The following is a 144,179-nucleotide window of genomic DNA, read 5'->3' as shown; positions in this document are numbered from 1 at the left end:
GAATGGGGTCAGACCTTGCACTACAGGTGGTGCACACTGGGTGCAGGGAACAGCACAAGGCTTCAACTGAACAAGGCAAAGGAAAAGCCACTGCAAGCAGAGCATGACTGGTTTGAGGTTTTGCATTCCTTTCTCTTGGTTATGGCTCATCACAATTGTTCTTTGATTATTTCGCAAGAAAAGAAAATGGCATTTGGTTCAGGTTCAGTAAGTTCCACTACACTTTTGTCCTGTTGTAGATATGTCCACCTATGTATTAATAGCATCTTATTTTCTATGTAGCTCATGTAAACATCAGTCAGGGTATAGCTGAACTTTTTCAAAAGTATCATATTCAAGCCCCTTAGAAACCTTCATGCTCCAAGGACAACACAGCATGGGACCTGGTCAAAGCCAGCCATCTCCAGGGATGACCAAGCACCTCAGCTCTGTTGTGGACAGGAAGCAGGGCAGGCAAGTGACTTCAGCAAAACCCAGCTGTTGGTTCCACAGTGGCCCCAGATATAGGACTGCTAACTAAATAATAATCCTTGTAGGAACAGGCATTCATCATCTTTTTTGCTCCAGCAGCAATGCCAACTGCTGAGACTATAATGAGCACAGATTCTTAAAAACAAATGTCTTCTATCAATTATATGCATATATACAGACTTTCACTGTCTGCTGTAAAAACTTTTTAGCCCTGCCTGTACTAACTCTTAAATCATTACTGTAAGGCACAGGTTTTTTTTCCTGAATAGAGAAAGATCTTAGATACACAGGTGATGACCTTGGGGGAGAACAGCATTACCACATATGAGATCCAAAATGCATTAGTCATGTACCGCCCAATAAAGATAACTGCCTGATCCATGTTAATGAACACCTTTACAAATCTCAGATACTATTAAATTTATTTAATTGTTTACTAGCTAGATGAGCCCTATAGCTCTTCTAAGATGCCTAATGGTTAAACTGTTAGATTGAACGCATATTTAATGTAATTGTGCTTTAAGTTCTGGTGCATTTGAGTTTTAAATATGAGTTTTAAAAAGGTCTGCTTTTTACTGTATGGATAAAACAGAAGATAGCAGTGGGGCTTTGGACAACGTCACTGTATGTCACAGATGTATGTGGCTGTGCTGGGTGGGGAAGCTCTGCTGTCATGCTCTGCTGGAAAATGGTTAACAAATATGCTTTAGGATGCACTGGTAGCCACCAGTGTCTTGAGGGGGGGGACAACGGACACTATTGTCCCTTACCTAGTGATGTTTATGCACACCTCTAGACTTTAGAGTGTCAGGCATTTAGTTTCATTTGAAAAGGTTTCATAAATAAACTACCTGCTCAGCTGAAACATATTTCAGCTCAAATTTGTTGTATTGCATATTTACAGACCTGTTAAGAAACAGAATACTCCTGTGTGACCATTTCAACTTTTTACAAGGGAAGAGACAGGACTGTAAACAATCTCCAATTTGTGAATTCCTCTTTCTAAGCCTGAAAACCAATTTATAATGTAAGTTCCTACAAGACAGAATTGGGCACTGTGCTTTTAGACATTTAAAGCACAGTCTTCAGTGTACAAAGGGTAATCTCACTACTTTATGATACTTCTCACAAAATCATACAGCTCTTCTGCTTCCTCTTTATTTGGGAACTTGCCAGAGGCAGATTTTGAGAAAGAATTAAACTTTGACAGTACTGAGGTGACTGAACATCAAGGATTGAAGTCTCATAGTCTTCACTAGAGCATGGCCAGACTCTACCCTGAGGACCTGACTACTAAAACTTCAGGTATCAATGAGACAGGGTGAATGGTTAATCACCAATCCAACTATCCTTTGTGAACAAAGAGGCAGAGTAGTTGGTTAATATTACACCATCTTTTGGACTTACTGTTCAAAACAGCTGCCAAGAAAAAAATGTAAAAGCAGCCTTGTTTTAGGACAGTAAGATGGCCCAAGGCAAAAGGACAGGGTGAAGATCTTCTTCCAAACTCAATTACTTTGTGCAGTAAGTTAAGAAGAGGATGATGTGTGTAGAGGGTGTCCTTGAGGTGTTAATGGTATTTATGCAAGTTGTGGTGGCTTGTCACAGTGCAAGCTCTCTAAGTTACGGAGAGGTCGTTTACCTGGCTGTTGAAACAGGGAAGCTTTTGTGCGACAGCTGTCATAACATCAGGCTGAATTTGCAGATCTTCTCTTGTTTACAATGAACTAAGAGCTAGGAGTCCCCTTCTATACCACCTGGTGTATCGTGCAGATAATAGGGAATTGTAAAATATCTTTGGCTGTGTTGCTTTGCCTAAGTGAAGTCACTCTGGTGACAAGGTGTCTGTTTCCTATAGGAAACATGTCATACTTATTACATAACCCTTGCTATTGACAAGCATTTCTGACCAATGCTACAGGATTATTTTTCTTAGCCAAATTCTGTGTATTGAATGAAACCCTTTCAAACAGTGAAGTCAGAAAGACTGAAATTAGCTCATTTGGTTCTTTTAATCTGGTTAGCCTATAAAGTCATTATTGTTACAGTTACAAAGGAAGTTTTCTATTGTGAATGAGGAATGCATTTAGATGCATCTTAACTGCAAAGAAATTCAGAGTCAATCTGTATTTGCTAATGATAACTCTGGTGCACTGTCTCTGAACTTAGAAAGGCACTAAAACGATTGTCAGGCTTGCCCTAGTTAAAAGGAAAGATCTTTCAGAATTATGCAAACAGATAACCACCCAACTTCCTCCAAATTGGAATTTTTTTCCTACAAATCTTCAAAGACATGTCCTCCAAGCAATCCACTGTCAAGGACTTGATGAACTAGTTCAGTATTCAAAACAATACCTTGTGGCCAGCATTCCAGACATTTGCACAATATGCTCGATCTTTCAACAGTCGAAGTGTTTGTGCTAAGGGTTGAATATTATATCTCAAATAAATTGTAGTAAGAATATGTAAAGAATAAGACAATAGACGGAAGTAGTAAGAGGACACTAGAAACAAATGGATGTCCAAAATAAGAACAGTGGATTTGATGACAGAAAACATTTTTTAACATAACTTAAAAAGCTTTTAATATGTATTTTTATATGTGTGTAGAATCTTGCTCACTATCACATTAAGACTTACAAGTATCGTCAGGGAATTGTATCAAATATGGTACAACTCAAGAAAGGCATATTCAAGAAGGACCACCAAGAGCTGATGTCTATGACCAAAGGGCTTCTGGATATCTCCAAGGATGAAGAGTCCACAACCTCCTTGGGGAACCTATGCCAGTGCTCGGTGCTTCTATCAGTGAAAAAGTCTTTCCTGATGTTCAGAGGGAACCTCCCCATGTTTCAGTTTGTGCTCCTTGTCTTTGGTCCTGTGACTGGGCACCACCACAAAGAGCCTGGCTCCATTTTCTTTGCATCCCCCCTTCAGGAATTCCTATAAATCGGTAAGATCCCCCTGAGCTTTCTCAACTCTAGGCTGAAGAGTCCCAGCTCTGTCAGCCTTTCCTCATATGGGAGATGCTCCAGTCCCTTCAGCATCTTCATGGCCCTTTGTTAGGCTCTCTCCAGTATGTCCATGTCTCTCTTGTTCTGAGGAGCCCTCAACTGGACACGGGAGCCAGCTGTGACCTCACCACCACTGAATGAAGAAGGAGAATCACCTCCTTCGACCTGACGGCAATTCTGGGCTTAACATTATGTTACATTCCCTGAGTCAAGTGTCCTTTGCAAATGACAACAGTCAGAGAGTGATGAGATTCTTCTGCCTTTATTGCAACAGGTGACTTTTCTCTCCCCTGTCCCCATGGGTGCAGCTCACTTCTGTGTGCACGGGCTTTTCCTTGACAGTGTTTTGTGGCAGGGACACTGCAGGGAGGGATGTCCTGTGTGGGAGGGGCTGAGGGGCTGCCCTGTGCCGCTGAAAATGTGACTGTTGCTTTTCCTGGCTTTGAATGAACACCTTCCAGTTGTCTTGAAAATGGCTCTGTTCCTCTGCTGTGAGCCACGGAGCAGCTCCCAGAGTGCCCTTCTTGGCCACGTGCGGTAGAGCAGAGCCCCTCAGGGAGATGCCATCGTAGCGCCTGGGCCGGTGCTGGGAACCCCAAGCCACTGGGGTGCAACTGATGGCTGGAGAGAGCCTTGCCGTGAGAACCTGGGGGCCCCTGCCTGGGGTCAGCCCCGCATGGGCTCCTAGAGAGGGGGGCATGTGCGGAGCCACGCACCGATCCTGCAGTTCCTGCCAAGGCGCTGCCCCTGGGGCAGCCGAAGCGTGGAACCTGTAATATTGGGCCGCTCAAACGGCCGGAGGAGGTCTTGGATGTGCGTTTCGTAGCAAGAACAGGTGGAGTTTGTAACAAACGGTTGCTCCAGCTGCTGACAGGCTCTGCCTTTTGGTGCCTTGCAGGGGTGGGGCGTAAGCTTGCTGGGAGCAGGGATGCCTTGTTGCTGTGGATACCACTGCTCCCCACAAGAGACTGGTTGCCCTGACAGCAGGAGGCTGTGGAATGGGGACAGTACTGAGGTGTCCCAGATGATGTCATAAAGGAGTGATGATGACAACAAAGGCGCTGGAACTGTGACACGCCCATGTCATGCCTACGTCACAATCATGGGCGGAGCATGTAAATGTTGGGCTGAGCAAGGCCCACAGCATTTGGCCTGTGAGCTGCCAGGTGAAGAGACTGTCTCTTGACCTGGGAAGGGTGAGCAAGTGGACTGCGTAGCTGTGTCCAGCTGCTGCTCCTCAAGCTCTGCTTGGCTCTCTCGGGCACATTACAGCCATGTCTGTCCTGTGCTGGGAAATTAGCTGGTTCACCAGCCCAGCAACCCTCTTCATCACCTTTACTATCCTACATTTCCTGCTGGTGGTTTTCAGATGCCTCAGGTGGACCACGGCCAGGCCCCAGGTAGGAGTGAGTGCTGGTGCTGAGCCGGGCCCTGGCTGGCGGGGTGGGGGGTCAGCAGGGGCCCGGGAGCAGGCCCAGGGGTGGGCTGGAGGGGCCCTGCCTGGCAGGGGAGGCCCTTTCCCAGCCGGGCCCTGGCCAGCGTGGGCCAGGAGGCTCGGGGCAGGCACAGGCCTGGCCCTGGCCACGCTCTGTTGCTTTGCTGGTGCCGCCGAGGGTGCTGGGGACGTTCCCTTCTCACCCGCTGCTTTCATGTCTCTGTAGGAGGGGAGGCTGAGGAAGCGCCAGCGCAGAGGCAACAAGGGGTATGCCAGAGGCGCGCAGCCCCTGGGCAAGGGCGGGTGTCCTGCAGAAACACCCCCTGGACCCACTCCATCTCCTGTGCCTGCAGCTGTTGCCCAGCTGGAGTCTTCAGAGACCTCAAGGAGACAGTAAGTGGTAGCATCCCCCCTGGAGTGCAACAGCCCCTCTGGCAGCCCCCCACCATGGGAGGTCCCACTAACGCTGCCCTCTGCTCCTCTGCAGCTGCCCCGTGCGCCCAGAGATGGATGACGTGTATGACGTAGCCCTTCAGTTCAACAGGGTTTTCAGGAACCTGAAAAGAGACATGGACATGTGAGGACAGTGAGAAGGGCATGGGGTCAGGGATGGGGGCGTGGCTGGGAGCAACCAACTGGGGAGGGCGTGGGGAAAGGCATGGGCCAAATATGTGAGGTGTCGTGCCCTTGTTGAGGGCACAGAGCTGGCTGTTTCCCCCTCGTGAGGCAGAGGGGAAAGCTGTGCCAGGCAGGCAGGGAGGGGGCCTTGGACACACAGTGGGTTAGACTCCACAGCAGTGACACCGACTGATGCCTCCTTTGGGACAGGAAGGAGAGCCCTGGGCTGATCAGGAGTGCTGGGCTCAGGCCTTCCCTCTTCTCCTCATACAGACTAAGATGGGAGATGCCTGAGGACAGCGACAGCGACAGTTCCTGGACTTCTGTGACAGTCAGTGAAGTCAGGTCTTCTTCAAGGGCCTCTCCGTCCCCTTCAAGAGAAGATCTAAATTCCATCATGCCAGGCAAAGCCATCTCCTCCACAGAGGTGCGTCTGTCCCCTTCAAGTAACACCTCACTGACTTCCATTGCGGCAAGCAACTTTGGTTCCTCTTCACGGGCGCCTCTCCTCACTCTCGTGGATGGAGAAGACGTGGCTCATGGCTCCAGCATCCAGCCTGTCCTGGAGCATCCCAGGGCTGACCCAGAGGAGCAGCCTGGGACTCACATGCCTCTGTGTGGTCTTTTCCGCCAGGCACCACTGCAGGGCGAGGGAGCTCCCTGGGAGCACTCAGGCCAGGGCTCTGAGAGGCCCAGCATCTCCTCCAGGGACATGGGGCCTCCAGAGCTGCCCTTGCAGAAGAGTGGCCCCGTGGAAGAAGCAGACCGCTCCCTGAGAGGCCAGAGCAGCTCCAGTGAGGATGTGGGGACACCTGAGCTGCCATCAGACTGCACATCAGCTCCAGGAAGCAGCTTCCAACAGACACGACGTCCCTGCAGTGAAAGGACACTCACAGCTCTGCCACTGCCTCCAGACCCCGAGTGCAGCAAATCCCTGCGCCACAGCCTGACTGGCCGTGAAGGCTCCCAGTCTTCGGATTCATCTGAGGCTGCAGCCCCGTGCACAGGAAGAGGAGTGGGAAGAAGGCGCCCACGCGAGGACAAGGCCAAGAGGCATCAGGGCCAGACTTGGGCTGCTGCTGCCCAGCAATCGAAGGAGGTCCACGTGTGTGAGTCCACCATACGGATCCCTCTCTTTCGGCGTCGGTGAACTCTGCCGCAGTGTTCTCCCGCCAATTCACGCGCCATGAGAGTCGCCAGACACAGGAGTCGTGGGGCAGAGACACCTCCTCTGCCAGGCAGCAGGTGCTGTGTGCTCGCCCTCAGCCGCGATTGAGGTTAGAGTGCCTAGGCCCAGGCACCACCCAATTTGGCAGAGCAAGGAGAGGAGAAGAGAGGAGAGATGAGGAGACCCAAGGGACAAGGACAAAGGGGATGGGAAGCAGCAGAGCCTCAGTGCCCACCAGGCACCAGGCTGAGGGCACCACGCTTGTTGTGTGGGTGGGGCTGGCGGCTGCTCTGAGCTCCTGGGGGAAAGAGGAAGTCTTCTATGGAAAGGACCACAGCAGTTGGCCCTCAACCAGGTCCCTGAGGATGCACACCTGGGGCTTCCCTTATGCCTCAGGTTTCCAGAGGCAGCATGGGCTGCCCGGCTTCCTGGAGGTCCCCTGAACTCCACAGCTGCTTCAGTGCTGGGAGCAGTGCACGTCCTTCAAGGCACCAAGTCCCAGAGAGCAATGAAGTTCGGTGTCCACCATGGGACAGAGAAGATGGAGGCCCCGAGTGCCTGTTCTGGCTGCACTACGACAGGCAGCGACCCTGGCAATAGTGGATGAACAATGCCTCTGTGGGCACCACTCTCCTCTTTGCTGTGGTGTATGGGCTGGTGTAATGGTTTAAGCCCGGAGAGCACGTTGTCGTTGCCCCTCCCCCACCCTCAGCCGGTCGGGCTGGCAGTGAGGCACAAACCCGGGTTAAAATAAGAGATTTAATACAACAGAGTGATAAAACAATCTGAACAACAACAGTAGCAATGATAACAACAATAAACAACAATAATAGCGAACAAGACAAACGATATACAGAGAAATACTGCTAGCTGGTCACAGAAACAGGTTCTCGCCACCGAGCCCGCCAAAGAGCCAGGTAAAAAGGTTCCGCCCCTGGACCTGACGTCAGCATGGTATGAATAACCTGGCTGGAGATCCCTTCCCCCTCTCTCTCTGCTGGGGAAACCTAACCCTATCCTAGCTGAACCCAGACAGGTGGGTTCATCTCCTCCAAAATCCCTGCCTCTCCCTGTTGCACAGAACTCACCTGAAAGCCATGGGAGAGCAGCAGGATCACAGCCCTGAGCTCTGGGGCACACTAGGAGGAGCTCTGTGCCCGAGCACATACTGAAGTGAGAAGAAGGTTGAGGAGTTGGACATGAGCAGGATCCCCTAGCACCAGGCAGAAAGGAGCAGTGAGGGTTGGCAGAGGGGAGTGCGATGCACGAGCTCTTGCGGGTTCCCCTGCATTTCCTTAAGTGTTTAAATCACAGAATGGTTGATGCTGGTGGTGACCTTGGAGGTCACCTGGTCCAAGCCCCCTGCTCAACCCAGGCCACCTCGATCCACTTGCCCAGGACTGTGTCCAGACAGCTCCTGAATATCTCCAAGGATGGAGAACCCACAACCTCCTTGAGGAACCTGCGCCAGTGCTTGGTGCTTCTCTCAGTGAAAAAGTCTTTCCTGATGTTCAGAGGGAACCTCCCCGTGTTTCAGTTTGTGCCCCTTGCCTCTGGTCCTGTGACTGAAACACCTTCCAGTTCTCTTGAAAAGGGCTCTGCTGTGAGCCATGGAGCAGCTCCCTGAGTGCCCTTCTCGGCCACGTGCGTCTCTCCCCACTCTTGTGGATGGAGCAGACATGACTCATGGTTCCAGCATCCAGCCTATCCTGGACTATCTCAGGCCTGGCCCAGAGGAGCAGCCTGGCCCAGCAACTCACCCACCCTGTGGAGAAGAGGCTACTGGGCACCTTGAGGCCAGCAGCATGCAGCAGCACCCGCAAGATCTCATGATCCAGCTGCTTGCTCCCACTCCACCTCCAGATGTGTCTGAGGTCCACTCCAGGGAAATGGGGACGCCTGTCCACCACAACAAAGGCCAGGAGACCTTAGAGGGCCTCACCCCAGAATCCAAACTGGAGCAGGAACTGGGTCTGCCAGCCAGTGTGTATGAGACTCTGCAGAATGTTCCAGCCTCAGCTCCTCCATCACCTCAGCGACCAGAATAGCATGATGTGATGGTGGTTCCCATCATGCAGGACGTGCGTTAGAACATCACATGGATAAAATGAAGATACAGAGGCGCTGTGAGCTGCTGCTGAGGATCCCGGACTGCAAGCAGGGCTTTGAAAACCTCCTTGGGAGATGAAAAGCCTCTCAGCATTTCCCTCGCAGAAGCACCCTGCACTGCTCTACCACGACCGCTTCCAGCATCGAGCTCTCTCACGGTACGTTATGGCACTATTTTCCTCCTAAACCCAGGAGTTAATGAGGAAAAGTTAAAAGTTACAGATTACCAGTTGGGAGTCGTGAGTTACAATTCAGGAGCTGCAAGATGGGCTTTGGGAATCGGGGAGCTGGGAGTTTAGGAGCTTCCAGCTGGGAATCAGGAGTTGGGAGCTGCAAGTTGGGAGTGAGGAGTTGCAGCTGGGAGCTGCAAGTCAGGAGCTGCAAGTTGTGGTTTGGAAGTTGTGAGATGGGAGTCAGTAGTTGAGAGATGGGAGTTACGAGTTGCACGTTGACACCTGGGGGTCAGGAACTGGAAGTTGCAAATTATGAATGGCAAGTTGTGAGTTAAATGATAGGAGTTGGCAGTTTGGTTTTGCAGGTGGCACGTTAGGAGTTGAGAGTTTCAAGTTGGCAGTCGGAAGTTGAAAGTTGTAAAGGGGAATGAGCCCTTATTTGCCGTCTTTGCTTCTTTTCTTTCCTAAGGAGCTCACGACATAAAATTTTGACACAATACATTATGTGGTAACATCAAGAGATCCAGACAGACCATGACAGGACATTGGGACACCAGAAAAGGCATGGCACGATGGGTGCCACGGGGATGCCCTGTGCTGCTGAAAATGTGACTGTTGCTTTTCCTGGCTTTGAATGAACACCTTCCAGTTGTCTTGAAAATGGCTCTGTTCCTCTGCTGTGAGCCACGGAGCAGCTCCCAGAGTGCCCTTCTCGGCCACGTGCGGTAGAGCAGAGCCCCTCAGGGAGATGCCCTCGCAGCGCCTGGGCCGGTGCTGGGAACCCCAAGCCACTGGGGTGCAACTGATGGCTGGAGAGAGCCTTGCCGTGAGAACCTGGGGGCCCCTGCCTGGGGTCAGCCCCGCATGGGCTCCTAGAGAGGGGGGCATGTGCGGAGCCACGCACCGATCCTGCAGTTCCTGCCAAGGCGCTGCCCCTGGGGCAGCCGAAGCGTGGAACCTGTAATATTGGGCCGCTCAAACGGCCGGAGGAGGTCTTGGATGTGCGTTTCGTAGCAAGAACAGGTGGAGTTTGTAACAAACGGTTGCTCCAGCTGCTGACAGGCTCTGCCTTTTGGTGCCTTGCAGGGGTGGGGCGTAAGCTTGCTGGGAGCAGGGATGCCTTGTTGCTGTGGATACCACTGCTCCCCACAAGAGACTGGTTGCCCTGACAGCAGGAGGCTGTGGAATGGGGACAGTACTGAGGTGTCCCAGATGATGTCATAAAGGAGTGATGATGACAACAAAGGCGCTGGAACTGTGACACGCCCATGTCATGCCTACGTCACAATCACGGGTGGAGCATGTAAATGTTGGGCTGAGCAAGGCCCACAGCATTTGGCCTGTGAGCTGCCAGGTGAAGAGACTGTCTCTTGACCTGGGAAGGGTGAGCAAGTGGACTGCGTAGCTGTGTCCGGCTGCTGCTCCTCAAGCTCTGCTTGGCTCTCTCGGGCACATTACAGCCATGTCTGTCGTGTGCTGGGAAGTTAGCTGGTTCACCGGCCCAGCAGCCCTCTTCGTCACCTTTACTATCCTACATTTCCTGCTGGTGGTTTTCAGATGCCTCATGCTGACCACGGCCAGGCCCCAGGTAGGAGTGAGTGCTGGTGCTGAGCCGGGCCCTGGCTGGCGGGGTGGGGGGTCAGCAGGGGCCCGGGAGCAGGCCCAGGGGTGGGCTGGAGGGGCCCTGCCTGACCACGCTCTGTTGCTTTGCTGGTGCCGCCGAGGGTGCTGGGGACGTTCCCTTCTCACCCGCTGCTTTCATGTCTCTGTAGGAGGGGAGGCTGAGGAAGCACCTGCACCAAGGCAACAAGGGGTATGCCAGAGGCGAGCAGCCCCTGGGCAAGGGTGGGTGTCCTGCAGAAACACCCCCTGGACCCACTCTATCTCTTCTGCCAGCAGCTGTTGCCCAGCTGGAGTCTTCAGAGACCTCAAGGAGACAGTAAGTGGTAGCATCCCCCCTGGAGTGCAACAGCCCCTCTGGCAGCCCCCCACCATGGGAGGTCCCACTAACGCTGCCCTCTGCTCCTCTGCAGCTGCCCTGTGTGCCCAGAGATGGATGACGTGTATGAACATCTTTTGGTTCAACAGGGTTTTCAGGAACCTGAAAAGAGACATGGACATGTGGGGTCAGGGATGGGGGCATGGCTGGGAGCAACCAACTGGGGAGGGCGTGGGGAAAGGCATGGGCCAAATATGTGAGGTGTCGTGCCCTTGTTGAGGGCACAGAGCTGGCTGTTTCCCCCTCGTGAGGCAGAGGGGAAAGCTGTGCCAGGCAGGCAGGGAGGGGGCCTTGGACACACAGTGGGTTAGACTCCACAGCAGTGACACCGACTGATGCCTCCTTTGGGACAGGAAGGAGAGCCCTGGGCTGATCAGGAGTGCTGGGCTCAGGCCTTCCCTCTTCTCCTCATACAGACTAAGATGGGAGATGCCCGAAGACAGCGACACTTCCTGGACTTCTGTGACAGTCAGTGAAGTTAGGTCCTCTTCAAGGGCCTCTCCGTCTCCTTCAAGAGAAGACCTTCCAAATTCCATCATGCCAAACAAAGCCATCTCCTCCACAGAGGTGCATCTGTCCCCTTCAAGTAACACCTCACTGACTTCCATTGCGGCAAGCAACTTTGGTTCCTCTTCACGGGCGCCTCTCCTCACTCTCGTGGATGGAGAAGACGTGGCTCATGGCTCCAGCATCCAGCCTGTCCTGGAGCATCCCAGGGCTGACCCAGAGGAGCAGCCTGGGACTCACATGCCTCTGTGTGGTCTTTTCCGCCAGGCACCACTGCAGGGCGAGGGAGCTCCCTGGGAGCACTCAGGCCAGGGCTCTGAGAGGCCCAGCATCTCCTCCAGGGACATGGGGCCTCCAGAGCTGCCCTTGCAGAAGAGTGGCCCCGTGGAAGAAGCAGACCGCTCCCTGAGAGGTCAGAGCAGCTCCAGTGAGGATGTGGGGACACCTGAGCTGCCATCAGACTGCACATCAGCTCCAGGAAGCAGCTTCCAACAGACACGACGTCCCTGCAGTGAAAGGACACTCACAGCTCTGCCACTGCCTCCAGACCCCGAGTGCAGCAAATCCCTGCGCCGCAGCCTGACTGGCCGTGAAGGCTCCCAGTCTTCGGATTCATCTGAGGCTGCAGCCCCGTGCACAGGAAGAGGAGTGGGAAGAAGGCGCCCACGCGAGGACAAGGCCAAGAGGCATCAGGGCCAGACTTGGGCTGCTGCTGCCCAGCAATCGAAGGAGGTCCACGTGTGTGAGTCCACCATACGGATCCCTCTCTTTCGGCGTCGGTGAACTCTGCCGCAGTGTTCTCCCGCCAATTCACGCGCCATGAGAGTCGCCAGACACAGGAGTCGTGGGGCAGAGACACCTCCTCTGCCAGGCAGCAGGTGCTGTGTGCTCGCCCTCAGCTGCGATTGAGGTTAGAGTGCCTAGGCCCAGGCATGACCCAATTTGGCAGAGCAAGGAGTGAAGATCGTGAGGAGAGGTGAGGAGACCCAAGGGACAAGGACAAAGGGGATGGGAAGCAGCAGAGCCTCAGTGCCCACCACACATGAGGGCACCACGCTTGTTGTGTGGGTGGGGCTGGCGGCTGCTCTGAGCTCCTGAGGGAAAGGGGAAGCCTGTGACCCCCTTGGGAGTTGATGGGGAAGGACTCGGTGGCATCTCGGGGTGAGGCTTGCTCAGTGGGAGAGATGGGTGCCATCAGGACATGGTGCCAGTGAAGCCAGGGGACAGCAAGCGGCAAAGCCAGTGTGGCTGCAGCCCTGGGGACAACGGCTCCTCTTGGCTCTTGGGAGCCTGTCCCCGTGCTGCTAGTTGGGAGCGCAAAGACCAGCCCGCCCCTCGGAATATGACCGTGCTTTTCCCCTTGCAGGTGTCCAGGGGCAGCAGGGCCCAGTGGGTGCAGACCCAGCAAGCAGCTGATAGCCTCCAGGCCCCACCAGGAGCAGGAGTTCTCCCAATAAACACTGTCTCTTGAATTGAGCTCACAGGAGTGTCTTCTTTCCTGGGCAGGAACAGCGGCTCCAGCCCCTGCTCACTTCTCACCCCTCGTTGCACAGCCGAGGCCGGCAGCGGTGCTTTTGGCAGCTTCTGTGGAGAGGACCACAGCGGTTGGCCCTCAACCAGGTCCCTGAGGATGCACACCTGGGGCTTCCCTTATGCCTCAGGCTTCCAGAGGCAGCATGGGCTGCCCGGCTTCCTGGAGGTCCCCTGAACTCCACAGCTGCTTCAGTGCTGGGAGCAGTGCACGTCCTTCAAGGCACCAAGTCCCAGAGAGCAATGAAGTTCGGTGTCCACCATGGGACAGAGAAGATGGAGGCCCCGAGCGCCTGTTCTGGCTGCACTACGACAGGCAGCGACCCTGGCAATAGTGGATGAACAACGCCTCTGTGGGCACCACTCTCCTCTTTGCTGTGGTGTATGGGGTGAGTTCATCTCCTCCAAAATGCCTGCCTATCCCTGTCGCACAGAACTGACCTGACAGCCCTGGGAGGGAGCCATTTTGAGCTTGTCCCCTGGAGCAGCATGCTGAGGTCGAAGACGCTCCCCTTGGGTCGGGACTACGCCCGAAAAAGCTCCCTGAGGTGACTTTGGTCAAGATGCTGCCCTGAGAGGGCCCTCGAGGTTGAGAGCCCTCACTTGTTCGGTTTTGGGTTGTTAAACTGCAGGGAGTGGGGCTTTCTTCTGTGTTTTGGGTCGTTGTTAAACCCTAAGGGGTTGTTCTTTGTTCTGTGTTTTGAGTTGTCCTTAAAGCCTATGAAGTTATTCTGTTCTTTCCTCACATAGGTTTGAACCTGTAATTTGCGGAGGGCTACTTGTGTTGTTTTTTAATTTTTGGTGGTGGTTTATTTGAGAGCCTCTGTAACCAATTGGCGCAGTTGGCAGGATGTCGATAGAGGAGTTATTACAGAAGTATATTTGTGTCCCTCTCCCCCAGATGTACAGTGGGCTATGGAGAAGGGGTTTCATGCTGTGGCAGTTGTGAGAAAGTTGGAACAAAGCCGGGGGAGTTGGTGGAATGGTGGAAGTGAAGGATGAATGTGCGCCATATTAGGTACCTGCTTGTTTCAGGTGAAATGAGGAGCAAGGAAATTAAAATAGGATATAGAAATAAGGCACTCAGGAAATGAAGGTATAACTTAGTTTAGAAATAAAGATGGAAGAGTTAGAGATCAGGCTAGGGGCTAGAGGCACATTAGTTAAAAGATAACTAAGGTTAAAATAGGATAATAGACCATAGTTGATGGGCCAGAGAGCAGAACATTATGGAAACCTTGATTAATGGAAGCTGTGAGAGAAGACTTCCTGATGGAATAGGAAGACAGCCTTAAAAACTGGTCAAAGGCCAGACCGTAGGCTTGGTTGAGTCCAAGAGGCTACAGAGACTGCACAAGAAACCGAGCTAAAAAGTTCAACAGTGTGGAAGAGGCGCTACTTAATCTCTGCAACCCCAGCCCACGACCACTGGGACACACTGTGCAGATGCAACTAGGAGGAGACTGGGGCGGAACATATGGAAAAAAAATTTCAAGCTCATTATAATACGAAGCGGGGATAGGTCATGCATATGCATAGGTTTATTATGAATATGTGATGCTTTTGTAGCATAAAGCCAAGACCAGGTGCCACAAGAAGCGTGCACATTTGTGGTGGAACAATCCCCTGTGTGCCTCAGCGCTAAATAAACATATCTACTTCATAACCCTAGAGGTTGTGGAGTCGTGTTTCTGCAAGTCACAGGTACAGGATTATTTTGTGGTAGTGGAGAAAGATAATTTAAAGGAGCGGATGGAAATTGATTGTTTGAAGGCAGAATTGTTAAGAGAGAGAAGTTATTAGGAAAAAAAAAAGAAATTATGTTGGCACAAGCAAAATATCCTCCTAGAGTTCAGATTCAAAAGTTAATCACAAGTGTAGATATTGAGAAGTGGGATGGAGCTATTTGGGGAGGGTCTGGTGAAAGTAGCTTGAAGGAAATAGAGGAATGGGAGGGAGGGAGGGAGGGAGGGAAAGTAAGTGCGACCTGTCATTAAAACAAAGGCAGACAAGTCCATAAGGTCGGAGCCCCCAAACCACCGTCCGTACAACCCCCTGAGCAGGACACAAGCTGAGTGAACTTCAGGTGAAGTTTTTGCCTAAGCTGGGTAAAACTAAAACTAAATATTTGCAAAGGGTTTTCTTTAACGGGGGGTGTGTGTATGTGTGTGTGAATCGAATTCTGTTGAGTGACGAGGAGGTGGGAGGTTTCTGGGTTCCCGGAGTGTTTTTAAGTGAGGGACCAGCAGGTAACTGGTCGAAAACATCTCCAGTGGCTTAGTGGGGTGGGGCGTGGACCCTAAGGAGAGGGGGGAACCTGTTACCGTTAAAGTGAAGGGACTGTCGGAGCTGGCAGAGGGATTTACAAAGGCCGCTTTCATTCTGGCGATGGGTGAGAGGGGGCGGTGCGAAATGCCCTCAGAGAACGGGTGCAAAGAGCTGTTGAATGCGACCAGTGAAACACACACACACCCCCCTCCTGTGCAGGTGTTAACGTGGACAGGAACATTACATGATCTGGCTGCTGATGGGCAAGAGATGGGCTGGACCGGGCCGGGTGGCGGTGGGGATGGAAGCCGGAGGGTTCAGCAAGTCAGTCAGAAACTTCCCCCCTCCAGCAGCCTCCTCGTAGAGAGTTTAAACTGCCCCAGGATAAGTCGATTTTATGATTCAGGAAGAAATCCTGTGTGGTGGAAGGTGTGTGCACTTGGGGGGACCCCAGGCAATATTACATGGGAAATCTACTGGTAATACCAAAGTTGGTGCAGTTGCTGGAGGGAAGAACTCGAGAACAAAGGAGAAATATTAGGATTTGATGGTTTGGCAGGTAAACGGTGGTGTTTACCAGATGGCAGAGTGTGGAGTTCTGGAGTTAGGGAGACAGAAGTTACCTGTGTCTCTCAATAGTCGTTGCCACCTGCTGACAGACAGGGTATTTTTGAGGTGACCAATGATGTTGAAAAAACCCATAAATCACATACACATTCCCCTTATAGTTTTCCGGTGTGGCCAGTCCCAAACTAAACAGAACGTGGCAATTAGTCGATTGCTGCGGTGCCTGTGGAGGCTGGGCTGGGTGCAGCCCTGCAGGAGCGCGCTCGCCAGCTCTGGGACGGGCTTTTTGTGGTGCCTTTGCAGGAAGCAAACAGAGATGGGTTTGCTCCCCCATGGGAAGGCGTGCCATTTCCATTTGCCTGTCTTCCCTGGGAATATCGGCATTCGCCGACAATTGCTTGCTGTGCAGTGGCTCTAAAGCCCGCTAAAACCCCGCCCGGAGAACGGGTTAAGAGCTCTGCGTTTTTTCCCCCCCAGCCCTCCTGTGGGAGTCACTCAGGGAGAAGCTGTGAGGGAGGGCTGTGTGCAATCAGATCATTATTGCTAAGCATGGCAGATAGAGAAGGAAACACCCAGATCAATTTAATCAGGTAACAGAAACCACTTTAGGGCCGGGGTGGTCCAGGAGTGGGCACAGAAGGAATACAGGGGGTTTACACATCCCATACTATCCTCAGGCTAATGGGCATTGTCGACATGCTTGGGAAGCCCTAGGGGAAGGTGGAAAAAATCACCGTTTTAGTGCCGGATGGATAATTACTAATTTTTAACTTGATGCCCAAGTTCTGATCCAAGGCCTAGTTCTGTTCTTTTTGTAGGATCTTGGAGGAACAGATGACTTCATCATCCTGATTGGCAATGGTGATGGTGATTCGTATAGACAAGCAAGACTTGGATGACAGAGTGGTGGCGAATGAATCTTGTGAAATTGGCAGCATTCAGAAGAATATAATCGAACTTAGTGCTATTGTGATAATACCACTTCAGATCAACAAATAAATTAGTAAGAAACCTGAGGCAATTTTTTCTAAATTAAGCATGAATTGGTTAATTGGATATGTTTGAATCTTCCTTGTTAGAATGGTTAATCAGTTTCCTTCAATTTTGTTTTTTGTTAATATTTGATTGTATAGTCATCTACAAACGACAATCCACGATGAGTATAGATGCTCACAAGAACCACACTCCCTTTTAAACTTGGAGGCGAGAGGGGACTTCAGGAGCACCTCAAGGAAACCAGCCGAATCATGACTGTAGTCACGGGGTGGACTGTCTGGCAGGTGCACCCGCCTAATGAAAATAGGGCTTCTTGGTTGCTGACATGTAGCTGCTCCTGATTGCCTTTGTATTTGGGGCTTCACAGTAGTTGGGGCCTTCGGCCCATAGGAGCCACTAATGAGCACAGATCAGATTCAGCCTGAGCATCAATGAATGCCCCTGGGGGAGCCATTTTGAGCTTCTCCCCTGGGGAGACCCTTAGGTTGGGATGCAGAGAAGGGCATGGCGACAGGGAAGGGGCCATGGCTAGGAGCAACCATTTGAGGAGGGCATGGGGAAAGCCATGGGCCTGAAATGGAGGGCTGATGCCCTTGTAGAGTGGTTGACCTGAGTGGTGCAGAGCTGACAGTGTCCCCCCTTTCTCCTGAGGAAGAGGAAGATGCTGTGCCAGGCAGGCAGGGAGTAGACCTTGAGCACACACTGGGTGGGACCCCACGGCAGTGACACAGCCTGATGCCTCCTTCGGGACAGGAAGGAGAGCCCCAGGCTGATTGGGAGTGCTGGGCTCAGGCTTTTCCCTCCTCCTCACACAGGCTCAGCTGGGAGACTCCAGAGGACAGTGACAGCTCCTGGACTTCTATCATGGACGGTGAAGTCAGGTCCTCTTCAAAGGCCTCTCTGTCCCCTTTGAGAGAAGATCTCCTGAATTTCATCATGACAAGCGAAGCCATCTCCTCTGCAGAGGTGTGTCTGTCCCCTTCAAGAAACCCCTCATTGACTTCCATCGCAGCAATCAAGGTTGGCTCCTCTTCACGGGGGCCTCTCCTCTCTCTTGCGGATCGAGCCAACATGGCTTATGGCTCCAGCATCCAGTCTGTCCTGGAGCATACCAGGGCTGACCCAGAGGAGCAGCCTGGGACTCAGGTGCCTCTGTATGATCCTTCCTCTTCCGCCAGGCACCACTGCAGGGCGAGGGAGCTCCCTGGGAGCACTCAGGCCAGGGCTCTGAGAGGCCCAACATCTCCTCCAGGGACATGGGGCCTCCAGAGCTGCCCTTGCAGAAGAGTGGCCCCGTGGAAGAAGCAGACCGCTCCCTGAGCAGCCAGAGCAGCTCCAGTGAGGATGTGGGGACACCTGAGCTGCCATCAGACTGCACAGCAACTCAAGGAAGCAGCTCCTGACAGACACAACGTCGCTCCAGTGAAAGAACATCCACAGCTCTGCTACTGCCTCCAGACCCCCCCACCTGGAAGAGCACATCACAGCGCTCAGGGGTTGCTCCAGGGCCAGCCAAGCTGATAAAGACCTGCAGAAGCAGGTGCTGGCTTCACAGCTGGAGCAGCTCCCAGACAATGCGGGACACGTGTAGACGGAGCTGGCAGTGGATCTCCCCGGTGCCCTGCAGAGCCATGGCCAGAAAGCAGCAGAGAAGGGTGAGGGAAGTGCCCAGGACGGAGACAGCTTCAGGAGTCTCTGCCCAAGCGCAGCGAATCCCTGCGCCACAGCCTGACTGGCAGTTGAAGGCTCCCAGTGGTGGGCTCCATCTGAGGCTGCAGCCCTGTGCGTAGGAAGTGCCCCACGTTTAGCTGGGAAGGGTGAGCAAGCGGACTGGCGTAGCTGTGTCCAGCTGCTGCTCCTCAAGCTCTGCTTGGCTCTCTCAGGCACATTAGAGCATGTGTGTCATGTGCTGGGAAATGAGCTGTTTCACCAGCCCAGCAGCCCTTCCCGCCACCTTTGCTTTCCTGCCATTCCTGCTGGTGGTTTTCAGATGCCTCACGCTGACCATGGCCAGGCCCCAGGTAGGAGTCAGTGCTGGTGCTGAGCCGGGCCCTGGCTGGCGGGGTGGGGGGTCAGCAGGGGCCCAGGAGCAGCCCCAGGGGTGGGCTGGAGGGGCCCTGCCTGGCCCCAGTGTGGGCCAGGAGGCTCGGGGCAGGCACAGGCCTGGCCCTGGCCAAGCTCTGTTGCTTTGCTGGTGCCGCCAAGGATGCTGGGGACATTCCCTTCTCACCCGCTGCTTTCATGTCTCTGTAGGAGGGGAGGCTGAGGAAGCACCTGCACCAAGGCAACAAGGGGTATGCCAGAGGCGAGCAGCCCCTGGGCAAGGGCAGGTGTCCTGCAGAGACATGCCCCGGCCCCACGTGCCCACCGCCCTGTCTGGGGACGCCCCATCAGCTCACTCCCCCTCTGCCAGCAGCCGTTGTCCTGCTGGTGTCTTCACGGACCTCAAGGACACAGGAAGTGGAACCGTCCCCCACTGGAGTGCAACAGCCCCTCTGCAGCCCATAGGCATCGGATGATGTTGCCCTCTGCCACTCTGCCGCTGACCCGTGTGCCCAGCTATGGATGAAGTGTATGAAACAGGCCATCAGTTCCAGCGGCCCTCGAGGACCTCAAAAGTCACCTGGACATGTAAGGCCACTGAGAAGGGCGTGAGGACATGGATGGGGGCATGGCTGGGAGCAACCGCTTGGGGAGGGTGTAGGGAAAGCCATGGGCCTGAAATGTGAGGGGTGATGCCCTTGTGCAGGTGCCATCAGGACATGGTGCCAGTGAGGCCAGGGGACAGCAAGGGGCAGAGCCAGGGTGGCTGCAGCCCTGGGGACAACGGCTCCTCTTGGCCTTGGGGAGCCTGTACCCGTGCTGCTAGTTGGGAGCGCAGAGAGCAGCCCGACCCTCGGAATATGACCGTGCTTTTCCCCTTGCAGGTGTCCAGGGGCAGCAGGGCCCAGTGTGGTACCGGCCTAGTGAGCTGCGTGTCCCCTTCAGGCCCTACCGGGAGCAGGAGCTCTCCCAAGAAGCATGTTTCTTCTGAATCTGAAGTGAATCCATCAAAGTCTTTTTTGCCTAGGGAGGAGCAGCCCCCTGGGCCACAGGAAAAGTTCACAGGCCGTGTCAATGGCACACCTGCTAGGAGCGCAGATCCCCATCCACTCTGGGCCAGCGGCGTTCCTGAGAGCGGCATGGGAGATGCCTCAGGAGGATGGGGAGACACTCTCCTGTTAAAGGGAGTGTGGGGGAACAGCGGGCAGGGCACAACCAGCCAGGAGACCCTGGTAGGCATCTGTGGGAAGGAGCACAAGGGGATGTGCACAGTCCTTCCCCTTCTGGCCAGAGTGGGCACAGCCACAGAAAGAGGGAGCTCCCAGGGGCAGTCAGGCCAGGTGTCTGACGGCCCCAGTATCTCCTACGAGAGCATGTGACTTATCACTGAAGTGCTGCTCCGACTTTGGGTAATGTGTAGGTCACACTAAGGGCTGATGTATGCTGGGCATAGCACCATTGAGCCAAAGCAAGAGCAAAACGGGAGCAGGACACAGTGTCCGGGGAGGGCGAAAGGTCGTTATGCAGCCATTACCACCAGCTTGCTGTCCTGCAACCTTCGTGCTTATATATTGACTGTCTGGTGGCTGCTTTAGAATGTACCAACTCATGGCAATGGTACAGTCCAGACTTCCACACTGGAAGGTATATATCCGTCAGGTTATGCAGCAAGTGGATCAAACAGCAGCTGGACTGCTGAGGCTGTTGTGTTTCATGGTGTGACAGTGGGGATGCCCTCAATCCCATGGAGGAGGAAGGGTGAGCTCCTTCACTGTAGGTTATGGCGCTATTTTCCTCTTAAACCCAGGAGTTATGAGGAGAAGTTAGAAGTTACAAATTACCAGTTGGGAGCTGGTAATCGGGGGTTGGGAGTTCAGAGCTAGGAGCTGCAAGTTGGGCTTTGGGAATCAGAATCTGGGAGCTGCAATTTGGGATTTGGGACTTGTGAGATGGGAGAGTCAGGTGTGAGACTGGAAATTGCCTTCTGAGATAAAAACCTCTCAGCGTTCCCTCTGCAGAGGCACCTTGCGCAGCCCAGAGAGAAGTCTCCATCCACATCCTGGAGAAGAGGTCAGCGGCAGGAGGGCAGAGCAGCAGGGTGTGCCTCATGGCAGAGTGGCGTGCATGATGGCCTTCCGGATTCTTAAGGGACTGTGGCTGTGGGTGAGTGGGAACACTGAGGAAAGCAGCACGTTTTCAGTGTGACCTGGGGCTTTCCCCATGTCTGGAAATGGGCTGGCTGGAAAGGCTAGTTTCAGGAGGGTGGCTTTGCATGCCCCAAGCCTGACCACTGGGCCCTGTCCACCCCAGCCAGCATGTAGCTGCATACCTCCCCCTCCAACCTCTGCCAGAAGGGACTGGCCTGGGGACCGGCCCAGGGCATACGCTTGCCTCAAGCCAAAGCTGTCGTGGAGCAGCGTCTCCTGGTCAGACCTGCTGTGGGCTGGGACTGTGGCCCTCCCTGCTTGACTCCATGATCATAGAGTATGAGGACTTCTGAAAATACATCTTTGCTTTCTGGAATAAACAAAAGAATACTTGGCGCCAAGAATGTCATTAATTGGGGGGGGGGGGGGGGGGGGGGAGGCAGGAAGGTGGTTTAAACACTCATTCCTGAAAGTTCAGTATGCTGTACGTCTCCCTAGCTGTGATACAGTCCTTGTGTGCCTGAAGCAGCAGCAGCAAGGGCTGGGCATTAACCACAACCCAGAAGGTTCTGTAACTTGGCTTTGGAGGGGATGAGGTAGCAGTGCCCTATGAAGATTGTACCATGATTGTACCATGGTGTTTCTCATTGGTCTTACCTCATTTCTCATGGATGAATGCAGTGGTGAGGTGCTGGAGGATTGATAAGAACAGAAGCAAACTTCTTAAGAGATGGTTGTGAAATAACATGCAGAGTGTCCTAACTGGACAGAGGAATTGTGTTGGGCAGAGCTTGCTTTCCCATTTACCAAACTGGGGATTGGTGTAGGAACCCACTGCATGGGATAATTCCAGATCTCCTTTTTCTCTAGGAGTTTTTCTAGATAAATAGTAATGGCTCCTTGCTCCAGGCAAAGTTGGAGTTTATGTTGCCCCATGCAAAGAAAACGTGAGGACCCGGAGGCAACCTTCTATTACTCACTGCAGGTAGGGATGGGGAAGGATGGTCTGAAACCTGTGCCACTGGGTAACAGGAAAGCAAGCTGGAGCAGGTATTAGAGGCGGCAGTGTTTACTAGGAAGGGAAATGAGCTCAATGCACAGAAAAGATCCACTTTCTCAGAGCAATTCAGCTTCTCACATTACAGTAATAAGTAAATTCCTACCCCCAGCCTAAATTACCTTCTCCAAGCAGGACCAGGGTGAGGACATGGCTTTGGAAAGCAGAATGGAAACACAGAAGCTGCCTGAAGATTCCCACACAATACAGGGACATGACTTCCAGCAATACCAGAAAGCTGCACTGCCTTGTTCCCAGTCTACAGGAGCCTCATTTATTTCTATGAAAGACACTTTGCTGGCTGCTGACCTGCAGTGGGCCATCTGACACAGGCCTGGAGCAAATCAGTAAATTCAGAAGCCAGACTAATGTGTAAAGAGATAATTTTCTCTTGAGAGGGCAAAGGGTGGGGCAAAAGACATGGTAATTACATGTTCTTCACGAGTACTGTGTTTCTTCCTTTGCTCAAAGCAGCTTTGGAAAAAGCATTCCTATTGGTGTAGCTCTCATTTGCACTGCCTCCCCCCCCCCCCCCCCGAAGAAATAATTCACATTGAGAAGGTTTGTCATTCTTTCAAGGGAATTCAACAGCAGTGGGGGTATAACAGAACCTGTGGTTGGTTGATGATGATCTGGGACCCTCTCCTGCAAGGGAGTGTGTGCTGCAGCACCAACAGTTGTCAGAGGTCAAAGGTTGATGCAGAGTGGCCCTACTGAGTCACACATTGCAAGGAGGGGATGCTGTCCTCTTTCTCCTTCCCCAAGATCTGCAGCTTTACTGCCCCTGCAAAGATTTGGCAGGGAGGACTGGGAAATTGAGGGCAGGATCCATACTTTGTTGAGGACCTGTGCAGAATGAGGTGTAGGGCCATGTAGAGAGAAGGATGATGGAAAAGGATGGTGGTTTTCTACCGAGTAAAAAGCAAGATAACTTGCTACAGCCTTTACCTGTCAGCTTGGAGATGAGCAAGGGTGTCCTTGCTTCTCACAGGCCTAAAGTTGTTATAATCACAGACCCCTAAGTCATCATTTGGCATCACTTGCTTTGCCTCAAGTGGCTAAACACTGTAACAGTGTGAATGCCCCCCACCCCTGCCAAAGAGCTGCTGGTTTAGAAACATTGGCTGACTCAGCTCTGCCTGTAAGACCTCAGTGGTCCATGGAAGTGGGGAAGGTAGAAGACTGCCAGAGGAAAAGCTGTGATGCATCATGATAGCAAAGTAAACAGGCCAGATGTATGTTGCACAATGCTGAACTAAAATGTAATGGAAACCCACCTCCTCAGTAGTGAGCAGCAGACTCAAAGGCCCTCAGTGTTTGGATGTGATTTTCCCATAGACATGTTTTTACAGCTGTGGTTAATGTGTGACTAATCCTTATTGTGGAGTAACCACACAACCACTCCTTAGAGCTGTGCAAGCACACATAGCTGTGCTTCTGCAGTGGGGAGTTTGTATGAAAGGAGAAATGGTAACATGCGAAAAGGATGTTTAAAACCAATACCACTTTGGAAAAGGGCTCTAATATTTTATGCTATGCTCAAGGAACTTGCAGTTAGGGTCCAGTTTACATATGTAACAAGTCAAACCACCTCCCAGGAACAATGTATGGTTCAAAGGCTTCTGTTTTCAGGTGGCTGCTATCAAACATTAACAGCAGTATTTGAGCAGGAAGACCAGACTCAAACAACATTTTCAAGAGCATATGCAAACTGTCTTTTCCTTCAGCAGTACATTAATAGCAATAATAATAAAGATACATTCTTAGTCTGCATAAAAGGCAGGTAATGTAGCTCCAAACCAACCGTATTTTCCCCTATGCCACCCTGAGAACAACAAAACTTTAAGAATACCTTCTTGACTTGTTGCTTTGGGTCATGAAGATGGGAAACTTAACTGATATTTCAAGTTCATAAAATCAACTTCAGGCCTGCATGTACTGAATGAGAAAGGACTGATTCCTCCATCAGCAGGGCTGTGTGCTGCATGTAGCTGCATAGCAGTCCTACGCACTTCATGTGACAGTCCCTGAAGGGCTGGCCAAGCCCTGGTGTCCATTCAGAGCTGGGTGGTGAAAGCCTCTGACCACAGAGGATGGATGATTAAAATGATTTCCAATTGTCAGCAAAGGCAGCTTTGCAGATATCCTCCAGCTATGGACAGACAAGTAATTAGTTTGGCCATCTGCCACTCCGTTGTGATACATGCAAACTTTCTCTTTTTATGCAGTATCTGCTTTATTTCAAGGGCTTATCATCTGTGGGTTATTTTAAAAAGACAATAATACTCTTTTATGGCCTTTTGAAATTATTTCAGCCATAATTCCAGTTGGTTTGATTTTGTTCTGCACAGAGACTATCCTAAGTGTTAGCACTTTTAAGCTTTCCTCAGCTAGGCCTTTGCATGGGGGAGTCTGGGTGTATGTTAGAATAACAAAACAACCTGTATGATTCCTTTAGGCCACACTTTGGCTGGTCTCATGCAGTGGAGAACGGCATGCAGCACACTGCCTAAGCAGGGCAGCAGCAGGTTTATGCACACCATGTGCTCGCACTTAGGGAGCCACAGCAGCCTGGAGCATCTCCCAGAGAAGCCACCCCTTGCTCTCAGCACCTACTAATGGGAGTCAGGAGCCACTGCCTGGCGGAAAAGAAAGGTGTCTTGTTCAGAACCTGCATTTCTCAGCTGTTGCTGAGTTTGTGCTGGAACTCAAACCCTCCCTTTCAGAATGAAGTGCAACCTGCTATCCCAGCCTAGGAAAACGGCTAGCCAGTCACCTGAAACACGAGTTCCCAGGCTTTGTTTAGAGGGAGAAATGCACGGGTGGCATCAGAAGTTTCTTCCATGCTATGCCAGTCCTTTCCTCAATGTTCCACCCACACCTAAATGCTCTGCAGCAGCTCCAAGCTTTAGATAGAGAAGGAGGGATCTAGCTGGCTCCTGCTAGATAAGGCAGGTGTGACAGGTTTTGATGGTGGATTTTTGTAGGTTTGGGTTTTGTTTTTTCTGCATGCTATTTGGAAGTATATTGCATCCCACAATCACAGTTTGGGGACCGCTGGACTGGTGGTGCATCTTAAGCATACAGCTCTGCCCCACTGCAGGTTCTCGGGGGTCAGGAATGCTTTGATGGTTGGCTCAGCCAAGAAAGAGGTTCATGCTGAGGACCTTTCTATACAACACGGTCACATGGCTTTATTTAAACTGGAACAGCAGTGGTCTGAGATTCACTAGCTATGAAAATGCTCATCTTTATTTTTATATTGTGCCTATTTATTATTTGCTTTATGCCATTTTGAAGTAGGTTTTTCTACTTCTAAAAGCACTTCATATTTTCTGACTTTTTAAAATTTAGCGATTGCCCTTACCTAGTTCCTGGTTTGATTTCTAGTTAGCCCATACTTGTGTGTGCACATGCAAGCATGCACATAAGCATGTGTACATACATACCTGTGTGTTTGCACACACAAAGCAGAGTACGTTGCTCCCAATTATATCGGTATAAGAATGGTCCAGAAGGTTGCTCATCTGCTTTTCCCATGCTAAAATGCACTAGGGGAAGGAGAGTAGTAAACTAGTGTATTGGCTCCCTCATAGTGCTGTGCTTTGTGTTGGTACCTAGAAATGTGCTGCTGACACACCAGTGTTTTGGCACTGCTCAGTGCTCACACAGCATCGGGGCTGGCTCTCCAACAACCCCCCCCTCACCAGTACTCTGGGGTGGGGCAAGATCTTGGGAGGGGACATAGCCAGGACAGCTGACCCAGACTGACCAGAGGGATATTCCATGACATGTGACATCTGCTCAGCAGTAAAAGCTAAGAGAAGGTTGCTCTGTCTTCAAGAGCAAGTACTACATTCCCTTTTTCCTGGGAAGTGGCTGGACATTGCCTGCTAATGGGAAGTAGAGAATAAAATACTTTGTTTTCCTTTGCTTTCATGCATGACTTAAGCTTTTGCTTTATTAAACTGCCCTTATCTCGACCCATGAGCCCTTCATTATATTTTCTCCGCCCTGTTCAGTGGAGGAGGGGGAGTGTTAGAGCAGCTTTGGTGGGCACCTGGCATCCAACCAGGGTCAACCTGCCACAACTAGAGCCAGTAAAATAAGTGATAAGAGCAGACCATGAGCACTAGGGTAAGATGAGACTGTGTGCGGAACAAGAGAGCAGACTTAAGGGCAATTCATAAACGGAGCAGCGCTGATACCTGAAGAGGCACATTGCTCCAGATGGCTGCATGTTGCATCATCCTCTCTCTGTCCCCACCCTTCCCTTTTGCATTTGCTGCTTTTATGCTAGTGGGGCTAAATCTTCTTAGAATCCCAGCCTGGCTTATCTGCACTATAAGCAATGGTAAGTATAGAAATGTGATGGTTTAAAGTTTGAATTAGGATTTTTTTCCAGGCAGTGTTTGCAGAGAGGTGTAATGTGGAAAGTTTAGTGGTAGAAAGTTTGAAGAAACAGGTTGAGGAAGACCTATTTCACGTTTTCTCCTAATAGAAGTGATACTGACTTGCCTAATTAGTCTAGTGTCTTAAAAAAGAGATGGTTTTCCAGAAACCTCCACATGGAAATGTGGTTCAACTGATCTTGTCTGTATTAGACAAAGAACTTTCTTCTCATCTTATAGTGAAGTGGCCTGAAAAACTCCAGTCTTGATCTAGAGATTGTTAGGAGGAAAAAACCAGAAAAGAGAGGAAGGGTTTTTAACTGGTTTCTGTGTTCTTTGCATAGACTACTGGCTGAAAGACAACCTACATTTCCTACCATAATCTTCCTGAACATCAAACTTAGTATTCAATCCATTTTGATCTTTTGCCCCACAGTTAATAGAAGGATTCTCAAAGTTTTCAAATACTTAATATTTATACTTGTTACTTTCTTCTTCTTTTTTTTTTTTTTTTTCTTGCTCCCATGTTACTCTTTAGCCTAAATTGCTCATCTCCATCTTTTGTATGGTTCTGTACCACAACAAGCATGAGGACAGCAACAGTAGGACCTGTCAATCTGTGTTTTCCTGAGCTCAACAAATCAAACGCCATTAGTTTACTGTGGGAAGAGACTTATACTTCTGTATCATTTTAATGTTTTTCCTCTCTTCCTTCCCAGCATGAATTAATCCTAGAGCAAGTAGATGACGGTAAGCAAAGGGCTCACTGGTTCTTTGTATTAGAGTACCCATGATGCTGAAAATTCCCTCTATTTGCTGGAAATGTCTTGGCTACTACATCCTATATTTAACACAGATAATTATTCTAAAATTGACTAATTCATCTAGCCCTTTCTTACATCCTATTGAAGTTGATCCTAACTGTTACTTGTCAGAACATTAAAATATTCTACTCTTGATATTCCACTGTTGCAGCTGCCCAAATTCCCAACAGCAAATATAATTTTGTGTATTCCCTCCATTTCAGACAATATTTACAAAGATGTCCCACAAAATGAGATCTTTTCTTCCCGACTTCCTGGCTTGCAGAGCCTGCTGCAGACTCCTCCTTAGCCCATTCCTTACCACTTTACAATTCTTCCACTATTCCCCTGCTTCCTCCTTTTGATTATTAATTTTCTGTGTGGCACTGATCAATTACTTTACTGAAGTTCAATTAGATTAGATTGCCTTTGACTGAAAAAACTGCTATCAAAAAGCATGAGATCTGGTTAGTCTGTCACAATCTACTTTTGGTGAATCTATTTTATATTTTATCCCATGTATCATCATCCTATCTTTTAATTTTTCTATCCATCAGATCCCTTTGTAAGATCCTGCATACTGCTGAGGCCATACCTTTTCTCCCCTCTTTCCTTAGTGCAGACACTGCGCTTAATTTTCTGCAGCAAAATTGCTGTCCTCTAATTTGACAAGCTGATTAAAAAATGCTGTCCATCAGGCTTCCAGTTTCATGAGCTAAACACCACCTCAGAATGCCAAGTAACTATTTGGGTTTGAGCCTCTATCTCAATTCCTGCATAGTTTGAGTTTTGCTGCTGCCTCAAATGAAGCAGATTTCACCCTGCACCATTATTCCACTACTCATCAATATACATACTAGTCCTGATGAAGACTCGGATTAAGGCATTTATGAAATGTCCAAAATAGCTTTTCTTTTCAGTATTCCTGTAGAGTGGCCCTTTTTTTTTTTTTTTTTCCTGTTCTCTATTTCAATTACAAGATTATACAGCCTTTTAGATTTGGTTTAGCTTCCTTTATAGGGTCTAATGCAACCTGACAAAGTGAGAATTGTGAAAAGTCCTCCTGCTCTCATAGTTTGCCTTCCTTGACATTTGGTGCATTTACACCCTCCAGCTCATTTTTCTGGAACAAAGAAGGGGTCAGATGTTCTGCCAGCCACATTCTTTGCATCTCACATGTGAACAAGAGCAAATGTGATAATTGCCCCAGCATAGATGAAGAAAGTCAGGAAGCACAGTGAACAGAAACGTGACGCAGGGAAACCTGGGCTAACCTGTGCCAGAATAGAGGCAGATCATCCCTTCTGCAGATGTTTCTCTCAAGTGCAGACTGAGGATCAGACACTGTGTTTCACTTGTAAGGGTTTTCACATTGAAATTTCCCACTTCTCTCAGCAATTCATTTTTCCCTCCCTGCCACCTTAGTCTCCCACATTATCACTAACTAGGAAAGTAGAAGCAAAAATCTTGGGAACCCCCAAGGAAGAGAATTCATAGCAGGTCAGACACTGCTATGCAAAGCAGTCAACTCTGATCTTAAACTGGGTAAAAGACTTGTTTAAGGGACTGACAAAGTTGGCATGCAGTTCGAAAGCACTTTCCAGCTTTGCTTAGCCATGGAAGTGAAGTCTTCTAAACTCAATTCTTTGATCCGTTTGGCTTCTGATTAGTAAGATTCTTCCATTTTCTGATGAGAAACACAGACCACATGGTTCCAGTGTAAGCAAGAGGAGATTATAAACTAAAAATATGGTGGCTAGTTTACAGAACCAGAAAAAGTAAGTTTCTTACAGCTTAAAGCCCTGTAAAAGAATATAGAAGATGCACTAAGATCCACCCAGTCAGGTAACAGCTTTTGACTTTCCTATTTTGTGAAGGACTTTTTCCTCTACTTCTGTTTTGCTCCATGTCCTCCCACATAAGCCATAGCATCCCTGAGCAATTGATGCTGTACAGCAGAATACTTCTTAGGACAGGCCTGCTGTATTCTCCCTCCTTGGAGGTACAATCTCCAGATTTGTCTTGGGAAGCATGTTTTAATGGAAAGACTTGGAGCTGCCCCTCCTGCAGCCCTCCCTGCTCTCAGACTCCTGGGGGCAAAAGACAAGTAGCACGAGGGAGCCCTGTGGAAGATTTACAACTTTTTGTCACCTTTTTTAGGTAATGGCGACACACTGCACAAGCAAGAGCTCCCAAAATCAGAACCAGCATGAAGTGCTGCAGGGCTCTAACAAAGCGATTTCAGTCAAATGTCCACTAATCCCGCTGAATCCCACACCACTGCCTCAGGGTAGAGCAGCTCACCACAACCCAGACATCCAGGCCAAGGTGAGAGGGAAGCAGGCCACACTCATACCCCTCCAATTCTGAGCAGAACCTCCATATGCTTAGCACCAAAACTGTGTTTCATACTTGGAATCTAACTTCCTTAAAGAGCTGGGCAGTCTAAAAATCACATCTACTTTGTTAAGTATTATATAGAGCAATGCTCACAGATGAGACACATGGTTGCCAAAATGCCATTTATTGCAGTACACCTTTACATGGCATACAGATAACCAAATGTTGCATCTTCTGTTAGAACTCATATTTCATTTGTACCACTTAAATAACACAGAATGCATTGTTTGTTTCACAAACTGTCAGTTTAGACTACCAAAATATACAGTTTTTTTCCTTTCCCCCTAGCAAAGTTGTGAGATACAACTCTAGTTTACCACTTTATCTTCCTGGGCTTTTCAAGAACCTTATCATGGATACACCTATCAAACAACATTTCTACATTCCTATACAAAGCAAAGAATTACAGCTGAAATTAACACCATCTGGTCATTGCATTAACCTATAAAAATTCATTCATTTAAACAAAACAAAACAAAAAAAGAGACGTAATGGACTTTACAGCTTTACTTAAAAACAGCCAGCTACACATACGCACAAGTTTTCCTTATGCATAAAGAAGAGTTTAGAATCAAGAAGTGTTTTGGTTTTTTCTTAGGTTTGCAGAGAAGGCACCAATTTTAGCTGCATAGCAGCTCAGGAGTGTTTTATACTTCATTTAAATTACACAGGTTTTTAAGTTTTACTGTTAATGTGCAACATTTGTACCAACCGTTGCAGTATTCTCCAATATTCTCCAATCTTCCCTCTGGCTCAACAGTACAAATATTTACATCAGTTGTAAACACTCCTCCACCTACCCCATACCTTCTGCACTGAGTGACGATGACTTGAACTTGTAAGAAGCTAACAAAAGGCAGAGCAGAAGTAAGGCTTGTGCAGAACACCACACTTTTCTTCTCACTCAAGTTTGAGATACTCTGGAAAACTCCAGACCCTCAATGAGGCCTCAGTGCCTTGCATCTGACAGCACACTGACCACCAACAGCTTCAGGCAACCAGACTTCCCCCAGGAGGTACTTTTCGGCCCTTACTAGTCTGACATCCCTGCAGTTGCTTCTCTCCAAAGTGCAGGAACAGCTTCTGAAGAGCTGTTCCGGAGTCATGAGAGTTAAGCACGCCAACTGCTGTATATATTTAAGGCCGTCTACACTTGGCCTTCATCAGGCTTGTTTCAGATGCTATGCTTCTCTACTCCTTAGCTGCGAAGTCACGATATGCTGCCTTCCGCCTTCCACCCCCGTGTGCCAAGGTGTTCTGTGGCATAGATGGCAGACCGCATTCCGAGACAATCACTGTGCACAGTGCACAGAGAGGTAGGTGCTACAACACGCCATCAGTCACCTGGTGACTACACAGTAGTGCGGGGTAAGAGTATTTGCAGCACGACAGCCCAGCCTAGATTCGGCACCTAAGAAGAGGGAATGTCTAAGATGAGACTGCTTAGAAAAATCTATTTCTTACCTAAGCCTAGAAAGAGCAAGAGGGTAGGGGGACAGTCCAAAACTATTGGTAAAACGAAATCTCCGCTTAGTTTTGGGGTATTTGCAGTTTGTTTTGTATCAGCGTATGCACCAACTGCTTAGGAGCTGGTTCTGAGTACAGGATTATGCTTCCAAAACAGGAGTTATTTTGAACCATGTGACAGTCATTTGTTTACCCTGCCCCTCACACCTCCTTTCACCAGAAATCATGTTGAGCTTGATATTTCATAGACATTAAGTGCTCCAAATACGGCAGTTAGAAAGCGCTAGAGGAACGCAGTGTACCAAACGTCTGCCCAGCACAGCCATTTGTTACACTTAAAACACATCTATGAGTTAAATAGGAAGGATCCCTGCTATACAGAATTCGAGCACTGATAATTGTTTATTCTTGCTAGCCCTTTCCCTAAATATCAAGAAGTTTATACATACAGTGCTCCCTTATCTTCTCCCCACTGCCTGCCCCAGCAGTCCTTAGATAAACCAAAGTGAGTTTAGGAACTTGCAGTCCCAATTCTGTTTAAAAAAATAAAAACAAAACAAAAAAAAAACGTTGTGCAAGAAAAGTGGGGAATGTTCAGTGAATCCAGATCTACTTTGTAGTTATAAAATTTCCAATGGCAAAGTGGTAAGGGCATATAACCCAATGATCATATGGCTTAAGTTTTATGCAAAGCACACTAGGAGGTCCACGTGCAGGGAGAGAAGAGTCCAAGAAATATGGACTAAGAAGGGTCCTGAAGATCAGTGTTTATGCATAGAATTCTTCTTGTTTGTGTGGTTTTTGGTATCCTCCGTTAGACTGTTTTGGTTCATCCAGTGAATAGCTGCCTTCGTCTTTTTTCTTCATTCTGTACAGCATAAATGCAACTAGAAACACTGCAAACACCAAGCCTACCAGTCCTCCAGCTATAACACCTAAAAGGAAGAAAAAGCCACAAATTACTCTAGATGCCACACCAGATAGTGCTGGTATGACTGTAAATTCCAGATCATGCCTTACTGTGTGGTCCCTGACTTCATGACTTCCAGAAATTAATTTGTTCTTTTGCCCCCTCCCAAACCAGTGATCCTGCCATTACCGAGAGCCTGCTCATGTACCTTAGGTAAACCTAGAGAAGCAGATCTCCCACTCGGCCATGCTGCAAAGCACTCAAGGCTATGTTGTTCAACTCCAGTAATTTGATCCAGGCAGCATTAGAGCAGTTTTACTGTAATTTTTGAGAAAGGCAAAGGAATGGGTTTAAACATAAAATTCCAGATAACTAGCAGTGGTTGCTTTGCTATTAGCAGATTAATATTCGCCCTTGCTAAGGTTTTGACAACACAGAATCATGAATAATCACCCTCATTTCAGAGGTCTAATGTAAAAGGTTGGCTTTCATGCTCAGAGATGTACTTGCAGAACTGCAGGTTCTGCTGCCTGGAAGACTCCTTATGGAAGTCTGCTTTTACCAACTAGAAATTCACAATATCAGGTACCTCCAAGCACTTCTTTTCTGTCCATAATTCCAGAGGCTCCTGCTGCTTTGGCATTCCTCCCAGAGTCAGCCGGCACTTCTGAGTTCTGGGTGGGGACGAAATCCTCATCTTTAGTCAAGATGAAGTCTCCCTGTTGAGACATACAAGGCAGGTTATTCATCCTTCCATCATGCCTGTTACTGAAGCCTTTCAACGCTTTGTTTTTTCTCATCTAAAGCCCTTCACCAATACAGCCCACTAAATCAATCATTGCTTTTGACAAACTGCCACCCTTTACTGAAAAACAAACTTACTACATATTAGTAAAGCCATCTCCCTGGAAAGGGTGTCAAAGCTATTAATCCTCACCGGGTCTCCAGAGCCATCTTCAGAAACCTCCTCATGTGTAGGAACAACATCCTTTGGAGCTGTTGTCGTGGGGGTGGCAGTGATGTCTCCCTCATGATGGATGGTAGAGTAAGGCTCAGGCATGTCTTTAGTGTCTGGCACATCAGAGCTAGGGATTTTAGGTTCAAGCTCATGGACCGTGCCTGAGGCTTCTGAAGGAGTTACATGAACCACTGAAGGAAAGTGAGTAGTGGGGGTTCTCACTGTTGTTGTAACCGCATCATTTGTTGGTTTCTCATCAGGTGAGCCCAGGATGGGTACTTCGTCTTTCACAGCTACAGCTGGCTCCTCTGTCACTACATTGCTAGTTACAAAGGGAGATATTACTTCCTTTTCAGTTCGGCTCTCAATCCCGGGAAATGGCTGTTCATTGAAATCCATTGGTGTTGCCAGTAATGAGGAATTAGTTGGTTCTCCTGGGATTCTCCAGGTGTGAGACTGCTCAGTCAGAGGACCTGCAAAACAAAACAATATTATCCTTGTCCAGTTTAGAGACCTATTAATAGTATCTTCAGGATGCTGACCTAAGGAGGATGCCTGAACTGAAATTTTTGTATTAACAGCAGTTCAGTCTGTAATTCCTTATCCTTTTCAGTGGAATAAGGAAGGGACAGACCAGTGAACTACTCAGCAATACTTTGTCACTCATCTGCCTCTCCCCAAGGCATAAGTGCTAGTCTGTTTGTAGACAGGTTGACAAGGGGGATCTGCTTTCTGTACACTGTTGCTCGGGGTGGTTATCTGACTCTTTTCCCACAACTATTTTTTGTTTGATTCATAGCACTCACCCATATATACTCAACACCTTTAGTCACTGGAACATTTGATACTGATTTCAGGGTCTTATTCCTGCACAGTTTAATCTAAAATACAAGCATGTGGCTGGAAGAAAGCAGAAGGATACCATGCTTTAGCTTTCAACAGCTTGCTTTTTCCTCAGTAGCACCTCCTCAACTTCAGCACTGAACTCCAAAGGTCTCTCTCATGCAATTTCATTCATCATTCTGATAACACTTTTTCCCCATCCTGAAACCTCTTTTATTCCACTTTTTAAAAATTATAGCCCATGGAAATATGCACATCTGATGACAGATGAAATTTACACTTGACGTACATTGGGGTTTCCACACCCTCAAATGGTATCTCCTACCAGCTCGTAAGAGAGGACAAAGGCCCTTCTTATGGTCTCTCTTCCCCATGAGTACAGAATCACTCCAATTCAGAACACCCTTCACACGGTATCTCACATTAGCAGTCACATGGAGTGTACCTGTTTCTGCTCCCTTTCAAGTCTCTTACAGCTCATTTTCTGCTAATTGCTGGTATCTGAAGCAATACAAGATGAATAGATTAGGCTCTTTCTCTGTTCCCAACTCTCATATTCTGGGGTGGGTGTGGGTGATTCCTCCCTCCACACTTTTAGTTTGGATGCTCATCAAGATCTCAGTTGCCACATCCTGGAAGTATCAAACACTAACAGTACAAGTGCTAATAACTCACCTGCACCTGAACCTGAGAATCCATCGTCATCATCACCAGATGAATCAAGATCTTCAGGAGGAAGGTTCAGATTTGTAGTTTGCTTTAAAGAAGGGGAAAGGTGTGTTAGTGATGAGATTACTTAAAGTTAACATGTTGCTTGGAAGGTTACACAAGCTTTCTCTGTTCAGATTGCATTTTCTCATCTTTCTTCTTTCCATCCCCCCTTCCCAAAAGAGTAGTTTTGGTTAGTCTGTCCAGTGTTGGAAAGGCCAGCCTTGCTGTCTCCCTTCTCTGCATTGCTTCCAGGCTGCACTTACTTTGGGAAAGAAGAAAACAAGGAATCTGTTCAGAGCTGCACCTTGGTAAGAGCTGATGCTCAGTCCTTATACAACATAACCATTCTGCTTCAGGTTCTGACTGCTCATCTACCAAACACTTCATCTATGAAGTACTGCATTACTTCTAAGGAACAGAAAGGAAGGGGAGACAAAGTAGTCTGGCTTCTCTGCCATTTTGAGCCCCTCCAGGACTGTTCACATGTCTGAAACTACAGCATCTAACTGGAAGTAGAATGAGATTCCCTTTTCATAAGTATGGGCACTCAGACTAAGTTGTGAGATAGACGTCAGCCTTCCATGTAGGAGAACACAGCACTGAGCTTTCTCCATTTATGCTTCAAGGAGTACACTAATGGGTACAGTTCAGCTGCTGAAACAAGAGGCCAAACCCCTGATGTACTGCACCTGTTTGCCATAACACACAACATTCAAAGCTGTTCAGAATATCCAAAACCAACAACACTAAATAAAGCAGAGTGACTGCTTTCATGCATCTTGTTGGCCTCTGCTGTATACTCTGTTCCTATTGGTACAACAGACTTGACTCTCAGCTCACGACTAGCCCCAGGTTTATTTCTGCAGGGCCACCATTACCTAACCAGTCATTCTCCCTTCTCAGATTTCAAACCAAAGCCCTATAACTCACTTCTGAATTTCACCTTTCCCCATCCAACTACCTTCCCCATTTTCAACAACTTTAACTTCTATCTCATCCTCAAGATCCCCTCACCATCCCTTTCCAGCCACTGCCCTATCTACAAGTTTAGGAGATACTGCACTGCATCACTCAAACTGATCATGGTTTTATTGGGAGTGTGAAATCTCGTTTCATTATGTAAAAAGTAGAACATACGTTCTTGACAGCTTTCCAACCAGGCCCACTGTATTTCTCTAGCCTGCATTAACACAGGTCACTTAAAAATGCATATAACACTCGTTTCATCCTAAGAATTTAGCCAGCACTAGCATGATCCGTCAAACAATTCAATTGAGCTCTCTTATTGTCACTTTATTACCTATGTGGCTGTACCTATTGTACCTATCTCCTTTTCATTCTTTTAAAATAACAGGTTTAGTCATTTTTCTCTTCTACCCTTAATACCTTATCCATTCTCCACATTTCCATAGAACAACTAGTTTCCAAGGTGGTTAACTAGCCCATTAGATTCAACCTCTCTGAAGACAAGTATTCAAGCTGCCACCAACCTAATCAGGCCCATGATCTTACAACTTCTAGGCAATCATTGTAGTTGGATGATTTTTTTTTAAATAACAAGTAAAAAAAAAAACCAAAACACAACCCCTCAGACATTAAACTTTTTAGAACTTTTCTTCTCTGCTGGAAAAAAGAAAACACAACACCACACTTTTCCTCAAGCTTCTGCAAGCCTATTTCTGGAGCAATTTCTAAGAAGAAATTGCCCTTCAATCTTCTGTTTAGCTGCATGTCATGAGGTAATTTGGATTTTTAGATTTGTCCCTGCTTGTTTGCACTGTGCTTTTGCAATCATCCATGGCAAGTAGGTCAGGTAAATACTTCCTGTATCTTTTCCTTCTTGTGTCAAAGGTCAGTGACTCACACAAGCTGATCTCACTACATTTCAAATATTAAAGAGTACAAACTGTTGGTGCGTGAAGAATTGAGAAAGAACTGCCAGGCTTCCCAAACTCTGCTCCCTTGAACATCCTTTCCAGTACATTCAGAAGTGAATTCAGACTTCAGAAACTGCACCATTTTGGTTGATGGGGGGTTGGGGAAATTTTTTTTCCCTCCTTTCTTGCACTAGCAGTGGCAAGCACAATCCTTTGTTCTCCGCTCAGCTTGGTTTTGAGTGCAAAAGGGGGATGCATTGCAAAAGGGGGCGTGCATTCTCCTCCCAGGGGGAAGACTCTTACCTTGAAGCAGTTAGAAAGCAATCCCTCCAGCTTTTTATTGAAGAAAGGAACTGCCAATACAGTTTAAGGCATGTCACCATACACTTTTATCTAGGATCGAGACTAACTTCTTCTCCCATATCTGAATCTTTAGGGGTAGCTAACACAGAATTTCCAAGAACACCTGGATAGATTTGATGGTCTGCAGACCTTAGCAACACTCCTGAAAGGATCACTGACTGTCAGAAAATGAAATAGCAACTCTTGATCTTGACTACTGAGCCAGCACCCCTTCTCCTTTTGGTGTTAACAGAGAGGCTTGTTCAGTCATGCCATGCTTCCTTTCTTGTTACCCAGCGTGTTCAGTCAGCCCACCCCTACATTTCCCCTCACACTGAGCTTTTAGCCTCTTCCCAGGCTGTTGCATTTTCTGCTTCTCCATAGCCTTTGTCATGGATCTGTTTGAATCCTGTATCTTAGCAGGGATAGCTAGGTCCTCCTCAGAGGAGGAAAGTCCCATGCAGCCCAGTCTAAACCAATGGAGACCCATGCTGTTCCAGTGTAGAGCTGCCCATCTGCTGCTTAGCAGCCTCCCTGCAAACAGGAAGGCAGACTCAGACCAGTTCCTGTCCCCTGAGGTTGGCCACTGTATGTCAAGAGAATAATAGAAAACATGATTCAGAATTAATAAAGTCTGTTTTCCACAGCTTTACATGAGAACTTAGTGAAGTTGCACTACATGTATCCTTCTACTTTGTCATCTCAAAGAGTCTTGTCCCAACCTCCTCCTCTGGGAGTTCAGGCATCTCCCTTTAACCAGGTAGAGTTTGAGGCCCGGGATCCAGGAGTGACTTTCTTTGCCCCAAATACTCAAAGGACAGTATAGGATTATGCACATGTGGATGTCAGTCAGAATATCCACACAGTGATGTAACTTCATGACATCGTCCAATTTCATGACACAAGTGCATTAAGGGACATTTGCCTAATTTATGCAACTGTTTGGTTATATAAATACTACACTTCTTGCTTCATACACTACAGATTCAGTAGGCCTGAAAGGCAGTAACCTTTCCTTATGCCACCACAAAATACAAGTACTGCAGAAAGGTCATGCTTCTATAATGATCTGCTGCTGAAGGACTTTGACGGAGCAAGGTTAACATAAAACACTGACTCAGGACACCATCGGAAGGGATGGAGCTAATTTGGGTTTGCAGCAGGGAGACAGACCATGCTGTTCAGACAACAAACACCTCACAGTCAAGGCTTTTCCATGACCTTTTACTGCAGCTGAGTTACACCAATGAGAAAGGTTTTGATTAGCTAAAAGGATTAGGGGCATGGATCACAAACTGTATCACCAGGTTGTACTATCATACAAAAGAGCTGAAAATAAATCCCAGTTTAAAGCAAGTTAACTCTACCAACAACTCTGCATTACTTTAGCTCAAAATGTTATTATCAGACTGTTAGATATAATCAGCTAATGAGGACGTGCTTTTAGAAATTACTTCCATCAACATCCAGTTTATTTTTCAGTCCACTGAGACTACTTGTGGACCGTTCACATTGTAACTGATCGTAACAGCCAAGAAGGCTGGATGAACACATTTAAGTTCAGGCAGTGGATCCTTTGAAGGATCTCTGATGGTATCTCATGTATTCTGGTCAAAAAAATTTCAACTGTTATACTGCACCTACAACATGTTGCTTTTTTACCATTTAACAAGCTCTTTTTTTTTTTTTTTTTTTTTCCAGCTCATACAACTCATTAGAAATACTTGCCTAGATCTTTTGATTTGGTGTCACTGAATTCGGTTGCATGCAAGGGGTGAAATTCTTAACAGCATTTTTGATATGCATTAACCAGTTCCTATTAACCAGTGGAAGACCCCCAAGTATCAAAGCAGCCTGTTTAGGGGAAACCCTGGGGAGACTGTTAGTCTCTGCTCTTGCTGAGTGCTGTATTGTTGCAGAACAATAGTTATTCAGTTCTGCTGGGACAACCAGAAAGCTGCTTAGTGGCATCTTCAATTTAATCAAGAATGGGCCAGGCTTTCACAAGTCATTAGCAATATTATTGGCTCCAGAAGTCCAACATACTCCAGACTTCTTTTTTTTTTTTTTTTAAAGCATCATTTCTAACTATTCTTCAGTCTTCATCTTGGTCACAGTATCAATACATGAATCTTTCTGCGCTTATCCCATCAGCTGCCACAGTCTTTCCTGCTAGAGCACAGATCTGAAGTACTCTCTCATGATGAAGGGGAGATTGGTAGCGTATTAGTTGATCTCGCCCCACCCAAACTGGGAACCACATTTCTTTAATTTGGAGCCATGGTATATGTAAAAGGAAGCAGCTTTTTTCAAATTGCTCTTTGAAATAAGCAAAAACACTGGCTTTGCCACAAGTCCTAAACTAGATTAAGAATGATCTGTATCCCACTCTTAGTAATCCTAGCTTGTGATCAGCCTATTACAGCAGTGTCAAAAACACTTGAAATCCTCCATTATCTGAATAATGCTGTTAAATTTGCACAATTGTTACTCCTAATAAATCCTTCTTATTCAGCTGAAGAGGAATGAGCTGTAATGAGCTCAACACCTCCCTGAGCGTCCTGCAAGATTCTTCCAACTTTATGGGAAGCAAACCCAGTGGTTTCTTCCTGTTTAGAGAGACATATAAGAACAAGACAAGCATTTGCTCTGTTTTGCCTACTAAATATGACAGTGGAGCATCCAGAAAAAGACTTCACAAGGTTTTGAACAGCTCTAAAATAAACTCACACAGAAAGGTTGTCTTTCACCTTTTTCTACGTATTGAAGAGCAGAGCTAGTCCCTCTAACATAAATGCTATCTGAAGCAGAGCAGCCCCAAGAGCTTCTAACCTCAAAATACTGGTATTAACATGTGGGAAGACAAAACCACCTGCTGAAGGAAATTTTAGCTTTGTTAAACCTTGATATTCTGCAGTTAATAGCCCACGCATGATTAAGCCCAGTCACAGACGTCAATGGTGTTCAGACAGCTTAAATAGTTAAGGCAAAAAAACTCCTACACCCACCAGCATCTTCACCTATCCCCCTCCTGCAGGCATACAGACTGCTAGCATTAAGTTGACCGTGCACACCTTCAATTTTAACAGTCAGCCATAAATTCTGGACTAGCTGAAACAGAAGTGATACTTTTATGTGGCAAGTCAGAAGTGAAGCTTGCGTGCAAGTCTGCTACATCAGAAGTCAGTAGCAGCGTGGCACTACCTCAGCTCATGGCTCTTCCAGTTGTTTCTCCTGTTACGGTGCTGTTGGTGACCCTGTAGGTTAAAGAAGTAGTTATCCTCCTAGAACAGCCAAAAATACAGACTAACAGCACAGGCCAAAGAGCAGAAAGACAGCCACAAACAGTCCCACAAACAGCTCATGGACTGGATAGCTTCAATTTAAGTAGTACTTTTACCCCTGGCTAGTGTTCCAATCAAGGCTGTTCAAACCATTATAACTACCTGCCCTCCCTATTTCAGATGGTGTTTTTCCCCTCCTCCCTCAACGAGCTTTTGCTGCATACCAGCAGGCTTCAGCATCCCCACCTTCCACCCACCAGCTTATGTCAACTGGAGTAAATAAAGCTGGTAATGGCTCACAGGGTGCTCCTTCCAAAGGGAAGCGGTCAGGACCTCTCAAGTGGAAAGTAAAGAATGCTCTTTTGCTCAGCAAGGCAAGCACCATTTTAGCAGCAAGAGATAGGTATGCTGGTTCATCTGTCTGCTTCTCTATCAGATCATTATTAGTGTAAAGAAATCTGGAAAATCTTGGTTAATTGAGTTCTTACTGGCCTCCTATTTTTGGCTGGTGACTTGAGAGAGGACTATCTTTGAGGAAGAGGTCCTCGCTGTTGCCTTCATTTGAAGCATGAACCATCTGATCATCACACAGTAGTTACCTCTTGGCACTCAGGCTCTTGAAGCAGTGAAACACTTCCAGTGCCTACTCAAAACAGGATGAGAGCTTTTAAGATATATTTCACTATGGGCAGAACAGACTAGACTGTAAACTCTGCCCACTTGGCTTGGATCCTTCTTTGTCAAGTTTTGTAGCTGTAGAAGCATATTCTAAACCTTTGCATAAGATGCAAAGGAAGAAGAGCATCCAGATAACAGTCCCAATACTTCTAGAGGATCACCTGATAAGTACCACACTATGGCCCAATCAGCATTACATTTTCTCTATGGTGTGACACAGAAACTTTTTTTAATTAAGTGGGACTGAAACACAGCAAATCAACATGCCAAGAGCAAAAATGAACCAGCCTGTATCCATCAGGTTGGGTTTCACATTCTGCAGCAGGGCCCTTTAAACTACCACCTCCCACGAGAGCATGTCACTTCATGTTTCCTGGACCATCCCCTGCATATGTTCATGCAGTCTCATGGTGAACCAGATCAGGGAACTGGTCTAGCTAAATTTAAAAAAAAAAAAAAAAAAAAAAAAAAAAAAAAAAAAGAGAAAACATCATGCAAAGAATATTCCAGCAGGACCAGTTCCCCAATCCTACTCAGTGCATGAATGCACAAGTGTTTGTATTGGCATGGGGCAGAGCGTGGCAGTCAGAGCTGCTTAAGCAATTCATAGAGAATCACAGCCTGGGTTCCCGGGATGCTGACACACATTCACCTACCCTGCGGCAGAGGGGCAGTAAAATACCCTGCCACCACCACGCATTATGGAAATGTGCATCACCACCCTCAGACTGCAGGCAACATGCAAATCAGAGGCTGACTCAAAGGGTTTATACAAAAAGGAGCAGGGAGATTGGTTGTAGGTAGAGTTCTTTTCTGCAGTTTGTTCACGATGGTAAGATTTGTTCTGAAGTCTGACAACAGTGCTTTAAAGTCCTCCCTGAGGACACAGTAGCAAAGGCTAGATAGATGTCTTAACTCAGAAAGGTAGTAGTTCTACTTTTGTCTTGGGCCACCTGAACTTTACAGGAGGCCCAGAACAACTGCTGTTTAGTACTGGACAAGGAGTATGTTACTGTTGACTCCACAGCCAGGGAAACTTGTGGCCATGCAACACATAGCATCAGTGACAACATATCACTTGTATGCACAGCTAGGTGTGTACAGAGCTCCATGGCAGGACTGATGCAGAAGAACTGAGCTGCCTCCCAGTTCTCTCTCAGACAGCTCCACTAGAAGCCTGGTCAGTCCTTCAGCAATACAGAGAAGTGAATTAAGAGTCTGTGCTTCTGCTTTTTCTCCTCAAGGTTATACCAAACAAGTAAGTTACTGCACACTGCTTTCACTCATGCCAACCTGCTCCTTCCAGCCAAGGCCAATGAGTGAATCTCACTGACAGGTCAAGACATCCACAGACATGGCACACAACAAGCACTCAATTTAACTCTGTATCAGTGGCAAGTGCAGGTTGTCACAATATGGCCAAAAGTGGGGTACCTTTTGTCTCCCACATTCAAGGCAGCCTGTGTTTTGAAGATGCAGTCTAATGAGGAAGCTATTTTCCCTGCAGCTAATCTCATGAGAAGCAGCCAGTTCAGTTTTATACTATAACTGCTTTAAGGAGCCTTCCCTGAAGCTCTTTAACATACTTGATAGTTCAGGCATTCATTTCTTCAGATAGCACGAGAAAGCCATGGTCAACGTATACCCTCAAAGAGTTGTGCCAAGTAGGTGCAGCTCAGCAAGGCCATACAGCTAACAGCTCCAGTTCACCCTGGGGAATTAATCTCATCTGTTTCAGCTGGCTTGTGAGATGCATAAGCTAAAACCAGACAAACCTAACTTGTCTTAAAAACCCTCTGACTTAAAAGTCACCAGCACTTCTCACTTTCTAGTGTAGCAAAACCAGCAGAGAAGATTCAGTCTTGCAGCAATAGCCAGTTCATCTGCTTGTTTAGAAAGCACAGGCAGGAATTGTTTAGTTTCAGCCAAAATCAGTGGTGGGCTGCCTGTCCCAGGAACCTTGACAAAGTAACGTTAAAAGAGAGGAATATGCTGCAGGTCAGAATATCTTTATGAAATGGGAACCCATGCAGCGAAGGACTCTAGTAGCCCCAAACCCATGCAGACTAGTAAATGCAACACAGCTATAACATGATCCTCCTGATGGAAGAAGAAATTAAAAGTGACAGAATTTAAGATGCCTGCTGCCTCTTTCTCCCCCTGCAGTAGCACAGCCACATGCCCCCTGGCTGCCATGTATTTCAACATGGCTAGTTCACACCATGTAGGATGACGGCAGCACACACCCAGCGCCTGCTGTGGAGTTCAGGCAGGTGAGTCCCAGCAAAACCAGTCCCTATCCTTAGCCATCCATGCACTGACCTCTGCTGTCATGAACAGAGTCTTGCTTGCATCTGGGTCCACATTTCTTTCTTTGCCTCATGTCACTCACCCTGTCTTATGGGATCAGCAGTGAGGACTGTCACTGGAGCAAAACTTGCTACAGAACCACTGAGACTTCCCAGCAAGTGAAATAGTGGGCTTCAGACTGCCCAATTGCTCCTTGACAGCATGCATGGGTTGGAAAAGCCAGTTTCCTCTCCCCATAAAGCTGAGGAACAACACAGCTCCCAGTAAAGCAGCCCAGTTAGCATTACAGCCCTGAGACTGATGAATGTAGCCCAGGACTGGGTTTGAGGGAAGAGCTGCAAAGCAGCTAGTGTCCGTTCATCCCGTTTGAGACTGTCTTCTTCCAGTAGGCCTGTTAGCTCAAACTGGTCAGCATGCAGCTGTAGGCCATGTGCCAGGATGCCCACAGGCTCAGCCCAGCATGCTCCTCCTGCTGAGGCCATCACCGCAGAAGAGCGCCAGCCTGCAGCACACCAACATCAGGACACAAGAGGGCAGTTCAGGGACTTTGGTCCCACAACTTGCTCTTTCAATCATCTTCAGCCATTCAGCTCAGGAAGTCCCAGCTCAGAAATCAGAGACCTGTCTACAGGAAAGCGTGACGTGGTCTATGGCATCTCAGGTCTTCAAATTAGGCTGGTGGCACACTATGAATCACTGATGCCTCTCAGCAGCACCAGGAAACCAAGTGCGTGTCTCTGGTCTTAGGGAATCCTGTTTCCTGGAGATAAATGCCATACAACTTGGCTGGTGGAACTACTATCCATTTCAAGTGAGTGCCATGCCAGCTTTTGTGCTATCAGCAAGACACCACAAGCAACACTACAGCTGCGCAAGTGCTCTGACCTGAGCAGATGTGTTCCCAGAAGTCAGAAGCAACCTCATCAACACAGTATTCTGGGGGTGAAGCAGCTGTTCTGCTTCACCTGAGGAAGGGAAGCTAACATGCAGCCAGGAATACTTCCTACCTCCAGGAATTATTACAGGTAAGAGTAAGTGCAACAGCCTTTGGTATCCCAGCACATGGCTCGGAGAAGACCCAGGTTCTTATCTCAATCCTGGGAGTTTCCCTCTTCTCCTCCTTAAACTCTAGCAATTACCTAGTGTGAATTATGCCAAGGAGACAAAGCTGCGAGATCTTCCTGAAGGATCACTTAAGCATTTGCACTCTATTAGTGATACATATATACGTTTTTAATTTGAGCAAACTGCTTGCAGTGCTACGCTATGTCAGTGAAATCCAAGTTTCAGATAAAAATCCTTAGTGTATCAAACTAGGGGTTTACTGGCAGTCCTTCTGGTTCCCAGCAGCTAGGAAGTTATTTAAATCTCGGCAGAAAGATGAACTCACAACCCTGGAGTAGTAAAGGTCTCAGCTAAAGCAGGTTAGTTGGTAAACTTAATGAGACTACTTAAACCTACAAATAGCCTTATAACAACAAAGCAGCTGACAAGGTATTCTCATTAGTTATATAAAGTTACAGTGGAACCACCCAGACTGAAGGTTTTATAGGGGGATATATCCTATAGGCAACTGCCTATGCACAAGACAACAAAAATTACTTTCTATTTGCTGACACTTCAGTGGCAGAAACACCTGCCAGCTGTAAGGCCTGCAGCTGTCAAACTCTGCTTTAGCTTTCCAGATGATCTGCTCATAGTTTACCCTACAGAACATACATCAGGTCCTTCATATTATGACAACCAGCCCGAGACTCAACAATCTAAGACAAGGCTTTCTTGATCACTTTTCTAAACTCCACATTTTCTCCAGAAGGAGGCACGATGAAGTCTCAAATGCCTGTGGAATGTTTTTCTGTTAACAATCTGTATTTTCCATACACACATCCCAGACATCTGTTACCTCTGAATGCTGTATTCATTATAAATCTCACACCCAGCTTCTTAGTTACAGCACCACCAACAACCCTTTTCAGGCACACCCCCCCACCGAAGAGCTGATTGATCAGGGAACTGGAAGGATCCAGAAAGAGCTGCCTTGCTTGAACAGACACTGTCCCAGTCTCTGTCTCACATGTGCAAACCAGATGGCAGGACCAGTCACACCCCACAACCTGACTCCTTGGTGCTGTTATTTGTCAGTTTGCTACAAAAGACATTGACTGTTTGCAAAGGAGCTGCAGCAAAATAAGCCAACAGTTGGCATTCAGCAGCTCCCTTCTGATTTGGTCATGGTCCCTACAGCTTAAGCCCTAACCAGTTCTAAGAAACTCTGTCCGTGCACAGCAGGACTCACACAGGTCAGTTGCCAGTCTTAAGAAGGAACTTCCAAGTCTCAAACAGCAGCCAGCTGCTGGACTCACATGGACCACGCAAGCAGCTTTAGACTTTGGGTTTGATCCAATAGAGGGTAGTTCCTGCACTTTGGCAGGTCTTACATTAACACTCAAGTGTACCTCTTGCATTTGCTCCTATGCCTCACCATTTCCAGTTTCAAGTCATTCCCAGCATGGATGTTAAGAAATCAAGTCGCTCCCTACATTATGAAGCATGCTGTCAGGTCTGTTTTATCCACAGATCTTGAAAGTGTTGACTAAGCCTAGATTGTTTATAATGCAGAAGTCACCCCTGACAAACAGACACAGTTACACCAGCATGACTAAGTCATGCACGCAAGGGCTGAAACATCTCCACCAGATGCAGAAGCCACATCTCAGATGGCTCCCTCATCCCAAGAATCTTCTCTAAGAGGCACTTTCAGCACCACCCCTTCCTTCCACATAGCCTTAGCAGTTTCTCGGTGCACGTGCCAAAGAAAAGCAGCATGTAAGTGTTTCAGGTATTAGTAGTCTCCCTGGAATAAACAGCAGTAGGTCAGACGGTCTTTGGGCACAGGCTGGACCACATTTCACTGAATTACTCTAACACAGAACACAGTTCAGATTGCACGAACTCCCTTAGAGAAAAATGCACACTCATAACCACTGGAGCATACACCAAATAAATTACCCATATAAAATGGTGCAGAGATCAAGCTCTCAGTGCCTCTTCCTAGGATGCTTATGGTCTCTGTGTTCAGGTTTACAAAAGCGTTGGTAATCCTGCATGTAAGACAAAGTTCTGACAGCAGTTGCATACTACTGCCCTGTTTACAGTTAAATTATGCAACATCTCAATGAGATTATGGAAGCTGGCTGCTGTACTTCCACGCTGAGTCATGAGGGTGTTGAAGTATCATTTCAAAGCTGAAGCATCAAATGAAATCCTCCCATCAGAAACAGTCTTAAAAAAACTGCTGCTGCAATCATGCTATAGCCACCTATAGTTCTACTCATGTCAGAAATGAACATTAGACGTTTCTTAACTGAACACTTAGTAGATGAAACCAATCAGCTATGACCTATAGTGACAGTTGCACTGTTTAGTACCACATCTGCACAGTGGAGCCCTGAATAAGGGACTGTTACAAGGGCAGGATAAACCAGAGAGTTTCCCTTTGGTCCAAGCTATCATCCAAGTCCCACTGTAACAGGTACCAGCTTCAGTTACCTCACACCTTCATTTTTCGATATATAGCTTGTTCATCCATCTTCCCCATGACCTTGTTTCAGAGCAGTCACCAAATCAATTGGGGAGGTTAAAGTTTAGGGGGAGATGTTACCACATTTGTGGAGTCTAGATGCTCTCCTGCCTCATATGGGCAACTGTAAGAATGAAGTTGTTATTTGGACATCCCTCCATTTTACACATCTATACTGTGAAGAGACAAGATTTTAATGATAGAACAATAGGGAATGGCTTTAAACTGCAACAGGGGAGGTTTACACTGGACATTAGGAAAAAAATTTTCACAGAAAGAGTGGTCAGACAGGGGAATAGGCTGCCCAGGGAGGTGGTGGAGTCACCATCCCTGGATGTGTTTAAGGGTCGTTTGGATGAGATGTTGAGAGGTATGGTGTAGGGGAGAACTTTGTAGAGTAGGGCTGATAGTTGGACTTGATGATCCCAAGGGTCTTTTCCAACCTGAATGATTCTGTGATCACTGATGCCACCTCTGATGGACTGTCAGGCATAAAGACAAGTCAATAAAACAGTACTAAAAATTGCAAGGCAAGGGAAGTGCTTTAGTACCAAGACAATTTTCTGGCAAGGAATACCATCGAGATAGCTAGACGGTATGTAACAACAGATCAAACTTCTAAGACACCGTTCAAACATAAAAGTTAAAGATATTTGATATATAAACAAACTTCTGGGTCTACTCACTGACTACCAACTCTAGCCAGCACAATGTATCTCTAAACAAAACAGATCATAAAATGCTGAACCTTATGGGCCAATTCTAAAAGCCCAGGCTGAATCACTGGCATGTACCAGCACCATCCCTACCACACTGAATGCTCTGCTGTCCCAGGTTTGTAGCATTCAGCTTGCAAACCTCAGCTGAGTAATTACACAGGATTTCTCATGCAACTGCAGTGGCTCTTCCTTCTGAAGCACCCAGAAAGGTTTATTGTGCAGTGAGGGTCGTGATCACCTATTATGAACATTCACTTTCTTTTACTGGATACTGTAGTTTTCATAATTCCATAATACTCTGGGCCTGCTGCCAGAGACCCACCAGCTACATCCATACCAGTAAATTAAACAACATCAGGAAACATCCCCAGGCATTGGAACACAATCTATCCCATCAAATTTTAGAATGATCTCTGGCACAGTTTTGAGCCTTGCCAACTGATATGCCCCCAAATAATGCATGAGGCGGTTCCCCAGCAGGCAATCTGGTCGTGGGGAGCATTAAAAGAATAGGTCAGAAGATAAGATTTGCTTTACAACTAGGACTCTAGCATTTAAGTTGGCCACAGGACAACTAGTGTTCAGTCTGTTTTACTTATTAATCCGTGTAAGGCGGTTTGGTGGATCTTTTTAACCCCTTCTGGCTGCATGCTGGGGAGGTGGGAGCATACTGAGCACTTAGCACTTCTTAGCTACTACAGCAGTAGCTGCTAATTATTCATAATTGCATCTTCTAGCTTGTGTAGCAAGAAGCTCAACACCATTTCACTGCTCAGTGCAACTACAGATGCAGACTGAGGAACTTTTTGCAAGTTAAACACGCTTCAGAGCGGAGCCGATGCTGCTGGAGGATTAAACTAGCAGCTTTCCTCTTCGAGGCCATGAGTCAGTTGATGTAAGCGCACGATAGCAGAGCACTCCTTTGCCACTGCCCAGACATGCCAGAGTCAGCCTCTTTTGTTAGGTGCTTTGTTCACTGATGGGAAAGTAGTCATGATCTAGATGATTCCTCCGTTAGGACAGAAAGAGATTTAGAAGTCAAAGCTGTCTAGCTGCAGGCTGTTGGGCAAGTTTCGATGCAAGCCTCACTACCACTTTTCCACTGCGCATAGGTGCCACTTACACCCTGTTATATCCAGTGAGGTGGACAAATCTCATTTGGCCATCAAATCTGCCAGTGCAAGAGTCTCTATTAGAGTTTCATAAGCACAGAGCACAGCAGGGGAGTGAAAAATATCACATATATTAGTGTCTATGTTAGACACAAATTCAAGCAAGCTTTGTCCTTCCTACTGTTTGGGCTTTTACTTCTCTTATCCCTCAACTTCTTGATCAAAGAAAGCCTAGGGTCTGCCCCTGAAGAAGATACCTATTAGCTGGTCAACGGTATAGCAGGTTCTCTCTTCTGCAGAGATGCTCTTACCTGAGACTGTTGTTCTGGTAGGTAGACAGGCTGCTCTAAGCTCCGGTGGTTGTGCAGAGCACAGGCATCAAGTCTCCCAGGTCACCATCCTGGGGTCAGGGCATACAGACTCCAAATCCTGCTGTGAGCTCATCAACAAATAGCACGACAGGGATAGATCTCTCTCGGTATAAATATATGCGTATCTATATTTATCTTTCTCCACTCTACTGGTCCCAAAACATACAATAAGGCAGCAATAGGGTCCTGTTCTGGGACAGGAAAAAGCCAGGTAGCCTCTTCCTACAGCATTGTAGCTGCCACCTCTGATCCCCAGGGAACATACAAAGGCTCCCTACCAACACAGCCACAGCAGTACAGCTGCTATGACACGGAGCTTCACAAGAAATCTCATCTGGAAATCGTTATGTTAATCACTATTTGCTCTCCAGATGGTAGACTGGCTCCACTCTCCCCTGCCCACCTCTGGCTTCAATATACAGTCTGCTCGTCTAATAATCCCTAGATGCAAGGAAGGGGCTGGACTGGAGCTGCTGACTGGCTCTGACCAGGATGTGTACTGCCACCAGCATTAGAAATTAATTAAAAGAGCTTTCCTGTGTATAGTGCAGGACAGTCATAGTCTGCAACATTGCCCAGAAAGCATTCAGCACACTTCCAACTGGAATGGAGTTCAAGTTTCCTTCCATTTAAGAGGCAATAAGCTCCTCATCACATGGCACAGGCAGACAAAAAGCAACCCCCGTTCTCTAGCTATGGCTCGTCTATGCTCAGGTGATGGAGCCAGGGCACTCAGAGAAGTCGCTGCATGAACCGGCCGTACTTTGCAGAAGGCTGGTTGACAGGTGTGCCTGGGGCTGCCTTCAGCCAAAAACCAAGATCGTCAGCCTTCGTTTCCATGACTGACATTAAGACATTGTCATTATTGCACACGCAGTGCAGAAAAGTTACAGGGTGGAGTACAAGAACATAGAGCCTCCATGAAAGGCAAGATACCCGTGAGTATTTTAAGCTGGTTGGCAGGCAGTTCCCTATCTTTTATCAGTGCCTTTGATTTAGTCAGGAGTCATTCTGCAACAGCAATCCTGAAGACCTTTCCGTTATTAGTAAAAGGAAAAATGAGCAGACATTAAAGAGAACCATATTGCAACAACAAGGGTCACGCAGAAGATAGTTCTGGCAGCAAGATGCATAAGTGAAGTGGCAAGAGTCTTCAACTGATCAATACCCCACGGAGTTTCAAACTAGAAGCCTAGCAGAGAAAGCCATGACTTCCAACACCTCCATGACTCAGTTGTAACTGCAGCTCCAGTGACTCAACGGGAAGTTCTATTACCAACTCCATCCAAATCCCACTAACACACTGGTTCCCATCCAGCAAAGCAAGCCTCACTGGTGAGACTGGTCTCAGCGGTGAGATACAAACATTACAGTCAAGCATGGCAAGGAGCCCAACCTAACAGACTCCGTTGGACCCATGCCGGTTCCACAAGACCCAGAATGTTGACTGCAGCCAAGCACTGCTTGAGAAACTGAGAGGTTGGGAAACCACCACATTAGCAGATGTTGCTCCACAAGAGTTGCTTGTAGGAGGTCCAAATGTTATCTCACCTTGAGGTAAGGCTTCACAGTGCAGTAACTTTTCCATGAGCATCTCCACAGTAGAAAGTGCACTACCCCAGGTTTCTAGCCAGGCCAGATAACACTCATTTCTGCGGTACACCAGTAGCCTAGCAGAGCAATAGTTCAAATCAAGTGCACTAGTCAACTCTTAACGTAGAGATCTGTCAACAAAATTGACACTCAGCACTCCTAAGGAGACACCACATGCTATCTGCATTTTAGAGTATCTTCTCAGCTTAGAAAAGAAGTGAACCTAAAAGAAACACCAGAAGTCCTTGCACTGCTGGTCAAGACTTCCACTTTGCAAGTTCACTGCCCGTTTCAAAGTCTAGGGACTAACAATGGTTCCTCACTTCTAATCCACAACTAAACAGTGCTTTTAAATACTAAAATGCTCTGATGCCTTCTCAGCAGCTCACAATCCCCTCCTTTCCCCCCAAAATACATCCATTTACGTTTCTGCTCATATTCCTCACTTCAGAACACTGACGCAGGACCACCTGTACTCCCCAATTTCTTCTGAAGCCTTTAGCAAAGCAAGACTATGGTATTATTTGAAGGCACCGATCCAGCTGCACTACAACAGGAGAGAGCTGTTGTTCTAGCTGAAAGCTGGCGTTTCCCACTACTTTGCTAGTTCTTGGCACAAAACCAGCACCTGGCCAGTCAGTTTGTTTATGGAGACAGTTACCATAAAAGTTTCACAAATAAAAAGACAATCACTTTAGGCCAAACTGCTCTCAGATAAAGATGCTAAAGTAAAGGCGTCTATGCTCCCCTCACAGGCAAAATGAGATCTAGTCAACAAAGTCCCGACAAAGCAACTCACCTTGAAGTAGACGTGCAGGGGCTGGTCAGATAATCACTCTCCTTGGCTCCACTGATTACATCGCCATGACTATAATGAGAGCTTAGGCACCTAGCACACAGGCAGACACCCTCATTTAGGTGCCTCAACATCAACTGAACATTGTCCCAAGGGACTAGTGCCATTTAAAGTACCCTGTGTCTCAGTGAGTGCATCAATCTCCAGCTGTCCCAGAGTGCTGTATTAATAGCTCTGAGTTAATAAAGAGTAGGAGACATCCAAGATGAAAATACTAACGCTGCGATGCTGAAGCACTGCAATTGTATCACTGACAGCACCTCCTCAGGAAAGAGGTCCTATCTTCTCACTCTCAAAAATCTCCCTCCTCCCTCTCGAGACCCTACTAAAATCCCAGCTCCCTAAACACCAGCTGACACAAAGAAGCGTGGAACGTCCCTCTCAGAGGCATTAGTATGGCTTTTGGACACAAGAGACACTTCAAACAAGGTTAGGATGAAATGCTACTATATAGGCCACCTGGAGACATCTAAGCACTAGCAATGCAAAACACATACTTAAAATGGACCAATTTTGCTGCTAAAACAGCAGCCTACATTTCAGGTTAGTGCACTAGCTTAATTTTAGAAGGCTTGCAGGTTTCTTGCACTTGCTGTAACTTGTCTCAGGTTGTTAGAGAGGATTGTTTGGTTTCCAGAAGTTTCAGAGTGCTGCCATTAAAAATGTTACCTCTTCTAGCCATGTGAAACCGAGAAAAACCTGGAACAAAAGACTACAAATTTGCACCAGAGCCTGCTTACACAATACAGCTTATTTGTCTCTGCTCTAATCAGCGCTGACCAGATACAACAGTCGCCATTTTACTAGGAGGTAGCCACCAGCAAGTGAGCATTCAGATGGAGAAGCATTGTTTGTAGCGCTTGATAAATAATGTGACGCTGCTCTGCATATACTATAAAAGAAAGTGCTTCCTCCTTATCCACTGCCTACCTGTTTAATAAGCAAGCTGGACTACCTAATTTCTTCTAATTAGTTTACATTCAGATAGGCATGACATCACCCTTGGAAAAAGGTTCTGCCTGCTCTGCTAAGTTCGTGTTAACCACCAGCATGCACCTACATCAGATGAAACAATCAAAACCCAGTTTTCCCTCACGATATAGTCTGGATTGTCCACAGCCCTCCCGCAGCAGGCTACTCATCCTGGCTTAGTTGGTTTCACAGCACGGTTTTAACATGTAGAAGTTTCCATTTGATAGAGTAACTAGATTAATCCATTAAGATGCATCAGCCTTCTTATTTCAAGGAAATCAATGCCTCCATCATAGCAACAGAGGACAATTACTCTCATACAAGATGTTTTGAGCAATAAAGTGTCACCTTGAAGAATAATAGGAACCTCCTCAACCAGTCCTCTGGGTAAGAGCACTCAGAAATAAAACAGCTATCATTTGGCCCCTTTCTTGTTGCTGCTTATTACTTCTACAATATGCATGGACAAATCAAGTCATGCAGCAACAGCCAATGGTTAAGTGATGTGCCAGCAGCAGTGGCACGCTCTTCAATAATCAGGCCACCAAGAACCCAACAGAACCATGCCAGTGCCCACAGTACTGTGATCTGGTATATGCAAAGGGCTGTGTAACACCACTCTGCTTTCCATGACCAACACAAGAGGTCTTCTGCCACTTGATGTAAAAGCATTAATTATTGCAGACAGATGGGAAAGGCAGCTTAGTCCATGTCGCTGACGTTTCGACATGGGAAAAAGGCCATGTGATCACCAGGAGGGAAACAGCCCCAGCGCTGAGTCACCATGGAGGAGCAGAAATCTTTGGGGCTCCCTATGTGTTCACCCAGGAAACCCCTTGATCTGAGGCATCATCCAGGCCTGCGTGGCTCTTATGCCCAGGAAAACTCCAAACAAGCATTTACTTCATGTCTTTATTATTTCTAGTAAGGAGTATTTATCACAGGGGAATTTTATCCAAATGCACTACAAAGGCTGAAAATTAACGGCTGTTTTTCCACACTATTCAGTAGAAAGCTTATTCAGAAGCTATGAGCAGAGCCCTCTCCCCGTGAAAACAGGCTTGATTATGCTCACATGCTTGTCATTTTTAGCCATCTCATAACTGCTTACTACCATGTGGCTAGAAGGGTGCGTGTCCAGATCTACAGGTAGAGTTCACAGATGGAAAGATACAGTAAAATGAGAGGTATTTTTGAGCAGCTTGGATCTTGCCGTGCACTTTGTTGTGCCACTCCTTATCCAACTGCTGCTGCCGTTCATTTCCAGACAAGTTTGAAATCAACTATTCCATTCCAGAAAGAAAAAATGCCAGTTTTGACTTTGATGATCCTGCCTGCTCACGCACAGCCTCACGTTCCCCTTTTTCCTTCTACCTCATCCAAAGGAGGAGGCTCCACGAGCGAGGGGCACAGCGGCCTGGCGTGCGCCTCAGGCAGCGGGGGCACGGCGGAACGGGATGGGCCCTCGGGCTCCGTGCCCCCTCGGGAGGTGCCCGCAAGGCCTGCCCGCCCCGCTCGCTGACCTGCGCAGAGCTCGGGGGCGACGGAGAGCCCGGACCCCAGCGCGGACCTAGCGCACCGCGCACGGCGCTCTCACGAGGCGGCGGTGCCAGAGCCGTGTGGCGGGGCCCCTCGGCAGGCAGCGCCATCCCCTATTCATGGATGACATCTGGCGGCTGCTCCCGCCGGGCAGCTGAGCTTCCCAAGGCCGGGCGGCTGCCCGCAGCCCTTCGGAGCCGCTCCGCGCCCCCCCGCCAGAGCTGCTCCCCCGGCACCCGGGTTTCGAGGCGGCGAAAGCCTCTCTCTGTCGCGGCGTTACCGTGTTCGGGGCGAGCGCGGCGCGGAGGGGGCCGAGAGCGGGCGGCGCCGGGGGGCTGCCGGCGGGGCGCAGGGGTGGCCGCACGCCGCCGCCCCGGGTCGGGGGGAGCGGGGCTGGTTCCCCAGGGCTGCCGCCGAGAACGGGTTTCGGGGGAGCCGGAGCCGACCGCCAGGACTTTTGTTTCAGTGGGCTTCTATTTCTGCAGAAGGCGTGCGGGATACCCGCTGCGGGCCAGGCTCTCCGGGCACAAAGGCGGCCGGGGAGCCGCCGACCCCGAGCTCCCTCCGGAGCCGGGCTGTGCCAGGGGCACGGCAGCGGCACCCCCGCTTCAGAAGTCACCCGTGACGGCGGGGGAGGGCTGCCCGGCCACAGCCGAGCCACAAAGGGCCACATGCGAGCGCTCGCCCAAACTTACCGCTCACCCGCCCCGGGGCGCGCCACGCCGGAGGGAGGACGTGAGCATCCCCCCCGCGCCCCGGCCCCTTTCCCGGGGGCACCGAGGGGCTCCCGCGCCCCCGCGGGGGGTCACCGAGCAGCGCCGCCCGCCCCGCAGCTCACCGGGGCGGAGCCGCCGGCAGGTCGGGAGCTGCCGCAGCGGGTCTGGTTCGAATTAAGGCTGCGGGGGCAGCCCGGGCGGGAGCCCACCGCCACCACAAAGGGCCACCGAAGCCCTGCTGGCAGGGTAGGGCACCGCTCCCCCGCGAGAACCTACCGGGAGGGGGGAAACAGGGCGCCCCCCCCCCCAGCCTCTCCCGCCCTACCCCGCCGCCCCACGTGCGCCGGCGCCGCTCCCCGCGGGCTCACCGGGACAGCAGCCTGGAAGCAAAGGGCCACCAGCCACAGGGCCACCACACGGTCTATCATTCTTCCTCCTCGCCGGGCCTCGGGAGCGCACAGCCTGCCCCTCCTTCCCGCCGTCGCCGCTCCTGCCCCGCTCCCCTTAGTGGTCTTTGAAGTAGCTGCGGGTTTTCTCCTTTTTCTTTGTGTTTGGTTCTGTTGTTGTTTTTTCTTTCTTTCTTTTTTCTCTTCTCTTCCTTCTCAAGCCGCCGAACCAGCCTCCCAGCAGCGCTCTACGGCGGCGAAGAGTTGAACTCTGTCTTTTAATGAACCCACTGCAAGAACCTTCACCTTACGGCCACCCCCCCGCCGGCTCCGCCTCCGCTCCCCTCCCCTCGCTGCGCTCCCCGCGCCGGCCCGGCCCGGCCCGCCCTGCCCCGCCGCCCGCCCCCGCTTCCCGCCGCCCGGCCGCGCTACCTGCGCCGCCGCCGGGCCCGCTCCCCCCGGCCGGCGGCAGCCGCCGCCTCCCTCCCATCGCGTTCCCAGATTTCCTTTGCAGCAGTGGCATTGCTCCCGCCGAGCTTCCTTCCTTCTCGCTAAAAATAATCATAGTTATTAATAATAATAATAATAACAACGTCAAAAGCCCTCCCTTCCCTTTCCAGGGTGGGAAAATCACGGGGCTGCGCTGCCTCCTCCGTCCTGCCGGCGCGGCTCCGAGGGGGAGGGGGGGGGGCTCCCGCCGCGCCGGTCCCCCCTCCCCGGCCGGCCCCGCTCCCGGGACAGCCCGTCTGCGCCGAGGCTTCCGATCACCGCCAGCGGGGGGTTCTCCCCGAAAAAATAAGGGGTTTGGGGGTGTCCTTCCTCCCCCCTCCTGCCCGCGGATCCCCGGGACTGGCCCCGCACTCTCGGCCCGTCCCTTCGTTGCATCCGATTTTTGTGCTGCTCGGAGCAGGTTTTCTGGCGGTGTAAAGCGCTGCGAGAGGTCTGCGACAAAAAGCGCTGCTTGAAAAGAAGCGCCCTCCTGCAAATTGCCCCTTCTTCTCGAGTTAAAAACAACTTTAGAGCTCTTCAGCGCTGCTGCGGGTTGGTCTCTGCACATCTCACCGTAGATACCAAAAACTGAGGCAGGCAACCATCCCGCAAAAAATATACCACGGGCTGAATGTTATTACCCTGCTTACAGGGCCAGGGCTGGAGTTCCTGTTTGCTTCCAGTCAATTCAGTTGTCCTTTTTTTTTTTTTTTTTGTTTTCCTCCTGTCTGTGTGCCAGCACATGTTGAAGTGTTTGCTATAAACAATGCAACTGAATGTGTGCACAAATGTTATTTAAAAAAAAAAAAAAAAAAGCAGTTTTTAAGAATTAATACAGCTTCTGGGAGCTGCAGGAGCACACATTGGCTGCATGAGTGATGGGCACCGCATGTCCGTGGAGCAGCTGGATGGATAAGGGATACGGCCAAGCCTGCAGGCATGGCCTGTGCTGCCCCAGGATTGCTGGGGTGGGGGGTACCCAAAAAAGAGCCATAACTGGTGCTTCCGAGTTGCTCAGGAGGCTCTTGGTGCGTGTTGGCCCACCTCTGCCAGACCCAGGATCCCCTCCCACAGCTGTGGCCCAAAGGCTTAATAGACCTAATTGGATATGCAATGTGGCTAAAACTGTTGTGATTTTATCACATGTCTTTAATTAGCTCACTTTCTTTCCCCCTCTCTTAAATTACTCATGCAGCCTTCCTAGGAATGACTCCTACCATGACGCCTTTCCCTCACATGGGCCATGGCCACCATGTTCTTCTCCCCAGGATGGGGCCGATGGGCAGAAGATGGCGCCCATGGGGCCCCACAGCCAAGATGGCTGCTGGCGCATGGGGTGGCTGGGCGAAAGGCGAGACGGAGTGGGAAAGGATGCAAAATTAAAGTCATGCGGGCACAGGGGTGCCTGGTGAGTGGCTGTGCCAGAGCAGCAGCTCCTGGGTGGGAGAGGAGGCTGCTGCTGAGGGGTGGGGGGAGAGCGGCCTTTCCGAGCCACGTATTGAACCTAACACAACCAGAACACTGGAGATGAGACTTTTGGGATGGGCTTTGGGACAGAGATGCTTGGCGCTGGAGCCTGCAGAGCGTGAGGCTGAAAATGTTGCCTGGGCTTGGTGGGCAGGTTGTGACATCCAGCTGTAATGGCATCACTGGGAATTGGGAAATGCACAGTGGGCATGGCTGGTCAGCCAACCTCTCGGCTGATTTCGGTTGTAGCAGGGGCCAGTTTGGCCAAGGCTGCATCTGATGGACCCTTACAGCCACAGAGGAGGGGGGAAACACTTCTACGAGGAGCACTTCCACTCCTGGGAGCAGTGGTGAGGCACCGGTGGGGTTGTGTGACAGGGGCTTCATGCCAGCGTGGGCACACGTATGTTGGGGGAGATGGTAGCTGTGGTACTTCTTGCTGGATTTGCTAGAAAACATTTAGAGCTTGATCGGGATGTTCTGGTTGGGATCTGTGAATGGGGTAAGGGAAGAACAATGCTGCGTTTGGAAGCCAAGTGTTTTCAGTGACATTCCCGTGCCCTCTGCTTGATCACTGAAGCATGCTAAGTATTGTGGTTTCAGTCAAAAGAGCTCCATGCTGAAAAGCCAGATGAGACTTGTATGGAAAGGAGTTTCTTGGCAGCCCTGAGCTCAGGGGATGATAGGAGTTGGTTGCCTCTGCCCAGTACAGTGGAGCTGTGGGGATTTCCCAGAACTGGATCAAGGGCTTCCAGCAGTGTAGCCCAATTGAACTCAGGCTCCCCAGGGATAAGGGGCTGGTTTGAACTGTGTCCTGCCATGGGAAGAGGGGAAACACAGCCAGGGGAGGAATCCAGCCCTCTGCTTCCGCCACCACCAGAGGCAAGGGGGGAGCAGGGACGGCAACTCCTGCTTTTGGGCAACTGCCACCATTCTTCATTGCGTTCTGCAGCAGAAGCCATCATTCTTTATCCCCTGATGAATGTGAGCATAACGCAGCAGCAGGCGCTGCCTGCCTGACTTTCCAGTTGTCAGACCTACCCACAGTAGTGTGTGAGGATGTGGCCACTGTCACTGTGTGTCCTCACCTCGTATTTGCCCACCAGCAGCGGTGGAGCCTGCAGAGCAGATGACTGCCTCTTCTGAACCCAGGTGCCATGTGTCCTTAGATGGTTTATTAATGGTCTGTGACCAGATGGGGTGGGGTTAGAAAAAGCTGATTCTGTTCTGAGGTCCTTGAGACGGGCTGGGTCATACCCGTGGCATCAAGCTGGATAGGTTCACACATCACATCTCAGTGACTTCACCTGCTGACAAACTTGTTTGAGGATGTTACAGCCTGACACCTTGGGATGGAGAAGGGGAGTACATTCCCTAATACATGGTGGGAGGTTAGAGTATATGCAAATATTGAGATTGCTCTCAGTGTACAGGCAGTTGCCTGCCTACTGGGGTCGTGGAGTTGACAGCTCATTGCTAATGGGTGCTGTCTCTGGTTGGCTTCAGAGAGTTGGCTTCCCTGCTGATGACTGCTGTTTTCTCAGTTGTTGCTTTTGTGCCGGAGGGAAAACTTTCTTTTCCCCCCACTATTCAGTAGATCAGTTAACTAAAAGGGGCTTATAGGAATGGGAAACCCACAGCTCCTTGTGTGCTCCACTTCTCGGTTATAACGTTTAGACACGGCTTTGAGTGAAAGCCCTGAGTCTGTGTGGCGATTGCTGAACAGGACAGAGAGGAAGGAGGTTGCCTTCTGATGCATGGGGTAGTTACAAGATGTTAAATGCATTTAGATCGAGCCTGCTCCAGAAGCTGGCTGGCGTGAGGTGGCAGATGCACCCAAAACAAGTGATGGTGTCTGGTAAGGGCTTGAATTACTCTCACAGACATTCCCTTCATTGTCTGGGTTTTTCCCATGGATGGTGCCTCAGAATGGCGAGCTGGCCACGAGAGGTCTTGATCGGTGGCCTAAAACCTGGGGATGGAAGAGGAAGGATTGTTTGTCCTGGGAGGGCCAGGATGAGGTTAGGAGAATGTTGGTGGTGGTGTATTTGGAGACTGCAGAGACCAGGAAGGTTTGCAGTTTCATTCCCCGGTAGCCTGAAGCTTCTCTGCTCCTTGCCCTTTAAAGTCTCTCTGACCAGTGCCTCTATTATCCATGGCTCACACCACATCCTCCTCTTTCTAACTACATGCAGTAACAAAAGAGCAATCTGCCCATTCCTTAATATCGAGTGTAAGAACAAGTCTGCAGAGGAATCAGGCTGGACCTTCAACCTTGCGTTACCAAAGCTTGTCTGCCAGTCCGCAACATTCGGCATCCAGTCGTCATGCTGGCTCATCTTCTGGGTGCCCAGACACTTCGGTCCCTCATTCCCAAAAGCATCACTCTGTGTTCAGGGTGGTGGCACGGAATACACTTAACTCCCTTCCCACCTCCTCCTGTGCCTTGGCGAATCCCGTGCAGTTTGGTTTGGATGTCCTTTTGCACTGATGTAGAAATAATTGATTCTGACCCTTTCAAATGCTGACTGTGATTTATAGCAGGATCACCTGAACCCACCCAGTATGCTTGCACAGTGATATCTGATTTTGCTTGTTCTGTCCTGCTGCCTTTGCAGTGAGTCAGACATCTCTGAGCTACTCCATCTGCCTCCTGGCTTTCACTCCCAGGAAGTGAGAGACCAAAGGAGGCTCCCCCCTGGCCCACACCAAGGCATGGAGTGTGAAGTTAGCCTGAGGGGATGTCTGCTCTGATCTCCTTTCTTCTCCCCCATGTAATGCTCTGATGGAAGGGATGACCTTGCTTATTTGGACAAGAATAAGCCTTCTTGCAAAAACTCCGAGGTTTTTTTTCCAGCTTAAACAATGCGGTGTTTAATGGTCCAAGTGTCAGTGTAGCTGCAGTGTTGGCTTTATACTGAATCAGCTTGGCTGCCTCTCCCAAGAATTTGGTGGCTTTTTGTCTTCTTCTCCATCCCCTTTTCCTGTGTCCTGCTAATGAGTACTTCTGGGTGGACATTGAAAACTATATATAAATGTGTCTGTGCCACTAACCAAATATTTCTCAACCTAATTTAGCAGAGCTTCCTTTGGCAGAAGCCCAGCTGGCAGTGGCATGCCACTTTTGCGATAGTTTTCATAAACAGCTGTAATAAAACCAGCTGCATTTCTTTGATGCTGTGTGTGAGGGCCTTGTAGAATCCTGCACGCTCATTACAGAGAGCCTCAGAACTGGATTTCGGGGGCTGGTGCTTCAAAATCTATAGAGGGGTTTCCCATTAGCCTCCGTGGGGTTTGGCTGAAATTACATGGATATTGCCCACAAGAAAAGACTGACTCACTCTCTCTTAATGAGGTCTTTTGTTATAATAATACTAGCTGGTACTTTCACTGTTCAACAATTTTGGCCCACCAGTCTCAGGGCTTATGGACTAGACAGGTATTTCTCAAAGCACTCACACGAATAACCACTTTTTTTCATTTGTTTTATTTTCCTTGCCCAGGGAGAGACTCTCCTGCATTTCTGTGATTCACTTACCCATGTGGTAAACTCAGGACAGCTCATTTGCAGTGACTAACACTGGTTTGCAGTGTGTGATCCCTCAACCTCTGTGACCCTAAATAATCTGAGCACGGAATGGGCTTTGCCCTGGCACAAAAATGAGCATGGGGAGAAGAGTATCATGATTCACAGGAACATACAGACAGGTGGCCGGGAGCTTTGGAGGAAAAGGAAGAAGCACAGGGAGGACAGACCCCCCCTATGTCCATGGCACCTGCTTCTTGGTACTTGCTGACTTTCTGTCTGGCAGTCAGCCTGGCTCTTCTAGGGGGGTTTCCATTGATCCTGTGTTCACTTGAGGGAAGGAGCTTTCTTCAGTGCATTCACTGGGGAAACACTGAGACCAAGACTTGCAGGTTGGATGCCTGAGCTGCAAACCCTCTGATCCTGGACGAGAAGTTGGACCCTTCACAGCTGCTTGCCATCCCGCAAAATAGGGGCTGTGATACTTCACGCCTTTTTAGTGCCTCCATGACTGCCATGAGAATAAAAATATAGTTTTAATCCTACAGCTGGCTCTGGCAGTCCCACAGAGACCCATTATTCGCCTGGGAGAGGTGACGACTCCGGGTCAAATGAGGTATAATCTCTTATCAAAGGACTCCTGTATTTTCTCTGTGTATTCCTTTACTGTCCTGGATAGAGACTCCTGGATGCTTGAATAACTCACATAGAACTTTTAATAAAAGTTCTCCTTGTGGCATGTGGTGCCTATTTCTCTCTGACTGTACCAAATATACAGTGTACTCTTGAAGTTAGCTATCAGTTTTTGCACAAACCAGTGCTGTACTGCTGGTTAAAATTTCAAAATTAAGAAGAAAATGAAGGAACTTAATCAAAATACAGAAGTGTTCAGTCCAGATGAAACATATTAACTGTATGCTTCAACACAGTCACTTTTGAACAGCCAAGTGACTTGGGTTAGGTGTTTCTGCTACATGGAGAATTTGAGTAAGCACGTATAGCTCCAGGAATTCTGCCAAAGCAGGTTTAATACTCCTACGTATGCAAAAAAGATGTGGTGTTGGAAGAAGCAGATGCTGTAGCAGAGCAGTCATGAGAGCCAGGTTAGGCTGCATCAGAGGTTTTAGTTCAATTTCAGTAACTACCAGTTAGAGCAAATATTTGCAGCGTTGTGAAAAATACTATCAGGTTTTTACTTTTAATCAAGCTGATGTGAGCTGGACCCCAGACTCAGAGGGTCTCTGAGGAATGCTACTCTTGGGCTAACTTCAGGTTTTATTGTTTACTCTTCCTACCAGTTGTGACTATGCTGTGAATTTGATATGATGTAACATACAGGTTTTCTTCCTCATTAACCAGAAGGATGCATCTTGCTGTAATTATCATCCTTCATTTAGCATTTCGAGGTCACTTACCCATTTCCGCAGATATTGGCTGTCTCAGGGCTGTGTGCAGTCACTCCACTGCCGTATCCCTCCAGGCGGTACAAGTCTCTCTCAGCTTTTGCTGTCATAGCGTTGATTCACCCATTGATTCCCCACCCATCCTGTCTCATCCTTCATCCCAGACCTTCTCACGCATTCATTAGAAGGCCTTTGCCCAGTTCCACCTGGGAGTGGGGTTGGTGTAGCCCCTACCCCAGGTAAGTTTGTGCTCCTGTGCCACAGGGGCGGAGCTGGTGCGAGGCTGGAGCAGAGACCAACCTGTGCCGTCGGCACATCAGCATGTCTTAGAGGTGATTAACCACCACCATGGGAACATCTGTCCAGGTGGGAAGCAGGGTGCACGGCCAGGGACCAGGCACAGGGGCGCACAGGAGGGGACATCTACGGGTGAGGAACTGGAAGAAAGGAGGGGAGCAAGAGCTGTAACTCCAGTTGGGCTGTGACGTGGGTTTTCTGTGGGGGAGAGAGAGCTGGGGTTTCACCTTGGGTTTAAGCTCTCTGTGGCATGTGTGCATGCTGCCCACCCCACTCTGAGCAGCACCAGCTCCACCATGGTGAACACAGACATTTTAACTGCTTCATTTTTCTGCTTTTTTGTTTCTTTTTTGAAGTTTGATTTCTTTCTGAGTGACTGTGAAGTTAGCTATACTTTACAGGGAGGCCTGGGATGAAGGTTTTGCTGTGCATAATGATATTTTTAGTATTATTTTCTAAAGACACCACTGGGTTCCCAAGGTGCTCCTTCTCCCTTCCGCTTCTCCCAGTATTTATAATCCAAAGAGTCATTATGGTTGTTTATTACATGGTGGTTACAGTAGCTTTGAGCATGTGTGTGGTGAAGCATATGCTTTGTTTCTCCATCTTTCATCCCATCCTATTCTGCTACATAAAGCTGTTCTCACTCCCACCCCCAACAAACCCTTTGGGCCTATTCCTGCCTTCCATCCCTTCCCTCTCCCTTTTAACCACTGATTTATAAAACGTTGCTTATTGGTTTCTGGTACCTTCTGGGTGAAGAAACCCATTGTCTATATGGAGGCGTCCAGTGCCATCTTAGATGTCCTTCTAGAGTAGAAGGCAGAGGCAAGCTCCCAGAGGATGTTCACCTGCCCTGTCCAGGTTGCCTTGGATGCTCAAGGGTCTCCCAAATGGCACCAGGTACCTAAATAGGCAACAGGATCTGTTCCCAGTGTATGTGTCTGCATGAAAGTGCTTACACCCAAACAGAAGTGGTTTCAAACTGGGATGGTGTCTCCCCAATAGCCTTGCTGATGGAGTGTAGCTGTGTGACCCTTGTGGGACTATCCCTTCTCAAAGTGGATAGTGGGAGCCGTGCAGCGCTTCACAGAAGTGTAGAGTGGGTGACCTTTAATGCCCTGATCAGAGATCTGGGCTTTTGGTTCCCCACGTGTGGAGGGGGTGTCACACGGGGTAGGGCTGGGTAAGAGACCCTTTTTCTTAGTGGGATGCGAGCTTGTAAGACTCCCAAATTGGGATGAATAATCAAACCCTTGGTTCTCATGAGACACATGACATTCCAAGGAAATAGGAAACATCATGTGAGTTCTGGAGTTTTTAAGATAGTTTTCAAACAAAAAGGCTTTTTAAGCACCAAATGGCCCAGTTGAATGAGATCAGTGTATAGCCTGGAGCTCTGACAGTGGTGAACTCTGCTCCATTCATCCCACCCCTCTATGCACAGTGTTGGAATTGACTCTGGCTTGCATTGAGTTTGTCCATCCTCAGCTCTTCAGCTTAACTTCAATCCTTGGTAATCCTTGCTTAACAAGTGATTGCTCCAATTGTTGTACCAGCCTCTGGAAGACAGTTTACATACAAAAGGTGTGGAGCAGGGAACAGCACTGAGGCAGATCCACCAGACCTGAATCCTTCCCCAAGTTCCTAGCTTGTACAAGCAGATGGTCTCCTGAAACCTCTCCTCCTGGATTGATCCTGGTGGTGGTGGGAGAGTTGCAAATACTTTCTAATGATGTATTTCAGCTCTCTTAGGGAAAGGGAGATAAGGATTATATAGGGGAGGAAAGAGAAGTCTTAATTTCCACCAGGGAACCTCTGACTTCTGGCTCTCCTGAGGTAGACAAGGAATAGGGTTTCTGTATTTGCGCTCATGGGAGAAGAGAATATAGCTGTGAATGTGCTTTCTGTCACCATCTCCCTCGCGGGTCAGGCTGGCTGGTGCTTTCTGCCACCTCTCTCTGTGTTGCCCTTGTCATAACACTCCCTGGAGTTTCCACTGGCCCTCAGTAAGCAGTTGTACATCTTTGGTGATCTTACTTTATTTTGGCATTTTAAGTGACACCTGAAACAGCTTTGCTTCCGTAACACTGTGAAAAGCCCTTTGACAGGAGCAGAGTGCAGTCGTGCAGCCCTGAGAGGGCACAGCAGACTTGACCTGTAGGGAGAGAGTCCTCAGCGGGCTTAATTCCTCACCAGTCCCCACCGGTGATGCTCCTCTGCAGTGGTCAAGTACCATGGCAACTCCGTGCTGCTGTGGATACAATCCGTAGCCAGCAACCAAAGCGTCTGTGAAACTGTAGAGTGTGAACCTGCCCTGTGATCAGCAGGCGAGCAGGCTGCCTTCCCCAGCTCCACCACCTGAGCACTGCTGTGCTGGTGAAGGGCTCTCTCTCCCTCCCCACCCCCTTAGGCTCGGCTGGGAAAAGATCCGGCGGCAGAGCTGGGGAAGGGCTGCGGTGCTGCACGGCTGCCAGGAAATCTGAACCCTCCAGGCAGGTCTTAAGCTCCAACGAAGCTCATTAGGGCTGCTCCACTCAGCTCAGTAAGGGGTTTCTCCCTGTCCCGTCTAGTAAATCAGCTGTGTCACCTCCAACGTGCCCCTCTTGTTTGCAGACCTAGCTACTTTAGGGGTGGGTAGGTACTGTGCAAGCAGAGGAGGAAGAGGCAGAAGGCCTCTAGTGCTCAGAGTACTAATGCCTGTGAGAGGGTGAACATTTTATTCCTATGTTTGTTCTTACTAACGCAAGAAAGAGGGTCTTTAGAATAGGTCTTCCTACATTTCAGCTGCTATGTAAAAAGCCTCTGGAGCGTTTCCAATTTGTTAATGATGGGGGAATGCTGCTCCCAAGCTGTAATTTACATTAAGTGAGTCTGGGAGAATCAAGGTGGAGACAAGGATCTCAAGAGCAGAACCTACCCACTCCCACCTGCATGCTTTAGGAGTCATGCTCCATCTTGTGCTGCTTGTGATGCAACGAATGGTTCAAGGTGTGCTAAAGGCCCAGCCCAAATTCAGGAGCAGAAAGTGAACCCGCCCAGCTCCTTGTGGTTAGCACATACTCCTGTGAAGTGAGGGAGGTGGGTTCAAAACCCTGAGGCTGATAAAGGAAACTAATTCAAGCATCTCATTTGCTAGGCAGGTTCCCTAACCACAGAGCCAGCATGCAAAAGGAGCAGGCTCTGTCCAAAGGGCCGATGGAGGAAACACTCCTGCACCACCTCCCTGAGGAACACCAGCAGCTGGATTAGAGCCCTAAACGTGGCCTTCCCTCCTGACTGTCTGCCCCTGACCCAGGGTGGCAGCTTCCCGATAGCCTCGATGTTCTGAAACTTAATACATAACATTGAGTTTTGGTTCACTCTCTTGGATAAAGCAGTTGCTTCCTTAACAGAGGCACTGCACAGCTGGGAAAAGCCCCTGTACTGCACCTGCTCTGGAGTCCCATCACCACTTGACCCTTCCATCCTTTCTGCAGGGTAGGAGGTGACCCGTGACTGGTCTTTCCATGATAACGGTGCTGGTTTCCAACCCCTTCTGATGATGGAGTGGGGAAGGCCTGGGCTGCTCTGCCACACAGGAGTGCTGACACCCCAGGCTCATTCTGCAGCATCACTCACATGGCCTCTTCCTGGGTAGCAGGATTTACTACGTTCTCCCAAACCTCTCTAGCCCAGTTCTGCAGACTAGCCCCCAAGGAACCAAGCAGAGCCCTGAGATGGGTATGTTATCCCTGACAGGAACCAAGTTTCCTCCTCCCCAAGCCAAGAGGTGCTTGAACTGGTAATCTCTGGGCACAGGTAGCGCCTGTGTTTCGATACTCTTTACAATCACAGGGAATACTTCAAATTAAAACACTTCAGACAGAATATAAATGCTGTAGCACACACTCATTAAAATGTCTGTGTTGCCCATAGACTAATGAGACCTTGGGATCACTTCAAGTGCTACCAGTACCTTGGTACAATGTGAAGTGCTGTGTTAGCAAACTGACAGACCCTCTCACCCTGTTGTGGGCTGGGGACCAGGGCTGGGACAGCTGAGATCAGATACAGCACGTGGCTTTTCCCTTTCCTTCCTCAAACAGCAACATAGAACTGTGTCATCATTGAACAAAGCTACAAAACAATCTGCCACTCTCAGGATACACACGATGACCAGCCATGCTCTCTGTACAAAATTCAGCATTAGAGCACTGCGGCCAACCTGATGGCAACCATTCAGTAGCAAATTGCTCCTCTGTAGTTAGCTCTGGGTTTTCTCCCAGGTGCATGAATTAGATGCAATCTGCAATTTTAATGACCAGTCACTAGATCTTAAAATGCTTTTGCAGTTGTTCTCTCAGCTTTACTTCCCTGAATGACATGGTAGGAGTTGTTGTCATCTCATTGTTTACCCATTTCCCTAGTTATTAATGCTGAACATCAAACATACTCAGAACAAAACTGACAGATCAACCTAATTACCATGCTACTACACAGTGAGTCACAAGCATCTCCTCAAATACCTGTTCCTTAGAGCAGAGGGAAGTGTGACTAAATAGGTTTCTCCCATCAACACTCTTAAAACATCTAGACATTATGCCCCCAGAAACCTCAACCTTCCCCATACTCTGATGAAAAAGTATCAGTGGATTTGTCAGTGATGGGAGGTAATATTATGGTGGTTCTGTCCATAAGGGGGCACTTAGGTGAGTTATTTTAACACCAAAAAGCAGACTCACTTCCCCTGCAGCTGGGCAGACCATTTTGCTCCACACCTTAAGCTAAAAATGGTCCTTAAAAAAAATCCTGGGCAGTAACAGAAATGAGTGTGGATCCAACACCAGACAGTTAACTATCTCTTATATGCTCAAGAACTCATCCTGGATCCACAGGTGTATGAAGAAACTGGTCATCAGGCTGTAACCTTAACTATACTTTGGTAAAGATTTTGTTGGTAAAAAAAAATATGAAGGTTTAGCTGCTCAAATTGGCCTCTGGAAACTTAATCATCTAATACAGGGTTCTTCAATAATTGGCTAATTCCCAACGGATTACTAGAAATTAGTACCTTTTTGAAGTGGAGCTCCACAGATAGCAAACAAGTCGCACAACTAAGAACACAAAGAATGGCTGGTTTCCTACAGGAAAAACACAAGACCAGATGTATTTCACACAGTGTTATTCACACATTTTCATTTTGATTTTTACAGTATATACATGTGAACATTACATTATTCAATATGAGCCACCCGGAGTCAAACCTAATCAAACCGGTCCATAAACAATCTATATCAAAAAGCAATACTCAAGCAAAAAGTCTAGTGGTTCTACCCAAAGCCTAAAACAGTTTAAAGGAAAACCAGTGATTTTCTTGTTCCTAGACAGAATTTGTGCAACATGATTTCAGGAGAGCAAGTGGAAGATTATGTTCAAGATACTGAAAGCACTACGGATGATAGTTATAGGACTGTTTGAATTCAACCATGGCATGAGTGCTACAGGGCAAAGTACTGGGACATTATCAGTTTCTGCCCAGACATCCCCGAAAGCCTAACTTACTGTCCAACATGTTGAAGGGAATGTTGGCTTGGTGGATTATAACACACAGCCTTTGTACACTGGGCAAAGACAGTCACTGAGGAGAATTAATGCGTCCAAGGAAGTGGCTCAAGTCATCCTTTGTGTGACTACAGGAAAGCTGTGGCTCCAGTGACGGGGCTTGTACCTCTCGAGAGGAATTTTGTGAACTGCCACACAAAAACTACTTGGCAATTAGAACTGTGCTTACTAAAAATAATTAGGCCTGCTACATCGCTTAACGCAGGCACTGAATGACAGATTCAGAAACTGGAAGTTTCAGAACAAACTTTCTCATTTGCCTATTAATGAGTTAATGCTACCATTAAAAAAAGTAGCACCTCAGATGTATGCTTTAATGAGATTTATGTAAACCTGATAGAAACAGTAATATGACAGAATTCCTTATGTAAGTTTATACCACTACTATTTTCTTTCCTCGTGATCAGACCCCTGCCCTAACAGCCTTTTATTTGATCAATGCTCAAGACATTGTTTTCAGACTCTCTCGTTGATCAAAACTTTAGGTTAAGCCATCCAAATGAATGCTTTACACAAAATACTTACTTCAACAACATACAAAGCACTTTCTTTATCTTTCAGAAACTGAATATACAAAGGAAGCTTTTTCCAAAATATTTCCATAGGCAAAGGATTAAAAAGGATTTTAATTATACACATATGGTCACAATTCTGCCTTAAAAAGATCATTGGGAAATGTACATAAGGCCGCTTGTAAATGTACATCATCTTTATGTTACTGTTACAATGTCATATGTCCAGAGAAAAAAATTGACAGTATCATACATATTTGCTTTACGCTGGGAGAAGGCTATTCAAAAATACAGTACTCTTCTGTACAAAAAAATCATGCCACATTTATTAAGATGGAAGAAGCATTGGTTTCTGTGATAACCAAATATTTCAGTCCATTTCTTACTATGCTTATTAACTCGACTTAAAATTTGAACAGATTGATTTCCCAAAGTGTCCATATTAACAGAATCAACAGCTATGTTATAAACAAAACATAATGTTTCTCACAATAGATAAAAAGAAAGCTGGTTCATATTTCTGAAACCATATAAAGATAGAATTTTAAAAAATCACTCTTGATTTGCTGAAATAAATTTACATTATACAACACTATATGCCAGGGGGAGAAAAGGGAATGGGGATATGAATATACACTAAAATGCAAATTTTTGTCCCAAAAAGGGGTAAAACAAATTACATTTACAGCATGAAGGTTTACAAATGTACATCTGTACAACCAAGGTAAGCATCACTACTAAATTAGCAAGGCTTGTAATAAACATCGAAACGAGAGATTTGTTTTCAAACTGTAAACTTACACCTATTAACTACACGCATACAATGCATATATTTATAGGAAGCAAAAAAGCTGAGTATTTAATCAATCATGCTTAAATGTTGAGCTATCAAGTTTACTTTTCAGTGGCCCCTTTTCATCAATACCTATTTTTGCATCTACAGTGAGAAAGCAAAATAAATGCTCAACACTTTCAAATCCTTACAATTCTATATGCAAAATAAAAAAATACAAATCTCTACTCTTCCTGCATTGTAAAACTGACTGTAAAGTTAATACAGGGTTCACTCCTTTTCCAACAGCGTACTTGACTGAGTGGAAGTACCACCATCATTTTAATTCCTCTACCTTGTACAACAATTAAATATATAAGTATATACAGCACTTATTTTTAATACATCGCTAGAGAAAACCTCAGGGCACCTTTTTGAAAAGACTGTATCCATAGCAAGTGTTGAAAGCTAGTCTTTTAACATTTCCATTGTTTTGTTATTCCCTCCTTTAATTTGCTGTGCCCTGTTTATTATTTGGATAGTATGTTGTGAACCACCAAAATACAACTTAACTTTTCAACATGTTAAATAATGTTTATGCAGCTGATCAATTTTAATCTGGTATAAAAGACTTCACACAAAAGGGAAAAATAAGGATTAATTCTATATACAACTCTATAAACCTGTTGTGCTATGATGCTGGGTAGACCTACCAGATTGCAAGCCAGTGTATTAAAAGAATACTGTACTTTTTCCCTTTAAAAACTATTTCAGTGACTTTACAAGGTAAAAATTTACAAAATATGTGACAGCTATTTTGATACAATTACATCATATACAGGCATTCTGTGCTTTGCCAGCCATCCAATCTGATAGGTCTCCGGATCAGGGCTGGAGATTTTTTTTTTTTTTTTAATAATTCACTCCCCAAAAATATACACAAGAATAAAAATTTTACAAATGGATGAACAAAGTCAATAAATAGATTTAAAAAAATCAGAACATTTATAGTTAAGTTGTATGTTTTGATCATTCACAATTCAATTTTTCTTCCATTTCTTTTTGTCTTTTACAGCATCCCATTTGGTGGTCCACCAATTGGCCCCAGATCAGCACTGTTCTTCAGGTAATACTTTTCCAACTTGGCCAGAATATGTTTGCCATAGGTATATTTACGCAGAGTTGTGATGTGGGGTCGAATCTGTAAGAAGAAACCCGTTATTTTTTTTTTTCCTCCCTCAAAGATTTTAAGTAGAGGTTACTAGATTTTAGAAGTATTAGGTAAAAAACATGTCAGAAGCCTGTATTTCAAAACTCTGGAGTTTCTGGGAAGATATAAAATTGGTCATTCTGACTCACCAAACTACTGAAGCACCTGCCACAGGAAGAGGGAGGCAGCCCTTTTGGGGAAGTGCCCTGCTGGTGACTGGGCGAAGCAGAGCTCCTGCAGAATAATACTAGACCCTGTGTTAAACAGCCTGGGGCCACTGTGGCAATAGCACTTTTGTCCACATTTGGATATTCTTAAGGAGAAAATGTGTCCGTATGTTAGGAAGTGTGGGAATCTCAGTTTTAAGGGAACTGTAGAATGGATTTATACCAGCAACCAGTAAATAAAGAAACTTGTATTTCTTCTGTTATCTTAATAAAGATGACAGATACTACATCTTCATGTTAATAGTATTTTCACAGAAAAGCTGGCATAAAGAGAAGAAATTAAATCCAATTTTTGAAACTTTTCTGCAGATTTAAATTTTTAGCTCAGTGCTCAGAGACCTGAATATATTCTACTTTATCAAGATCCACTGGATTTAATGTTTATAGATCAAGTTCTACATTACAGAACTAGTGAGTTTTACATCTAAAGGGATTTCCAAGCAGAAAAATTAGTATAGATAGTATTTCCTGAACCAGCAAAACTATATACAAGTATACCTTGTGCATTATAATCTTCCGCTGAGCAGGTTCAGCCATATCAATCATCTTCTGGACAACATAGTTGGCATACTGGTCCTTCATCATGGTGTATAAGGCACTGTGAGGACCATCATTCTGGCAACAGACCTCATCAATAAGTAGAGCTCTTTCAGCACGAGATGCATGAGTTACACATTTTTCTACCACATTGCTGAAAAATAAGACAAATACATTCTATGACTTAAGATGAAACATTCTTTTGAGTGGCAATTTTTGATTTATCTGAACAGTTCAAGTGTCTTAACGCCACTGAAGAGCGCACTTAAGTCCTGATTTCCAAAGTTTTAGTCTGTAACAATTGAGGAAGTTAAAGGATTATACACTCCTCGAGTAAAAAAAAGTTATTTTCTGATACTTATCCTGTAGGAGAGATTTTTCACTGGACCTACAGTAGATGTACTGGACCTCAGGTTGCAGATATATTCTAGTACATCTATTTGAGTTGTGGGCCCTTTTAAGACACAACAGAGAAAGACAGAAACAAGGCTTCCTGCTTTTTGAATAAAGGAACTTTTCAGAAGCATGTCAAATATTTCTTTTTGTAGAGGAAAACTTTCAGGTAACTCAGGAGCTGGAAGGGACATCAATGCTTGTGAGATAGCAAAGCAATTCAGGTCCTAAGTTTGTGCTTTAGAAATTAAGCACATTTCAAGGAGATGATTATGAACAGTTCTATTTGGGCTAATTAAAATCCAGATAAACTTGCAAGTTGTCATACAATCAATTTTTTAAAAAATGCCCCTATGTCACAAAGCGTTTATGCTTAATGTTGATGACAAAGTCTCACTAAATCATCTAGGATGAATTCTGAGGTGTGTTTTCCTTAGCAAAAGGCAAATAATCTGTACTTCATCAACAAACACAGAAGGATGAGTTTCAGGTTCTAATTTTAAAGTAGTTCAGGAATCCTGTAATAATCTTTGAAACTTCCTAATGCATAAAATCCTTGTCAGGCTGAACCTTCACTTTAAGGCCAGCCTTTTTATACTTGTAAATTGCTTGGCTGGAGTGAGAGACAGTCAGGAAGTCCCACCTTATCGCCATCAGCCTATCAAGCAAGTTCTAGCAGAGCCTTTCACCTGGCTCTGGGGATCATCACATGGAGACTTGGAACCCATTCCCCACACTTGTACACAGTTAACAAAAAACATCCCCATAAACCCATGGAATCTTCTTTGTTTTGCTACAGAACAGCATTTTCCCTTTCCCAAATCTAGTATAAAAATACCACTCTGCAAAAATGTTAAATCTCAGGAGGCAAGTCACACAGCAGAAAAAACCTTATCATACCCTTTCTGTAACACAATAAATAAATCCAATACTACAAGTTTAAAAGGTTAGCAAATCTTTAATGTATGAAGGCTGTGCAATACCTGGCAAATTTGTGCTGACTCAGAGCTAGAACTTTTCCTCTTATTTCTGAAACTATTTTGCTCTTGTCTTCGGGACGACCGTGCTCCAGTACATGTTGAATAACGTAATTTCCGTATTGATCCTGAAAATAAGATGACTTCAATTTTCTTTTGTGTTCATACCAAGTAATCCATACAGCTTTTGTCTATTTGTATAAACTTTCAAATTACTATTTGCATAGATAAGGAAAAATACAATGTCAGCATTACAGAAACAAAGTGATGCAAGAAATATTGCATCAAGAATTACTTAATGGACCACAATTTACATGCAAAATGTAAATAATCTGTAAAACCAGCATTTTGCTAGAGTGCCTTTTATCCTCTTAAAGAAAGAAGTCCTCAAAACTGAGATCATCCTTCTTAAACAGCTGTAATATCTCCTTGAACTTTGGTACCACAAGACAGTTATGTTTTAACTAGAGACTTGTATAAAGGCACCACTGAGAAATAAACTAGACTGTGAATATGTACCAAAAGGCAATTCTTGCCTTTTTATGAGTGGAAAATCCCACTGAAGACCGAGCCACTTCCAGTATTTGAAACTGATTCAATTTCAAAGCCATTTGTAGCATTCTTTTTGTTTGTCTGAGAACAAGACAGTAAATCATGTTGTATAAGCTCTTTTGCCTTCTTTTAGAAAAGATGCCCTTTTTGTGTAAGAATCTGCAATGTTTATATTTTTGACAATGTGTTTAGACATTATTACAAGTTATCTGAAGGACACCTGAATGAATCAAGATAAACTACAAAAAGGCAATCTTTGTAAACAAAAAAATTATACTAATTCTGTACATTTACAATGTATATTCGAAGCTACAGTCAAAAGTGTAAGAAAAAGGCTTTTTATATCTTCTTTGCCTCCCAACTTCCAAATTCTTTTTCATTAAAACTATGGAAGGAAAGAAAAACAAAATATCAATGTCTACAAAAGTAAAAAAAGAGGCAAATGCATTTAAACTATTTCTTAAACTAAGAAATAGGAATAAATTATGACAACAATAGAAGCTCCAAAATGGATTAAAAAAAAGAATATACGCACTAACCTGGACTAGCTGTTCTGTGTGTTGATGCAGTTCTTCTAGGATTGGCAAAGTCTGCTCTGCAGTACAGTGTTCCAAAATACGCTGAATTACTCTACAACCATACGGATGAGTTGAAAGTACAAATACCTTAAAATAGGATTGCAAACCGGAGTTAAATGAACTGGAGTTTACAGATATAGTAATATTACCACGTTCAAAATGGAAATGAATATGCAAGTACTTCTATAAAAAAAAGTTTTGCCTGCCAATATCAGAATTCTATCTCCAGTAGAAGTCATAAAAAGATGAAAATGCAGTTTTTCATGTTCGAAGAACTCCTGTAATTATAAAACTAAGAACCCAGGTTTTCATTATAATGTTTCTAGCTTATTTAGCTGCAAAGGGAAGCTTGGAGGTATGACCCTTAGTTAAGCTTTTCATTTTAGCTTCGTACTTAAATTTCAAATTTTAAAATTGACATTTATTAGGAGTTCAATTATTGTGGCTGATTTTCACTAATTTCATGTTCCAGCATACACAACTGGCTCCCTGTTACAGATAAAAAGTTCGTAAATAAGTATTTAAAACATACAGTCAAAATCCTGCTTGTTCCTTTGGCTTACTTCTCCAGAAGCCACGTTTGTGTTTCAGGGATTAATTCAGGAGATTTAAGAGTCAGTGAACACAGAATCTTGTCTGATTAGACATCGATCTGAACAATGCAGGCAGGTGAAAAAGATACGTATTGTTACATGACATGACTGATGTGTGGTATTTTTCATTTGCCACTTAAATAAAAATTAATAGAAAAATAATTGTTTTTTTTTTTTTTTAAACACATAATGATTTGGAGCTGAGGATGGATGGCCAGTAAATAAACAGTCACATTTTAGTCAAGGGGCTCTACTTACAGTTCAGAAACTGTGTCTCATCTACCCTACACACACTTTTTGATATAAAAAGACCTGACCCTAGAAACCTTGGTATGCCATTTACTACTACATACAACAATAGTTCAGGTATTGCTGTTGTGTAAAATGTGAGAGAAGAATATTGTAGACCTTGTTAAGAAAAACATTTGGCCATCCATTAAAGTAACATTTAGTAACACAGCCAAGTTAGTAACTTTTTACAATTCTTTGAGACTATAAAAGTGCACTTTTGTCTCAGAGTATTAAAATCTTATTTAGCTAGAACATATTCTCTAGCCTGCAGCACAATATCAATCGTATATTAATATAACTTTTTGGGAAAAAACCCAAAACCCCCAACCTTACAAAAACAAATAACACCCCCCTTCACTTAACACTAGCCCATATGTAGGGAACAGATCAGTATATTTCTGCAAAGTATTTACTTAATGATAGACATTCATTGGGAAACACCGAAAGACTTGCAACATAAGCAGCGGAAGAAAACTGAAATTTTAATGAAAAATATATGCTAGAGAGCAAATACTTTTTAATGCATCAAAAATGGCAGTGTTAAATGTTATAGAGAACATTTGAAATGACATATCACAAAACTCAAAACAGAAAGCCTGGCCTTAAGCCAAATACCTCTATGGGTATTTATAATACCACCAAACAGGTCTTTCTAGAGCCTCATCTCAAACAGATTAATCCTTTTACACCATGTTAACTGTCTCTTCAACAGCTTTTACATTTTATTATGCCTTTTTTATCCTACTTAACACAAGCTGACTGCAAAGTGTCAAACACTATCTTGTATATGCAAATAATGGAAAAAGATCTGCAAATCAAAGCAATCCTACAGAAGAGGAAATGAAATGTTGACACTACCTGTCCTTTGAACGCATCAATGATGAACTGGAGTGACTGGGGTTGAACACACTCAATACATTTTTGTACGACATGGTTTCCATTTTGATCTTTAACACATTTCAGAACATGACCATCCAACTCTTTCACCATTTCATTCTGGAAAAAAAAAGATTATCCTTGTCTTTACAATGTTTTTTTTTTTTTTTACTCCTCCCTCAAATTAACATTCCATTTCATTCTAACTGTCCAATCTTCACATTCACTAGTGGTTTACTTGTGTTCTTCAGCGTTTTTATTTAAACAGCTATTTCAGTCCCCAGGACATTTCGTAATGCAGGGAACAATCAACAATTTAAGCAAGCAAGAAGATGGATGCAATAGAAAGAAATAAAATTAAAAAAAAAGTATTGCTCTAACTTACAATTACCTGCTGGTCAGGTGAGATTGACTCAAGTGCTTTCTGAATAACACGACAACCATACATCTGTAGGGCTAACGGCAGAACATGGCCACGGATGCGTGTTGCTAAAGCTAACTTTTGATCCAGGCTTCCAAACTATAAGAAAATAAATATGCTGTTAACAAATGAAGACATACTGCTGCATGATGGAATTTACATGTCAGAGTAAGTACTTCTATGATGTATTACAGGCTTACTGCATGCCTTGAATGATTCTTCCCTTTGTATTTTTGGTGGGTATGTTTACCAGAAGCATTTATTTCCTAATTGCAAAATTTGTAATATTCCACATTCCAGTCACATTACTTGCTATCAAATGCATGACCTTGAAAGACAACAGAAAAAATTGAAGTAGTTTATACTTGCCTGTCTGTAGAAATATTTAAGTGCTATTTAGACAAAGTATACCAGGCAAATTAATTAGAGATTACTATAACATATCAACTCAAATCACATCATCTCTGATGCACTGACCAGTACAAATCTGAGGTATCTTACATCTTGTATACAGTAAGCAGGCTGTAACAGGACGGGGCAGGGGGGGAAAGATTTCAGACCTTGAAGTAGCTTCTTGGTAAGTTCACATAGCCTAAACAACCATTCTTAACATAGGGGCTTCAGGAAATCTAGAAACACTTGGACTTTGCAAAACAAAAATCAAAATGCTTTTGTACACTGGCTGTATTAGAGTGTAGTTCAACCAAAGTTTTTTGGCAGTAGCTAATTCCTGCCCATATTATTCACTCCACTGTGCTGTTAAAACCTTCTGTGCTGCTCCATGTTTAGCAGAGTAGAAGCCAGTCAATCTTTCTAATAGACATAACCCTGCTCCCAGATCCCCACACAAGCTCCTGAGGTGGCACAGTACAAGCGATCACGCTGAAGCGATCACCTGGACAATCAGCTGGGTGACACCAGCAACATTCATGCAGCACTGCTGAAAACTGTCAAGCCCCACACTTGTAATCACCTAAGACACTGAACAAAGCCGAAACAACTCCACCTTCCTACTTAAATAATGAACTAAGTCCCTTACTACACCTAAGACCTAGTACACTTTTTTCTTGAGAAGTCTTCTGCAGAATTAAGATGAAAACACTCAATTGACAATGATTATCTATGTATCCATCCAAACTAACATTAAGGAAAAAAGGGCAGTTGATGATCCTTTGAGCAAGATCAAGATCTTATACACCATACATTAGTCATGCTTTTCAGAGCATATTTTGATTTGTAAAAAAACCAGTATCAATTAAAAAAAAGTGAGCCCTTTGTTTCCTAGATTACTCATTAAAAATTATGTTTGTGTTTACAGCAACCATCTTTCTTATTAGACCTTTTCCAGCTTCACCTTCTACACACCCGGATACTTTGATATGGTCCTTGATTTAAAGTACACTATGCTAGATACCCTTTCTACATAAAACTTTTTCCAAGAGACAGGTAATGCTTTTTCTTCAAAGTCAAATCTTATAACTCTTTGATAATGTGCTTTTTTTAACCCCATAGTTTTTAACAAAAACCAAAACTGTTTTACATACTAGTTTTAGTCATACTGGATGTATCTTATGACACCCCTTCCTCAAAGTTCTTCTGCCTCAACACATGTGAGTTTCTTCATATACAGCACTGGATGAAGTTCACACATATATTTATTTGGATGCAAGTGCATTTTCCAGACCCACTCTTCATGAAGATGCAGTAACCAATAAAAAGTATCCTTCAAATCTTTAAGTTCCCCATCATCTGCTGAAAGTCTCTGTAAAGTACGGTAAAAGGCTGGCAAAGCCTGAGTGTGCAGCCTGTACATTTATCAGTGTTCACCAATATATGCGCCACTGGTATAAAGAGAAACTGTGCCCATTGTGAAAAAAAGGCAGAGGATACAGAACAGAAAACACGTGTGCAGTGTTACATGCTTGGGTTTTGTGGTAAAAGTCCAGTAGAATTCTGCTATGATGTTAAGAAAAAAACAATTACATTTAATCAGATTTTACAGCATTTCATTCGCATTTCTGTTCATACACTTAGTGTTATGCGTACCTCAAAGAACTTCTGTATTACATAGTTTCCAAACACATCAGTCATCAATTGATATGCTGCTTGCAGGATCTCATTAAATACCATCTGGCGCTCAGCTGGAGTAGCTCTCTCCAGCTTTTGCTGTATAAATCTAAGTGCAAAAAAAGGTACATTATGTTTTACATAAACAACAGGAAAACCTCTCAAACACTGTTTCAATGAGACACCTCAAAATTCTAAAGCAAGTATTCAACATTTATAAAACTTATTAAAATGAAAGTAGTGCCTTTACATATAAAAGGATACATTTTAGTGAAATTATACTTAGAAACTTTCATTTGAAAAGGATTAAGGATGAAAAGAATAACAATAACTAAGTACCTGATGATGTATTGCTGAAAAATGGTTTTACATTCCATATGCCAGACACTTTGTTTTCTTAATCAACGCCTTTTTGATACCTAAATACTAGAGTTTACGAGTCTAGTTATGAGGCTATTTCTACACTGAGAACTTCTACAAGCATCTAAATTCATACTACTTTTATAATGAAATCTCCTAGAGAAGAAAAAGGTCAGTTTAAGAGCATGTGCTCCAATTAATGGCATACTTTGTATTAAGATGACTACCAGCTCATTCAAATGTTTGATGTTAATATAACAATATCAAAGCAGTAAAATAATATTAAGTTATTAACTTTACTATAATAATTACCTAGAACCATGCTGGTCTTGGGAAAATTCAACAATATGCCCAACAAGGTCTCTTAGTTGAAGGTTAGGGAAACGATTGTTTCTGAAATCTTCCAGCAATCGACTACGTCCAGAAGGCATAATATCAGACCTACTGTAACGAAGGCGTGAAGGAGGGAAGAGCTGACTGGTGGAGCTAAAAAGACTGGAGGTACTTGCCGCACTGCGATACTTTGCTTCAGCTCCAGGTGCTGCAGAAATATAGCGACCACTACCATTTGTCAGTCCTCCTACAAGTAAGCAGTTCTGTCAGTAAAAGCCATAAGGAAAATAAGCAACAGCAAAACAGTAAGTGTACTAGAACTACGGATACACCCTGGAGCCAAAAAAACCCAACAGTGTTGCCTTGTTATTTATATTTACCTCATTACAGTTGGAGGAGTTAGATAGCTTTATCTTCCAGTAAATAAAATCATTCTCCTCCTCATTTATATTTTATGTGAAGGGCACCAGGAAAAGAAATGTAATTAGAAGAATATAATGAAGCAGATAAAGTGAGCACTCACTCAGACTTGCAGAAAGTTTAGAACTGAGTGGGCCTTAGTTTAGTGGGCAGATTTCCACTTCACAGGTAATACTGACTTATACCCCTGTTAGCAGTCTCAAAGTTAGCCAATTGTTTCAAAATAGACCATGAAATCTGAACTACCCTTCAGTCCCTACTGAGGTACCTTTCCAACTTATAGTGTGAAAGGGCATTTTTGGGGAGGCATACATGGTGCCTCTTGTCATGCTGTACCTGTTCTGCAGGGTATCTGATGACTTCAGCATCCCAGGCTTTCAATCTGGCACCTCTTGTAAGCACTAAATGTGTCAAATTTCAAACCAGGTAACTAAGAATGCTCTACTTAATTCTAAAACAACCGAAAATGTATCAAACTGAAGTTCCTTTTAACAACATAAAGTCCTCTCCTTGCTGCAAAAACATTCATCACTCTCATTACATTTCCTTACTTTCCAAGAACTGAATTGCCTTCCTATTTTTAGATCATACTCCTTTTTGCTAGTGATTCCACCTACAGCTATCATCATCTCAGAGTCCTGTGAATCTCTCCTCACATACTGCTCTCTAATCAGTTTGTCACTCTGAACTCCTCCAGCAGGCCTCTCTCCCCTCCACTTTACAATAGACTGCAATTACCATAAGCATGCAAACAAAGCATTTTTCCCAACTACAGTATGATTTTAAAAGGGATACTGCTACTATACTACAAACAGAAATATTCAAAAACAACTCCCACTTAGAAACCTCAACTCTACTTAAAATACCCAAACAAAACCACAACCTAAAATTACTGAGTATGAATTGGAAAAGGGAAGAATTTTCAGTTTCCTTATCTAGAAAGTGACATAGTAACTGAAAGCCCTTTCAAAGTCAACAGAAGAAATATCTACATTTGAATTTAAAATAAATTGCAGTATGTGCTGTTTGAATGGTGCTCTATTACAAAATTAATTAAAAAAAAAAAAAAAGAAATCAGCTGACAGTGCCCCAGCCAAGCCTTCTTTTGGTTCAAAGTATTTACATGGCCAGGCAACAACAGTGTTACAGTGGGCTGGTAAAGTATGTTTTTTGAAAGGTCAAGTTGCAGTACCAGACTCTGAGATGTTAGTGCTCTGCAAGACATCATCAAGCATCACTTTTATTGCATTGGATAGGATTATGTCCTAAAGTAGAAATAATTAGTATTCATTTTACAATTAGTTTTCAAAATTCAGTGGTAAGAATCAGTAAAGGATCAGTAAATACTTTATACACTAGTTTTCTTCTAAAGCCTCTTAATTCTTTAATGCCAGAAAACCCAAGTTTTCTTAACTATCATTTTTAGTTTCCATTGACAATCACTATTTCTAGAAAAGAGCTGACAGTGACATGATACTAACAGACAAAAGGAAAAAAGAAACCCAACATTCTGCAGGTAAAGCAGTATGCAGAGTGATACTCTACATTAATTTCTCTTCTAGGAACGGCCTTCTAAAGAACAAAAAGTTGTGCACCTGAAATTATGGTATTTCTCATCTAGATTATTTAAAGATATGAATGAAATCCTAGCTTCCCTGTAAATGCTGTGCAGTAACACTATACAATGCCAGGAGAGGGCAGCAGAGCCCGTCTAAAAGGAAGTCTTGCACACTACGTGTCTGATGTAGCTGCTCTATTGCTTCACTGATCCCATGCTCAGTTCTGTGCCAAAAAGAAACAGGGTAAATACGATAGTTTTGATTATCTGCTCACAAACACCATGGCTGTAATTACTATAAACAGCCATGGAATGGCACATGTGAATCAAGAATTGTTTCAGCATTTATTTTCTTTTTTTCGTAAACTGAGCCTTCATGCAAGTATAAATTAATATGACAATTTATCCAGCAATCAAAACAGAAATTAAGAAACTTAGTAGCATTTAACAGATATGCTATATAGGTGTAGTAGAAGTGCATGTATACAATATATCTTTCACTCAGGACTATCCAGCCTTTCTTCAGTCTAATTTAGGAACCATCCCTTTCAAAGACTCATAAGACAACTATGCTGCAAGTAAGAGACTCCTGTCTAGCCTGTGAAACTACTTCAGACAGTCACGTTAAGCAGGATCATAATACAGGAAGGCTGAAAACATATCCACTGTGCCTAGAAGAACCTGTCATACTTCAAAAGCACCAAGAAAGCTTAACCTTGTAAAACCCTGGACACAATTATAAAAACCAGTGCTTTAGTAGGTAATTATCTTTTCTTCTCATGTAATTTTATTACAGCAGCAGTGTTACAACTCAGTGGCAACTTTGCAGATTTGAAAAACAGTAAAATCCCCCAAAATAAAAGTGCATTGTCATAGATATTTATTATATGCAGATATACTATTGTATACAATGGACTATTTTCTTATATACTGTACTCATTACCTTCTCAGTCCAAAACCACCAGATCATTAGTGTGGACATTAAGGACACCTGGTCTCCTTCCTGAAAACTTGGTGTGAACAGCTTAGAAATGAAAAACTGACATCTAAATTCTATAATAGTTACCCAAATCCTCCTGGTTAGCCTACCACATTCCCATGCTCTTCAAGAACTCAGGACACTTGTTTTACAGATTCTGATTCCAAACTAGAAAGGTGACAGCCTAGGTCTTATAAATTATTTGGAGAACATCCCTACTGAATAAACCACTTAGTCAAAAACGAAGTTTCAGTGCAAACACTGAAGTTTTAAAAGACTGTTATCAGGCATCAGTAGTCACACAATTACAAACTGCTGGGGAATAAAGTGTGCAGTTCATTCTTCAGATAATCACTTCTGATCTCATAAAACAGAGATCTCCAATGCAATGAATAATAGCTGTTTTACAGTTTAATTGAATCTAAATCCCTGTGGCTAGTCCATAGGGAAGAAGAGGCACAGAGGTATACAGGGGCTATAGACAATCTGAAACAGAGCTTTACTAAGCTTCAAGGACACAAGGCATGTTAAATTGCTAACTCCTTAAGATGAATGACATATTTAAAGAAGAACATGAAAAATATTAAAAACTAGACCTAGACACATTTATTTTGATAGCATTAGTCTGTTAGTACTTATTGCCAAAGTATTTCTTCAACTGTTTCTAACAAGACATAAAACAGATTTACTGCACAGTAACTGTTGTTTAAATCAGTCAACAATATTATTTTCTAGAGAAATACATATGAGTATACGAACACTTTAAACTTGATTTCTACGAATATTTGCTCATCTGTAAAAAAGTAGCTTAATCTCATCCTCAGCTAAAAATTTCATCTTCATGTGGGAAATCAGATTACACATATATGTACACATATATGCATATATATGTATGTATATTTTATGAATCAATGCAAGTGCTTATTACGCCTGGTTTACCGAAGCCCTACAGAGTAGGTACACAGCAGAGGCAATGCAAAGTTCCCCACAGTCTTACCAAGGGGCCTTTACTTTTACCCAGAATGACAAATTCTGAAGATAAAACAGCAATCTAAGCTACTAACAAGCTTGGCTTGCAACCATAGAAAATAATTACCACAAAAAGCCCAGACTTAAAAAATCCTACTCTACACCAAATTCTTAAAATGCTGCAATGTACTATCAGAGTAAGCACTACTAATCTAAAAGGATTTTTTTAACATAGGAAAAATCCTTCCTCTTGCAGTTTTTTGTCCCTGGGAGTGAAAGGGTAGTTCAAATTCATGACCTTACTGCTCCAACTGATTACAGTAAAGAAGCAGTTACAGACAACTGACAAATCTCTTCAAATACAGGAAAACTGACACTAGACAAAGTAATTAGCACATTCCGATTTCAGGATGTTGGATATGAGTTGGTGAGAAGAGAAAAACAGTAAAATATCACAAAATTCTTGTAAAAGGGAAATTGGTCTTTTAAGCTACAAATTGCAGCAGTGTCTGACAAAGGGGTTATAAAACCATGCACCCTTTCCCAGTGTTGTGCTCTAGGATTCTGATGGCTGAAACAGGAGCAACCGAGTTTGATGCCCATTTTAAAACAGGAGTTAAACTTAGCTGAACCTGTTGATATAAGCAGGCAGGACAACAAGTTTTGAAGGTGGAGGGAGAGTTGCATTTGACAGGCATTATCAGAATACCAATGGAAACTGCATGCAGACATGAACTTACAATGTTGTTCTACTCTGAAAAGTGACTATGTGATAATCATACCCTTTTTAAAATATACTCCTTGTTTGATTTCAGGTGTAACTTCCTATTTGGTGAAAATGCTTTGCCTTTTTGTTTTTATTTTTTATATGTGAGAACAAAACAAATGCTTCCAAGAGTGGTTGATGAACACACCAGAATAAATTTAACAGCACAATTAACTGCAGAAATAGTCTTCAACTTTTTCCAATGGTGCACCTTGGATGTAACTGCGCAAAGATATAACACAGGGCAGAGTGCAGGAAATGCTAAAAAAAACTACTGCATTTTTGTGGAAGCAAAAATCCAACCTCAATTTCCAAATTCAAACTGATTTAGTAAGGTAGCAAAAAGTTTACCCATAACCAATCAATCCACTTAATTTGGAAGATGAAGAGGCAGAACACATGAAAAGCCAACAAGTTTGTGTCAATTTTCAGAGTACAACTGTACATTCTGCCTTTACAGACTGATCTAATACAGGATTTTAACAAACTATTATGCTTAGTTCACACTGCCACACAGTCTGAAAAGGATTGAAATCCAGTATATAACAATTTCTGCTGATAGAGGTAATCCTCTATACTGATCGCAGCTTATTTTCCCAGAATTGAAAAGTCTTTTTAATATTCATCAAATGTGAAACAACATAAAACTTTAAATGTTTTGAATTTTAGATAATGCCTTCCAAAATTTGGTTTAAGTATAGTTTTCAGTAGTATGAAAACTATCGTGAGAGTACTTCGAAAAGAAAGACAGAAAAAGATTTCCATGATAACCCCATTGTCAGATGTTCAGAACTTTCTCAAAAGCCTCCATTTGGGCTGAAACTTTCCATGCTTGGTCTCAGCCCAAAGGTGCACTTTGTAGACCTGAAAAAGGAAAAAAGGTAAGTAAAAAAAATAAAATGTGCTGAAACATCCCCTTGCCCAGTTTTACTTTGGGTATTCAGCACTTAACCACGAAAGGGATACTGAACTGTAAATGTAATATATTTAAATTACTTTTAACCTTGTTATACAAATCACACATTTTTCACTTAAAGTGTATTCTGGTAGGCACTTTTAAATTTTTTTCCTGTTTTATTTGCACTAACAGAAGTACAGGGGATTATGTTGCCTGTTACATGCACAAAACTGCACTGAATAGTTACTGGAGCACCAGGCAACTCAATCTCGTTGAGTATATCCAGTTTCTTTGTATGACTTTAGCATCCAAATTAAATGACCACAGAAAAGGGAAAAAGTGTTAAGTTTATCAAGCAACCTCTGGTCAGAGGCACTATAGTCTAAATATACTACAGGCTGTGGTGGGGTTTCTTTAGTTTTTTTATTTTATTTTTTTTTTTTTTAAAAAAAGCTTGACCTCCCGTGTCATCTAACTAGCTCAAAATTTTTCTAAAAGATTATTATCATCATTCTTTAAAAAAATGCATCCAATAACAGAGAGCCACCACTGACAAAGCCTTTGCTACTTCTTTCACAAATGCATTTTCTTTTTTTCCCCCGGCCTGGTGATAAACTATTGTCTTCCTGGCAAAGCATCTGGGCCATGAGCTAGTAGCCTCACTGATCCAAAAAACAACCTTTCAATACATTTTACATTGACAGCTTTGCTCATTTTTCTACTTTATCACGGGAAGGGGCAGCAGCGGAAGTCACTAAGGTTAACACAGTTTCACCTTAAAATGTCCTTGAAGTGGTAATACACTGAAGTAGAAACAAAAATAATGCACCTTTGCTTGTCATACTGTAGAAACATAATACAAAAAGGACCAATAAGTCTTACTGGGCTCTCTACTGGGCTTCTGCAAGGGAAGAAAAAACAACTGTTGGCCCAATACTGCAAAAAGCTGAGTGCCCTCCACTGGCAAATCAATGAGCATTTGAGCGTGCTCTTCACCTTTCAGGAATGGCCCCTCTTCATTACAAAACTGTTTAACAGCAAAGGTAATGTGACATCTCTTATGCAACATATATTTTACACATAGAAATACATACACACATACAAACAAAAAGTGTTTTTTTGGTTTTTTGTTTTTGGTTTTTTTACCTAAATGCAAACTGGATGAGGATCCATGTGATGAAAGTGATGGCGGTGGCGTAAGTGAATGTCCTGGCGTTTGGCTTGGCAGAGGCATGCCTATTGGACTTGGAGAGGAGGAAAATCCCAGACTATTGTAAAATGGCTGCCCTATGGGTGCTAGGCTGCTACTAGATCTTTTGTACAAGTCAGAGCTAGTAGATAGAGAATCTCTCCTTGTGGCACTACTACTTGCAGAACTGCCAACTGAAGAAGAAATAAAAAGACCCTAATTACACAGTGTCAACTGAAAAAAACCTATCCCCAACTACAGCTGGGCAATAACAGATGCGATCACAATAATTACAGCAATCGTTATGACAAAGACAATTACTGTGATAACCACACATACTTTTAAGTAAATCTAAGTGGGTATAAACATACCACTGATAAGTAATTTCAACAATGCCCATGTCTTTCAACATTTCATTCTAGACTTCTCACAGCAGTATTGCAGTACTCCGTTTTAACCGCCTGGCTTCAGGCTTTGGGACAAATATGGAATTTATGAGATTAGATTACACTGTCAGTTTATAGAATAAATGATTCTAAAAATATTTCCACTAAATTGTTTGATAAATTTTTTTTCCACTGTAAATTATTAGTCAGACAGTGATACTCGATTTTAGGAAAAAGGCTAGAGAAAATGGATTGTTGTTTAAGGGTTCAGAAAATAATTTATGTTTCTGTTCAGCTGTTTCTGAACTTCCTGTTGTTTGTGAACCCCTCTCACCTGTAGGAAAAAAACAACTACTTAAAATTCCCTACGAGAATTATGGTTCTTAAAGAAGTGTTTTGAAAAGATATTATAAAGACAGAATATGCTAAGAAGAGGAGGCAGAAGCAGAGCAGAGACAGGAAAATTCAGGTGAGAAACTAAAAATGTAATTTTACTGCTACCAGTATTTCTGAAAGTCAAATTAGACTAGAAGCTTTGGATAACAGTGTATTAGTGAAGGACTGGTTATCCTGCACAGCATCATTCAGCAGGGCGATGAACAGTCTAGGATAAATTAGGAGAATAAAAAGTTTTTAGAAATGTTAAATTCTAGTATCTGTTGCATACTAGTGAAATATGAAACTAGAGTGCCTATTTTAAACACTGGAACATTCTTATGAACAAAACCAAGATTATGGACATTTTGATAACAAAGATGCTTCTTAAACTGAATTTGGAAAATTTATTTCTACTTCAATTTAAAAAGGAAAAGGTCAGAATTTATACTTCCATAATCTTTACCTGTGTCAGGTACCTTCCTATTAAAGCTGGCAGCATGGCCCAATATAAAGGTCGCCTGATACTTCCCATTTTAAGTTATTACTTTGTTTTCTCATAACATTAGCAACTTGACTAAAACTTTTCATGGCACGTATGTGCTTGGACCAAATTTTTCAACGTAGTGCTGCACAAACAACACTGCCATTTCAGAAAAATAGGCAAGAAAGAATGCTTTATCCTTGGCAAAATAATCCATCTACCTATTATATGAGAACTTTCACGCACTCAGACCAATATGCTAGCAACAGGAGACCTTTATTTTCATGCTCTCTGAGCAAAAATCTTAGCAAAATCACAGTTCATACAAGTTCAGCACAGATCTGCTACAGACTCAGCTGAAAACTGAAAACTTCTGCCCATATGTGGCACATCTGAGATGGCTGATAAAAGGTTTTCCCTGCAATTGAACTTTCAGGCTTCTGTGTGCCATGCCAAAAATGGGACTCTGAAACTGCTGTCCAAGATCCCATCTTGTGTTCGAAAGGCCCATCAGGCAGTGTGGTAAGGAAGTTTTCTACTTCAAATGCAGAGGAGACAAAAGCCAAACACAAGAAATAGACCAAGGAAAGAGGAAAAAAAGAAAAAAGAAAAGAAACAAGAACCAGGAAGAGAGAAAGGTCAGACAAAGGAGCCAACAAGAAGACTGCAAGAAAAACTAGCAAGCACTTTCAAAACCAGTGGGACTGAGGATGAAAAGAAAGCAGATTTGAAGAAATGTTAGGCCATAGAAGGTGTACGTGACTGTGGGGCAAAAAGACTGGAATAGTAAGCGGATGATGGGAACATCACACAGTACAAGCAGAAACATATTTGGGAGGGGAAGCAGGATATAAATGTTGCCTAGAAATTGGGAAGGAAGACATACTAGAGGAGAAGCCAGAAGGAAAAGATACTGGACTAACTAGGCAAGGATACTAAGAAATCAGAAGAGCAAATTAAGGCAACAGTTGAAAGAAATCTCAAGATTTGAGAGTAGCTCTACAGGTTCTGGCTCAGCTAGTGAACCATGTGAGCGTTAATACAATGCTACATGATGGATTGTTATTTTTTTCCAACTATGAAAAAAACCAAAGCAAACTTCAGCTTTCTTTCAGGGTTTCTTACTCAGCTAAATTACTACAGCTTAACAAGTTACCGTGAACCAGCTGAGCTGCATTTTCACACACACATAAAGCTCACAAAAACCAGAAGATAATTAGAATTAGCTTACTCTTCTTCACCACTGTCTAAACTAATGCAATTATTTGACACTTGTTACAAGCCAGAAGAAGGCATGTGGAAAGCTGACAAAGTTGATCTAATTGTTAGCTACCTGTTAAGCTGCAGTAACTTAATCATGTACCTAAACCTTTAAAATGAGTATGAATAACCGTGATTATAAAAGAGCAGAGACTGTAAAGTACATACAGCCATTTACATGGTATGCTTGCATCTTCCTGTTTTTACTTTGTTGTACAGTTGTTCAGCTAAGACATGCTCACCTTTGCATTTTTTGCAGAGGTGTGTGGTTTTTTTTCCCTGCAACAACCAAAAATGTAAGGGCAAGGTCTGTATTGTCATCTGTCAGTCATCATGGCTATATTTTAACTGAAATTCAACCTTTACAACTCACTGAGGGGAGTTACAAAGAAGCCAAAACTTCAGCAGATAAAAAATTAAACTTGTTTTTAATTTGCCTCAACATGCATTAACGCCATTTGTATGAATACTCATATCTGCGTAATTCAATTCATATATACATACATACAGCTCAGAACTCTTAAAAAATTAAATAACCAGGAAGCATTTAAGTGGCTGTTACGGCAAGTACAATTTATACTTGGCAGAAGGGCACTTTCAATATACTTTTATTCCAATAGTACTACTAAAAATATTTCAGGTTTAGATAGCACCTTTCATCAGCACTTCTCAAACTGCAAAAGCATAGGCTTCCTGCTTCTCTGTGGAATCTACCATGCTAATTAAATCACCTAGGATACTGCTGCAAGATTTCAGCATATGCTGTCTATGCTGAAGACTTTGTATAAAGCTCTGCAACTGACCTTTGCTACAAGAAAAAGGCTTAATTTGTGCCAGAAAGAACTATGCTGATTCTTCTTAAGTAGATACACAACTAAAATTTGTGTTCTACAGAGGTCCTTGTGACAAAGCTGGATAAAGACTTTCATGACTTAAAACTATGCTATCTAGAGACTTAAAATGGGTGCACTGCATTAAATATGCAGATATACTTACCACCACTATCTATCATTTAAATGAAACTGTACCTAGAGCAAAACACAGCTGCTAAGAATTCACTGAAATCCTACAAGTACCTCAGGAAAAATTGTATTACAAAATACAGCACCCGGCTAGCACAATTACTTTGTAAATAAGATTTACCTGCTGTGGTGCTATGGAAAACTAAAAAAATCCTACACAACTGTGAGTAGTGTCTCTTTTTTTTTTTTTTAAATTGAAGACAGTATGTTTAAAGTCTCCTACTCCACTCTTTAAAATCAGATATTGGAGAGGATCAGTGTAAAACTTGATTCTGTACTTCCTAACATTAGTTGCTGAAGTAAATAATTTTTCAGATTATTTCATTAAAAACACCACCAAGAAAAAAAATCTCTGTGTTGGTACACAGTACATCTGATGTCACTATTCACCTCCATTTAGCTACCAAGAAACTGGTATCATGTTTTAACACTGAAGGGTGTGTTCCTCCTTCTGTTTTTCCAAATATTAAACTATCTTGTATTCTTCAATATATTAAGCTATATTAATCTTCACTTTTAATTTCTTTCAACTTTTTTTTTTTTTTTTAAATTTCCCTTAGGGCATTTAAATTTTAAAAAATACTGTTAAAGAACATAAATTTCCCCCAATTTCTACCCATCTGCAAGATACACAAGATTATAAACATGCTCCACTGATTTCATTAAAATAATAATAAGCAATTCAGTGCTGTAACTTAAGACATTAATAGCCAAAAGAAATATTCTTTAGAAAAGATATTTTGCTTGCCTTACTAATACTGAATCTGAAGTATAGAAAACCTACCTTGCATGTTTAAAAACTGTGTGAATAAGAAATTTCTGCTATAGAGCAGAAACATGATGGCAACATCAATTTTATTTTTTTTAAATACAAACACGTTGATAATATTTAGGAGCATCTGTTAAAAATAATTTAAGGCCCCAAACTTGCACAGAACTACTAAGGCTTAACTGTATCTAACATTAAACCTACCAAAGTTAACAAGGACTATTCTTGGGTATTAATTCTTTTCATTTTATAAATCCTATAAAAAAATGTTATGGAAACAAACATTTCAATATTAGATCAAATTTAGAAAGTCATATGTTATTTAATCTTTTTTTTTAAATTAGTAATTTTCCTGCAGTGAAAACCACAAAAAATGCATATCTGAAACGTCATCCATTGTTATTTTAAGCACAGAATTAAGACTTTCTAGAAAATAAAAATTTCTAAAAACAGTAACAAACTTCTGGGGCAGCGTACAGTGCTCAATACGGAAAAGTATTCTGAAATTATCTACGACTACAGGGTATTCTTTAAAAATGTATCTTGTATACAGAGACCAAGTGAATGTAAAAACCCCTTTTTCTTCCCCTATAATTTGTTTTACACTTGAATAACCTACTTTTGCATTCTTTTTAGAAATGTATGTGTATATAATATGTCTGGATACAGATACATTTTTTTTTGGTTAACACAAAAGTCTCACAGAATTTCCTCACTATATTAACAACCTACCTGATGAGCCAAATCCACCAAGTGCAGAGCCGATAGCTGCTCCTAAAGAGCTGCTACTTCCAAAGCCAAGGGATGTGCTTCCTGGTTGGCCAGGACCATGTGAAAAAAGGGAACTGCTCTGGGAGTTACTGGTCAAAGAGTTATTGCCATAAAATGAATTGGACTGTAGGCTACTATTTGTTTGCTGTTGCTGTTGTTGTGGCTGGGCACCAAGTGGCCGAAATAGACCGTTCGTGGCTCCCGCGAGATTGTTTGCTGTTCCTCCAGCTGAAGCAGCTGCAGCTGTAAAACACATGTTTTCAATCATAATTACTCTCTCACAACATTTCTGACTGAAAATGGACTATTCATATCTAAATCATATTTTCTTGAAACCCTCTTAAACAAGTAGATATTCACATATTAAGGGACTAAAAGAGATTTCATAGTATTACAGAGTCTTAATTACCCAAGGGAGAAAAATTAAGACAGCATATGTTGTAGGCTAATCAAGGCTGTAAAACTGTTACTGTAATTGAGGGAATTTTCAGTGTAAACATATAAGACATTACTGTTTACTGAACTGTACTTTTATATCCAAAGTTGCAATAGCAGAATTGCAGCTAAGAGTCAAAGACATCTTCAGCTACTCATATCAGAAGTGTATTCTGCACAGAGAAAGTTTATAGACTAATTTAACATCTAATTTTCTGAACAGATTAATTAACCTGGTGTTAATATTCTGGATTTTAACAAATGCAATAAGTATAATGGTTCAGTAAGGTAGTACCAGACCTTATCACTGATAAAAAGAGAAAAAGAAAACTAGAGACTTTTGATATAACTAATTCTCCTCTTCTGCTGTCCGTTCTATGATTATTTTTTTTCCTTTGCACACTTTTCAGGAGAAAAGCATAGCAAGGCCCCAGAGCACTCCATCATCTTCTGCCAGGCCGAAGCAATGAAATGATGCTTCCCAGAGGACACCATTTAGGGGATTGATGAGAAGTGCATGTTATATGCATGGGGAGACGAAAAGGGAAAATGTTCATATCTGACAAGCAACAACATCTGCAGAAACAAGCCTGTATATATGTATGGGGAGAGGACTGTAAATCTGAAGTATAAAGGAGAAGTACATCTCTGAGAAACAGCAGTGTCTCTCAGAGAAAGGGAGACAACAGAATAACCATTGTATGGTATATCCTTCACAACTAGAAACTTCTCAGATGCATGCAAAACACATCAACAGTATCAAATAGTAATCAACCAACATTACTGTTAAGATTCAGTACAGAAGTGGAAGAAGCCTCCATGCAGGATCATCTACTTACCTGCTTGTGCTGCTGCTGAGCTGATTATAACAGGAGTTGATGCCACCAATCTGACAGGTGCTCCAAGGCCAGTTCTTGCTCCAGGGCCTACTACTAAGGCACCAGTCTGATCATAATAGGCAGTGGGCGCTAGTACTTGATAGCCTACACAACACAGAATACAAGAATTAGTAGTACAGGTAGTCTCATATAGCCAGCTTTTCTTCTCTCCTTGAAATATTCTGACAACAAACTGCGTGGGAAAAAAATCAGCAGTTTTGCCACATTGCCTCAGAACATCAACTGGACATCAGAAGAAAAAACAGTGAACATCATAAAACAGCGTGACAATTTGGATCATTATCAAATCAACTTCTTTCAGCAATTTAAAATATTCTACGTTTCTCTTTGTATGTGGAACAGGTACTGAAATGCGCACAATTAAAGGGTTGAATGAAATGCAAGTTTGGCAACTCCATACATTACCTAGCCACACTTAAAATCCATCTACAAAAACGCATTAGGAAAAGAATGCTGTATGTGTAGGAATATCTTGGACAAGTATATTTCACAGAAAAAAAAAGTATGATTTCATTCAGTTGACAGTTAAGAGGTGGAACTGGGGAAGTAAAGGAGGAATTGAAAAAAAGAGAAAAGCAAGCAGTAGGAAGGAAAACAGGATACAACATATGAATGAAGGAAAGCAAAAGAGCAAAACAAAAAACCTTTATTCAGGACAAAAGCAAGAGAATTAATTTTAAAGCTCTGACACTTTATAATGAAGAACTGGAATAAGAATCCATAAAAAAAGGAAGACAAGAGCTAGAATAATCTAAGAAAGGGTGCTGCTGATGAAAATATAAGACCATCTGATTTTTAGGATGACTATTCTTATAAAGAAATGAAACAAAACCCGAGAGAATTTCAGTATTCCTCCCATGTTCAAATATATACTAATGCTATTAAGAAAAAAGTCAAGATCGCAAAAATCACACATCTATTTTTGTATGTGTAAGAACCAAGATTTCGCATACTATTTTAAGTCAGTTTCCATGTATGTTCAGAACTAGGTCTAGCAGAGTTCTCTCTGAAATACATATGGACCTGAACATAAAGACCTGGGCTTCTAATTCCAGGTGACTACCTCAGTCACCAGGCTTTCAGATCATATTTTCTCCTCAATTTCTAAAACATCTGTGTAATCTCTTCTGCCTAGATGCTTTGCTCCAAAATCAAAGCTGGAAGCAATATCTGCCTACTGGCATGGTGGTTATGGTACTCTGTGAGGAAGCTGGAGACAGGTTCAAATTCTATCACACTAAGAAAATCTGAAGGTATAAAGGAGACTCAGATAGTAACTGAACAGGAGAGAAGTAATGATCCTTATGTTCAGTTCACGGTTCTGGAGATGAATGCACTAACTGGTTATGGAAACCTGCCAATACTGTAATTCCCAACCTGTTTGTTCTCACTGCTCACTACTTGTTTTGTATTCCAGGTGCATCTACCTTCTCTTTCCCACCAACAGCACAGGAAGACAGTTGTCCTTCACAAAGTTTGTCTGAAAGTCTGGCTAGATAAAACCAACCAAAACAGGTTCTTACAATTCTATAGGTGCCACTGCCTCTTCCACCTACAAAACTGTGCTGTGCTGCTCCACCATCTTCACCACTAAGAAAGGTTGCTACATTCCCAGGGTAGGGAAAGGTGAGAGTGACTGCTGTCACTCAGTTTACTGTAGTTCCATAGAGAACACAGCATAAAAGATTAGTGACACAGTAGGAAAGCTCTTTGTAATACCACATATGTTCCCGCACACATCAGCAATGTTTAATTACTAGTAACCTACGTAATTTCTACTTTTTCTCATAGCATGTTCAACTGGTAATACTGTGTTAGTGTCCTGGCATTTGTTATTGCTGTATCATACAAACCCACTTTTTCAGAACTCAGAACTGGCTAATACTTACCAGTATTTCCTCTGTCCACCTACCCTCTTCTAATGTTCAAACCCACGGATAATGCTATAGCTGTAGAATAAAGGACTGATGATATATTTACACCCTTGTTCTCATCTGAAACCAATACACAGCATTTTATATGACTTCAGACTCACATTGTAAACAAGCCTATTTTCCAATGCAAGATACTTGTAATAAAGATAACTTACACAGTATTGCATAGATTGAATTTACCAGGATTAATACTAATGCAGTTCAATAAATTTAGGATTTCTAAAGTAACTGACTAGTATGACTGTCGAATTAAAAAATGGAAGCAACCTGCACTTGCTTTTTGCATTACAAAATGCCCAATTTATCTTGATACTTCCTTGCCACTATCTTATCTGTGATGCCACCCACAAAAACATCATTTAACATTAATAATAGTAAGCTAGGTTATTATCATCAAGACACTCTCCATTACAGAAGGTTCAAGCAGTGCTTGAGAACTGATGGATGCTTCTATGTTCCTGATCTCTGAAATGAATACATTCTGACCAGGAATAGGAGCCCTCAGCTTTCTAGTCAAATCTACTAAAACAAAGCAATGTGGGGCTATTTGTGAAATCGCAGAGACCTTGCTAAGAGCACCTGCAGCCTCAAAGGTATAAAGCTATTTGCTTTGACATCAACAATACAATTTCAGAAAGGTCATCGCAGATCAGGTTAAATAACTGAAGAACAGTTCTCATAGCAAAACTTAAGTCTTCTGCTTTCCCTTCCTTCACAGTATTCTACAAACTTTGCGCTCCACCACAAAAAGGAGAGCACAAAGGTAAAAACTATTTTCCAGCCTTCTCTCCTAGCAAAGATAAGATGGTGACTTGCCAGATCTTCTAATTCCCTTCTCCTCCTGTTTCAGTTTTTATTACCTCTCCACCACATCATCTCCCTGTGGCTGTGCATTTCCCCTCCAAATTAACAACTATCAAAGCTCATTTCGGTGCCTTCACATTCAAGATTACTGTGGTCTTCCACTGCAGCCAAAGAACTAAAACATACTCTTTGCTTCCTAATCAGTTCCTAATCACACCTTTCATTTTAGAATTCAACCATTCTATCTACACTTACCGTCTCCAGATCAGTGGGAAATATGAAAGTAAACAATCTGTACTGTGTTACCAGTTTACCAGTACTGTGCTTTGCTGAAATGATTTCTATGTATCTCCAAAACTACAGGCTCTGAAAACTTTCTAGATTTTTTTCACACAATTCTTAAATGTTCTTAAAGAATGAGAGGAAATCTGTTCTCTTGGCTCATGCAGCCTATTCTTAGTGTTGCTCTTACCCACCCAGTAATTTCTTCAGTGTCTTTCACTGGATACTTCACACTCTCTTCTCACATTTTTGTATGTAATGCCACAAAGCTCTGCCCAGATCTCCTACTCCCTTCCCTCTATGCAACTTCCCTTGCTGATGACATCCAAACGTATGTCAGAGTTTGTCACTTCTCTATCCAATTTAAGTTAACAGATGTGACGCTTCTTACTGCCAACTCAATTATCTGCCCCTTTTAACGCTACCATCCTGACACCTCTCTCTCTCCCTCCCCACTTGGGAGCATAACCTGCAAGTCACTGTAGAGTCCTCTCCCTGTGTAGAAAATTTACAGCTTTTCCCTTCTCAACATTCCCAAGATCCAATTACTTTCCTCTGCATAAAGATTTGAAAACTTATTCAGCTCTTAATCTTTCCTTAAATGCTGGAAGTCTCCAAAGCTCACCAAACCACTATAGCCTTTCATTTTTTCTGATGAAAGTATGCACAGCCTTATCTCTGCACTTGTCCTCTCACAAATCAAATCCAGAACTTACTATCCTACCAGTTAATGATTTATACTTTCTATAACCGTTGCCACTTTGCCAATCCTGTAACTCCCTATGTCTTCCGCTATTAAATGTAACTTCTATTCCATACTACCTGGAGGCACAGAATGCATGACCCACTGCAATGTCACACTTCAAATTCCTATAGGTAATAAAAAAGGCAATGCTAATAGACAGAAATTGTTGATCTTAATGTTTTATACGTTTTCCAGACAACTCAAGTTACCTGCCCACCTGCATGCTAGCTGCACCATTACAGTCAGTGATAACAGCTTCACTTGAATGAATTCAGTAAAATTTACATTGCATCTGACCTAGCCAACACAGTCCTGAAGCCTCTGGAGGGCTTCAGCTGACCTGCCACTAGACATCTATTGTAGGGTAAGCTGAGCTCTGTGGCCTCTGTACAGCAACTGCACAAGGGAGATACCCCCAGAGCACAACGGCTCCTTCGACAACTCAAGTCACAGGCAGAGATTCCTGAATCTAGATGACAGAATCCAGCCACTGCCTGTGATGAGGACTGGTTTTATTTGTAGAAAAGCATGTATACTGATCACATTATGATGAAACTGGGAGTTCCCTCTGACTTGTCTTGCACATTTATTCAATCAAAAACTGTCTGGTTTTTAAGAATTCTTGTTAATGAAAGACTTGTTAAATTAGGACGGGAAAAATTTTAAATGTAATTGCACAACTCCAATGCAAAATGTATTTCACTTTTGATGGTTTTTAAAAAAGAAAAGAGACTTAAAAACATCACATGACAAGTAACTTGGATTTTACACATTTTTCTCTTTGTGCTTAGGATGAGATAGCTATGTACCATAAATGCTACATGAATATACCTCCCTAAATAATGAATTCAGAAATACTTGAAATACAAAATTTGAAAAATAAAACCATCCCATAGTTGGAATAGCTCATTAAGTTCATCCAACATGAAGGCTGTGGCAAGGAAAAAGCAGCTGAAATAATTTAGAGACAGCAGAATGGGTGAGCTGAATAATATACTCTTCTTTTATTAGCTCGCAGTGAAGCCAAACTACAAATATTTTCTCTGTAAAGAATATTCAAAAGCTTGAAACCCAGTTTGGACCTATGCTTCTTGTAAAACACCAAAGTCCATTGAAACAAGAATACCACATGTTTTCTCCTTGTTTATTACATTATACGTGTTGTTCAGTGGTTACTACCAGGGATTCTATTAATCACATTTTGGTATCTAGATGTAATTTAGCGATCTTGACTCAATTTTATACTAAGTGAATAGAAGAAGGCACATCTGGAGCAAAAGTTACTTTAACCTAACTAGTCAGGTGAATCAAGTTCCTGTTTCTCCTTACTAGCTATAAAAGGAGCCTTAAGTATACAGCTCAAATACAGACATCTAAAACAGTACCATGATTCCCATCTAAAATGGCTTGCATTCATTTCATCATCCCATATCCTCCACCTAAAGAGGTATCACCAGCACTCCTTATGACTCACTATGAAAACAGCTCACGATGACTGTGAAAATAAATGTCCTTTTTGATTATATTTTGAGCTCCATTCCATCTAAGAATGTGGTCAGTAAGATTGAAATCCAGTTGCAAACAACTCCTATTATAGAACCATCCGAAATATGTTCACATGAATATTTTTCTCTGGCCATCCAGGCATGCAGCAGATGGGACAAAGAAGCAACCTACAATGGAAACTGAATAAAAAGGTTCCTGCCCTCATGGAAAACCTCTTGGGGCTTGTGAAGGAGGAAAAAAGTCAAGTCCAATCTTCACAGGACAAACTCTTGAATTACTGAATTTATGTATGTGACCACTTGGTATTACTTTCAATCATCTGTTTAGAGGGGACCTTTTTACAGGTTTTAGGAACTATCCCTTGAATTAAGATAGATACTTTTCTTTTTTAAAATAACACTCATTTTACGTCTCCCTGTAATGAAGTCACAAATCTGGGCTGGGTCAAGGTCTCAGATGTTGATCTGACTCAAGCTAAAAGTCACAGGCATGGACGACCCCACAGTCTTAGAGCTCCATATCCAAAGCAAGAACTAATAAGCAACTATGAACAGCCCCCCACCCCATACACAAAAAGGTACAACTAAGCCTTTGAGGTTTTTGCAAAGATGCTTACAGCATCTCTGATATGCTTCACTGTTTGCAGGCCTTCTCCACTGCTTTGCTGAGGCACAGAGATACTACTTGACAGGTGCTGTGAGAGCACACTTTGCTGATTTCCTCATTTTAGGTAAACGAGAAAGATGCTAAAAGCTGAAGATACTACTGCATCAGAAGAAATAAAAACAGCAGTTATAAAACAAAACAGACAAGAAAAAGACAAGAGCCAGTCTGTTCTGCAGCTAGAGGTGGAAAATCTGATAGAGTGAGGCAAAGTGCACAATGCAGTCCTGGAATATCCAGCAATAAACTAACTCCAACTTCTACAGGTTGTGAGGCATTTCACAGTAGCACTGACAGAGAACCTGTACAAGTCAAATGCATTTGCTGCTACCACCAATGTTATTTAACTTAAGTATGTAAAATCTTAACTTTCCTACTGAAGAATGACCAAGTATACTTAAAATTGTTCTTGCTCAGGTAATTGTACCAAACACTTTGAAGTGATGCTGAACTTGAGGCTAACACATTGTGGATTCATGACGTGTGTACTGAGACTGAGAATAACCATTCCCCAGGTAAGTCAGAAGCCATGCAAAAGGATCTGAGGCTCCAACCTTTGGAGTGCTTCCACTTCAAGCACGTTGTAATCTTCAGAGATGATTAATCAGTAATTTTCTTTTAAATGTCCTAATTTTGGATTCCAAATTTTAGATTTTATTGTTATTATTATATGCCACAAGTAAAAAATTACTTCAGAAAGACAAATTAATACTTCCTGTTGCATCAGAGCATCTAGACAACTCATGACCTTTGAGACAGAATGTAATTGCTTCATTACATGAGATTAGACTGCAAAAAACCTACGATACTCCTTGTGCGCACATCTGTAGCAACAAATACAGAAAAAATGCTCCAAACAAAAAATGCTAGAGCAGTATCTTGTGCTCCAAGAACCCCGTGCCACTATTTTAATCCAACTGAACAACATAAAACTACAAAAAAATTAATTCTAAGCAGTTTATCATAAACATAAGAGGACTTTGACAGTTAATTGGTTATCTAATAACACCAATATTTTAACTGTCAGTGATTCTCTTAATGCACTGGTATCATACATACCTGGCATGCCTGTAGCAAGACCCTGACCAAAAGCCAAAGCTGGATTTGCTGCTGCAGCTGCTGCAAGTGACTCTGCCTGCTGCCCTTGCTGACCCTGATTGGGAGTAAGTGGGCGCTGAGTTGCTCCAGCACGCAGAACCTGGAAAAGACCAATGCAACACCCTTTTCTTAAAAGGTGAGAAAGCAAGCCCATTATATGCTAAAAAAGGTCTAGAACAGTTGCTTTGCATACTTGATGCCACTTAGCTCTGAATTTCATTAATGGGAATACTTCACCTTATAGGTTTCAAGGATAGTTACGTACAAATAAAGGCATAAGTTATTTTGCTGATAAATGTGACAATAAAATATCTGCCCTGCTCTGGACAGCAAAATTCATGTATGTTCCATCAATGGTAATAAGTATAAAGTAAGGAAGAAAATCTGTATGAGCTATACATTTATCATCTGCATTATTTATTAACTGAACACCTGTCCTTCCCCGATAAATGCCTTTGTTTACATTATTTTCAGGCAATTGAATGATGTAAGTCTGAATACTTCAGAGCTTGTAGTAACTTGTCTAAATAATTAACACTATACTGCCAACAGTGCTGTAAAAAAATTTTTTTGTTCAAGTTTTAAGAATTCACATAACACACTTCATGCAACACAGGCTTATTTTACCATGTTCTGACAGCGTATCTCTGGGAATCTGACTGAAAAGCAATCTAAGTTCTTAGAACTCCTCTATTCCTCTTGGATAACAGTATTTTCGAGGTAAAAAAGAGAGAAATATAATTTACAATATATGCCCATAATATATCTTATATGTGATTTGCATAAGTTGGAATTTAATTTTATAAAGAAAGCAAAAAAACACTGAAGAGATTAATATAATTCAGTTATCAATGCAGTTCACTGACAACACAATCAGTAGGAAGGAAGATGACCTGAATATTAAAACAGCAATGAAGCTACTGTGAAAATTCATGGTAACTCAAAGTCACTTCTTATATTAAATTTATAAGAATGGCATTTAAATTAACCATATCGCTAGTAATGAAAACATTCATTCAAGCCTAAGATCATTGTAAAATTTGGGTTTTTCTTTTGAGGAAAAAGGCCAATTGTTTATACTGAAAGATCATATAATGGCTTTAAAAATTACTCCAGAGTAACAACAGAAAACTAGCATTTCTTTTAGTTACTTAAAGAAATGGAAATTTCAACAAGTCCTTGTAACAATTGCTTAATCCTGATTTACCAAGGCAAAAATAAAATCTGGCACGTGGTGATGTTGTAATACAATTATTCTGTCACAGAAAAGTATGCAGGGCAATCCTTCTTTCCCATGAAACAAAACCAACTGATAACACCTTTATTTTCCTACTTTTTAAAGAGACAAAGAAAAATGTGTTCATTCAATTTTCCAGCTAATTAATAAAAACACAGATCATTTTTTTCCCTAAGCTTAAAAAAAAAAATCGTAATTACTAAAACATCTCTTTTCACCCCCTTATGTTAGCTTTTTAACTTTACCTTGATATTTTTTAGTGATTAGACAGCATTATCTAGACATAAACATAAGAGCACAGTAACTTGGATTAAAGGAACTATGTTAAATGTTTTTTATTTTAAAAATTTGAAGTACAAAATAAGATAATTATTATCCAGTAAGCTAATTTTTAAATACAGTAATGTAAGGAAATTGAGAATTATTAATATTAATTTATTAGATACAACACAACATCTGAATGAAAATGGTAAGGCAAGGCTTTAAATGCACATCTCCTTTTTATGAAGGACATACCGGTTGCTGTCCCTGTTGTGCCTGTGAAGCTGCTTGCTGATTTGCTGTGGTATTTGCTGCTGCAGCTTGCTGCTGAAATAAATTTGCTGGATAGACCCCCCATGGAACACCATAATACTGAGGTGGAACCACAGCAGGACCTAAAACCAGAGAACATGATTATTCCATCTATTGCAGCTAGTTAAAATAATTATCACTATTGTTTGTAGCATCCCTCACTAATCTACGTTCTACATGTCAAGACAGAAATCAGTACTAGAAAGAAATGAACTCCCATATTAGCCAAAATTATAAACAAACACAAATGGGTTAATTTGAAGGATTTGCATCAAATCACACCTTCTCAGTGAAAAATTAAATATCCTTGTGAGAATCAGATGACAAAGAAAAAACTTAAAAGTAATCAAAGCTTATATGCCAAAGAATTCTTAAAATCAGTTTCCACGGTTGAAAAAAAGATAATTTCAGAACATCACAAAATGAACCAAATCCATACTCCTGATAGTGATATACTGAGACTTTGATCATCTATTATTCCTCCTTTCTGTATGCTTCCTTTGCTTATAAACACAACTACTGCCTCTGTCTCTCCTGTCTCCTACAACACACTCTTCAAAGTAAGCACATTTACCTCTTCCAGTCTACTGATAACAAACAAGTACAAGAATGAGCTCTCTATATCACTGCATTGTAAACATAATGCATTATGTATACATATAAGTTAGTCCTTTCTACTGCCTTTCTTGTGAAAGCACCAAGTAGAGATACAGGGGTTTTTTCAACATGTCATGCTTAGGCCTAAGTGCTAGCTGGGACTTAATAGTGTTGTTTTACAGTGATATCTATTAACTTCTCAAGACTTTTTCCTGGGCTTGGGGTTTATCTGTTGTCTGGGTCTGTTAGCACACTGGAGACCACCTTTATTGTCATGCCCACCGGGAATGGGGAAACCTGGAATTAGAAAGTTAACACACCGAGTAAAAACATACAAGGAAAGGCTAGTTGTGTTGTGTTTTGAAAATAATACATGCTACTAATGTCAGATGAAACCTTATTAAGGATAAACATTTTTAGAACTGTTGCATATAAAAGTCCAGTGGAAAGAAATACTCAGAATCCACATATAACAAACTGAATCCCTTTACATTTTAGTGAAAAATCTCAAAACCACAATATTAATTTTCCTACAAGTCCCTCCTTCCTAGAAATACATTTACAGAGAATAAACAGGATAGATTTCAGCTTCCACTTAAGTTCATTCAGTAAAATTATCAAGATAGACACCAGACAGTGTTCAGTTACCTGCTAGGGTAGCTGCTGCAGCTAATCCAGCTGCAGTGTATGGGTCAGTACCTGGAGGAGCAGCACTGATAATGTACGGGTTTGGCACAAAAGCAGCTGGAGCCAAGCCTGCTGAGAATACGCCTGCTACAGTAATAAACAGAGTTTAATTATAGCTAACATACTTAGCAAGCATGATCATATACAAATCAATCAAGTCACAAAACATATCTGTTAAAATCAGAACTTTTGTTACTTTGGAAGTTTCTAAGAACAGGTACACCATTACTGAAATCAACACTTCTATGTCTTCTCACCACTCCTTTCTTACTAATCCCAAGGCCTAACAGCTTTGTTCTGATGCAGCTACAGACTCCAAGGAAATTTATCTCCTATGTATCTACTCAACTTTATACAGAAGGGATTATTCAAAGTGGAATTTACCTTGGCCAACTTTAACCAAGTTACACTAGTCTTACAACTGAATGTGTATCAGGCAAATAAATCATCTAGTCTCTTCAGTGAATCAGCCAGATAGAATGAATCACCTGTTAGAAATACAAATCTCTTTTCTTTGACACTAGGGAAAAAAAAAAATCTAACCAGATAGTTTAAATCAGATACCTGGCTTTTAAACAGCCAGTTAGGAAATGCTAATCTTACTTTCAGGAATCCCAATTTGATATAAGGATTGTAATGGAAGAAAACAACTGAAGAAACTCAATCATCAAACAAAGCATTGCACCCAGAGTTTCTCCTGTCATACTTTCTCCAATACTGAGGCAGCAGCACAGCACATCAAACTATGTTCCTCCTTCCAAATAGGAGGCTTCTTGTTAAGCTTCTATTAATATGCACATCAGAAGAGGCTGAATTTCAAAGGGGCAAGATACAGCTTGACTGCTAAGCACTTTATACAAAGTGGGGGCTTTTCTGCAAGTTAGAAGTCCAAGACGGGCAGAAGACAGGACTTGCGGACTTACACAAACAATCTGCCATGCTCCCAGCTCTAAGACTGTATTAGTCAGCTATATAACACTACAGAACTGCCACTTTTAAACTCCAGCTATAGGCTGCTGATCTCAATAGACCTCACAATCTAGCTAAACAAACCAGTGGTAATACTTAACTGTCACTGTATCACAGGAGAACACGGACAATGCCCTCTGGAGATGCTGCTTTCCATTTCTGCCTGCCCTTCTGATTCTAAGAACATCTTTGCTCACAGAGTAAGGAGATAGGTGCACACACCTCAACAGCCTCATGGTGAAGAGTGGGAAGGGCAGGAAACCTTAAACCTTAAACTAAAACCTTAAAACTAAAATTCTACAGTGTCAGAATTTGAGGAGCTCCCTTCCTTAAATAAGGAATTGCTTTCATGTGCATTCCAACCTCCCTCACCCTAAACACACAGCTTTCCCACCGCAGATGAAACTTGTCAATGAAATATAGCCTCCTTGTTGAGTTGACAGCACATTAAGAACTTCATGCATTTAAGTCACTGAATTACTTTAAAGGGACAGGGAAAAAATGCTTGCTAAAGAATTAATTCTATCTCAAAGAAAGGTACCTGCAAGAATAGAGCTATCTGTAAAGTTGCCATTAACAAGGAAGAATGAAGAATGAATTAACACAAAAGTTTGATTTCAAAATTGATTTCAAAATCAAAATGAAACAAAATCCAATGGCTTTTAACTGGATTATCAAAAATACTACACTGCAACAGAATAACAGAATTGCATATTTTTGTTATTTTAGTAAATAAAGCTAGTGTTTCTATCAGTACTTATAGCAGAAAAGCTTTTTTACTTCTCCCATCAAAATTCAACTGTTGTGGTACACAAGGAAAAATAATTTTTATTTCTTTGTATACAACAGTTCGAAGTAGGCAAAAAATTTACACAACACAAAACTTTCTCTAAGGACAGGACAGTCTTACACAGTCATTCTGAGCAGTTTTCAGGAGAACCACTCAGATGGGCCAAATGATCAGTATCTATTTGAATTAGCATACTGTGGGTAAAACCGAAAGGATTGTACCACAGCAACACACCCACTTTTGCCAGGGATGCTTGCTGCTCCTCACAAAAACCTCACCTATGTGTGGCTGCTGAGCTGCAGCCAGTGCGTATTGCTGCTGCTGGGCTGCTGTTAACTGTTGAACAGTCAGAGCATTAGTCCTCTGGAAAAGCTATCAGAAAAGAAAAAAAAAAAGATGCATTTCAGTTTTCAAAAGTCAGGGCTGCAATATACTGGTATTTAGTTAAAAAAAAGAGATTTTAAACCAAGCTTCTACCCTAATAAGTTACTACACTAGAAAGTTATGCACCAGTATTCTTCCATATTAAATATACATTTATTTGCCTTTCACTCAGTCACAGACAAAATAAAATTAAATACATTATATGCTTAAATGACTGATTATTGAAGAGGACAATGCATAACTTAAGGAACCAATTTAGCATGTTTTCAAGTCCAATACTAACCTGCTGCTGAGAATTGTAGTCAAAAAGTCCTACAGTAGCTCCTGAAGAGTCCATCTGTACCTGATTGCCAGGATAGTCAAACTGTAGAGAATCAAGACCAACTTGTTCCATGGCATCTAGATTCTGATTTTCTGGATTTGAAAATTCTTCTACTAGAGGCTTGTGGGCTGTAGGATTGGGAAGTGGACCTAATCCTTCTGTGGTGCTGGGATTGGGGCCCAAGCGTTCAGCTACTTCTGTCGGGGAGGCTTGTCGACTTCCAGGGGTACGACTGTTTAGAAGAAATTCAAGATAGACTCCTCAGTCTTAAATAAAACTGTCCATGGACAGAGCAAAGCACTTCTACTTTAAAAGGATCTCTGAACTCAGAGACTTTACAAAGGGAAGTGACAGACTGATTTTAACAATTTTAACCAGCATGCGTTGATGTCTCAAGATAAAGGACGCATTTCATTTCAAAGCATTATTTTATTTATTTTTTTTAAACTTTTAAGACCATACAGCTCTTCAAATTACTGGAAAAAAAAAAAAAATGAGGCTGTTTTGAGTGAAATGGAGTGACCTGTGGTCATCTGTAACTTTGGGATGACTCTTTATTGCATCTTGGGAGCAACAGGATTATTAGAAAACTTATTGAAGAGAAATTTTTAAAAAAGCAAAAGAAAAAAGGAAATTGCTAAGTGCATCTCATGCCCAAGAAGAGAAAGAGACAGTAAAACTTCAACTGGAAAAGACAAACATACAACATAGCAAGTACCTTTCACATATCAAAAGCAAACAATACATTTTTTTACCTTAAGTAAATTGGATTAATAACTGCCTCATTTAGCATTTGACTAAAAGATTTCATTTCCTACACAACTCATTTGACAGACTATACTACACCAGATGATTGATCAGGAGAAAAAAAAAGGTTCCTAATATAATCCCACTGATTCCATCTCAGTTTCCCTAAGAATAAATATAACCCATTGTTCCAGAAGAAAATCTTTAGGATGGAGCAAAACATAGGTGTTTGATTTCTGTTGACAGTAGGACAGAGATATGGAGATGGAAATCATTTACTATGCTGAACTCCTGAAAGTTCAGTTTCCAAATAGGAAGGGCTGGTGGCAATTCAGATGTAGATAGCTGTACTTACACATCTCTAGGTGCACTAGTGTTTAAATTCCCATCAGAGGGGATGAAAATCTAGTCAATAACATTGACAGTGCCTAGAGAGCAACTCAACTGAGCAGTCAGTAGGTGTTTAAGGTAAAAGCTGAATTGTTCTCTCATCATCACCAGCTGTACTGACTGCATCCCCACTGACTACAGGGGAATTTCTGTGCACCTATAAACACATACAGCCAAACAACTGAAGTGACATGTCAACAGATTCACATCCTAAACACACTCCAAACCCTCTATCTGGTTAGATTTAGGGACCCCACCTTCTGTGCCAGGCCACATTGTTTAGACTACAAATTTTTACTGGCAAAAATTTAAGTCAGCTACTAGGAAGGAGCTGTGTGAAAGAATCTATGATACCTTAACAGCATTACTGTGTTGGCAGATAACTAAACCTTGTTTCTCAGGAAACATACAATTTCCAGTTAAGTTTGCTTTATTTGTGAAAACTGGGCTCAAATACAAAATGCCATCTTGCAGGATGAAAATACATTTATTGCAGCAGTACACTGCCAGACCACTATGGTATACTGCTAATCCTAGGAGAGACACACAGCCTTAGTACTAGCTATTCTCCTCCCTCTTCAGGGCTCCAAAGTTGAAGTATCTGTTGCTCACTGAAGAACAAGATTAATGCAAAGAAATCTGCTAGTACTTATGTACTTACTGATACCAACTCTAAAAACTGTACAGCTAGAAAGCAGTCTTTTAGTGAGTTTATTCAACAATACTGTATGATTATTACTTTAAACAAAATACTTCAAAGATAAAGCAGTTACACTAGATTTTTTTTAATGTAACAACTAATCTCATGATGATTGTCTATAACATATTGGCTACCATCTAAGTAGCCTAGCTAGCAAGCATGTCTTGCTCAATGTACAAAACTTCAAGTTTGAAGCCATTTAATATTCCTTATTCTTCCCAAGTGACATACAGTATCAACAAAGTGAAGAACAAGAGGAAAAAAGGCAGTTAAGTACATATTTTAGTTTAAAAGAGCTGTAAGTACAATAAAAAATACAAGGAGGACAGGATAAAGTTTCTTTCTTATTATTTATGTTTACCTAATATAGGTTGCTCCTTATATTGGTGCTGTTCTGTTGCTATAGTTAAAGTTGTGTCAATACTTCTATTATAAACCTCTGTTTGGAGGGCTATATACAGCCCATTTAAATTTATGGCCTTATTTTTTTTTGAGAGGTTTACTGGCTTTGGATGCTTCTTTGCACTTGTATATTTTTTTAATAATTTCTCTCTAATACAAAAGGTACTTTGCAAGCAGCTATTAAAAAAGTGAAATAGATACTGGTAAAGAAAAGCAATACAAAATTTATTCTGCATTTTCTACATATAATATTGAAGGTAACTTTGTTTATTGTATGTATTACAGCATGCATCCGAAAGGAGCTTTTTTGAGTTTTCTAATTGCTTGGTATTATATTCTTTTCAATAGTATGTTTTGAAAAAGACTTGAATAATCCCTCCTTAGCCTCAGGTAAATACATTTTTTTGAAGGGTTGGAAATACTTACGTATGGGATTCAAACATGCATTTTAGTATACTTGTTCAATTATGAACTAATGAAACAGCAACTATTTGGTCACGTTCATCACATTAATACAGATTTATGAGCAGCGCTCTAGTTTTCTGATCTTGTTAATTCTTCTGTATTACAGTTACAAATGCACCGCGGTCATTTAAAAACAAAGATTAGTCCTTTAAAAACACCCAATTTAAAATGCAGTTTAGTATTAGGAAAAAACAGGCTGGCTGTGCTGTCATATAGGAGTTCACAGTTCAAAAGCTGGAGCCTGGTCCAATTTTTTTTTCCCTAAGAAAACAACCAAACCACACCACCATTCTATACTGTGAGTAGGTGACATTTAACTATGTACATAGGGAAATACATTGTTTCTCCTTAGTCAAATAAATGGCTTCTATAAAGACTTTTGTGGGGAAGTAATTATGTTAGGCTGTGGCAAATTAGAAAGAATATTCAAATTCTGTAGGACTTACTCTCTACAATAACAATCAGATGCAAAAGTTATAGTGTATTAAAAAGAAGCAGAGAGAGAGGGGAATTTAGTTTGAAATTAAAAGGGTTAAAGTTCTCATCCCTCTAATTCACCACAGTTTGAAGGCACCCATTTACTCTGAATAATTACTATATTAAGATGAATTTGTCTTATGAGAAGTGACACACACATTAATGACATCCTAAGAAACATGTGGCACAGTGGGAAAGGGCGGACATGAGGTAGAAGAATCAGTCTGCAGCTGGGTAATGCTTAAGCTGACACACAAACCAGAACACTAGTAATGCCCTTAAGAGACATGCTCATCTTCTTGAGAAACAGTTAAAAGCTTACTTAAAATCTTTGCAATCGGCATCCATTCCATTTGGCAAACCTCTGCCATTTATTTTAGTAACATCCTCATCATCTCCTTGTTTAAGATCTCTGTTTTTGTCCTCCTCAAATGGAGAAGCCTTGCCTTTCTGATCTCCTTTCTCAGGTCCATCTGTTTCAGCATCTCTAGTGCCCTGAGGAAAAAGAATCTGTTTGATTCTGAATATTGAACAGAACACAATAGGAGCACCACAAGGTGACCTAATTCTACACTACAGTGCACGTAAACAATACAAACAGTTTGTTTTCAATGAAATTGCATTTGGTGGGTAACTTGGTCATCAAGTTTCAACCATATGCAATTAATAATTGCCAAAATGTGAAAAAGAATGCCAAGATTTATAATGGAAGAGCTAACTCAACCTTAACTATAGCGGTGCTGTTAAAGCAGTAACACTTCAAATTAGATAAAGTTTATTTTATACAGTTAAAACATTTAGTAAAAAACATTCTCGTATGGAAATGTAGAATAGGAAGATCTAGAATAAAGCCCATCACACATTTTAAATTAAGCTATTTGTAATCTTCTTCCTATCTTTAAAGGTGTTAGGAAAGTACTTTTTAAGACAGCTATTTAGTCAAGTTTCCCAAACCACTTCCCTCTTCTGCCCCCTCCAACTGAGGAAGACAGATAGACAGCAACTACACACTTCCTTCTAAAAAGAAGAGTTAAAAAAGGAAAACAGACAAACAGAGAATAAAATATAACCATATACAACAGTAAGATCATAGCAGGTAACTAGGCAAGCTTAACACACTGCATTACTTACAAAAGCTCCTTTCCTAAACCGGGAATCCAATTTATCAGCTGGAGAGGAACTTAACACATATTCTACCATGCTCACTCCAAGGCCACCACTTTCTGATCGTGGAGACAATACAGCATTTACTTCACTGTTTCCATGAAAACCCTGTCCAGGCTTTCTCTGTACCATAATAGGTTGGGACATAGAATGGTCTGTTAAAAACAAATAAATAAAACTATTGTATTTTTTTTAAATACAACTTGTAACATTTTTGCATTTCATTACAGAGGTGATAGTAAACAAGACCAAAATTAAATTACATGGAAAATTCCAAATCCCAGTTTCAAAAACTGTTACTGGTACACACCTACCAGTGCAGTATATGTTTTCACAATTAAAACTGAAGGAAAATCAAATTTAATAGACAATTAATATTAATAAAATATTTAGTTTGAAATAACATTTAGTAAACATGATGGAATTTTCAATACATATACATCAATCACTTACGAGGAGTTCCCCATGCAGTCTCTCTCCACTCATCACCAAGGAATATCCCCTTTTGTCCATCTTTTGCTGAATCATCAGGTTCCCAAAACTTTTTGGCAGGTAAAAGCTGTTTCAAAGAGAAGATGGTTTTATTTAAAATATACATATACATGGGCAAAAAATAGCAATGCTATTAAGAGGATATGCAAGTAATTAATTTTAGATACCAAAGTCAGCTTTACATAAGGAAGCACACATTGCCAAGGAATAATTATAAATGCTTAAAAGTTACGTTCTGTTACCGAAGACGATGCTGTATTGCTCAAATGACCTCAACAGACTGAGATTCTGAAATTATGAGGGAGAGATACAGAATACAGAAGCAGCTGTGAAAAAAGCTAATAAAGTTAATCTCCGTATTAAACCAAGGCAATCCTCTCAGAAACTTTAACTAACAACTGCCTTCTTTCCATGTTGGCTCAAAAGCTTGACCTTGAACTAATACTATCACAATAACCAGAAAGAGCGGCAGTTCACTGTAAAGTTCTGTTCCTTTAGAAATGCATCGCATTTCAAATTTTAGAAAGTAACTAACACTCATGGTGGCAAGTCAGCTCCTTTAGACCATAGGATCCACTGGTTACAAATCTGTGACACTCAAATTTGAAATTCTACTTAACAACTTAGCTGTAATGATTTTTCTTCATTACTACTTCTACAGCAGAAAGTTCCAAGTTAGATCAGTATCACTTCTTGTACTGTCTTCAAGGACGGAAGACTTAGTGCAATATAACAGAAGCACTGCAAAAACCGAAACAAAAATACCTCAAATGTCAGCATCCTTTTTACTTTTATTTTACTCCTATTACTTTATTCCTCTAACTCTTCCCATTGGTAGCAGTACAACTGCCAAACTCTGTGTATCACATTTTCTCTTGAATATGTAATTAAAAACCTGTATTCCCAAACTATGTATTACATATTTTACAAGGTCCATCAACTGAAACTACAGTGAAAACAACTTGCAAAAAAAAAAAGCTCCAAAGACAGCATCAGAATCTAAATTTTGCAAAATGTAATGATCAATTCAGAATTTTAAAATTTTGTGAATTTAGAAAAACCCCAAATGTAATCTGATAAAGCTTCGTTAGTATGAACCTTGATGAAACTCTTAAAAAGAGTATTTTTTTTAGGTATTTATTAATATCACACTGAAAGAGCTTGTGAAAATAGCTTAAAGGAGTAAGATTGTCATTAACCGGCCACAATATTAAAGCTGAAACAGAGGTGACTAGAGCTTCTCTGCAGTAATTTAAGGATTGTTGATTACTCTTTTTCCATGCTGCCCAGAGCTCTTACCAGAATCAAAGTACTCTGACTAGCTACATACTGGAATTCTTGAGTTCCTTCCATAAATTCATTAACATAGAAAGACTCAGGGTGGAGGATGAAGCACAGCGAAAGTTCAACAAAACTACAGAAGAGTATTATACATAATACTGTTACAACCTGCCTTGACAGAGACACCCACTTTCTCCATGGGAGAATCATTACCAGGTGACAACCAAACATACTTAGGGAGCAACAGTGTATTAAGTTTACCCCAAATTTAAGGGATGAAGTTAGCCATCAGAGGACAAAGAAACAGATTAACAGAATCTTAGAACTGCAGTTCAACTAAAAGCAAAATATTATAAATTTCATATCACCCTATGCAATTTACTCATTCTTTTTAGCTTTATATTGTAATACTAGTTTTTCTTTTAGCAGGATAATGGTAGAGAACAGAAAGCAAGCATTTCATCATATCTATGAAACCTTAGTTTTGAGAATTATATTTTATTTTAAATGCAGTCTAAGACAAGTTCAAATATGTGTCCAGCTGAGATGAGAGCTAAGACAAACGCGAATGTGTCACAGCCTAACACAACCATGTTAGAATAAAAAAGATCAACTAGTATCTTGGGTGTCATAAAACAAGCATCACTTTAAACCATGCTTAGCCTGAAATGAGCAAATTCCACTATCATACAGGTGTTCAGAAAACACAACGTGAAGAACAATATGCAAATATAGAGCAGAACACACTGCAATATTGGGTTTGATTTCAAAACTCATGCACAAGATATCTACCAGAGGAAAAAAAAGTCCACTGATAGAAAATAGCAATAATCCTCACTGCAAAGGTACACATATTTTGGGGAGGGATTCTTTTGTTGATGTTTAGGGTTTTCTTTGGCTTGTTGTTTTTTGTTGTGTTTTTTGTTTTGTTTTTTAAACTACATACTCTCAAAGTCCAAGAAAATATATTCAACTGCTTGTGGTCATGTACTCTGGTACACAAAGAATACAGAGTATCTTTAACACAAAACATAATGCATCATCTACACCTCAACCAGCTAAATTTAAATTGTATCCTACTGAAGATCAAACAGTTTTACAGAAAATATTTTCAATAAAATTTCTACACAACAAAGTCCCTCAAATAGTTAAATATATGGTGTTTTTCAAAGTTTACAATTTTGGACCTCCCTGAGGGCTAGCGATTTAGATTTATTATTATTTTATGACAGATGATGGATATGACATACACTATGCTTTTTAAAGGGACATTTTAGCTACTGGATTGCCATATAAATGAGCAGCCCTAGCAGCTGTGAACTATTTCATTATGGAACTAAAAAAAAGAGTACTTTTCAGAAAAACAAAACAAGTGTGTTCCTCTTTAACAGACAAGACAAAAACCCCACTTGATTAGTTCTAGTGAAAAAGACTTAATCAAGAAGTCTTCACAAATTAAAACAAGTGGCTAAAATCATTGTGCTTTGCCCTTTGATAACATGCACTTTGCTCAGTATTTCCTGCATTTAATCCAATGAAAAAAAAAAAAAAAAGAAACTTTACAAAGATACATCCAATCCTAATTCAAAATAATGGAAAAGATTGCCATATTTCTTACTAAGCTCTTCCAAGAGTACACTAAAAAGTGTCTTTTTCAGTATTAGCACTGATCCCCTATTATGTCCCTGCCAAATGAACAAAGCCCTTTTCTATGCATAGATAATAACCAATTATGCTAAAGCTGCCTCTTAACCAGCTCTCTGATAAGTAACTACACAGTCTCGATTACTGGCTCCTGAATTAAGGATGTTAAAAATTATTTTATTTATTTTTAAGATCAGAAGTTATTACTACACAGCCTTCTACAACTGCTCCAAATGAAGTTTTGACCCCAGAAACGGATACATTGTCCCTAAAATGAAATTGCTGTGTGCTTTGGCCTTGTAAGTTTCTACAAGAATAGACATTATCAAAAAAAAAAGATTTAGTTTTGTATTCTGTTTGGCAATTAACTTTATGTATGACTGTATTAGGTCACACTAAAGGTCCTGAAGCCCACCATGCCGGCCCTGAAATAGCAAACAACAGATGCTAGAGAAAAGAAACAGCATGATGTGTCAGTATTTCTTCAGAATATTATCTTGATCTTAACGGTCACGATAGCTTTTGGGAGCTGGAGCCAGAAGCATCATCTGTGTTTAACCAATCTAACAGTTAAAATTTTAGGAGACGTTTGGAGAAAGACGCCTGCAATACAGCAGATCTCTTGCTAAGAAAACTTTAGTCTGTTTCTTTACAGAATAAATTAACAAAGAATTGCAAGACAGAAACAGATCAAGGAAACCATACATCTGGCTCATGTTATGCTGTCCTATTCCTGATACTGACTGATACCAGGCTCCATCTGGATGCAGCTCAGATAGACAGTTTAACAGAAGGATTTCCAGTACATATTATTTCCAAAATGTGTTAGAGCATCTTAAAATGGTTCGGGTGGGAAGGGACCTTAAAGATCATCTAGTCCAACCCCCCTGCCATGGGCAGGGACACCTTCCACTAGCCCAGGTTGCTCAAAGCCCCGTCCAACCTGGCCTTGAACCCTTCCAGGGAGGGGGCAGCCACAAAGTCTCTGGGCAACCTGTGCCAGTGTCTCACCACTCTCACAGTAAAGAATTTCTTCCTTCAATCTAACCTAAATCTACCCTCTTTCAGTTTAAAGCCATTACCCCTCATCCTATCACTACACTCCCTGATAGAGTCCCTCCCCATCCTTCCTGTAGGAACCCTTTAAGTACTAGAACACTGCTATCAGGTCTCCCCAGAGGCTTCTCCAGTCTGAACAACCCCAACTCTCTCAGCCTGTCCGCACAGGGGAGGTGCTCCAGCCCTCGATCATCCTTGTGGCCTACTCTGGATTCCCTCCAACAGGTCCACATCCTTCTTATGTTGGGGGCCACAGAGCTGAACATAGCACTGCAGGTGGGGTCTCAGCAGAATGGAGTAAAGGGGGAGAATCCCCTCCCTCACCCTGCTGGCCACTCTTCTCTTGATGCAGCCCAGGGTACAGTTGGCTTTCTGGGCTGCGAGCACACATTGCTGGCTCACAGTCAGTTTTCCATCCACTAATACCCCCAAGTCCTTCTCCGCAGGGCTGCTCTCCATCCACTCATCACCCAGACTGTATTTGTGCTTGGGATTGCCCTGACCCATGTGCAGGACCTTGCACTTGGCCTTGTTCAACTTCATGAGGTTTGCACAGCCTCGCCTCACCTCTCCAGCCTGTTGAGGTCCCTCTGGATGACATCCCTTCCCTCAGCGTGTTGGCCGCACCACACAGCTTGGTGTTGTCAGCAAATTGCTGAGTGTGCACTCAATCCCACTGTCCATGTCACCAACAAAGATGTTAAATAGCACTAGTCCCAGTATCGACCCCAGTATTGAGGACTATGGTACAATGAAGACAGATTTCACCGACTATATTCCTTTGCATTAGCACACAGAAGACACACTTGCTTGAGGATTCACATAGTCTTGATTTTAGTAATGATGTGAAAAGTAAGACGTAACAACCTCCTAACACCAAGTATTGATTCCCAGTCAAGGAAAAAAAAAGACAAAGGAGGATTAGAATTAACAAGAAATTCATTACAGTTCAGAGAAAAATCTATCCTGACAGACAAAATGAAGAAAAGAACAACTTCCCAATAGCTAGAAGCAGATCACTTGATATGACCTCCCTTTCACACCATTCAAAAAAAAAAAAAAAATCAAAATCACAAAGAAGACAGCACATAAGAATATACAACTACCAAATCTAGATTACAAGGGTATTTATGACGACTTTTCCTTTAATATTTTTGAAGGTTATAATCAAAAAGGTTAGAGCAGCCACTGAATCTATTCCAGAACTACTTTACTGTTGTGCAGTTCATTAAGAAAATTACTGAAGTAAGTCAACCTAGCAATGTGAACCCGTACTACCTCAAGATACCTGGAAGACACTGTTGAAATTAAAGACATAACCTAGTAAGTGCAGGGTCACAATATAGTATCAACTTCTGATGCTGTATCACTGTACTCTGGCTTTTTTTGTGTGTGTGTTGGTTTTGCTGTGCCTTTTTTTTTTTTTTTTTTTAAATCCACAGATTCACAGAATACCATGAAAACAAACAAATAAAATCATAATCATACAGAAGTATCTCAAACTGAGATAACCTAAACCGAAGATGTGTATAAGCAGTCATATATACCTCAACTGAATTCCCAGGCGTTTGTGCCATCCTTCACTTCCACTGCTTTCAATCTTTCAGAGTACTTTGTGTGCGACAAAAGAACAAACACCAATATGAATTTTACCCATCCATTCTATCACACTGCTGTGCTCTTAGTTCAACATGAATTTATTTCATTACCATGTCCTGTCAGGGCAAGTAACACTAAGCATGCTGATTACTTTCTAAACAGTTCAGGGAACTGCTTTTGAAGGAGCTAACTCATCCTCCATGATTTAATATGTCCCCCTGCCTTCAAAAGTACACTGATTTTAAAAAAAAAAAAAAAAACAACAACCAAACCAGTCAAAAAAGTAATTCTTCCCTTTAGCTAAATTATGTAAGAGCACTCTTTATCCTGGATAAAATCTTCTTTTAAGGAGTATTTACCAGTAAAAAAAAAAGTAAATTACCATACATTTCTGCTACGGTATGCTGGCTTCTGTTTTTCTGTAGCCAAACCTTTTTGAGATTCCAGTCTCCTCGGCTTCTCAGAGGTAGTAAGCAATTGTTTCACTATCTTAGATAGTGACACTGAAAACATGCCTCATTTCATAGAATTGCACACTTTCAAATAAATTACCCTGTCACCTCCCCAAGAGTATCAGTCATCTAATAAGACTGACATCGTAACACAGTAGATCCAATCAACAACCATCCCCACGTTCCTGCAAAGTACTTCAGTTTATCTTCACCTTAGAATGGAAATCTTCAGTTGCCTGAAAAAATCAATTTGGTCTTTGCTTCACGTTGTATAATTTAAGATTTCTTAAACTGTAACATTTCCAAACCACCAACTGCATTTTCAGCCCTCAGTAATTACCTCTCCCATTCCCCGAGATTCTAGGGCAAGAGCTTGAAAGTCATGATTCATCTCATCCACAGATCGGACCTGTAGGGAGAAAAACAAAAGAGCGATCCATTAATCAAATGTATTTTTGAAAGTTGAGTCTGTAATACTTCACAAGATTTTTGACAACTGAAAACACACACAAAATTTGCTACTCAGTCTAGACTGAACATGAGTTTAGATTTCATGAACAGATACAGTTAGTGACTAATTTAATGAAACCATGCTAATATAATAGCATGCAAGAAATTCTGAGAGACTTAAAAATTATCTTCGTATATCTGGATGGATATCACTCACTACGGAAACAATGACCAACATTACATTTGCAACAAATGCAAAAAAGTGAAATTGCAGATTTGGACATATTCTTCGGAAAAGAGCTGTTGGGATGCAGTGTTACTGAGTACACTTAGCAGCAAACAAAGAAAAACTCGCAAGACAGATCACAAAAGCTATTAGTGACATGTTGCTTTTAAAATCTAGTAACTAGAATGATCACAATTTCTCATGGTTTCTTCCAGGAAACAGCACTCTTCCTTCTCTGTGTGTTCTTTTTTTCTATGTGGTAAATATGAAAGATATATTACTAAAGCAAGAGTTGTTGCAGCAATAATACACCTCATTTTCCATGACATGCAGACACAATGAACTGGGTGCCTTCTTTCCTGAGAAAACAGTTTCTAAAAAGAATTTTTAAAGCCATGAGAGCTTGGAAAAACAAATTAAAAAAGGGAAATTCAGATTTGTTTCTACCCTTCCCTTGTACCTCAACAATGAGATGCAGCTGGGTAGAATGGTAAAGTTACTCAAGTTCAAAGTAAAATTTAAGTTTCCCTCCCTGTATCAGTCTCTCCCAAGGATTAAGTTTCACCTAGACATTAACAAATACAACAAAATGAAGTTACTGCATACAGCTGGTAACACATTAAGATCACTTTTCAAAATACCCTCAAATATCAGGCAAAGAAACAATCTTGCACTTTTAACATTCTGGCCCAAACAGCTTTTCCAATTCTTTCTTAGAGTTGGAAGAGGGTTAACTACCTGTCGATAGACTCTCTATTCTCAGAATTCTACTCTCAAAATATTGCTATTGCCCCATAATCACTATAAGCCATTAACTCCTGAGGTTGAGTGTCTCTGTACTTTTGAGGAAGCACTTTCACAGCTCAAAGAAATATTCCCTCAGAAAAAACAATATTTTAATTAAGATGGATTCTGAAACCAATTCCCAACAATTTCAGTGAGCTACTGAAGAGCAAATTTAGTTTCACTGTGAATTAAAGGGGGGAGGCAGGAGGAAGGAAATCAGCATCCTGGCCTTTTTAAATGTCAGCATCACTGGAAAGTCAATTAGGTTGATTTTATTATTTTAAAAACTGAAATCAGAATTTCATGTATCCTTAAAAAAAGCTAAAGACATTTTTTTCCAAATGAATTAAAAAATCTATCATTTATAATTTATATGAAAGAAGCTCTTTTTTATTAGCTCCAAGGGATAATAAAATATTTGTGCATGCACACAGAAGAAATTCACTGTAGAAGAGGAATTATTTAGAAAGAAAAATCAGGAATTCCAATTTTGAAGACTTCTGAATTTGAACATTACAGTTTCTAAAAACAGAATTTATTCTGTATATGGTTAGGAGATTTGATTATCTTACCATAAGCCACCACCCGTGCTGAAGTTGTGCACTTTAGTTTCAATTACAGTCAAACAGTATTCTAGGTACTTCTGTCTCAAAAGGTGGTTATGCTCTAACAGTATCTCTAAAAAAAAAATTTGTAGCTAAAGCTTGCCAAACTATATTTACAAGAAACACTACCCAAATCACTCTTAGATAAAAAACAACCAGTCTTGAAAGACATGCAAGTTTTCAGTTGTGGGTTTTTGGTTGGGTTTTCTTTGTTTTTTTTTTTTTTTTGTTTGTTTGTTTGGTTTTGGTTTGGGTTTTTTTTTTTTGTTTGTTTGTTGGTTGGTTTTTTTGGTGTTTGGGTTCATTGTTTTCTTAGGGTTTTTTTTAAATTGGTGGTGGTGGTTTTGTTTTGGTTTTTTTGTGCTGTAAGACCAAATGCTTATTTTTCACAATCCAGCAAAGTTCAAAAACATGGCCACACACATTTCCAAGTCTGTAAGAAATGACAATCCAAGAATCAGGGTAATACCACAGCTAACTCCTTTTTTTCCTGAGCACTTCAGAGTCAACTCTAAGAAACGGACTTTTTCTGAAACTGCAAATAAACTTTAGTACACTGAATACTGATTTTTCTTACTGGCCCCTTTCTTACAAACATGAAATTTAAGTTACTGTTATCTACTACTAGCAGTAGCAACAGACATAATACAGATATTGAATACATGTTTCATAGATGAGTTTACAGATTGGAGGAAATACAGGCAGCGTGAATGTCTTCTGAAGATCTCCCTTCTTCAATGTTAGCCCTGTCACTACAACAAAAGAAAACATCCAGAATGACAACAACAAAGCTAGATGTACTACATATAAAGACATGACCTGTCCCCAGAGGAAAAGCTTTGGTTAGGATCATCTGTACTACCACAAGTTTTATTTTCTCTAATTCAATGCCAACATTCACCTAATTCATATGCTCCAGAAAAAAATATATTTAACATAAGCTTTTTTAACCTCAAATTCAGAACATTAAAAAAAGAATTTCTCTATTTTCATTCATTCCCTGTCATGTGGAATAATTCATACATCAAGAGAGGCCTACAGCACATACTGCTCAACGTTTACAATTTTTTCCTAGTTTTGGTTGATTACATATTTTCTCTTGTTTTCTTCTCCCCCGACAATCAGCCTGAAGACTCCTCTTTCTCCATTTACCACCTACCTGCTTTGGGGATTAGTTGCTAGATCTAATCTTAGTTTTCAGGAGTTGAATGCTAATAGCCTTTCCAACTAAGAGAAGCAGGAAATGGTTCCACACTTCTGATACACATCAGATCATTCCACAGGGCCCCCAAATTATGCACAAATGGGTACTACACACGAAAGAAGTCTTTTAAGTATAACAATTTCTCACGCACTGCTGTTAAATAGAACCGTTTAAGTGTATCCATGAACTTTTCCCCTTTGACATACTGATAGCAAATTCTAATGTTTTTCCCCTTCCACAGAAACTGGATACAACGTGCCAGCATGTATTAGTCCATTTTTCATCACAGCATTAGAAATGAGATTTTAACAAGAGTAAAAATAAAATTATATTCTTTTTTAGTAAACTCTTTCTTCTTAAAGTTTACACCCTCTCTTCTCTTGAAATTCACAAAACTATTTTAAATCTAGTCCTACGCAAAAACCTCTTTACTCTGTCAAAACTCCCAGTTAAGAGTAGTTATCTCATTTCTTTCTGTATTTCACTACTGCTTCACACTATGCCCACAAGACAATCCTCAACACTGAATGCTGCAATGTTCAACCAATAAATTGAGTTCATGACAGAGCTGAGCACATCTAGCCAGCTAATGATGAATAGGACAGTCCTTCCATCCTTCCCCCAGCAGCTTTTACCACTCCCCTCGCAATGAAATTGGTAATCATCAAGTAACATGTTTGATTCAGAAGGGTTTTTTCCTTCTTTTTCCATGCATGAGAATTTCACCAGATCAGAATCATAGAATGGTTTGAGTTGGAAGGGACCTTAAAGATTGTCTAGTTCCAACCCCCTTGCCATGGGCAGAGACATCATCTACCTGCCTAAAACACCACAGGGGTGAGACCACTAGATCTGACATGGGGAACTCAACAAGGAGAAACTGGTCTGGAGCAATGTGGAGTAGGAGTACTTGCTTAGTGGCAGCTAAATTCAGGACAGAATTCAGGAGGTGGACTGTTGACTGGATAGTCATCTAGGATTACCACAAGAAACACTGCTTAAAATATAATATCTGTTCCTGGAATCTAGGCACCTAGATCCAGATCTACCAAGTACTCTCGCCAAAAACCTTGAATCCTGTCAGAAATAAGCTTCTAACCATTTTCTTGCAAAAGCAAAAATCAGCACCTTCTTTGAAAAAAAGACTTGGAGAAAAAGAACAGAACAACCACCAAAGAAAAAAGCTACTGACTTCATTTTATAAATCAAAAGCGGTTAAACCAGCTAACCAGAAAGCAGTACAGATACTTTTCCCTGCATGAAGAAATTCCAAATCTCATCCTACCCCTCCCAGGTGAAAAGTCTAACCTCCCTGACAAAGAAAAGAAGAATGACACCTTTTGAAGTTACCGTACCAGGGCATAAATTCAATACAAACCACTTGGCAATTATAGTGACTGGAAAGAAAAGGAAGTTTCTGTTCACATCGTAAACACTTGAGCCTTTTCCTTTATTTTACTATACGCTTTAATGCAAAATACCTGTAGTAGTTTTCTACAGGGGTGGCTCTTCTGCAACATTTATTGTTTTATGTATGATATGGTAGAGGTTTAGAATTATTAGTGAGGTTGAAACTAATTTAAGAGCACTAAAATGGCTATATTTTAAAACACAATACATAAACACTGTCTTGTAAAGCCATGCCAGACACTTGACTATGTATACAAAAAGCTCATTCAACATTTCAGATAGGTAGCCAGCAAGAAAGTTCTAAATATTTTAATACAAATTAAAATGTTATACAGAAATCTAGTAGAGATTTATAACAAAGAACAACAGGGGAAAGCTATATAACAAGCCTAAACTGCAAATCCTCAAACCTCTATTATCAAATATAGTAGTTCAGTGCTGTATAAAGAGGTTTCTCCTCTAAAACATTTTGCCAAATTACCAAAAATTTCCTTATTTTGATTTAGAAGATAGCACATCCAAATAAAAAAAAGCTGCTCAGCAGCTGAACTGGCAACTACTAGAGTCACAACTGAACTATGTTTTGTACACGTTACTTGCAAAATACTAAATATTTTGTGTAACGTTTTAAGAAAACAAGGCATTTGTTTGATTAAAGCTGCCTTTGGCTAGACATATCTTCCTTTACCTCTTTGAGGCATCAAGGAACCAAAAGTTCACTTACTGCTAAATTGGTTAATAAAACCTGCTGCCCCTAGTAATTCGAAGTCTACAGGTATGTTGTGTTTTGAAGAGGTGACATTTTTTGAGCACCATATGTAGCTGTATTGCAACTGCAGACTTAACTAAATACTCTGAAATGGAGCAGTCCAACCTCCTTAAGCAGTCCAAACAAGCATTTCTGTCAAAACACCTAAGCACAACCAATTTAGTGTCCTAACACACAATTCCACAGTTACAATGTCAAAAGCAAAACATCTTCCCCCAATAAGTATTTAACAATTTTAATTGCATTAAAAAAATAGTGTTATAAAACCAGCTCAAACTTCTTGCAGGCAAGTGAAATAATTCTTCAGTCTCTGTATCTTAGGCTTCTTAGCTCATATTCTGAGACCGAGCTATACGTTTGCACGCTATGTCCCTTAATAAATTCAAATGCTCTAACAAAAACAAATTTAGTTTGTCAATCCAGCCAGCCTGGCTCAGCAATCACTCTAGATCTTGATGTTCTTCTATTTCCTTGTGAACTTTGTATTGTAAGTTTGAGAAGCAATCCTACCAGAACCAAGGACACTAACAATGAAAAAAATTAAAATAGGAGATTTCAAGTTAGGATTTCTGCAAGATGTAGCAAGGCGGGGGGGCGAGGGGGAATAAAATATCTACTCAGCAAAAACACTGCCCACTCTGCTGAAAAAGCCACATCACAATGGCGCAAGGTGATCGTAAAGAGCTCACACTTGTATACACAACACTGACTAAGTTTTTGCTTGTTTTCTTTTCAATAGGACTATCAGTAATCTGGAAGGATGCCCAGAGGAAAAAGGAATTTCCTAGGTTTTTATCAACAGCAAAGATAGATAGATAGATATAATTATGCTGCAGAGCACCTCAAAAATCACTGCCAAGTTTGGAAATTATGTATCTACTTGCAACAGACCATACAGAGAGAGCACAACAGGACACCACCTCCCATGAAGAAAAGCAGAGGAAAATGACAGACATCTCACCACCTGTTTCAGAGGTATGTGATGGTTCACTGGCCTGACGAGATTCAGGAACCTTGGGTTCTGTTCTCAGCTAGAGAATGAAACATGGTCTAGGAAATAGTTAATTGCACTCATTCTTCCCAGACATGAACTCTTCCACCACACATGAAATTTCTCTCTCCCTTGCACAGGCTTTCATGCCTGTCTTCCCACCCAACAGGTTTAAGCTTTGCCCCGAGTGGCAGAACTGTTAGCACAAGTTTTTCTAAACTACTGTCAGGCGTCCTCAAATTTAGGATTTTAAACCCTATAGTCAAATAATGGCAGAACTACCAGCCTCAAATAAATGAATAATAATGTGTCTGTACTGAAACCAGATTTTATAACAGTTATGATGTTTGCTCTATTTGAAGAGCTAAAGCGATGTATTCAAGCATAAGTAGGGCACTAAATAACTTTGCAGGTTTCTCAACAAAGTCTTTTAATCATGTAAGAAACTATCCACTCAAAAGACTTTCTAAGAAATGTACAGAACAGGAAGTCAGGGTGACACATTGCAGATATTTTCAAAATAAAAGTCTAGAGAAGAGACAGTTGATAAAAATTTTATATATAATTTTACAAAATAAACTCAAATACCATAAAAATTTGTCCAATTTTTCTAAACAGGAAGTTACTTTTAAAATTTTAATTAAAACAATTGATTAATATTTATCCATATATTTTTTAGCTCATTATTTAAAAGACCTACAAGAAAAGGTATTTCTTCAGAATGGGGGCCAACTGGTCCTTTACTGTATGTAAATCGAACTGAAGAACTGTCTTTTGTATAACAAAACGTACAGGTTTAATCTTCAATGTGAAACAGTTTAGGTGCAATCCCATCTAGTTTGGCAAGATTAACCTTCCCCTTACTGCAGTCTCAGACATGCGTGTATTACTCTGCATCTCTCACTTCAATGCTCCTGTACACATATACCACAAACAAAAGAGGAAGACACCAAATATATTCAGAAGTTTGAAAACAAAGCTGTGAAATGAAATTTGAGTTGCAGTTCTTGTCTAAGCATGCTTATTATTTAATCGGTGCCAATTCCTTAATATATGTACATATCTTTTTTGTCTAATTTAAAAAACCTACTCTTTTCTTGTTAAGCTAGTCAGTTAGCATAATCCTCCTGTAACAGAGTAGTAAGTGCTATTGGTGATGTAACAGAAGTTTAGAGGAATTAATGAGAAATTTCTAACCATTATAGTTCCATTCTACACTGACAGACTTTGTCAGTAATAACACTATACAGCTATTCCTATAAGGAAGCGTGACATTCATTTGCTGCATTGCTGCTCTGAGACATCAGCCCTCATTACTTCATCATTAGCTCTTATTCAAACCCTTTTTTTAGTAAGTTTATAAACTTAACAAAAAATTTGAGTGCTCTCTAGGCAATAAGCTATTAAAAATAGGGTTAAAACTTTGCCTCTTCTGAAGATGAAAACTCTGTATAAACCCAAAACTTATCTACACACAAGCAGGAACTAGGGACAATTTATCTCAATATATATTGTAATGATTAATGAAACATAACTTCCATTTTAACAGACAACAAGCTTTTCTTAAATGTGTTAACAAGAATTGGAACAATCAGAATGTACAGGCCTAGAATCAAGTAAAAATTTCCATAAATTATCTTTCTACATTGCAGTCAAGACTTTTGTTTTGCTGATGTGTTTTCTTTAGATAGCTAAATTATTTTCACTTTTTGCTACCAGAGAATCTGAAACCGAGTATCTCCTCCCCCACCCAAAAAGTAAAAAACAAGCTTTAAATTTATATTTTTAAAATTATGTATTTTTTAATACCACCTTAAAAAGAATGTGATTTTAAGGAATCCCATCGTACATAACTGATTTATAAACAATATAATTTATACCAAGACAAGTATTTTGTACATACATATATATATACATACTTCTTCCCCCCCCCCCCCCCCCCCCCTTCTTAAAAGTGGGGCTGAGGAAATGGCAAGTCAGCCAGAATTTCCAGGAAATCGTTTCATTTTGTGCTACTGTAGCACTGAAATCAGAAAAGTTCCTCCTATCCCCAGCAATACTGGATATATAGCAATCCCCTTCAGAGCATTTACTTTCATTTTCTTTACTCCTGAATATGGCAGATGCATTTATCATAACATTCATTCTTCAAGGATATAGTTTTCAGGAACACTACATGCAAAAGCTGAAGTTCCACCAGTAATTCTCCTACCTAGAAGTTTCTAACATCGTGACTTCTCCCTCACAATCCAGTACCCTTGGAACCAGTTGTGTTGTGGTTTTTTATTCTTCCTCTAGCAGGCAAGAGGAACCTGGGGAATACCAACACGGTCTGATATTCTCGAAGCAGGTGCTAAAACCAGAAATACAGAAATGGAACTGCCTAGTTTTCAGGCCATGAATTGAATTGCGTGTGGATAATACAAACAAGAAATTCAGAATTTTTAGACTTCTCACTCCACTACTAATAACGAGTTACTCTAAAGAAAGCTGCTGGTAAAACACACAACTTCTCTGTATCACCACCATAAAATGCCAGTGAAATACACCAAAGTTTCAAATGTATGCCAGCCTACTTCAAAATCTATCTTGATTCTTTGAGCCTTTAAACTCTGCACAACCTCAAGGACAGCAAAAGAATGTTAAAGCATGTTTATTTAAATGTATTTTTAAATTGCCATAGGGAAGCATATGTGTTTTATACTTTATCTGTCTACAGCAGGGGAATGGACACTTAAAGAAGCTGCTGTTATCAATTTTTTCAGCTGTTTTCGAAGGATCGAATATAGACAATATGTGTGTTTAAACTAACTGTAGATTTCTACAATTACCTAAAAGCTGAAGAAAACAGCCAACTGTAAATAAAACTAAAGAAACTACTTCAAACTAAAGAAACTACTTCAATAAGCCTCATTCCCAAGTCAGTAAGAGCAGCAACTTAGCCTTGGACATTAATATCATTAAATGTTGGCCAGCATAGTCCTTCAGAGGAAGTAAAAAAAAGTCTAAAACAACATCAAAGACTTTGTTTCCAGTAGCTTAATCTTCACCAAAGTAGGCTATATGCAATTCAAATTGAAGTAATGTAAGCTTTGTAACAAAAATTAGTTCAAAGATTGGCATTAACAGATCTGTGTTACAATGGATTTAAAACCAAGTTTTTAAACCTTTTCACTTAAGAAGCCAAAAAAATTAAGATCACTTCGATGTAAAAGCATCTATCTGCATATAAACAGCAGAAATTAGGGTAGGCAGAAACAGTAACTGTGGACAAAAAGACCCACAAATGTTTCAATTACTATCTAACAAAATATAAGGAGGTGATCTTACAAGCAAAATTTCCATTAGATATCTAAATTCCAGAGAAAAAGCTTTCAACTATTCCATTACTTCCAGAGATGCAAGGGCCCCCATCACCCTGACTTTAATGTAAGCTGTACCAAATCAAGGTCGTTGAGAAAACTAAATGTAGCTCCTCCACGCAATAAAGCGGTGTCATACATTTTCATAAACCCTAGTTTTAATCACATGAAAAAAAGAAAGCAAACTACATTCTAAACCTGCAGATAACTTAGATTAAGCAAAATAAATAATCCACATTTAAAATATTTTTATTTTCTTGACACCTTGAATAACAGAAGAAAGAAAATATGAAGAAACCTACTGCAAATGTGAAATGGCCGAATGACTATACGCAGCCATCTTTTCCTGACCACCTTTTCCTGGACATCTACGCAAAACTGTCCTAGAAGGCCTAAACCAAGTTTTAGCTTTGGTACATAACTCCACAGTCACATAATAATCATGTTTGGAATGAGGCCTCACTCATAATCCCACCTAGAACCTGGAGGACAGCAGAATAAAATGAAAAGAAACTTCAACTGGCTCCGTAAGCAGCCAGCTCTGGTCTCTGGTTCCCGGTATGTTGGGCTCCACAGTGCACAAATATGCGCTGGCTGCTTCCAGCCCACGTTACCTCCAGAAGCATTTGCTACCATTCAGATTTACACCACTGTCGATAATTCCTCGCAGACCTGAACCAATTCTGCATAGAGAATTACTGCTGCAAAAGTACAGAGGATAATTTATCTCTATGTAAATCAAAGATAAAGGTAACGCACAGCTGACCACATGCTGTTTTGTTGAGAAGCCAACTGCTCAATAAGCACTGAGTACGAAGGACTCTGCTTCAAAGAGCTCTCAGTCTAAGCATAAAGCAAGTGACAAAGATTGACAGAATGAGACACTGAATTGGTAAAGTACGAATAAAGTAGTCGTTCACATTAAGATGCTCAACAATGCATGAGTGCCAGGTATTTGGAGACATCAAGAAAATGTAAAGACTAATTCAAAGAGTACGTCAGAAAGGGTGAAAACTTAAAGACCAACTCAAGAAGTATGTCAAAGCACAAAAAAAGCTGAAGAAAGCAGAGGCACGCTTGTGAATATACTTAAACACACAACTAACACAATTCACAAAGAGGGGGTAGCATGTCACAATTTGACAGCATGAGACAATATGCAGTGGGTGGGAAATGGTCAAGTATCTCACAAGCTAAAACTATCAGCTGCAGCTCAAAATGTTGGTGAAAGGGTCAGAAACTATACAGATGCCACAACACAGCAAGTGTGATTAAGGAAGGGTCTCTGAAAAGAGAAACTACATGAAATAAACTTGTTTGCACAAGTCAGGTGACTGCAACTACTCTCCTTGTCCTGACAAGAGATAACCTTAAGATACCTATTCCATGCATAAGTGAAACTATTAGAAATACAAATCAAGTATCTGCAAAATTAAACACTGACATTTTCTTCTCTCTAGCTAGGGAACTGATTTCAAGTGTATCACAGAAGATTTCTTAATGTTTTCCTTCCAGTTAAATTACATGAAAACACCTTGCAGAATGTAACAAAAAATTCCTTCTTAGCTATTTCAAATCAAAGAGGGGGAAAGACAGACAAGTTACCTCTTTCCAGTTACGTCTGCTGCCAGAACTGAGAGTCACAAGCAGGTAATATGGTGATGTCTCAAGTACACAGGTTGCAAGACATTTAGATTTTTTTTTTTTAAACACACAAGAAGCCACAACCTTAAAATTCACCTGAAAAACTTATGATACTTGCCCCATGACGGAAAAATCTCACCAAGTACTTATTAAACAAGCTTGTTCTAACAGGGCATACAACATTTTTCAAAACAGGATTCAAATGCCCTCCCCCCAGCTCTCCTCTAACCACAATGGAAACTCTTTCAAGTCTAAGATTTCTTTTCCTAGTTTATGAGGCTTGAAAAATTTTACTAATTTACAAGTTTGAAAAGCTGCTTAAATCATACATTTGACATTCATAATCTATGTTTCTAGTTAAGTGGAGCTAAATGTTACTGTGATTAATTGAAGAAAATAGCAAAATAAAAATTTAAAACCACCGCAAACTTAAACACTTTAACAAAAGTCCCTAAAGTATCTGTTTATGAAAGTTATTTTGAAAGCTCTTTAGAAGTTGTATCTCACAATTATACTTTATTTTTAAACTTAAGTAAAAGTTGCAAACAGTTAGGAAATCAAAAAACATGGACTGCAAGCTCACTTAAGACTTCTAGGGACAGTTTTAAGTAGAATCTATAAAAGGAAGAACTAATGATTCAGGAAATGCAACTCCCACTGTAAGGTCAGGAAACGGATTATGTTGTTCCCAGTTTGAATGCTGAGATTATGTTCATTGTTCCAAGGGATAGCTACATGACTGTGAGGTCTCATATGGGAAAATTATTTCCCAATTTCCATTGCACAAACATATTAGCATATCTTATTTGAACAACAAACAAAATCTTATTGTTTAAAATCAAGGCAAAATTTTCACTAGAAATTGTCCATTTTATCCTGGAGGCAACAATGTTAAACATTTGCACATTTTATAACAGCCACACATTTTCTCATGGCTATATTAATTCTAATATATCCCCATGGAAGTCATGCTTAATACTTGCAGAATCCAATACACAGAGCTTCTCCTTGGTACCAGAGAAGTGCTAAAAAGCTCTTGAACTCAGTAAAACTCTTTCCTTTGTTCTCTCCATCCCCCCAAAAAAGGATTTTTCTTTGTTACAGCAGCTATTCACAAAACTTCTCCAGAAGTTCGTAAATTATAACACAAATGAGTTACAGCAACTGCAGCTCAACCAAAGCTTTGTGCAAAGACAGAATTTATATTCTTTTGTTTATAGCTTCGCTATCCTTTGGATGCTTTGAAAAGGCTGCTACAAACAGCATTTCTCTTCCATTCTTTTGCTTATCAATGGCTTCTTCAGGTTCTGACAAAGGCTCTGGTAAACCTAGCTGCAGGACTAACGTTTTCACCATCAGTTCTTACCTTTTTCCCTCTACTAGAGGCAGAGCGCAAAGAAGCAGAAAACAACATGTTAAAAATCATAACCGGATGCATTTAGCTTAAACTGCTGAAGTACTTAAGTACCTTCACCACAAGGGAGGGAAGTAAACAGGGCAGACAGGGGAGAAGACAGGACAAATAGCTTGGACAATATCACACTGCTGTAGCTCTTCACTTGAGCACGTGGGAAGAACATTTGCAAGTACTCTAACATCCAAGAAAATATATCCTGAGCTTCCCAAAAACCTCATCTCTGTAATTCTGAATATTATGGACTGACTGCTAATCACTAAACCTTTGTATCCTAGCCAATTCGTCATTATAGAAGTGATGTGAATTAATGACAAACAGATCACTAACTTATCTGCAGCCCCATGGGGATAATAAGAAAATGATGAGGCCACAGTGGACAGTGGTGTTCCTCAGATCTGCTATCAAAGAGCCTGAAACGCTTTTCTGGCCTTGAGGTAAAGAAACAGAAATGTCAAAACACCAAACGAGATAGTTTTTTACTTAGTTCATTAGCTTTTATAACTCTTTTGAATATGAAATATTTTAAAGGAGGATGAATGAGACCCAGGAATGGTTATTTCTCAATTAAGTTCACACTTAATCTTGTCAGTCAGTGACTAGGATGGTCACTACTGTTTTAGTATGAAAGGTGACAACAGCGGTCTCCTGACTCAACAATCTGGCTTTGACATCCTGTATTGAGGAGTTGTGCATGCATTACCTTTCAGCTGAGCATCAAAAGATTTTTTGGATATAATCTCCCACATGAATGCATGCTTCTCTAGCCTCTGCCCTCTTTCATGCTGCCAATTATTCTGTATAGCCTCCCCCTCTGCCAGCAAAGTAGTTCAACTTTCCAAAGTTTTTGCCATGAGTAACTGTTGTCCATCACTTTCATTTTATGTTGTTACAGCCAAAGCTACCATAGAACAACACAGAAGGAATGTGAATGTTAACAATATCATGCCTCGTGTCTATCACAATATATATATATAAATCACAATATATATATATTATATTATATATTATATATATATAATATATAACAATATCGTGTCTCTTATTCCGAAACATTCTATGAGCCAGTGATACTAGTTTTGCGTCAGAATGGCTAGTTAATTTAGACACCATGTCAAGCATACACTTACCAAAAAAATTTTTCCATATCAGCTAAGTGTTGAATTCCATTCAACTGTGGTGTATGAACTTCCTGTTCTTCTCTTAAATGTGTGTGGCACCTGAGATTTTTCCATCGCAGTCTTGGTAATTTCCACATCAGCACACATTAAGCCTCAGTACTACCACAGAACTCCAGGATAACCCACTTCATCTTTTCCTGTGCTATCAATGGCCTCTAGTGCTACTGTGTATTACCACTGAGTATTTCAGTTGGAAGAAACCTTTCAATCCAACTGCTTGACCACAACTTAAAGCATGTTATTAACAGCATGAAATGCCTTCCAATTATTGACACTTCACTTATAATTCCCACAGTTGATTTCTCAGTAATCTCTTACAGGGGACACTGACAAGCAACTCTTCAGTCTTTTAACCAGAGTAAAAATTAAATATCCTACTAGACAAATAATTATATTTACTAAAGATGCTGTCTTGCCTTATCCTAAATTTACAATTTTCCATTTTCATATTTCACTTTCTGTACATTTTAAGTTCCTACTGAATCAGTAGGGCTAAAGCTACATTGTCTTCACAAAAAAAAAAACCAGTTTATCTTGTTGTATTTACCTACAACACTTTTTTATTACTTTGGTATTTTCTTACATTCTTTGACTGCACTATGACATGCCAAAATCTATGTAAAATCCCCAATTTTAAGATATGCTTAGATAATGTACGTTGAATCAAAGATTTCAATATCTTCCTTTCTACTTCTTGTATATATATCTATATATATATTCTGTGCAACTGGCTCTAGGTGGTCCCGATTGAGCAGGGTGGTTGGACCTGATGACTTCACAGGACTGCTCCAACCTCAACCATTCTGTGATATTTACCTACTATATCTGCTTCTATTTTCCTTACAATTTTTATCTAAATGCATTTTTTTAAAAAATATCTGTCTTTCATATTATAATCTACAGAGATTGTCTACCCAATACTCACAGAGTATAATTGGAACTAAACTCCTTCCACAGTTTGCATAAATTTAGATTTTAGAAAACTCATTTCTTTAGTACTTCTAACTCTAGAAGTCTGTTCTTTAAAAAAAAGCAGAACAGTAACCTCTGCCATCACAAAATCCCCCAAAACACTTGTACACAGAGAACACTCAAATCAAAGCACTGAAATGGAGAAGTCTCCTGATCTGTACTTGATTTCTGTTAGTTCACACTGCTAAGGAAGAATGGGAGAAGTGAAAAATGTCAGAACATAAAGGCAGTACTGATTACAGTAAGTTGGAAAACACTGTTTTCACACGGGAAACAATGTACAGCAAAGCAAGAGTAGTTTCCCCTTCACTAAATCTTCATAATGTGTAAAACTATTGAAGCACTTAAAAATAAGAGTAGTTCCTTTGCATTCCCAGTTCAAGTTACTAGAAAACACGTATGAGGTTCATAACATCTACCTGCTGGAGGAATTCAGAAATATTTTGATGGACCTAACTGGATTAAACAAAGCTGCTGATTAAGACATGGCTCTGGTTCCCACTGGGGATGGAAAGCAGGTGGCAGAAGAGAGATGTAACTGTTACTCAGCATTTACTTATCTGTGAATAATTTTATCTACATGATTTATCAGCCTTGGGTAATGCTTGTGAAAACCAGCACCGTTGCCTGTATAACAGACTAAACACTGGCAAGGAAAAACCCATCATTTTCATGCTCAGGTAGTGTGTCCAAGTGGACAAGCAGAATATCATAGAATTTTATATTTACAAAACTGCTTTACAGTTTCTGTGTAAGAGTAATACAGAATGTGACAGAGCATGAAGCAGGATGTCAGAGGAAAAGATTTTTCATTGTGCTATGTAGATCAATGTAAGAGGAAGAAAAAAGTAAAAGAATAAAACGACAAGAAAATGCCAAAAAAATGAAAAAAATGAAAAAAAAAGAGAAAAAAACCCAGACATAACAGATAATCCTGCTTTAAAGGTCAGCAAATTTTGTTTATTCACATTTGCTCCTATATTTACCACATTTTTTGAACACACTCCATAAATCCTTGGGCTAGGGAAGGTGCAAAAATTTCCTCAGGGACTTAAGTGTGGCACATTGTAAGAGTCCTAGGGAAAAAAAGCAACTTCTATCTGAAATTCAGAATGAAGTTTTTAAAGAAAAAATTAGGAAGCTGTATCTATTAAGCATTTGAGAGTAAAAGCTTAAAACAGGATTTTTTTTTTCTTCTAGGTTATAATATGCAACAGGAGAAAGTTTGATCTAAAGTTAATTCTACTACTTCTGTTTTACCTGAACAGACTTTTTTTACCTGCAAGCGTAACAAGATTGTGTGCTAAATCCATATTACTTCTCATAAAGCCTACCAGAAGTTAGTCCCTTTTCAAACTAAATCAATTGCTTTGCATAAATTCAAATCTAACGACTTGATGTATTCTGATAAGAAAACAGGTATTCACAAAAATAGGAAATGTTTATATAAGTTAAATGAATAGTTCAAACTGAACATTTCAAAACCATTTTATGCAGTTTCATTTATAATTGCTTTAACAAAATTAACTGTAAGTGTTAGAGTTTGGGTTACTCCAGGCTTTGAAAAACTAACAAGCCACACATATCTTTCTTAAAGATGTGGATTCAACACAAAACACAGGAACTGCTTCAATGAAAAAAAACAACCTACGTACCAAATGATCTATATGAATGCTACCTCCAGCGGGCCAGCAGTGTTTGCTGGAGTAGGCACTCAGCGGCACTCCAACCTGCCTCTGGAAGCAATACCCAGCTGTGGCATTACCCTGACAACATCCACTATGGGGTACCTGGGCACTGGAAGCACTTGACACAGCAGTTGCAGGATGGTATGAAGAGTGTTTCCACCTAAATTGGGCCCTGATGTTGCTCCAACTACTGTTCAAGTTGGGACAACCCCTATTCCAACCCCACTGGCTTCCTAACCAATGTTCACATGCATCATTCCTCTGGTCTCCTGCCAGGCCACTTCATTCATGCCTAGGAAGACACATGAAATGCTCAGTACACACAGAAACCTAAAAAGTCTTGATAACATAAAAGCATATTTTAAAATATGCAGCTCTTTTAATTAGGATTTTTAAAAAGTCCAAGCTATGTAAGAACAATATTAATTGCAAAAATGTTTATTGATTTAAACTTTAAAATTGAAATACCATTACCAAAATAAGCCTCTAGGAGAAATAAAGTACCACAGGTTTTTTTACAATATATTAATATATGTCAGAGTGCATATATTATAAATGCTTGCCCACATTATTTCCTCGCTAAAAACAGTCAAGATATGATTTTGACTTATAATGGCAGAAGTTTCTTTTACAGTATTACTCAGCATGATGTGTAAAACCACTAATTCTGTCATACTGCTTTGTCTGACTTTATACATTTGTAGACTATGTAACAAAGTAGCACAGAAAACTAACTACGCTATCTGAACTCCACCTCATTCTTAGAGGCCAGTCTCAGTTTTTCTTTTGGATGTGTTAAGCTGTGGAAGATTCTAACACAGTAATTGACATGAAGCTTCTCTATCGCACATAACAGTATGTTTTGGGGTTTTCACAAAATAAAGATTTTGGGTTCAGATTAAAATGAAGTTTACCAACTTCGCTTGAAACAAGTATAAAGGGCCACATCAAAAATCCTTCTCCGATATTGACAAAATCCTCTGCAGGAAAAAATACCTGCCCCCAAACACATAATGATCTCCACACATTCTTAATCTACCGTAACTGACCTATTATCATCAATCTTTTAGTATATAAATGGACATATATAAAACCCAAAATACCCCCTACAATCTTAACTAAGTACTTTTTGAGGGGAAAAAACATGAAAATTAATTTTCAAGTTGAAGAAATGTCTCACTTCTCATGCTAAACAAAAGTGTTAAACCCAAACAGTAAAACTGACATATATAGAAAGAAATTTAATTAGAACAGAACACTCAGTTCTGAAGTTGTAGACAAAAGAAACCACAGTTGTCTAATCGTTCTACACAATTCTATCTTTTTCATCTGGCCTTATCGACTACTGAATGTCCAATCTTTAGGGAGACATATAAATAAGATACATGGTAAGAGGATTTTTTTTTTTTTATATACTATCAACCAATCTTGGGTTTGAGTAACACATATGACCTAAAGCTACTTTGTCTTATTATAACTGTTACTGTAAATATTTGCTTATTGTCAAAATAACCTACTAACATCAGTTTTGCAACTTCTTCAAGACTACGTGACTAATTCATCATTGTAGTATGCCTAGAAGTTCAAGCAATATATATCGTAATAAACAGCAAGATACTTGAAAAGTATGAGTCAAAACAGACTTGTTATTTTTAGCTCAACTACACAGTCATCTCCAGGGGGTCTAGTTTTCTATTTGATCAATAAGCACATGTAAAGACTTACGGAACTAAACAGGCCAACCCAGATGTTAAAAATTCACTTCCCCTTGGAAGAGATTTCTGAACAAATTTTGTATGAAACTTCAGACCAGCCACACAAAGGAAAAACGTATATAGCTAGTTCAACACATCACTCGCAATTCTTCCTCAAAATAACATGGATGAAATCTCAGAGCAAAGTTATGAACATAGGTCTGACAACCTTTATTTCCATGAGGATTTCCATGCTGAGAGCTTTATAATGGAAAGACTGACAACGAGACCTACTACCCGAGAGTTTTGCCAACACCTCAACAGCACTGATGAAACAAGAGAGAACCTATCTTAAAATTCTATGACAAATTAAAATTGGAAATAATCAAAATTACAAAATGTATACAAGATTACTTAGTCCGATGTACATACATAAATATATGTTGCAAAAATCTGCCTGTTAGAAAGGCTGCAGATGAGGTATTTAGCAGAGGACTGAGGATCATGTCACCACTCTAAAGTTAGTGGAAATAGATGCATATACAGAACAGCCACTAAAAAAAGTCAAACGTGGATTATTACAGAGATACTTTTGTTACATTTCAGAGTTTTACATTTCTTCCTCTACTCCCAAGATGGTCATCATAACCTCTTCAGACATATTTTTTTCTACTATCTACAACTGTTCTTAAATAGCCATCTTTAGAAAAAAATCTGTTAACCAATAATGAAATATAATCTTTAAAGATATTGCTAGACATGACATCTGGTCTTTATTTGTAAGCTAAACATTTCACATACCAGCTTGAAGAGTTCTTGCCTACCATTCTAAAAACCACAGCAGGTATTCTGAGTGGGATTCAAACTAAATCCTGCTATAAAGTTTTGGTATGCAAGCCGTTACTAAAAAATAAATTTCATACAACTTGTTTGAAATTACACCCAAGCATCTAGAACTATGTTTACATGTGTTGATGTAATTTAAAACTTCTACTACATGACTGTGAAGTGCCTCCAACTTCATTATAAGAAGCACCATGTAACTGGTATTTGTTGTTACAGGAAGAGAAAACAAGCTTTTAAACGCAAGACTTCTTGTCTGAGACAAGAGCCTGGGCACTGGCTTTGTGACAACATTGGAATGGTTGCATTGTGTGGAATAATTAAGACAACAGCCATGTTATGGGTGGGGAAAATTCACATTAAACGAGGCAAGCATTTTTAACTAAATTTACTGAAGAGAAAGAAGATTGATAACTCTCTCACATACCTATACATAAAACACACACAATGTAAAGTAATTATAAAACTTGTCTACTCTATGTAGTGTAGTTCTATGTAGACACGTAGAGGTTTATATTGTTTGCTTTGCAGAGTTTCTACTAGAAACTTTTTTAAAGAAAATACAGTGTACAGAAGATTCCCAACACAGAAAAAATTTAACATTCAAGAGAATTTAGGTTTCTTTTTACTGCTATGGACAGTGAGTTTTTATATAATTCCACATTCAAAAAGCATGAAGACATACAAGCAGGAATTCAAATCATCTACTGGATTACTTGCCTCTGTGTATAAAAACTTGGTCTAATCATTTTGGGGTTTTAGAAACCACTGTACAAAGAAAAAAAAAAGATGAAGTTATCAAGGAGAATCCTTTTAGAAAATTCTATATATTCCAATTATCCAATGCACACTCACATATCATTAAATCAATGGGGAAAAATATCTAGAAGTGAACTAGAAAGTGCAGTTGAAAATCAGATCTAGTTAACAGTATTCAACAAGCTGATGTCCTGTTAGCTGACTTGCCCCAAACACCTGCAATATCTGGCCCAATGAGAACACTGCAAAGAAACACTTGAGCATGCAAATCTTGAGGAAAAAATGTACATAAGGCTTTCGACACGCACTACAATCCTATAGAAGATTTAATATATACTGCCACAGTAAGAGGTATATTCTCATCAAAAACCAGGCGAGTCCAGCTTTTTCAGCCAACTGCTTCTTGCACTATTAGCTCAATCATGATACCAGATACGATTATAATTGCCTCAGCACTGTGTCAATATCCCTAACGTTGAAGAAAAACATTAGGTACTGTAGAAAAAAAGTGCCATTCTGTATTAATGCAGAAAAAACACTATTCAAATAACATGGACTTTCTTACGTGTAATATCCCCATAATAAACTGCAAAATCTGCATTATCAAGCAATTTCTCACATGCATTTGCCTACTAACCATTTTGCTGGGACAAATTCCAAATTTTCAACTCTCTGAACACTTCAGAATACTGTCAGGTGATTTAGTGTCATTTCTACACATATAACCCAAACTACACCACCACTAAATTATCATTTCCCTTTTTATTCGAGTTTCCTTCTCCCGCCTACCTAACATATTTATATTTGCATTGACACAAATTGAGTTGTAGACCAGAGAAAGGTAGACAGTAATTCTCTGATCTTCTCAACAAAACTGCGACTGTTGTTAACATTTGGTTTTAAACCTAGACATAACTAAATATAACAAAACGCTACATTTTAGATGTAAAAATGGTAACACGGGGTAATATTTATATTTTAAACGCATTCATATTCCACATACCTGAAAAGCTATACCATCACCTCACGGTAACTAAAAAGGCTTGATCTCTCAGTTGAGATGCAACAAAGACTTCAGTAAAAGAGAAACCAAAATAAATCTGAAAGTATTTTGTTAGCACACAGCATATAAGCGACAATTAGGCGATATAGGAAGTTTTACCGATTCTCATTTGCAATGACCTATATAGCTCACACACGCCTACATAACTCAGAAAAAAGCATCCCGAAATCAGCTGATACAACCTCTTTATCACATCACATATAAAACATGCTAACATTCTGGTGTTAAGTCATCTTGCTTCCAACATTAAGCCAGAAGAATATAAAGCTTCCCGAGTATATTAATTTTCTCTCAAGGAATTAAGAGTCTGAGGTTATGAAATATACGAAAGAGAACAATGCGAAAAAAAATATCTTTGCATAATAACTGCCAAGGAGATTAAAAACCAAACTGTTAGTTGCGAGCACGATCCACTCAGGGCAGCTGGCATTTTTCTCAACTTTTTGTTATTGTAGTCTGCGCAGACACGTTTGAAGAAAAATTAAAACCTAACACTTCATTGTGTGGTATCAACTACCAAAAGCATTTGGCCTTCTCGCTTCACCCTCAGAAAGCAGACATTATCTTTAAGAGCACTAAAAATAAAATGATACAAGTTTTCACGCTGTCGGTGCATTTAAACAAAGCCCATTTTATCCCAATTCCGCACGCAGGCAATTGTCCGTGGGGCTGCCGAAGCGACGCCCCCACGTCCCCGGCTCCCCCGGCGCCTCGCAGCACTTCGCGGCACCGAAGCCTATTGTAACACCCAGCGCTGCGTCCGCCCCCCCCACGCCTGCCCCAAACTCCCTCGCCCTCACGCGTGTACGCGCCTCTCCCCCCACCTGAGCCCCCGACCGCCTCTGAGGGCCCTGTCGCGTCCCCCCCCGGGCTCCTCTCAGGCCACAACTTCGCCCCCCAAGCGCCGCTGGGACGGGAACTGCTCCCCGAGCCCCCGTTCCCCTCGGCTCGCCGAGAGCACAATGCCGCCCTCCCCTCAGCATCGCCGCCGCCCGCCCCCCTCACACCGCCGCCGCCTCCCCTCACGGCGCTCCCTCCCCACCTCGGCGCCGCTCCCCGGCGAGCCGGGAGGACACAAAGGCGGCGAGGCGCGGGCGGCCGCCGAGCAGGCCCCGCGCCGCCCGGTGACCTGCCACAACATGGCCCCCTCCCGCCCTCCTTCTCCCCTCCCTCTCCTCTCCCCTCCCCTCCCTCGGCGCGCAGCCGAGGCCGGAGACAAAAGGGGGCTGGAGGAAGGGGGGCCCGCCCGCCCGCTCCGCCCGCCCGCGGCCTAGCCAGCGCGGCCCCGGCCCCCGAGGATACTCACGGGCTGGCTGGCGGCGCTGCTCGCTGCGATGGAGCCGGAGCGGGCCCTGGGACACCCCTGCCCGCCCGCCGGCCCGCCGCCCCCCTCCTCCCCCTCCTCCTCCCCCTCCTCCTCCTCCTCCTCCTCCTCCCTCTCGGCGCCTCTCCTTCCTGCCTCCCCTCCCCCCCTTCGGCCGCGAGGGGCTCACAACAACATGGCGGGAGGGCGAGCCCGGCGCGCACGGAGGGAGAGGGACAGCGAGAGCGCGGCAAACCTCCCCCCGCCGCCGCCGCCGCTCGCCCCTGCCGCCGCCACCGCGCACGCGCGCCCCAGCCCGGGAGGAGGCAGCGCCGAGAGGGAGGCGGCGGCCCCCAGCCCCTTCCGCCGCGCACCGCGCATGCGCGTACGCCAGGCGCGCGCCCGCCCGCCCTCCTCCCGCCGCCCCTCAGCGCGGCCGCGCCGGGCGGGCACCGGGAGCCGGGGCCGTTCCCTTCCGCTCCCGCCAAACGAGCCGGTCGAGACAGGGCTTTTGCGGGTTTTTCTTTATTTTCATTTTTCGCTTTCGGGCAGGGGGGGTGGCGGCGGCGGAAGGCGGTGCCTGCCCGAAGGCCTGGGGTTAGGAGACAAAGGGGAAGGCGAGGCCCGTTTTTAGGGGTGCGCGGTGGCTCCTGGAGGCCTCGCTCCCAGCGCCGCCCGCGGAGCAGGTTACCGCGTTTTTACAATAGCGCATCACCGTAGTTATTAATTAACCGCTGTGCCGATAGTTGCTGCGTGATGATGTCGGGAAAAGAGTCAATTATTTCCTTCTCTCGAGAGGGTTAAATATAGGATCTCTGATAGAGCTGGGTGGTTGCTGTTCGTAAATACGATGCTGGATGCTAGTAAACACTGCTAGTGGTATTCAGTAGCCTCACTCAGTACAGGCATAAATTCTTGTTTAGCAGCCCTTGAAAAAGAGGGAGCTCTGCCTGTCAGTGACATTTTAAACGATGGATTTTGCAAGAAAATCCGCTATTTTGCCTTTTTACCCGTTCTCAGCAATCTGGTTAGTGTGCTCCATTTCGGAAAATGGCAGTCAGATGCCATTCGCAGAGCAAACCTTCAGACGAAACCCGGGTATCAGTCCTTTATCGGGAGGCTGTTCAAAACACTGCTACGGGCCGTCTTTTCTGTAGGCAGAAAGGCAGCAGGCTCTGCCAGTCCCAGGGGCTCGTTCGGGGTATGGCAGGGCGAGAGCAGGCACGTTAGGGTGCAGGAACACCACGGGTATGGGTGCTACCGCTGGCGGCGGCAGTTGTGGGGATGCTGGACGACCAACTGTGTCCTTAAAAATAGAGATGTCTTGAAGGAAAAACCCTCACAGTATTTATAGATGTGGCTAAAAACATGAAAGTTCTCAGCTCCTGATAAAGATAGAAACATTTTCACAAGAAATTAAAATTATTTCTTCAGCTTAATACTAGTCAGCTGAGTACCCAGATGTATGCAGTCTGCTGCTGCTGGTGTGGCTAATGCCTGTGATCTTGTGTCGTGTCCCACGGCCACCTTTGGGCTATCTCCAGGGCTGAAAAGCCAATTTCTTTGGTTACTTGAAGAGAGGCCTCTAAGTCACGGCCTCCAAGTCAGCCCTTCCCTTCCTGCAGACTGGCTGGGACTGAAGGAAACCCTGGTACGCTCTTGGCATCCCGAACACTTAGAGCCGCTGGTCTATGTTAACACCAGCTCTCCAGCTCAGACCTTTCTGGGGACCCTATTAGTCCTGGATAATTCTGATCAATGTTTGTATAAAGCATTAAATGTTGAAGAAAAACTCAAGATGCATTTGGTAAGCGTTAAGCTTGAACAACTTCCACATCAGTCTGCTTCCCAGTACTGAAAAACCCAACCTGATCACAAAGCAGAAAAATATTTCAGTGCAATCAGTTTGGGATTTGATCTCAGAAATACAATTACTTGGTTACCTTCTAAAGTATTTTTCTAAAAAAAAGAAAAACCAAACAAATTCCACCACCACACACCTCACAATTTAATAATGGCATTGAAGTTTTTGACTCACGCTAAAATAGTTCAAGAAGAGCCTTTCTCTCTTATCTTTGTTTTGCATGAAAACTTTAAAAGTACTTAAACTTTATATAGTTTAACTTTGTATCACTGCATTACAAAATGCTTTTCCTAGCTATTCCTATTTTTAAGGAGGTGTTAACAGCTGACTGGGGTCTGCTTACCCTTCAAATGTTTCAGATGAACTCCATTAACACAGTTATACTTTTTTTTTTTTTCCATGAATAAGCATCCTCAATGAAAAACACTAAACAAATATACAGTCCACAGTTTAGAAAAGCAGCCAAGGATATGGAAAGCCTTGGATGTTCCACAGTCTACCTATGCGACCTTGGGCAAGATACTTAACTGAAGAGCACTCACCGAAATTGAAAGCTGCAGTCCTAACCATCCACACTCAGCTAGTGTCTAATCCTGAAGATGTCTACATTTTCTAAAGCTGCAAACTTCAGGACCTAAAACTCTGGACATGAACAAAATTTGTCCAGCTGTCGTGACATCCACGTCCCCCAGCAGTTTTGACAGACTGCTGTTAGATCTAGCAGGATAGCAGATAGCTCACCTGTATTAATTAAAACCAAGGTATTCCTTCATGGAAATTAAACAACTAGATGTAGTAGATCTTCTCAAATCATCTCCAGAAAAGACGCACGTCCCTGCAAAAGCTTGCAGTCTTTTAAAGTGTAACACCTTACACTCCGAGGACTGAGGAGCACCTTGCCTTTGCTCAAGATTCACAGGTCTGACTTCCTTAGAGAGTCCCGAAAACCAGCAGACTACTTTGGCTGCCCTCTGCTGCAGCTGGGCTGTTCTGCAGGGAAGAATTCAAGATCCTCCTCTCAGATCTTCTACTTAATGGCCTTGCTGGCCTTGCAGTCATAGAATCATAGAATGGTTTGTGTTGGAAAGGAACCTTAGTGATCCTAGAGTCCAACCCCCAAGTCTAACTAAACCCAGTGTAATCCCCAGTCTAACTACCATCTTACTGCTTAAAAAGAGCAGTCATAAATGGTTGAGCCTCTCTCAGCTCTCTGAATACTACCTTCACAGCAGGACAGCACTGCAGCTCAGAAGCAGTTGAAGCCATCAGTCCATGTTCCCTGGATTGGTGGTTTATATCCTTAGCATGTCCCTTGTTAGCTACATCTGTACGATGTGCTGATCTGGATGTATGTTTCATGCACTTACAGGGACAGATCCCTTTCTGAAGTTATTAATTTTCCCACATACTGCGTAGCAAATCTAGGCACCCACTGCACAAGTCTGGATTCCGATTTGTCAACAGACATACAATTAATTGATTAAAAAATCAATGAGTCTGAAATACTACATTCACAAGACTTGCTGCTAAATGCATTGCTATAGGAATGTTGGTATTTCATCTTTTAGGCCAGCAGAGACCATAATGCATAGGAGACCCAGCAGGCCAAGCATCCCCTTTGGCTAGCCTCTCCCCAGGGCCTCAGAGAAATGTGCTTACAATCCACAGACTCTTCATACAGAGTGACTTTTCCCATCCACGCATCCTTTTGCGCCACCATTGCTTCTCAAACACAGCCTTTCCTTGCCATAACCATTCACATGCTAACTCAGGGTTGACTCTTCTGTTCTATTGCTTTTGACGATGTAACCTGTTCATTAACTCTGCTCCTGCTGCATCTTGTTGTACTGATACTGTTGCCTCAATTCCTACAAGCTTCACAGTCTCTCTTCCAGTACAGAAACATTTGGCCTACAGTATGCAACTGCATCCATTATCCAATTTTAATGTTTAAAGCTACGCATCTTTAAGCTTTTTTCCCATGTGTGGGAAGAACTCTTGTAAGTTACCTTAGCATCCATCAAATTTCCCATTTAACACAAATGCCAATGGTTAAAAAATGCCTTCCTTTAGCATAATTCCTGTAAACCCATTTGACAACAGCTCATCGCTCAGTGTGCTGAAAAGCCCAGTCTAATCTGTTGCTCAAAACTGTTTCCAAATTTCCATTTGTTTCCCCACCTGTCTGTGCAATGGAAGGAAGACTCGTCTATTCTGACTAGCTAGAAACTGGTATAATGTACTAAGATAGTGCAAATGAGCACAATTCAGTTTAGGACCAACAGAAAATTCACAGCTGAATTCTAATAAATTTTGTCACTAACCCCATTTTTGGACTCACTCATTACTACACTACTGTTCTAAAATGCAGGGATGCTGACTTGCCATTCAGTTACACAGTCATTGCTCCTGTAGACTTGCCATTCAGTTACACGGTCATTGCTCCTGTAGACTTGATCAACTTTTCTGCAGAAGCTGTTCTGCAAGAAGTTTAAAGGAAATGCACGAGAGAAGGCATCGGTGAATGGAGTGTGCAGCCCTCTAGCATAGATTTTCCTGAACTTGTCCCAGGAAAGAAGTGTCTCTCATGGAAGTGCTTTGCTAAGTAAGTCTATGCTAAAATGTCTGAGAAGGTATGTTTATACCTCAGCCAATTATGAGGGGGTGAATGACTCAGGGACAAAAGGTGTCTTGCCAGTGAAACAAGCTTCATAAACATACCTCAGAGTCACAACCACCAGAGACAGTCATTGTAACACAACAAGAGTAACTAATGACATCACTTCAGGTACATGAATGTGTATAGCCTTGTAGTGGCAAAGCCAGAGATAACACCAGTTGATTTTTAGATTCACATTCACTTTGTTCACAACAGAGTGGCTACCAATGCTTATCTTAAGAAAAAAGCATAGAATTATACTTTTCTTTCCAGTGGAGAATTAAGTTCCAGGAACACTTCATGCTGAATGCAGTCTGTGGCTCTTAGAACTGAAGATCGCATATTATACTCAGTACAAAGAATGAAACCTCAGAGATGAACATCAAATTGAGTCTCACTCATTTCATATATTAAGCAGTAATGAGTAAACACTCTAATTTCCAGAAAGAGAAAACAGTTCAAAGAAATATCCCAGGCAATGGAAGAGATCCCAAGAGCTGTGAATAAGAGGCAATATTTTTTTTGCACACTTAGAACAAGATAGTTCAGCAATATCAGACCAAGGAAGAGTGGGAAGAATGCATTGGGGTTTTTTTCTCTCCTAAGGAAAAGCACTCTAAAAATCCTAAAAGCATATCCATACGTTTTAATTTTGTGGTGTAAAGTCTCACCAACTTAACTTGCATGAACTAGAAAGTCTCTGTATCTTCAAAAATGAGATGCCATAGCACAGAGGATAAACTAGAAGAAAGATCTGCAACAGTAATTTGGCTTATACATTTCCTCTTGTCTTAGGTTCTTCAACACCATTCTGCCTATTGTCGAATCAAATACTGATCCTTCCAGCTGCAGTAGATTCTTCTGACAGGGCTTTGAACAAGCAGCCCAATACCAAGTGGACTTTGCTTAGGGTGACATTGGACATCTGTGGTCATCTCTGCTTTTGTGGTGTGATTACTAGACTATATGTTTTTCTTCTATCTTAACCATACCTGAAGCTCCCCAGAATTTCCTGTTCTTACAGTGTCAAGGGGGCTGACCACAAGCAACAAGATACATCTACATGCCCGGACACATCATCTGAAAACCAAAATGCAGCACAGCTGTGTTAGATCGGAGATAGCCAGGACCCCCGTTCTGACTCACCATTATAGCATGAAGACATACCCACTGGCCCCCATTTCCACGTAGAGAACCCAAACCTTATTCTATGCCAAACATGCCTTCAGAGCAACAAGGCATAGCTCAGTGAGTATACAATGCCAGAGAGATACTCGGGAAGGGAAATCCTAGCATGCTTCCTGAGTGCATAAACAAAATGGTTGAGCACTGTAATACTGAAAAGTAGGTGTCAATGTTATGCATGTATTGCATAAAGTATTGCATAAATAGCGACAGTGTCTTCATACATATGTGGGCTTACCTTTAATTATATCTGCAGGTTTTAGAGACTTCTGAAGTACTTCTGTTTCTAATGTATCCCTCTTCCTAGGCAGTTAGTCAAATACAGAACAAAACAAAAAATTCATTGAGCTGAAATAATGTATTTTTTATTATTGTAAAATCCAAGTTCTCTTTGTGAGACAGCTCTCCCTCTCTTTCAGCACAGGACCCCTGTCTTCAGCTGATCTCCTATCAGGGCCTAACAGCTGTTAGTGTATCCGCACCCCCCAGTGCTGCGGTGGGGGCCCAAGGGTGAGCCTGCATCTGTCCCAGAAAATGCAAAAGGCAGAGGGAGAAGGAAGACCAGCACTTTGTTTTTCTGCAGGAGCTGCTGGAGGATGAACCCACCACCCACCCAGCTATATCTTTGCTGTTCCTGTAACACTGTGAGCAAAGAGCTTTGCAAGTGGGAAGCAGAGAATAGCTGTTCAAATAATCAATTCCCATTTCCCTGGCACAGGAAAAGTAGGCACCAGACCACACCCCGCAGCCTGCGGCTTGCTTTGCTTACTGGCTTGAGCTGGCTCCAGATGGAAATCCAGTTCAGCTGGAAAACTTCTTCCCTCATAATACATCCTGTTGGACTGCAAAACAGGAAGTTTATGTGTGTAAATAAGAGTGCCTTTCCACTCATTTTGGCTAAGGGCTAAGAGTTAGAAGACAACATCTGTAGATTCATCCAATTTGCATTCAATAGAACAGTGCTACTTCAGAGTAATTCTTGGGCCTCCTCATTACATCATGAATTTATCAGCTGACTGCATCACTGACGAGGGCAATTAGGAAGCTATGATCTGGGAC

At 42.5% G+C, this 144,179-nt stretch overlaps 2 protein-coding genes across 9 annotated transcripts; both read right to left on the bottom strand.

The window, feature by feature from the left end:
• Positions 1–29,817: 29,817 nt before the first annotated feature.
• On the bottom strand, positions 29,818–55,224 carry SDC1 (syndecan 1). Its single transcript, XM_074921931.1, has 5 exons — positions 54,903–55,224; positions 34,550–34,631; positions 33,011–33,504; positions 32,663–32,792; positions 29,818–32,098 (listed from the first exon to the last, which is right to left on the bottom strand). Exons 1-5 carry the CDS (start codon positions 54,960–54,962, stop codon positions 31,932–31,934), a joined length of 933 nt encoding a protein of 310 aa, XP_074778032.1. The 5' UTR covers positions 54,963–55,224; the 3' UTR covers positions 29,818–31,931.
• Positions 55,225–67,249: 12,025 nt separating this feature from the next.
• On the bottom strand, positions 67,250–137,489 carry PUM2 (pumilio RNA binding family member 2). 8 transcript variants are annotated; one of them, XM_074895575.1, is made up of 21 exons: positions 137,416–137,489; positions 115,389–115,457; positions 108,975–109,080; positions 108,489–108,676; positions 107,680–107,852; positions 104,138–104,408; positions 103,749–103,842; positions 101,673–101,798; positions 100,371–100,510; positions 98,579–98,717; positions 91,526–91,669; positions 90,213–90,494; positions 85,142–85,378; positions 78,385–78,652; positions 77,692–77,821; positions 75,610–75,744; positions 75,207–75,344; positions 73,426–73,551; positions 72,341–72,462; positions 70,926–71,118; positions 67,250–70,191 (listed from the first exon to the last, which is right to left on the bottom strand). In XM_074895575.1, exons 2-21 carry the CDS (start codon positions 115,437–115,439, stop codon positions 70,060–70,062), a joined length of 3,195 nt encoding a protein of 1,064 aa, XP_074751676.1. In that variant the 5' UTR covers positions 115,440–115,457; positions 137,416–137,489; the 3' UTR covers positions 67,250–70,059. The 8 variants fall into 8 exon arrangements, with proteins under 8 accessions (XP_074751676.1, XP_074751678.1, XP_074751677.1 ...); XM_074895577.1 differs by having other exon boundaries at positions 75,616–75,744; XM_074895576.1 differs by having other exon boundaries at positions 101,673–101,795.
• Positions 137,490–144,179: the final 6,690 nt, after the last annotated feature.

The sequence above is a fragment of the Athene noctua genome, chromosome 1 (genome assembly GCF_965140245.1).
Source record: "Athene noctua chromosome 1, bAthNoc1.hap1.1, whole genome shotgun sequence".
Classification (NCBI taxonomy): Eukaryota; Metazoa; Chordata; class Aves; order Strigiformes; family Strigidae; genus Athene; species Athene noctua.
The sequence above is the reverse complement of the archived record's forward strand: the minus strand, read 5'-3'. Positions and strand labels throughout refer to the sequence as shown.

What these genes read in the sequence shown, in the direction of transcription:
- SDC1 (XM_074921931.1), bottom strand. Translation starts at nt 54,962, where the DNA reads ATGATAGACCGTGTGGTGGCCCTGTGGCTGGTGGCCCTTTGCTTCCAG. An exon ending in AAGATGGCTCTGGAGACCCG is followed by an intron (nt 32,793 to 33,010) that starts GTGAGGATTAAT and finishes ATGTCTCAACAG; the next exon opens with GGAGACTTCATCTTGACTAA. An exon ending in CAGAAAAGAAGTGCTTGGAG is followed by an intron (nt 32,099 to 32,662) that starts GTACCTGATATT and finishes TCTTCCTTTTAG; the next exon opens with GTGTTATAGCTGGAGGACTG.
- PUM2 (XM_074895575.1), bottom strand. Translation starts at nt 115,439, where the DNA reads ATGAATCATGACTTTCAAGCTCTTGCCCTAGAATCTCGGGGAATGGGA. An exon ending in ACTACAATTCTCAGCAGCAG is followed by an intron (nt 103,843 to 104,137) that starts GTTAGTATTGGA and finishes CTTTTCTGATAG; the next exon opens with CTTTTCCAGAGGACTAATGC. An exon ending in CACAACAGGGACAGCAACCG is followed by an intron (nt 98,718 to 100,370) that starts GTATGTCCTTCA and finishes GGTCTTTTCCAG; the next exon opens with GTTCTGCGTGCTGGAGCAAC.